This window comes from Brienomyrus brachyistius, chromosome 19 (assembly GCF_023856365.1).
Source record: "Brienomyrus brachyistius isolate T26 chromosome 19, BBRACH_0.4, whole genome shotgun sequence".
Lineage (NCBI taxonomy): Eukaryota > Metazoa > Chordata > Actinopteri > Osteoglossiformes > Mormyridae > Brienomyrus > Brienomyrus brachyistius.
In genome coordinates, this window is record NC_064551.1 from 9,173,066 (window position 1) to 9,312,972 (window position 139,907).

The following is a 139,907-nucleotide window of genomic DNA, read 5'->3' on the forward strand; positions in this document are numbered from 1 at the left end:
CTGATGGAGGAAAGAACAGCAGTGAATGAGGTGAGGTGTAGCTGATGGAATAAGGAATGTCAGTGAATGAGGTAAGGTGCAACTGATGGAGTAAGGAACAGCAGTGAATGAGGTAAGGTGTTGTGGATGGAGTAAGGAACAGCAGTGAATGAGGTAAGATGAAGTTGATGGAGGAAAGAACAGCAGTGAATAAGGTAAGGTGTAGCTGATGGAGTAAGGAACAGCAGTGAATGAGGTAAGGTGTTGCGGATGGAGTAAGGAACAGCAGTGAATAAGGTAAGGTGTAGCTGATGGAGTAAGGAACAGCAGTGAATGAGGTAACGTGTAGCTGACAGAGTAAGGAACAGCAGTGAATAAGGTAAGGTGTAGCTGATGGGTTTAGGAATGGCAGTGAATGAGGACAATTTGAATGTAAGGTCTAGCTGATTCCTTATGGAATTGCAGTGCATGAGGACAATAGGAGGGTAATATCTAGCTGATGGCTTAAATAACAGCAGTTAATGAGGACAATGGGAAGTTAAGATGTAGCTGATGGATTAAGGAACAGCACCGAATTTAGGACAACAAGAAGGAAAGGTGATGCTGATGTCTTAAGGCCCCTTAGCGCATCACAGAGGAGGGTGGACCCTGCAAGTTCTGAGGGGGAGATAAAAGCCCCATCATCTGAAAGGCCCATTTAAAGACTTCTCCTTTCATCTCTGAGAGGAAATGCTCGCACGTACGGCCCGTCGTCACCCTTTGAGATCACACCTCTGAAGCTCTCCTGATGCGTCTGACACTAATCCGGAGACAAAGCCGCTCTGGGAAGGATGGATGGAGAATCAAGGTGAGAAAGGACAGCATGGCGATTCCAAGGGTCTCAGACCCTCTCCACTCATGGCTGACACGTTTAATAAGGGGTGAGACACTTTCATCTGTTGTATTTTGCAGGTGGTGTAGGTCTGTATGCTACCTAATTTCCTCATGGGGCAGAAGGCAATACTGAAAGTGAACCAATCAGAAACTGGCAGATTTATGGCATGTTTATAGTTGGGGGTATTTCCTGTAAATCGACAGGTAGAGCATTGTGCTACCAAAACAGAGGTCATGGGTTCAAATCCCAGGGATGACATATAAATAGTAAGCCTTCCCTCTACTGTATGATACTTTGGATTAAAGTCTCAGATAAATGTATGATATATATATATCCATCCATCCATTTTCCAAACCGCTTATCCTAGTGGGTCGCGGGGGGTCCGGAGCCTATCCCGGAATCAATGGGCACGAGGCAGGGAACAACCCAGGATGGGGGGCCAGCCCATCGCAGGGCACACTCACACACCATTCACTCACACATGCACACCTACGGGCAATTCAGCAACTCCAATTAGCCTCAGCATGTTTTTGGACTGTGGGGGGAAACCGGAGTACCCGGAGGAAACCCCACGATGACATGGGGAGAACATGCAAACTCCGCACACATGTGACCCAGGCGGAGACTCGAACCCGGGTCCCAGAGGTGTGAGGCGACAGTGCTAACCACTGCACCACCATGCCGCCCCATGATATATATATATATATATATATATAAAAGATTTAAAATCAAGTTACAAAAAGAGCTAACTAGTGTATATTCTTTAATGCCACATAACCAGGTTATCCATCCATTTTCTGAAACCACTTATTGTATTCTGGGCTGTGAGGGGTCCAGAGCCTGTAGGTGCAAGGCAGTGAACAACCCAGGATAGGGCACCAACCCATTACAGGGCACACTCACACACCATTCACACCTATCTGCAATTGGGTAACTCCAATCAGCCTCAGCATGTTTCTGGACTGTGGCGGGGGGGGGGGAGAAACTCCACAGTGACACGGGAAGAATGTACAGATCCAGAACACATGTAGCCACAGCAGAGACTTGAACCCTGGTCCCAGAGGTGTGAGGCAACACCCATGCTCACAGCACCGCCATGCCGCACCATAACCAGGCTATCAGTATTTGAATGTTTGATCCATATATCAGTACTGATTTTTTAAATTAAAGATACAACCTATTGATTTCCGCTGTTTTATACTGAACTGGGTTTATATTCGGTCCAAGAACTATTACAGAAAATTTACGTTTGCTGCAATGCACGGCTTCTGCGGACCACTGAGAAACTTATAGATAAACAATAAAACGTGATCCATGGCGATAATCACATCTCGCCGGGCGATGGCTCTCTGAGCGCGGCACAGGTCCCGGGGTTATCCGAGCTGGATCTGCAGCCGAACACGGGAGCGTTAGCAGATGCTGGTGTCATCGGCTGTGTTCTGCAGCCTGAATCACTCTCTCACTCAGGCGACCTTCACGGTCTGTTTGCGAGGGCGAGAGAGGGAACACGCGCGCATGTGTGGGTGTGTGTGTGTGTGTGCGTGTGTGTCCCTTCGGTTTGGAGGAACCATGGGTGTGCTGAGCTTTGGAAGGAAGCAGTTCTGCCTGTGTCTTTTTTTGTGTGTGTGCGTGTGTGTGTGTGTGTGTTAATACGTATACAGACTCACATGGGCATGGCGTCCACACACTGAGCATTTTTTTCCTCTTTCTATGGACAGACACAACGCTCTCATTCCTCCTGCTCCTTTCCCCCGACGTGTGAAAACAGCCTGATGTCAGCGTGCCAATGAAAATGGCTGCCACCGGCTCCCTTCTCCGTGCCACAAAGCAGCAGCCCAGGCCACTCTTCTCCCTGCAGCCACCCGGCAGTCCTCCTCGTCCCAGGGGTGGCTGGTGAGCCCCGCGTGCAGCAGCGCGTTTAACCCCCTTTATGGAGCTGCAGGGGCCGCCCCTCCACCGGTGTCACGCCGCTGATTACGCAGCACAAACCTGAGTCAGACCAACCTGCTGACCTTTCCGGCTCCCCGCGCCGGCGATGCAGACCCGCCGGCCGCCCGCATCGACGCCTCAGATACGCCAGAGCACGCTGGTGCCGAGCTGCAGCCCGTCTGCTCCGTCTTTCTTCAGGGCACGCATGCATAATTACCCAGGTACACCTGCGTCTCTAATTTTGTAGGGGGGGGGGGGGGGGGCACCGTAGTCCTCCAATTTCCACCCCCGCCCCCCCCCCCCCCTTTTTCCTTGCCAAGAGACAGTCTCAGCCAGCACTCCCTGTTGTCTCCCCTCACCAGAGAAGACAGCAGCACATCCATCATGACACACACACACACACACACACACACACACACACACACACGCAGGAAAAAAGGGAATCTGAAGTCTCCCCCCTCCCATTTCAAAACTCTCCGTTTGTCTGCCTCCACCTTTCCCTCTTAAATCCCCACCCTGCCTCTCGACACAGGTAACTCCCCCCACTCCCCCCGCTGGATTGAGTTTTCCCTGCCTCGTTTCACGCCTGCCACCCAGCGAGCGTGTCACCAGCCCACCGCTATGAGCGGCGACGGCTGCGGCGGCTGCGGCTGGATCCTGACCTTCAGTCACACGCCTGCCGGTATATTTCAGTGCCGCGGCCCAATGCGCTTTATGGTGACACCACCACCGGGGGTTAAAGAGCCCTCTGAGAGCTGCTGGATGACAGATCTGCCCGGGTCTAGCCAGAACCAGTGTCGCGTGATCACTTAAGCAGAATCTAATGTCTAGCCATGACTAAGAGTAAGGACCAGTACTGCTGGATGCAGCATGAAGGCTTCACTTAAACTAATCCAGTAAACCAAGCACCTCTTAAATGCATAAAATTGTTCCTTATAACAATATCAATAAAATAAAAATTATGAAAATAGCAATAACAGCAAAATTAATAATGCAGCTATATAAGACTCCCTATCTGCCTATCTGTTATGTTGTGATTCTAGCCGATTTATCCATAAACCCCTCTGACCACCCATATGTCAGAGGGCACGGTTAAGCCCAGCTTTTTACCTTGCACGCCATATGTACTCGTCCTTTTAGTTTTTTTGTTTTTCATCCTTGCCGTAATTACCGAGGTGGGAAACTTGTCACATCACCTAAAAGCAACTCAATCTTTTCGCCCAGTACCTTTCCAGTAATAAATACAGGCCCGACGATGTATAGATTCTCGACCTCTTATATGGCAGAGCAAATTGTTGACCAGCCACATTTCATAGACCATTTTCCTCCAAAAAATACAATCCTCATTCAAAGCCTTTGATGGCCATTCCTAGTTGGAATAGACAATAGTATCTCTACTACAGCACTATGAAACTTTTTGCTGCACATATCCACTTATGCTATTCAGTCCTGCATGTACATGGACGCACCTCAGAGTAGACGCTGCACAATTATGACATGGGATCTTGAAACTGAGCGATCAGTGTTAACTAGCGGCATTTGAAGGTGCTCAGCTCTCTCTGGCCTTTTAACGTGAGGCATCTCTCCCAGGTAGAACATGATCTTTTTCCACCAAAGGCCACTGCCGGCTGTTGGGCATAGAAGTAAATGAAAAAATGATCCACTACAAGGTAAGGATGTTTTTTCTTTTCTTTTCAGAAATGCAGACAAATTCTATAAACACTTTGCTATGTTTTGCAGAGGGAGTAAAGGACTCCTGTGAAATTCATCCCACAGAACCATGTGGCACAGGGAGGGTAGAGGGAATGATTTTAATTTGGGGTATGAGGGTTTCAGACATGGGGCCAGCTGGATTGGGAGAAACACTGCAAATGTGGCAGGCGAGTGAGAGAGAGAGACCAAATGGGAAAGACTGACAAACAGAAGCAGGGCATCTGAAACGTGAGTGGCTGTCTGTGACCAGGATCAGATAATTGGAGGCCAGAAAACATACAGAAACTTTAATGTACTTTAATATACTATTTATAGGCAATCACGACACCGAATGCCCTCGTTGAGTAGGCCACGCCCCCGGCCCCCACCTCACAGGGCTGTGTCGTGCATTTGGGAGTCGCCACCTGCCCAGAACGGATCACGCCGCTGGAGAGTCGCAGCCCCTGCGGTGGAGTTCCGATCCCCGCCTTCCCTGTCGGATAGGCGTCCTCATCGCCGTGACAGCAGCCTCCCCTCCCAGGCTGCTTTCTCCTGGGCGAGTATCACAGGCCACACCTGATAGGCCGGCATGCACACAGGCAGGGGGGTGACACTCTAATCCAGACCTCACTCTCTCTCTTCGCCTCCCTCTCCATAATCTCTCTGTCTCTCTCTTCATCTCTCCATAAATCTCTCCTTCTCTTCCTCTCTATAATCTCGCACTTCTTCCGTAATAACTCTCTTCCTCACTTCATAATCTCTTTTCCTCCGCATAATCTTTTTCTTCTCCTCCATAATTCCTCTCTTCCTCTCCATTATCTCTTTCTCTAAATAATCTCTTTCTTCTCATCACTCCCTTAACAGTTTATTGGCTTGGATTACTTATTGCCAAATCTTACAAGTAGTATTTGGAAACATAGAAATGTAGTAATAGACATGAGAAAATACTAAGGCTACTGATGAGACAACTGACAGAAAAATTCACCATAACTTTATGTTCTCTTCAGTCACTTCTATTTTTTTTTTATCACTATGAAACAATAGCAGAAGCAGAAATCATAGCGTGGGTGTACCGGCAGAAAATCAGGTGGGCCAATCAGGTGGGCCAAGCTACATTTTTTTAAATCAGTTTTTAAGTGGCCAATGGCATTATGAAGAAAAATCTATTTGCCTCTGAACAACACATAATTCCTCCGATTGATCTAACCACGCAGACACATACCTGTCAAACACAATTGTTTTATCGTACTGTATTGCTAACTGTGACGCTGAGTGGGTGGTCCTGAGTTCCATCTGGGTGGGTCCAGGACCACCCAAGCCCACTCGTGCCACAGCAGTAGCTGTGAAAGTCTGGCATCATGCCGTGGCTGATTACTGAAGCAGGTGGCTCTCAGGGTTTTCTCCTCATGTTCCAGTCTTAAAAACTGTTAGATGATTTACTGAAGGACCCTGTTGTAATTGTGTTTTTCAGCGTAAGAAGGAGAGCATCATTGTCTGTCCCTCCCTTGCCTGTGGCTACTGTCACGTGATTGGGCAGACTCTTGTTTTTGTTTCCTTGGGGCATGGTCAATGTGACTGCACTTGGCCAGGAATGGTCGTCGCTTTTAATTTGATTGAACTTCTATCGTTTTGGGTCTGCTGACTGAAATTTGGGTCGATTTTAGATGCTTTAGAACAAAAGGCAGTGGTATTTTTGAATTAGTGAAATGTTCCTGCGAAATTCAGCATACTGGATTTCAGCTGGATGTTTTTCCCGGTTGCTGTGTTCCCACTCACTCGTACACCCCAATATCACATTTCCCTTTGCAACTGAATTCTATTAAATCACACTTCAGAAAAAGGCAAAAACTTTAACCAATATTCTAATGAGAAATTTTTTCCATCCATTCTTTAATTAACTCAATGCATTTGTCTTTGAACCTGTTTTTACTTGTAACCCATATTGTCATTCTGGAATTATTTCAGCAGATCTGCATGGTTCAGGAACTCCTAATCTGTACAGTGGGTAGTACTGGGTCAAAATACATAAAACAAAGATCCAACTGCTTTTTCCAGCAGAATATGTCTGTCGATCGTTTCTCTGCATGGAAACTTATTTATGTGATGGTCCCTTTAAATCATTTTCAGAGGTGCCACAGGTCAATCTAAAAGGCCTTTATTGCTTTCGATTCGTAAATTGAGGTTGTCCTCATTTAAAGTTAATATTTTTATTATTCCATTTTGCATTGATTACATGCCTTGTTTTTGTGCCATTCCTTTGAAAAGACTTTCATAAATATTTCAATTTTCTATAACCCGGTTCCTGTGGTTTTATTGAGTGTAAATTATTCCGCTCTTCCTTGAAGTGACTTTGATTGATTAATTCCGCAGTCTCGTGTGAAGTTTGCCCGTAATCTGGTGTCTCGATCTCTGAGTGGGGGGGGGGGGGGGGGGGGGGGTGTGGAAATACTCCCCAATAAACCAGCCTGCTTCTGCTGGTGGGCCACAGCCTGCACATGCTGGCTGGCTCGGCTATTTTTAGCCATAAGTGCGATTGGCCTAATTGGCCGGCTGATGTGTGCTGGGGAAGATCCCCCCTTTGCACCACAACACTGCCCTCCCCGAATGTGTTTCAGGCACGCCGACTCTATTTTTTAACCTGGGGGGGGCGGGGGGGCAGAACACCATTTCCCAGCAAGACTCTAAAATCAAATTTTCACCATTCTGCCCACCTCACAGAAATCTACAGTCATTAAGCCAGAAGCAGACCATCCATTTACTTTCGACCCACTAATACAAAATAAATTCATTTTCATTCCCCGGTATCATTGGTTTGTAAAGTTAAATGCCTCTCGACTCCTTTCTTAAGCGCCAGCTCTTCCCCCCGTCTGATTCTTGAGGCCATGCCCTGTTTATGCGAGCAGCTCACCGCGGAGAATGCCAAGTAGCTGTTTGAAACTCCCACGTCTGCCATCTCTCTGCTTCGGAGGCACGGCCGGGAGGCTTGCGCCAGCCATGCTGGTCACAAGGCTCCCAAAATGACGTGACGGCCGGTGGCAGCAGGTGACGGCGCCCTGCGAGGCTGCGGTCATGCGTGCAGTGTCAGGGCAGGCAGGGAGGGAAGCATCCCACAGCTACACCAGCTAAAAGGCAGCGAATATGCTGATATGTCCTTGTTTATACGCATTATAAAGGTGCCATTATGTGACTGTGGCTTGGCATGCTAAGTGTCGCATGTGCCGGGTGCTGGATCCCACTGTACCATCTCCCGGATGGTAGAATGAGGTCTGTAATTACAGCCAGAGAGGGAAGATGACCTCATGAATCAGGGGACTCCTGTTCAGTCTGCTCCAGCCCTTTGATGGTCACCTTCGGTGTCTGTTTCTGGCTGAGAGATCGGCCCCGAGGAACATTCTTAAGGAAAGGCGGCAGGTCTTGGACGAGGCTTCTCAGTGGGTTAGGGAAGCAGCTGGGCTCTTGGGGCGCGTTGCCTTGACGATGCCCAGCCGTCTCAGTGCCTCATTTGGCGCAGAGTTCCGTCTCCTCGTCTGGGTGATGTCATCGACGAGCCGCTGCACGGGGACCGCCTGAGGTAGTCGGGCTCGCATGTGCTTCCTGCGTTCAGCGGATTGCGTTTCCTGCGGCAGCAGACGTGCCGCTGGGTGGTGGCGCGGCAGGTGTGGAGTTTTTCTCATCCTCCGCTCGAGCTTCCAGTTGAACAGATTCAAATTATCAGAGGGGTGGAAACTGGCTCGGATCAGGACGGCGCCATCCTGTATTGTCATAATTTGGTGTGCACTAATTAAAGGGTATGCCTTACACAGCACGTCGTTCCAAACCTGGGAATGTGCAGGAAGAGATTATTGATTACCTTCCTGTTTTTAGAGAGTGATTAATTCACTGTGTTCATCTAAAGTTTTTCATTTTTCATCTTACAGTTGGACACTTCTCAGCTCTACAGGGTAAATAATCTCCATGGAAACCAGTTCAAATGTTCAAATATATCTTTAATAGCAACACAGCTAATGTGAAATGTGGTGAAATTTACTCCTGATCAGATGTCCTTGGATCCTTCTTAATTAGCACTCTTAACTGGCTATTTTCTTTCCTACCTTGTCTTGTTGTTCGTTCTCTCACATTCTTTTCATCTATGAAAGAATTTCACATCCTTTCTTCCTTCTGCTGCAGCCCTTCCTGTTGCAGGCTGATTTTGGTACACCTCTCCACATTTGGGTTAAACTGCAATTAACTTTCTTAGATTAATAAGAGTTTAGTGGAGGACCTTGTTAAATCTCACTTACTTCTTCTCTCTCTCCCACACTCTTCCACCTCATAATCTCACTCCCATTCAGGCAAGAATCAACGTTCAGGGATTTAGACACCTGTGTGTGACACCAAGCAATGCCAGATGAACAGCCCGTGCCAGTCCTGGCAAGAAACAGAAAATTTACCCCATTTTACACTGTTTACATGTCTGGCTTTCAGCTCTCGTTAACCCAGACCACCAGTTATGACACACACATGTATGCCTGTGGTCATGTCGCATGGGAAGATCGTGTACCATCTCTTTGAGGTTGTGTTAACCCTACTGCCTATCAGTTGCCGACGAGGAGAATTTCCACGCTGACGCCCCCCTGAGATTCGTGCTGGAAACGCTGGCGTCGTTTTTATTTTAAATTTTCCTTGGAGTCAGTGGAGATATTTACGTGAACGACTAAAGTAGGTCACGCCACCCCAGCCTTCAAACTCATTTCATCAGGGAACAGGGCAGAGCATCAACACACACACACACACACACACACACACACACACACATGCATAGATAAGCGCACACACATTCGCACATGCACGCTGTTCCTCCGACGCACTGTTCCTCTGCGCGTTGTCAAATTCTCAGGTTGCTCATCATTGATGTATGAAATTTAATTACAGACTAGGGGTGTGTGTGCGGAGGGCGGGGGGGACTGTTAATTTGGGGGCGGGCTTTTCCGGGCTATTCCGTGCCTCTCCATTGAGCCCCACGCACGGCAGGAGGGACTCTGCCTGGCACTCCCTCTCCTCTCAGATGCCACGCTGAGCCGATATTAGCTCAGACAGGGCCGGACGAGCCGCCATCGGCTGTATCATCCATTAATGTCTCCCTGTACTATTGTTCTGTCTCTTTTCCCTCTGATTGTGATCAATAGTTACTCCATTTGCACTCCGCTCTTTGACCAATTTGTTGTTATGGCCGCTTCTTGCCAGTTTAATACTCCGCTTTGTGTTCCTGAAGATTGCAAACGCTACACGGTTTAGATACCAGTTCATGATAATCGTTTTATTTTATTTAAACATAATAAAGCTAGCATGGAGGGTCCATGACTGTGATGGGATGGTGTCCCTCCCTGTGTTATTCTCTGCCTCGCCCCCATAGCTTCTGGGATGGACTCCCCCAGCAGCCCTGAATAGGACAAACGGTTACAGAAAATGCATGGAGGTTTAGAGGGATGGATGGAAGGTCCATGATGAGAGGTACTTCTGTGACATGGGCAGGAGAAGGGGGTTTGAGAGGAATGCTGCCGCACTGGTGCCCTTGCACTGGAAACAAATCTCTGACTGCAGATTATATTTGTCCAGGACAAGTCTGACACGCATTACAGCAGGACAGAGAAACAGCACAGTGAACCCCCTCCCCTTACGGTACACATGCAGGTAAAGACGCAGCAGGGCGATGAATACGCTTGGCAGCGCCGCCGTCTCTGCGGCGCGGCTCTGATTGACAGGGCCGACAGCCCCGCCGCGCGCCACACTCTACGCCGATAGCGCTCGGCTCCCGGTTGCCATGGCCACCGTAAGAGGGATGTTCCCTTCCCCGGCTTCCTCCTCCATCGCGGTTATCTGCTAAACCATCTGTTGGCCAAAATGAATTCCCACTCATTTGCATCGCCGATAAGTGATGGGGTTTTAATCTGGTGAAACTGAGGGTCATGTTTTTTGGGTATTGGAGAGTCGTGATGGGGGGGGGGGGGGCACAGACACGTGGGGAGAGCGTGCGCTGTGCGGATCCTAACACCTACTGGCCATTCTCTCTAGAGCTGGAGACATACCTTCACAGAACCCACCCCCCCATCCCCGTTGACGCCCCTCTCCCCGCATCTGCCCCCAGCTGCGATGCTATTCGCCACCTCGTCCCCCCCCACTGGGTACCCGAGTCTCTTATTATTTACGATACCCCGCCGTCACACGTGCTGTTTATGCCCGCTAAACGCGACTTTGTCACAAAGCTACGGAAAACAAAGGAGCCACCCCGAAAAAATTCCCCACTGGGGAGCAGAGCTTTCATGTGAATGGGGCTGCGGGGGGTGGGGAGGGTTCAGGAACAAAGAAGGCGCCGACTCGCCGGGTCTCGCCGGGTCTGGCTGCCAGCTGCGCGCGTATGGGGGGAACGGCAGCGCGCTTCACACTGACCTACTTTCCTGGACTTTACTAGCTTTCGCCAGTGAGGGTTCTGAGCAGTCCGGGCCCGAGGAGAGTGCACACATCCTGTCCTTTTTCCTCCCCCAACAGGAGTTATTTAGCCAATTTTCCCAAACATTAATTACCCTCGCTCTGATTTCCCCCACCACTCTGGCATTTGACTGCTGCTAATTCGCCAATTAATCTCATTAACGTGATTATGCGGGGATTTGCAGCCAACTGCTTATGTACACTTCAGGTCTACGGGCGTGAGGCTGCAGACCAATCCGGCCTGCAGCTTTTATCGCATCATAGCAGGGAAATAAAACAACAAAAATAACTCTGCAGCTTCTCCCTCACCGTTTGCTTTTTTTTTTTTTTTGTTTTGCTTCTCACATTTTAAACCCCCCTCTGCTCTTTATCCGCATCTTTGCATCCTTTTTTTTTCAGAGAAAAAGAAGAAACATAACAATTGTTCTGTAAAATGGAGGAGCTGACAAAGAAGGTCGCGGAAGCAACAATGGTGTAATTTTATACCTTTGTGAGTCTTTTCCTGTCTCATCAAAAAGAGGCCGATAGTGAATCACAATGTTTCCCGCCACTGAATACCATCAGGCTGTCCTCTCACAACCTGTAAGCTATAGTCCCTCAGCCTGTCCTCTCCCAGCTGGTCCCCCTCAGTCCTCAGCCTGTCCTCTCCCAGCCGGTCCCCTTCAATCCCTCCAGCCTGTCCTCTCCCAGCTGGTCTCCCTCAGTCCTCAGCCTGTCCTCTCCCAGCTGGTCCTCTTCAATCCCTCCAGCCTGTCCTCTCCCAGCTGGTCTCCCTCAGTCCTCAGCCTGTCTTCTTCCAGCTGATCCCCTTCGGTCTCTCCAGTCTGTCCTCTCCCAGCTGGTCCCTTTCAGTCCCTCAGCCTGTCCTCTCCCAGCTGGTCCCCTTCGGTCTCTCCAGTCTGTCCTCTCCTAGCCGGGCTCCTTCAGTCCCTCAGCCTGTCCTCTTCCAGCCAGGCTCCTTCAGTCCCTCAGCCTGTCCTCTCCCAGCCGGTCCCCTTCAGTCCCTCAGCCTGTCCTCTCCTAGCCGGTCCGCTTCAGTCCCTCAGCCTGTCCTCTCCCAGCCGGTCCCCTTCAGTCCCTCCAGCCGGTCCTCTCCCAGCTGGTCCCCCTCAGTCCTCAGCCTGTCCTCTCCCAACTGGTCCCCTTCAGTCCCTCAGCCTGTCCTCTCCCAGCTGGTCCCCTTCGGTCTCTCCAGTCTGTCCTCTCCCAGCTGGTCCCCTTCAGTCCCTCAGCCTGTCCTCTCCCAGCCGGTCCCCTTCAGTCCCTCAGCCTGTCCTCTCCCAGCTGGTCCGCTTCAGTCCCTCAGCCTGTCCTCTCCCAGCTGGTTCCCTTCAGTCCCTCCAGTCTGTCCTCTCCCAGTCGGTCCCCTTCAGTCCCTCAGCCTGTCCTCTCCCAGCTGGTCCCCTTCAGTCCCTCAGCCTGTCCTCTCCCAGCTGGTCCCCTTCGGTCTCTCCAGTCTGTCCTCTCCCAGCTGGTCCCCTTCAGTCCCTCAGTCTGTCCTCTCCCAGCCGGGCTCCTTCAGTCCCTCAGCCTGTCCTCTCCCAGCTGGTCCGCTTCAGTCCCTCAGCCTGTCCTCTCCCAGTCGGGCTCCTTCAGTCCCTCAGCCTGTCCTCTCCCAGCTGGTCCCCCTCAGTCCTCAGCCTGTCCTCTCCCAGCCGGTCCCCTTCAGTCCCTCCAGCCGGTCCTCTCCCAGCTGGTCCCCCTCAGTCCTCAGCCTGTCCTCTCCCAACTGGTCCCCTTCAGTCCCTCAGCCTGTCCTCTCCCAGCTGGTCCCCTTCGGTCTCTCCAGTCTGTCCTCTCCCAGCTGGTCCCCTTCAGTCCCTCAGCCTGTCCTCTCCCAGCCGGTCCCCTTCAGTCCCTCAGCCTGTCCTCTCCCAGCTGGTCCGCTTCAGTCCCTCAGCCTGTCCTCTCCCAGCTGGTTCCCTTCAGTCCCTCCAGTCTGTCCTCTCCCAGTCGGTCCCCTTCAGTCCCTCAGCCTGTCCTCTCCCAGCTGGTCCCCTTCAGTCCCTCAGCCTGTCCTCTCCCAGCTGGTCCCCTTCGGTCTCTCCAGTCTGTCCTCTCCCAGCTGGTCCCCTTCAGTCCCTCAGTCTGTCCTCTCCCAGCCGGGCTCCTTCAGTCCCTCAGCCTGTCCTCTCCCAGCTGGTCCCCCTCAGTCCTCAGCCTGTCCTCTCCCAGTCGGGCTCCTTCAGTCCCTCAGCCTGTCCTCTCCCAGCTGGTCCCCCTCAGTCCTCAGCCTGTCCTCTCCCAGCTGGTCCCCTTCAGTCCCTAAGCCTGTCCTCTCCCAGCTGGTCCCCTTCAGTCCCTAAGCCTGTCCTCTCCCAGCTGGTCCCCTTCAGTCCCTCCAGTCTGTCCTCTCCCAGTCGGTCCCCTTCAGTCCCTCAGCCTGTCCTCTCCCAGCTGGTCCCCTTCAGTCCCTCAGCCTGTCCTCTTCCAGCTGGTCCCCCTCAGTCCTCAGTCTGTCCTCTCCCAGCTGGTCCCCTTCAGTCCCTCCAGTCTGTCCTCTCCCAGTCGGTCCCCTTCAGTCCCTCAGCCTGTCCTCTCCCAGCTGGTCCCCTTCAGTCCCTCAGTCTGTCCTTTTCCAGCTTGTCCCCTTCAGTCTATCCAGTCTGTCCTCTCCCAGCCGGGCTCCTTCAGTCTATCCAGTCTGTCCTCTCCCAGCCGGGCTCCTTCAGTCCCTTAGCCTGTCCTCTCCCAGCTGGTCCCCTTCAGTCTATCCAGTCTGTCCTCTCCCAGCTGGGCTCCTTCAGTCCCTCAGCCTGTCCTCTCCCAGCTGGTCCCCTTCAGTCTCTCCAGTCTGTCCTCTCCCAGCTGGTCCCCTTCAGTCTCTCCAGTCTGTCCTCTCCCAGCCGGTCCCCTTCAGTCCCTCAGCCTGTCCTCTCCCAGCTAGTCTCCCTCAGTCGCTCCTCTATCATCTGTCTGCTTCAGTTAATAACCATTTTCTTTCAAGTTCTCCATCTTCACATTTCAGCACCAGGCGCTGTCCACGAATACTGGCAATTACTCTGACTGGCCTGCATGACTGCTGTAAGGGTAAGTCTATTAAAATAGCATAGGGAAAACCGCATCTCATAATTAAACACATGCTCATGTATTGTGTGATGGTAATTATTTAATTATCTCTCATATTTTCCTCTCCAGGTTGACTAAAAAACTGGAAATCCTCATTCTAATTTCCAAAGAGCATCACACAATCAATTCTATACTGGTTTCAGTAAAGGTAAAGTACATCTCTTAACAGACCTGTTGTCTTTCATTGTAATATTTTATTCTTGAATAACAGAGGTAAATACATTACTTGTTGTAAGTGCACCTGTCAAAAAAACATCAAATATTAACACTTTTCTGGTTCTCCCTCCAAATTTGAACTTAAAATGGCTATTCCTCTTAATGGATTTCTTTCAATGTCATATAGTCTGAACTTGACATTTCTGAGGATGTTTTTAATCGCACAGAAGCACATATCCGTTTCAGATAAATAAGGCTGTATAACACAGGTCTCGTGTCCTCTGCACATCTGAACCGGTATCCCACTACGTCTTGGAGTGAGGGGTTGAGGGGCTCTTTGCCCAAGATGGGCACGGTTACTGGGGCACGTTCACCAAGGCTGGAGGTGTTGGTAACCCCCCCCCCCCTACCCACACACACACACACACACACACACACACACAGCACTCTTCAGATCCCTGGCAGCCTCCCACCCAGGGTGCAGTGAGGTAAAGGTGTCTGGGGCTGCAAATCTGCAGCAAAGTGAGACAGAGAAAGAGAGGAGCAAACATGGGGCTTCTATCGGGTCTCATCGCCTTCTGAGCAGAGCCAAAGTGAAGCTTTGGCAGCATGGCCCAGACCCCATGGACAGTTGGGCAGACGGCCCAGCAGTAAGTCAGATACTCCGCTTCTGCCCTGCTACAGTTTCCCTCCTCCTCTGCTCTTTCTATCTCTCCCTCACTGTCTCTCCCTCCCTCCCTCCTTCCCTCTCTCTCTCACACATTCTGCACATGCAGACCCTGGCTGTTGTGCCCCCGCCTGCCTGCAGCCCTCGTCCCTCCCCAGCAGCAGCCGCATCCCCACCTTCTCTCTCTCTCTCTCTCGCTCTCTCTCTCTCTCTCTTGCTTTCTCTCCCGTCTGTACCAGAGAAAGAGAGCGAGGGCGCGAGTGAGAGAGAGAGAGAGAGAGAGAGAGGGAGAGAGAGAAAAGCTGGTGGCAGACTTTCAGACACTAGCGGAGAAGATGCAGAGAGGAGGTTGAAGTCCCAGCATTTCAGTAGGTTTCCATGGCTGGTCGTTTCGCTCGCGGTGAGGATGTTAAGGTAAAGGAGAGCTTTCCTTTGTTCTGCTCTGGCTTGTAGGTGTGAGTGCGCTCGGCTGCGATGAGGAGCGGCAGCCGGGATTACGCTCCGTCTCGCCTGTTTTTGCATTCCATCACATTGCCGTGTGTTAGAGTGCAACCTACTTTACACATTTGAGAGCTGCAGCTTATTTCAGGCTGTGGCGGTGCCTCCATCGCTCTATCAGAGGAAATATATTCAACACTTGTGTCTGGCTTTAGGGTGGCAGTTTCTCGTCAGATAGTCGAGAGCCCTGAGTTCTGATCGAGTGTGGCCGGACTAGACCTGATGCCGATCCTTCCCTCAGTTCGCCCTCGTCCCCTTCGGCAAGCCGCTGTCCGGATACGCCCCCTGCCACCTTTGTCCAGGGGGGGCAGCGTTGTGTCTTAAAGCCGACAGGAGTGGGAGGCTGGACTGCCTCATCGTTTTGGGGAGACACGGGTCGGTTCGTGACGATGCAACGGAAAGGGGTGCGACGTGAGCCGCGTCGTCACGTCGAAGCCGAGAAAAGCCTCCCACTTCACCTGAGCGGGCAGCTGTCTCTCTGAGACAGGCGGCTCGCAACCTGCCTGAGATCAAGGGGCATCTTAACAAAGTCTGCAACTTCTTCTTGCAGTTTGCCTCTTTGATTTAAGGCTCAACTTGAAACTTGACGTGGATGAACACAGGAGTGCTAAATCGCGTCCGTGTTGGGGATGTTGCTGGCCCTGTTGTTTTGTTACACTCCTCTGAGGTTAGCTGACACCTTTAGCAGCCTTTCTTCTCTCACCTCGCTGCACATGCTTCACTTCCTTTCTTGCTCAGGTCTTCCTTTCCTCCTCTGTGGACGTCATTGCCGTTCACAGTTATACCGTTCGGCTTATCTTAGGCATCTGGCCTACCGGCCAACCATAGACCAAAGTGTGAAGTTCACAATGGGCACATAGGAAACAAGCACAAGGGATTGTGTGATTTTGATGTTCAGTGACTGTTTGCCATGCCCTGTACTTCATCTTGACAAAGATGTGTGTCTTTTTCGTCTGAAACTACCCATGTTTCTTCAATGTAACACAATCCTGCAAGAACTTTAAACTTTATAATTTTGAAAAAATATATATATATTACTATGCATTTAAGTGTGCTTATTCCTCATCTTCTATGACGTAGAATATGAATGAAAGTGTTGCTTGAAATTTACAGGAAGTCAGATCTTGTACAGATGGGGAGCCGTTTGGCTCCGGGGTTAAATGCGTAACTCCCCAGGGCTGCAGGTACTGATAAGCTGTGTGCCTGCATCTGTTTACTGCGTGTTTGGGGTTCGTTTATCTTTTCACTGTTTCTGTGTCTGTTTACATGATTTGATTGTGATTTGTGTGAAAACACAACATGCAGAAGACCGAATGAACGCTGTGCTTGTTTCCGCACAGCACTAAGAATGTTGTGTTCAAAGACATCGACTGACAAAAGCTCAAACTTCCTGACATGACCACCCAACCCTAGTTCTTGGTTAATTATAATATGGATGATTGTGTTTGTCTTGTTTGCTTTTCATCATGCCTCACAACAACCATCAGCTGTGACGTTATTTGTGAACAAAGCATGTTTCATGCATTATTGCCAAAACAATAAGCGGAAAATCTATGCTTTACTTGTGGGGGGTGAGGGTGAGGGGATGGCAGATAACTCATCTGGTGCAGGACTGCGATTACGTTCTGGGACCTGGGTTGCAGACAGCAGAATTCCTGTCGGAGGCTTGGAGTGTGGCGACAACAGGCAGCACAGACACTGAGAGCAGTGGAAGTTTCTAGGGTAACATGTCGCCAGTCACATCCCAGTGGTAGCTGCGTCTGGCACAAAGAGAACTTACTGGTCCGCCAAGCAATGGCCATTTTCATTCTGGTTTTACTCACATCGGGACCAGAAATGTTGACTATTATCATATATTTTACAAATTATGTATTGGATCTGAAATTCTCTGAAAATGCTCAGGGTAGTCCGGCAGTTTAAAAATATAGCGTAAACAGGACATGTGAACAGGCATGAATGCTTAACCAGAACTGATTTTAAAACGCTTTTAAAAGCAGCTAGTGGATATATAACACATTTATTGCCATACAAGCTTTAAAAAACTCGGGAAGTAATTGAGGGGGAAAAACATCCTACAAGACTGTTATGAATATATGAAGTAAATCGTTTCTATATAGATATATAATCAGATTAAAAATTCTGCACAATAGTCTTCACAAAATTGCTCTGCTTTCTCTGGAGAAGCCATGCTTTATGAAAATCAGTGTTATTAAAACAGTTCCCTGATCCCATTGCTTTTTATTGAACTAAACAATTTTCATTTAAATGGTTTGGATGCTAGACAAATGAAGCGATTTTAGCAGTTTACCTTTTTCTACTAATTTTCATTGCATTAGATTCCTTAAAGCTTGAGTTTTTAATATTATGGATGAATTATTTGTAGAACACTCTGAGGGAGTTAATTAAAAATTGGTGGGGATGGTAATAATGATAGGCAGCAATTCTAGAGATCTTTTCAGGGCGGGGCTATTTTGGAAATGGTAGAGGTGTGACCAGCTGCTCGACATGGAATTCTACAGGTCAGAAGCTTGTGACGCCAACGAAACAAAGAGCCTATCGTTGCGGGGGGCTCTTCCGACATCGCTGTCGGGTCAGTCTGTCCACCACAGGCATGAAAAGCAAGATATTTACGGCTCCTATGACCTGGCATGTCAATCGTGAGCGACGAATAAACCTGGGTTCACTCACGGAGCTGACGCCAACCAGGGCTGCCAATCGAAGCGGCCATCTCCCTAGTGTAGGGGTGTGCCCATCGTATCTCAGGGATGTCAGAAGTCCTGAAGCTGTGGTGCATCTTAACAGAGAGCAGACACATGCCCTAGGATTTACCAAATGAATGAAAATATGGTGGATCCATGTATGAGCTTTTAGGATATGGAGTTTACATAGCGCACCGATTCTGGTCAACACAGGACAGCAGCGAGCACCTTATGTGGTGGTTTTAGCTGAAAAAATACGCTTGACTCCACACCTAATAAACATGTAAATGTTGTTCAGACTAGGGTGTGAATTTATTGGAGGGTTTGTGGTTACCCCTCTGTTAGGGTGCATGCAATTTGCATGGGAAGCATGTCACAGGCAAGGAAAGCGTGTGCACATAAAACTGAGCCAAAATACTCGCTTCCAGCAGCTCAATTAAAAATCAGTCATGTTTTGCATTAATTTAATTTTTATATTGTGCAAAACTGTCAAGACAAAGGCGTTCTCTCGCCCTCTGGTGTTACCAGGCTGGGGAACATTCATCAGCAAGTCTTACACTGTGACAAACAGACCACAGAGGATAGTGTGTGAAAGTCACATGTCCATAACAGACGGCCATCATCAAAATTATGAGAGCAGGTTGATCTTTAGTGGTCACTGACTTGTTCCCAAGATGTCTGCTAATCATGCTTTATGTCTGCTCAAACTACACAGACCTGGTAGACTTGGGAGAGGAATCCGGACAAAGACACAAGGAAAGATTAACGATATTATTAATTAACAAAATATTACCAAATAACACACAGAATTGCAATTATGAAAAACTATCATATGTGTGAAACACAAAACTATATGGTGCATTGCACTGAAGTTCATTCTTTCTGGACATTTATGTCAAAGTATATCAATTTATGAAGCTTCTTCAGGCAATTAATTGATGAAGTTTTCCGTCAACATTATTTATTTATTTATAATATGGTTGTAATTCTTTATAAAGATTCCCTGGCTAGAATCTAGAGATTTTTGGTCTCCGAATGAAAATGATTTTGGTCTCCGAATCTTGATATTGGTCTTTGATTACGGTCTCCAAATCTTGATTTTGGTCTCTTTTTCCATTCCTAAAAAATAAAGACCCTTGACTCAGAGAACAACCCTGAAGTCTTAAAGAACAGCGCCATGGGGTCATATCTTTCAGGGAACATGCATAAATATGCTTTTGCCTAGAACAATTCTAGAGGGAGAATGACTATTATTTAAATTTCTTCAATAAACGTCAGCTGTATATATGGATAAATTGAATTTGTAAACAGCTTTAGATTTAAAAAAATATCAATGATAATGTAAGTAATGAACTGTGCAGAAGGAGCCAAAGGCCAACAGCGGCAAGTCGCTGATCTTTATTGATTCTGCAAATTCAATTTTGGCGTAAATGTATCGCCAGACCCACCACTGGCAGAGTGACACATTAACAGTGGCAGGAATAGGACAGAAACTCAGGAATCCTACTGAGGTGCCTTAAGTAGCTACAGAACGGTTGAAGAGAACGTTATGGCATTTTTGTCACACACTGCATCAACTCAATGAAAACTGGGCTGTGAAAAGCTATATACAGCCAGCGGCAGTTTTGCTGCCTCTGAACCCCCCACTCAAAAAGTCACATTGGGGACCAAACCCCCACCCTCTCTCAGATTTATTCTCAGATGAATAAATAGATAGCTAATAGAGTCGAAGGATTATAGCCAGCTAGCTGGTTAACTGAACACGCGGCTTCAGTATCTAATAAATGAGGAACATGTTTATTTAATATTTAGTGTTAGTGACTGTGGCCTACAGGGGGCGCCCAAAGGTTGGGGGCCCGCCCCAAAAAAGCGTAGTTTGAGTGGTGTAAACGCTGCCGCTCTATGTGGCTCTGGAGTGAGTATCATGACTTTCCCAGGGTCAGATTTCATAAAGCATGATTAGCAGAAGGTGTGGGAAACAGGTACTTGGTTTGGTCTCCTAAACTGATCAGCACAGATGGCAGCACTGCGAAGACAACAGTTGTGCATATCTTGAACGGTAATATTATTTACAGGGTTAAGAGGAGTTATGGAAATCAATTGCATTGCAGTGGTACGCAATGAATAATGCATTTCCAGTCTCGAACCTTGTCAGAGACATAATTACTCTGGATGTAATATGTCGTCGTGTCAGTACATGTTGTATGCATGTATCTACGGTCATGTTTTATGACATTTCACAAACGTGAAAATACAGAGGTCCAACATCCAATTTATACAGCATCTGTAACCCAATATTTAAAAGCAGATGGATGGTGAACGTTCAGACGGCAACAAGTGTTTAACAATTCAGTAACGATGCAGAACTTCAGGAAGATGCTGACTGAACAGAGACAGTTTAGTACTTATTACCGGTCGTGTTAAAAATATAATTACTCCATTCATGTCCCAGAATGCAGCGCTCACGGCTGAAATCATTGCCCAATGGCTGCCAACGCCCTGAGTTTTCAGCTCGTTCTTCATCCCAGCCTCCCATTGTGTCCTCGTTTGAGAATATTTATCTCTCTGATATATAGTTCATGCATTGCATTTAAAAAGTAAGTTACATAAATGACAAGCTACTGGACATCAGGAATTTTCGAGTAGTTAGAATATAACGATCGAGGAGTGATCTCATCAGTTTGCCAAAGAGAACTTCTTATATTTTGACAGATAAAGTCAAATATTGTGGATATTATTATGGAGATCCTAAGTTTTGGGTATGTGATTATGAAAGGCCATGAACGATAAGTTTACCAGGGGACCGCAAGGTGATGCCCTGTTGCCTCACACCTGCGGGGTTAGGGGTTGTTATCCAGGACCCATGTGTGTGTGTGTGTGTGTGTGTGTGTGTGTGTGGGCCAGATATGCCTTACCTTGTGAGGACCAAATGTCCCCACAATGTGATGAATACCAAATTTTTTTACCATATGAGGGAACGGTTTCCTAAATTTTCTAAAAATCAATAACTGCAATCAAAAAACTAAAAATGCAAATCACAAAGATATGAATACGAACAATGTGTTTGTGTGTGTGTGGTTCTCTCAAGTTAACTCCCACAGTCTGAACACCAGTCAAGCTAACTGATATCTCTAAATTGTCTATAGAGTGTGTGTACTACGAAGTTACATTTCATCCAGCAATCTCCTCTGTCACGTTCTCTATGCTGCCTGGAAAAGGCTCCCTCCCAGCGGAGATCCTGTACTGCAGGATAAGTCTAATAGAGAATTGTAATCTAATGATCATGCTATATAAGAATGGAAAATTTGGAAATCTATATTATTTAATGTTGGTAAACCATTTAGCAAATTGCTTATTGAATTATTCTTTAATGATGGTAATAAAATGTTTAAAGTAATACATACACCTTCACTTTTATTGTCATGTTGCACCATCTTAAACAGAATATGGGAAAATAATGTGAATACAAACCTTTTATGCAGAACTCCCGGACAAAACTGCTTGTCTGTTCAGAATGTGCCCCGAATGCCTCAGTGAAAATCGCTCCACGTGTTTCACAGGCTACGACTAAGGTTATGACTAATGCTACCCATTTATAGGCTAGTATGTGTGGGCGTTTACATGCAACTTGTATGTTAGCGCAATAAATAAATGACTGTCCATCTCACCTGTAGAGTAGCTCAGTACATTAGAAAAAATTCGATGTTACCCAAAATTCCTTTGCTGTGTTAACGAGACGTTGATTCTGAAAAATGCATCACATTTATTGCATCACATTCAAACCACATTCAGCCTGCAAGTGCTTTCAATAAATAGTCATGTGTCTTCCATGAACATCTCGCAAGGTCTTCATCAAGTACGTATTCACAGTAATAAGGTGTTTTTCACATAGATTATTACCAAACTGTGCATGTTTTTTCTTAGTTTTAATTGTCTAGTTATGAATTAGGGATCATTCTGTTTTCTGACAAATTATAGGCTGGTATTTTATCAGTGATAATGTTTTGTTTAGTCTATTGTTTTATGCTTAATATTTTATTTTTGAATGCCATGTTTTACATTTTTTCGAAGAATTGGATAAATACGATGGAACTCACCTTCTTAAAAGACCATACTTAATATGCTGTTGTCAATGTTCGAACTATAGCGTTTTTTTTTTTGGTGAATGAAGTATCTACAACAGCTATGTGCTGAGATGGACTTTAATGTCATTGGTAAGCCAAAAATGGACAGACACCCCTTTGTGTGTTGCTGTGGATCTGATGGACAGGGATGGTCTAGCAGGTGCAGAAATGGCCTAAGAACTGGGGCATCCACATGTGTTACACACCCCAGCAGTACTGCCACAGGCACCTGTCTGTTACCCTGAGTATCCTTTATCTAAGTACCCCCGCATTTATTATTGAGACTCTGGGTTTATGTGGAGGTGAAAAAAACAAAAAAAAAAAAAGTTTGTGTCCCCACTGTGGTACTGACCTCATTTTACTTTGCCGCCCAGCATTTTCTGTTGTGCTGTGGTTCAGATGAGCACAGGACAGAACACCGAGCTGGGCTGATTTATACCACGAGTGTGGATGTAATGGCTGCTCTTCCTCTTCGTGTGCATTAAGACGATGAGTTGAGCCACAGGCCGGTACGTCAGAGGGAGGCAACGCTAGGATATTTTAAGGTGGGGGCCACAGGGGGTGGCCATAATTCATATAGTGCGGCCAACCTTATCATAACCAATGATGTTTTGAATTGGTGAGTGACAAGGGAGTGAGCCAGCCAACTTTCAGCTGGGGCCAGTGCCCTGTGACCCCACCCCTTTATACACCTCTCAAGTTACCTGCCAATCACGCCTAATACCCCATTAGGTCATGTTATGTCAATCTGTGCAGTTTCGCTGAATATGTTTACAAGTGGCACACATTTTCCTGTCGGAAATGAACCAGGTGGACGGCAAACAATGAACTCATTGATCTTTGTGCCACTTTGAATTCCAAGTACAATATTTTTTGCCTGCTAAATGCCATTATAGAGCATCTTGGCATCAAGATAAGCTGAAACACATTAAAAAATATTAATGAAATGTGCTTTCTTCCTTTGAGTACTTCAGCTCTTTAAGTGCTCTGAAGTGGCCATAACAGACAGAATGAAAACAACTGTTAGTCTCACTGGTGCGTAGTCTGAGGCCGTTTAGCTACGTAGCACATGACTCATTTGTCGGAATACGTGTTGATATGCTGCTTATACTATTGCCCCATTATAGTACAAGCCCAGTATTCAAAAAGTGCCTCCCTGAGCACTGGTCTGCTTTCTGCAGACTGTATTAAACCTCCTAAACTGATCAGGGGAGACAGATGGAGGTTTAGGAAGGCAAGTACAGTAAAGCTACCGTGTTCCCTCTCTGTCAATTCAGCGTCATCAGCTGGAAATCCTTATATTATTTATATTGTATTGCTGCAGTGTTATGTGGTACGGCCTCTGTGTTATATTTATATATGCCTATTAATGGAATATATCCAGGTGATCAAGTCATTTGAAGCGAAAGTTATATTAATTTGTGTTTATATGTAAGTGGCATATTAATTTAAGACAAATATATTTCATGTAACTGCAGATAGATGTAATTAAAAGATTGTACCTATGAGCAATTAGCTTAGCAAATAGTTTTAATGCAATTGTTCTATTCCAAGGTATGAGAATACAATAAAAACCAACCTGTGTTCTCATGTGTAGCAGTGGTATAACGTCCTGTCGCGTTTTCAGCGTTGCTATGGCAATATTAAGAAGGAAAGAAAGACTATAATGGTAAAAGAAGCTAATTTACCACCTCACAGGTCATGAAAAAGTTCTACTAATAAAGAAAGGCTTACTGTAAGTATTACTCTTAACATCTGCCTAAAATCAGCATTATATGTGTTGATGTTACCTTCTACCTGCTAATCTGCAGTATACTGTTTCCTTTTTTTACTCATGAGCTGTTTTAATGTCAGGAGTAACTGTGGGAAGCTTCATGAATATTAGCCCAGGTGGATCTGGTAGGTAGAAGACTGTGTCCATAGCTTTGCAAGTGGTCAGGGATGACATGCTGCTTATCTTGAGGACAGGTGTTGACATGCATGCTGAGCCTGATCCGCAGTCCATTCACATGCCCCTGTGTCATCGTCACTGCTGTCAGATGCGTGACGTGCTCCCCTCGTGAAGAGAACTTTTCTTGTTCTTTGTTTTTTTTAATGTGTTCTTTTTGGTTTCACAACGCCTTCATATCACACAGTTTTTCTTTTTCCCTAATGGCTCAGGGTGAGATTTTGGAGCAATGAGGCACCAAAATTTGACACCCCTCGGTGCTGAGTGTTGCTTCACTTTAGCCTGATTGGTCTGTTCCTCCTCTTGGCTCCGGCTGTGCAGCCAATGAGGAGGTGGAAAGGGGGTGGGTGTGATATATATCAGAGCCTCAAAAGCGTCGCCCACCGGGACCGGAGCTTCTATCGATGCTGTGTCACTGACTGGCTTCACACGTGAACGAGATGGCCTGAGGACAGGTGACTCTTAGTCTTCATTAAAATCACCAAGCGAGTGTCCATGAAGCTCAGTGGCGTCCATGAGAAGATGTGGCATTTTATTCGCAACCTAACCGCAGTCTCAGTCAAACCACTCAACCGAGGACTCCCAGCTTTTCCTGTTTCAGCCCAGTGAGTCAACCAGGAGGCAGTGTGACGTTTACAGGCACAAACACACACAGTGACGCTGAAACAGCAGACATGTGACTGTCCTCCAAACTCCAAGCTCGTTTCTGCGAGGGTCAGAAGGATTCGTGCTTCACAACGTGTGTACAGAGAGAACTTTAAACTATAAAATAGCCATTAAATCTTGCTATGTTGCATCTAAATTAAAGTTATTGTGTTTGGACGCCATATCTGTGGAGAGGCAGTGAAATGGGACCCCTTCCTGGTGTTTGGAGACAGACAGGTGAAACCGAAAAGGGCATTAAAGTGAGAGCCAAAGTTCCTTTGCGACTTTAACTCATCCAGAACTTTTTTTCCCAATCTTCAAAGAGTCACTGATTAATAATTAATTGCCACTGACATTGCCATGAGCCGCTGCCTTCATTAGGGCCCAACGTGTTTTAATCACTCGATACAGTTTCCCTGCCCTGTAAAGCTGCCCTTGTTTTTACTGGGCCCTCTGGTACTAACTACCTGCCTAACATCAGGAGATTTGCTTCTAGTTGTGCTGTTATTCCCGTGCCGTTAGCGGAACTAAGCTGCTCCTGCCTTTGTTGCATGCCCCTTCATTTCGCTTTATTATAAAAGAAATACATATATTTGATTATTTGGTCACTAATCGGAGCCCGATTGAAACGGCTGCATTTTTAAAATGATGTATTTGCAGAGTCACACAGGAGCTGATGAGTAATGAGGCTCCACCCCACCCCAGGCTCCCACGTCGGGCCTTAAATCGCACACATGCTGGAACGCGGGGCAGCGTGGGTTCCACGGAGAGAGCGCCACAAACACGCCATGCTTTTAACCTTGGATTTACGCATGCAGATGAGCTCCCGGAAAATGGATGCAATTATAATCAGCCGCCATGCTGCTCGCTGCTGATGAGGCTCTGAAGCTGTGATTTTAGAGCCATGAATCCCCAACGAAGTGTAATGACTGATTAAAATAGCTGTGGGAGGGAGCTGGAATCGCTTCCGCCATTAAATTTCTTATACATACAACTGAGATAAGAATCTCCTCTCACCGCTTGCAAGAGTTCTTGTTTTCCATAAATATTTGACAGTGTGGCTTTATTGGATGGAGAAACACTTAAACAGCTTAAGTAACTGAAAGCAGTGGACAGAGGTACATAGGGACAGTGTAGTCATAATTGGGATCTGTTCCGTTTTATTTTTAACCTATGACTGGGGGCACTGTGAGAGCACCTGGTATTTTTCTCATCAGTGTGCTCACTATGCATTAGTGTGTAGGAAGAAAGATTGAACTTTTTGCTAATGTAATAAAGCCTTTATCAAGTATTGCATAAGTCAGCTGATTAAGTGGCAAAGTGGCTTGGTGGCATTGCATCAGGGCCGTTTGATGTCACACTCCATTGTCGCTTCAATGAAATCTACACTTTGTGACAATGGCCCTTGTTGGAAGCGTTATATAAATTTAAATATAATGATTTCCACCAGCGAAGTGGCTCAGCTTACAGTATTTGCTGCATTTCTTTGCCGCCACAACTCTTGCTTTCGAAATGCATTTTGTTCTATGTTTAATTTGAGAAGTATTTATATCACAATGCAATTACCAGTCATCACTGCCCATCTTCGGGATTGTTACCTAGGAGACAACAATTCTTTAAAAATCATGGATATAATTGCAAAAAAACAAAGCAGCCTCTAGAACTGCGACAGGAGACTTTCTTTTTGCAAGAAGTACTTGTCCCACCATGCAGTCCAAACGGCACACAGATGTATCGCTAGATGCCACACAGGGACTTACAAGGTTTCTCATACTGTATATGACGCATTTACCGAAAAGGCCATTGTGGGACAATTAAACATTCCATAGCTTCACATTTTTTTCTTTTTGTTTGCTATATATTTAGATATAGACAGGTGGTGATCTGTCTGTCTGTCTGTCTTTTCTAGCGATTATTTGACAATGCTAGTTCTGAAGTGGTGAGTTAGCACATTACATGAGATGCGAGTGGGTGGAGGGACAATAATGAACGACAATTTCCCGAACGTCCTCTCAGGTGTCCCTGAATGCCACAGAAGGAAAACTCCGAATCGTGCGTCAGCACAATGTGGACCTCGCCTACACAAGCTAATCCCTCCTACCAGCGGGCAAGCCTGCGAGAGGCTCAGCGCACACTCTCCACCTCGGGGGGATCGCGGGACATTCTGTGCGACTGCACAGCACCCTTGTCACATTTGGATTCTCCATCCCATCTCGCCCGCAAATGGAGCAGTCAGGGAAAGACGCGCTTAACAGAGGAGAGATGGACTGGCCACATTGTTCGGAGGGGGGCGTGGACGGGTCAGATGAAGGGGAACATTTAATCGATGGTGTGAAAACAGGGGAGATTTCATGGATGGATCAGGGATCAGGGGTGAGGGGGATATCGACTGGCGTCTGGAGGGGTGCAGCCAGCCGCAATGCCGACGTGAAGCGGGCATTCGCGGCGTCCATGTGGGGGCGGCAGGCCTGGCATAAGCATGGTGGAGGCTGTACAATTATAATGGAACTCAGGCTGCTGATGTAGGAGATGACTAATGTGGTGTGGGGGGGGGGGTAGGGGTGGGCAGGCCTTGAGACTGGAGACCCGATTTCTGTACCATAGCCTTCAGCACCCTACAAATAAGTAGCACTGCCAAAGCCTCGATCACGGTGTGGGGGGGGGGGGGGGGGGCATCCAAAAGTTCATCCCTACAGCCACCCCCATTTCATGTCCCCACCTCATGCTGGAAGGCGTGTGGGAGCAGTGAAATACAGGCCCCGCTTCTGATACTTTCCCGAGGATTTTATCTATCTGCCTAAAAATAAATCTCGGCTGCGCAGGAAAGGAACTGGGATGAGAGTGCTGGTATTTTTCTGCGGGCTCGAGGGGAAGGAGGGGCTCTGTCTGTCTGGGATTAGAACCACGCAGAGAGGTGACAGGTACAGGCTGCGTGGACGTGGAGGGCCTGCCTGACGATTCGCAAAGCCCCGTTCCCGGCTGCTCACTATGTTTCGTTTGATTCAGTATTTCTTTGTGTAGGAAAAAGGATGCAGGTTAACATGAAAAGCCCATTAAAGGCAGTGCTGTGCTTCGGTGCGGTTTCCTGGGAAAGCGTGGGCTGGAGTTTGGCCATATCATTTCGGGGTGGAATTCCCCTTTAAGGCGCTGCTGCCGCCGACGCACAGACCGGGAGCAGGCGTGGTCCTTCCTATCATTCACTCACGGGACTGGTGTCCCCCAGGTGAGCGAGCTGCAGTCTTGGGGGGGTCCAGGCGTCTCTCTACAGGCCGCTCTCAGGGGCCGATCCTTGTGGGAGGTGGGAAAACCCTGTCACAAGTAGGCTTTGGGGAAGTGGCACTGAAATGGGGGCAGGTCGTTTCCTACTCCTGCTGATGTGCAACGGATGTCAAGCTGGGTTATTTTGAAATTCTGCGAGGGTGTATCTCAGAGAGAGAGGTGTCCATTAACATAGATAGATAGATAGATAGATAGATAGATAGATAGATAGATAGATAGATAGATAGATAGATAGATAGATAGATAGATGCAACATCATGCATTAACCAGTACAATTAAAAATGCTACTATATAGAGAATAGAGAAATATGCATGACATATATAAAGCATGAATGTGAAGTTCTTCATTTTACTTAAAAATCCTACCAAATGTCTGTCCTTTATGTCTTACAGGGCAGTAATTTGGCATTTTGGCATTCCATAACAATCAGGAAAAGTACAAAGGACGTGCATTCACTTATATGCACTACAGTTGTAATGTATGGGGTACGGTGGTCTGCATTAGTTTGCCCGGCTGACCAGGAGCCGGCAGATACTGTCACATTGCACTGCACCAGCATTATTATAGCCGAGTATCTGAGGACAAGGGGAGGAAAGGACGAAAGGAACAGCGGCACGGCGTCCTTCCTACCGCCGTGTCGGGTACGCCGGCTTTCAGGGCCTTCGTCTGGGATTCCAGAGGTAACAAGGAGAAGAGGGCTTCAAGGGAGCGGAAAGTGTGGATCATCCTGTGTGCCATGGTATCGCTTATAGTGTCTGTGGTGGGCAGCTTTATAGGTGCTGGTTCTGTTTAGGGGTTTCTTCCTTGATGAAAGAAGAAGACCATGCAAAATGCCGGAAATGCTACAAAGGCATCTCCCTCAGCACGGCCGAGAGTCCTGTGCGGGTTTGAGGGCAGCACAGAACAAATCGCCGCAGTTTAGGAAATGAGGACCCCCCCCACCCCCACCCCCGCGCGCTCGCGAACATCCTCAGAATAGCAGTGCCGGTGGTGAGCTCATCACGCTGCCTCTCCTGGGTGCGCCGGCATCAGGCGTGTTCTGTAGGATCTCCGAGGCCGCATCACAGTCGGTGTGTGGCTGGGTCTTAGGAGCAGTCCTGGCCTGAGAGAGGTGGGCGGGGGGGCTGGGGAGGCTGAACGTCAGACGAGAGAGAGTGTAGCTGGTACTGTGCAGGAGCTGAGGGTGTTTCTCTTCAAATTTATTGTATCAGTGTTTAATGTGAGTCTCTCCATTCTCTGCCATAATAACAATATTATTATTAATAATAATAATGATAATAATAATAATAATAATAAAAGGATCTAATATCTTTATATAACGATAACTAAAATCTTTCCTCTGGAAAATCACTGGGAAAATTATTTGTGGAGTCTTTCACTGTAGAACGAAGAAGTGATGTGTTGAGCAAGTTCTCTGATTTGAGTATAGCCCATATTACATGTTTTACATAAAATGAACACATTTATTGCAGCATAATCCTGAGAAAATGTATTTAAAAAATAAACAACGATGAAATACAAGACCTGCAGTAGATACACACACGTATGATGGTTGCATTCGATTTGGAGCAGTGAGACGGCACAGGACTGACTATTAGGGGTTTTACTGCAGCAGGAAAGGAAAGTCGGTGGCTAGATATTTGGAAATTTACGGTAACAATAGCCTTCCTGCGGCTGTGGTACGGCCCTGATTATAACTTAAGCAATCTGGCGGAGCCCCGAGGGGCCCCCATTCTCCGACACACTTGACTGCCGGCCCATTAACACTGCGTCTGTCATCTACGAACACCGCTTTTAATTAGGATCAGCGGGTGAGAGGCTCGGCAGCCGACAGAGAGCAAAGACAAAATGCAATGCTGCAATTAAAAAAAATATATATGTATATATATATATATATATATATATATATATATGTGTGTGTGTGTGTGTGTATATATATGTGTATATATATATAGTCTGGAAATGAAATTAAATGAACTATTTGTTTGGTTTATAAGACTGACTGGGAGAGGTATGTTTGAGGCATGTGATGGAATAAAAAAAATCCCAATATGACTGAAATTGGTTTTAATGCTTTCCGTAAACATAAAACTGCACATGAAAGAAACGGTCAACGATAATAACGATAACCATAATGGTAACCAACGGTTACATGATGGGGAAATGCTTTTATATTCCTTTTGGGTAACGATTTATGTGTTTTTTTTTTTCTTTAGTAACTAAAGGTTGGTGAGAAGTTCTGAGGAGTTTGCTCTGGAGTACGGCTTCCACTGCAGACCGAGGAAAAGGAGTAGAGACAAAGGGTTTGGGAGAAACACGAGTCACAGCCGCCACCACGTAACCTCAGGTACATCTCACACAATTCATTTCTCAGCTCCGACAGCAATCCTGTTGACTTTGGAGTATTTTCTCCCATTCCCTCCCCCAGCAAGCCTAGTGAGGGCTGTTCTGCGGTTGCTACCTCACCATCTACAGCCCCATGTGGAATGCTCAGCTGGCCCTTATTAGCTTTGGCTAAAATGAGCCAGCTAGGCTAAGAGCAATGAGCAGACAGAAAGCGATACGAAGCCAAACTTCCTTTGTGTCTTTCCTCCCCCAAACAGGAAGCCTTATTGGGCTCCCAACTTTGACAGGATATGAATCCCTGTTTCATTTAGCAGCCTGTGTGTTTCCTGTGCCCTGCCGTGTTCTGCCACACTCGTCCTGCCCTTTCGTGATGACCTCTCCCCACGAAAAAACAAAAGTTATAGCTTAACACCTCCCTGCGACTCGGATGTGCTGTCCCCCTCTCCAGCGTGCGGCTCCATACCGACGGAGCTACCAGTTTGTGTTCATTATCAGGGGAGCCATATGCTCTGTGATATTCTCTCCTGAAGTTTCAAGGTGACACCAAGGGAAGAGATAACGATGCCTTCATGGCTGACACCGCTGTCTCCTCGGTCTCTTCCTCTGTGGAAAAAAAACGGGAAAAAACTAACGAAACCCACCAGGACTAGATTCCGAGGTCCCCGGAGTTTACGTGTATGGCGACGTGATTCGGTTTCGGGCTGACGTGTTTAACTACTGACACGTTTGCGTTCTCATCTCCATGCTAATGAGAGCCGCACAGACCTGCACATGTGCAAACAAAGCCGAAATGGAATTACAGACTGTTTGAGCGCAATATCCTCAAAATAACGTAATTAAGCTACTTCGTTAGGATCGCCTATTTTAGGGGTCAAAATCTCGATCAAGCCTAGTTTCCCCATGATTATGGCACAGAATTTAAACCACCACCAACCCCCTGACCCCCTCCTAAAAAATTTTAAATCATGTCAGATCCCTTCCTGGCTAAGAAGATTTATGAGAGAAACCTTGCGATGCTATAATTAAATTTATTCCAAAACAACCATTTTGGTTAAAGTAAGAATGAATAGAGGGTGGGGGTGGGGTGACAATGGCTTCATGGTCCATCTGAGCGGTGACAAGTGCACTCAGACATATGGCAGGTGAGTGGGCGTGAGGCAGCTCCGCTCCCTTCCGTGGTTCTCCGCGAAGAAGGCCCTTCGTGACTGACTGCTCGCCAACGCTTCTCGCGGCATCCACTTGTTGCCGTGGCAACAGCAGTGTTTCTGACTAATGTATTGGGCGAAAAATGATTTCGAATAATTATTAAATAATTATTATCGTTATTTCTGTTGTTGACGGAACGTGGGCTGGGGGTTATTTATTTATTTATTTATCCGTCTACTAATTTATGATATACTTGTTGCCATGCAGAACCTTCATCCCGAACTAGTTTTGTAGATTACGCACAAAAATTAAAGGAACAAATTTTGCTGCCTTCTACGTTGTGGCTTACAATATTTCAGTTTTTGAGCCGTTTCCCAGTAAATCGATCAAAGCCAATCGAATGATTTCCTGAATGAGCTTAATGAGATATAGAAGCCTTAGCTTAAAGGGCAGGACATAATGGTGTCTCACCACAACCTGACCTCCTGTAACACTATGAGGGCAGTCAGTCTCTCCAGTGGACTCTCAGCCAAAGATAATATGTGAAGCAGCCTTGTAAGCATCAAGCTACGCTTCTCAGCTTGATTTAAAGAACCTCTTCCTACCAATGCTGCTAATTTCAGCTTGCACATCATAGAGCTGCTCGCTTTTCCAAGATCACCTTGTAAAAACCATGTCAGCGGGGCAGGGGCTGAACAGGGAGAGGCGGGCTTCTCCAGGGTGAGTTTCGGTCTACTTAATATCATCTTCCTCAGCTTGAAAGCCACCAAAGGCAAGATTGCACAGTACGTCACCGTCCACGAAGAAACAGCTGAGAGTGAGACTGCAGGAGTCACAAGTGTGGAGCCATGCTTTTCCAGTCTAGTCACTATGATATATGTCTTAAAGATATAATAGATTTGTACAACGGTGCGTAGATCTACTGTGCAAATTGCTGCTCAATCCAAAGTCTTGAGGATTCAAGTTTTTCAACTCATAGGTGCCACTGGCAGGAGCGCGGAGCCCTGATTCCCGACACTATTTCCCCAGCTTTTAATACCATGATCTCTTAATTGCGTGACTCGTAAGCACCTGTACATAACACCCTTTAAATGGGTAACTCCGATTTTCTGCTTTTCTCTGATTTTCTCTGATTACTCCCCGGTTTATTTGTCCTGCCATCTCGTTGAGAGGGTCAACGTCAAAGAGGTCGACGGCCCTTTCAGTACGATCACCAGCACGGTGACTCACATGTGGCACCAAGTAACCTGCTTGTTCTGCAGAAACAATATGATAGTGTGTGCTGTTTGCTTGGAGGTACTGAACAGATACTAGAGATACTGAATAGGTATAGCTTGGAGAACTGAAATTACAATATACAAATAAATACTGTATACTTATTTATACACACACACACACACACACATATATATATTTATAATGTATATGTATATATAGCCAATTAGTCTAAGTTCCCTGTAAATATGATTTTTTTCTAAACTTTCCCTTAACTTGATTTATTTAATCCTGTCACATATGGATCCAATTGTGTTTTTTTTTTAGGTTCTGTTTTTTCTTTTTTTAACATCCTGTACCAACTTGACACGCATCCTGCAGTGCATAATGGGTAAACCATTGCGGGGATTCTGCATGTCTGTAACGATACTAAGTGCAGAAACAGTCTGGGGTCTGGGGGCTTATACAATTTCACGCTCCTGGGGAAAATGCGTCAGGACACAAAAGATTGGATACGCCGTTGGGGGGGGGGGGGGCGGCTTTGAATTCAGTCTGAAACAATGGGCTCTCTCTAGTGGGTGCCTCTTCTACCGGGGGAATACTAACCTAATGATGATACTTTTGAAATTCAGGACTGCCGTCGTTGTTGTTCACAACAGCTTTGGATAATGGCAGAGACCGAGCAAAGCCTAGGTCTCTGATAACCAGCAGACGGTCACCTTACACTCGAATGAACAGGTGCCCTGCATTTACATACATGAACCCCCGCATCGGTGTTCGCTTAAGCCCCTGCCGTTTTGTGACTTTGGGCACACTCATTTAATTCATTAAAAAAATAATAAATCTGACAATCAATTTAGACTTTTGAATTTTTTTTTCTCCGTCGACCTTCTTGGGTGGATAAACATGTCTGGAGAACTTCATTAGCATGTCTAACTTTTGTACTTCAGTCTACTAATAATATAAATTGAATATTTATATATTAGGAACTTGTATTAGACACTGCTTGTTGACAGAACAGCCAGTGAATGTACATGCTCATATTTTAGTCATATTCATACGTTTAGAGTATGGTATCTTCATTAGCAGAGCCTTCCCACTAAGGTTTATTTAATTTAGCATTTAAAAAATAGGGTTTATTTAATTTACCTGCTACTGTGGCTAAGGTAACTGCATCTCTCAGTTACTCATAGTGTGTATGTGTGCCCTCAGATGGACTGACATCTCATCCAAGGTGCACCACAGTCAGGATAAATGCTCAGAAGACAGATGGATGGATTTTTCAGTGAGAGTTTAACCTCAGAAAACAATAATAAGTTGATTCATCAAATGGTCATTGCATTAGTCAAACACTACATGGTAACATTTACCCTAAGAATGTCTTTTCACATTTGTCAAGGTATACATCCCCCTCATGAATATAGTGTCAAGTTTTTCCTCTCTTGAGTCGGGTCATCAGATTGAGTGTAATGTTAGACCTTAATATAGCTGGCAAGGTGAAAAGAACTCATGTCAAATGGGCTGGTTTTCCTGGGTGTGGGTTTGGGAGAGAGAGGGTGTGTGTGTGTGTGTGTGTGTGTGTGGGAAGGACACTGATTGCATGCTGCTCACTTCCCCAGATGGAGGTGGATGCAGAAGAGCGGGGTCACCGCACACGCTCCAAAGGTGTCCGAGGTACGCATGCCTCTCTGTCCCAGCACTGGCCTCCCATTGTCACCTGTCCCCATCCCTCTGTGTTCCAGCCGGCCTCTCCCAGGTACTGCCTGTACTGTGCCGTATATCACAGGACTCACCGTACATATTCTGCTGCAAACCACCCCGGCAACCGAAGACCAGCAGTGTCAAAAGACGCTGGGGGAATTTTTATCATGCTTATTTTTTGAAGGGGGTGGTCTGTAGGGACATAGGTTTTTGAATATTCCTGTGCTTTTCTAGTTAAATCTGCAGACTCAAAACGTGGTCCTGATGATTTTTCTTTCCCCTTCCTCAGTGCGAGCAGAACCAGCAGCGCAGGAATTTTTCAGGTAGGGCTTATCTGTGTTGGGGGGAGGGGGGTGGATTGAGGGGGCAGTTTCATGTACCCCTCCCTTGTCTCCCTGCAGAGTGGAGCTGGTATCACCTTGCCAATCGACTTCAACCCCCCCCCCCCCAACCCTGTCCCCGTCTCCCATCACTCCTGCCTCTCCTCTGTTCCCTCATTCTGCTGTTCCAGTGCTGTCCAGCCCAGCCTGACATCCTGTTATGCTGTGATTATATAGTTTTACTCAAGTTGGCCATAACTACATCGTGTCAGGTTTGAGACACTCGAATTCCACCACAAAATGAGTGTCCTAAGCCTAAATCCTTTAGCCAGTGACAGGACTCCCTGGGATATCTCTTATTCCCGTACAATTCTGAGATAATTGTCCTTACACCTCTCAGGCATGTGACAGCGCAATCCACTGCAGGAAGGAATGTGTTTTATAATGCAAGATCAATGATAAAGGATCAGAAGTCAGTTTGTAAGTCAGTTTCCTTTTGCTACATGTTTACAGCACCTGAATGAACAGGATAGATGTAAATTGACGACAGAATGTAATAAAACCTAATGGTGAGATAAATGGAAATGGAAAATGACGGAAGAGATTATTGATGCTCTTTTGTAATATTAAGAATTTTTACTGAGGGTGCACATGTCATTTAATACCTGACGTCAAAATATGGAAGCAATTTTGCACATAAAATGCAGTACAAATTTCTGTTAGTATGCCTTACACAGTGATTTATAGAATACTCAATATGATACCTTATAGAACTTTGGGTACACTGCATTTAGTTCATATTTATGTTCTATTATATTTGGTTATTCAGAATAAGCATCATTTGGATGTGCTGTCTTGCATTTTGGTCCCCAAAATGTCAAAATAATAAGTTTTTATAACATTTGTGGGATGTAATATAAACCTATAACGATGTAATATAAACCTAATACACACACACACGTACACAAACAAATATACAATGGCTTATTCTTTAATAGATGATAATTAATTTAATTGATTATTTTTGATAATTCACCAAAAGGTGGGAAGCCTTTAAATGAGTAGTCATTTGAAATGGTCAATGATTACGTTAGATTAGCTAGTACTCACAGTTTAGTGGGCTTTGTTACAATACTTTTATGTAAACAAGAATCCAGACATAACCCTACAATGTAAACATTATGGATGGATGGTACCTCAACAGGAGGAAAATCTGTTTACATGAAAGACCTATCATCAGACCAGTGTAGCGTAACAGGCAGATGTGGACAGGGAGCTGTATCATGAGATTCATGTGTCCCTATCCTGACTGCTGTCACGTCTGTGTCATGAGCCTCGTGTGTCTCTATCTTAACTGCTGTCCCCTCTGTATTATGAGCATTGTGTGTTCCTATCCTGATTGCTGTCTCCTCTGTGTCACTAGCCTCCTGTGTCCCTATCTTGACTGATGTCCCTTCTGTATCATGAGCCTCATTTGTCCCTATCCTGACTGCAGTCCTCTCTCTGTCATGAGACTCATGTGTCTCTATCCTGACTGTTGTCCCTTCTTCTGTCATGAGACTCATTTGTCTCTATCCTGACTGCTGTCCCCTCTGTTTCATGAGTCTCGTGTGTCCCTATCCTGACTGCAGTCCTCTCTCTGTCATGAGACTCATGTGTCTCTATTATGAATTCTGTCCCTACTGTGTCAGGAGACTCATTTGTTCCTATCCTGACTGCTGCCCCCTCTGTTTCATGAGCCTCCCGTGTCCCTATCTTGACTGCTGTCCCCTCTGTATCATGAGCCTCGGGTCCCTATCCTGACTGCTGTCCCTTCTGTGTCATGAGACGTATGTATTCCTATGCTGACTGCTGTCTCCTCTTTGTCATGAGCCTGAAGTGTCCCTATCCTGACTGTTGTCCTCTCTATATTATAAGCCTTATGTCCCTATCCTGACTACTGTCCCTTCTCTGCTTGCAGCTGCCCCACACCGGGCTGTGATGGCAGCGGACATGTCAGTGGCAAATACGCAAGGCACCGAAGGTAGAGACGCCTCCCCCTGTCTTTCTGTATGAGAACTGCACACCCGTGACGAGACTCGGGTTTTGGGCTTGTCACCTCTGTCAGTGGTGACGTGAGCTGTGGTCTCACCTGCCTGGGTTCAAAGCAAGGTCATGCTGGCGTTATGTCTTGCTTTAGGGAGTGTTTTACACCCCCCATGGATCGCTGGGTTTAGTGTGTGTGTCCTGCTCCAGTTTAATGGCACGTGACTTCACCCTCCTTATTTAAGAAAGGGTGGGCCTGAAAGACAATAAAAAACTTAAACTAATCAAACTAATTTAGGTTAGCAAAATACCCACAATCCTGTCCAAGATAAATGGCTGGTAGATGGATGAATGGATAGACAGAAAGTTTCACATATTATAGAGCATAACTATATATTTTTTAATAATTCAAGGTGTTTTCCTCTGTTTTCCTAAAGCCACACGGTTACAAATATTCAAAATCTTCTCCAAATGCATCTGGCGTGTGTCCCATTTAATTAAAGGTGATGTAAATGTTGTGGAAGATTCCAACAGATTCCTGCTTTTTCTTCACTGTGTTCTTCATGCTAACTGGAGACACAAAAGTGCAGGACTTATTTTGCACGGAAAAACAGGATCTCCCATTGCTTATCCGGAACATAACGCACTCTGCTTTCAATAAACGAAACAAGTCAAAGGTTGAGAGGAAATGCAAGCACACTGAAAGCAATGAGATGGGGTTTCTTAATTATTTAATTCAATAAAAAATCTTTTTTCTTCTTCATAACAGTTTGCAGCATGACGGGGTGGATCATTTAGCCTTTGGTTTAACCTGTGCTGTGCTTGTCTGGTCCAGTCCCACACGTCACCCGGATCTGACCCCATCTTCTTATTCAGTGTTCTCTCCTAAATATGTTTGGAATTTGCTAGAATTGCCCAAAAATTCACTATTTTCTCTTTTTTTTCTGGGCTAATTTCTGTTCACACTCAGGACCATTTTTGATGGTTTTCTCCACTGTTAAGTAGAATATGTTGAACTGGTTGCTGTAAATGTGCTTTAATTGCCCGCTTGGCAAGACGGATTATGAGATGGAGGAGAATCAACCTGTTAGATGGGGCAGTGTTGGGAGGGGGGGCCAGGTTAGTGCCCTGCCCTGCTGGGGCCGATGGCAGCCCCCCCCCCCCCCACTCACCCAGGCTGTCTCAGCACAGTCCAGGAGGTCCGCAGGCTTTCCGCCTGTCACTGGCACTTACCTGACGGTGACGGGCATCAACCGGCGCCTGAAAAGGATCCACAGGGAGCGGCCAGAGCCGTGGGGGGATCCGCTGCGGGTGCCGCATCCCGGCCGCCTGACAGCCGCGCTCTCTGTCCCCAGCCCTCCCACACCCTGACATATCGACCGGCATCCCGGGGGGAGAACATAGAGCTGAACCCCGGGAATCCTGACGTGTCCCACTGACGGACGTGCGTGTCCCGGTGACACAGCAGCATGGCCACGCCGGCGTGGTGTGATAATTAAAAATAAACAGACGCAGCATTCCTCCGGTCAGAGCGAGGAGCCCCCCCCCCCCCCCCCCCGCGGGGTCTAATCTCTCCCTACCACTGCTGCCGCTGCTGCTGCTTCTGCATTTGCATACTTATGAAAGGGGTCTCGAGCCTCTGAAGCTGGCAGTAAGAAGGTGCCGTCGTTAATATGTTAATTAGGCTCTGGCGGATTCTGCACGTGCTCGCCACTGACATCTCCTTCAGATATAAATGCAGAAAGACTGAACGTGAAGTGCGGCTCGTGATAGGATTCCCTAAGCCAGCCTCCTGCGGGAATCGTACATGTCGCTGAGCACTTGAACTCTTTCTTACTCGTCCACTGCGTATCATGTGATAAATACTGATGTATCGGCATGGCAGTTGGCACGTGTCACTGGTGTTTCCTTCAGCAGTCCAAAGATTCGCCATTATGCTGATTTGTCTCTAAATTTACAGACACTTCAAGTTGACATTTTTTTTTCCAAAGCAGGGTCAGACAATGCCAGGAGCAGTAGGGGGTTAAGAGCTTTGCTCAGGGACCCAATGGCAAAATCACTCATCTGACCCTGGGACTTTAACTGGAGATCTTCCAGTCAGAGGCATAGTGACCTACACAGTTGCTGCATGTCAGTGTATGTGCCCTGTGACAGACTGGCAAGCTCTCCCAGAGTTTACCCCAGTCTTGTTCCCTATGCTGCGTAGGATAAGCTCCAGATCATCCCAAAACCCGGATTGGGATAAGTGGCTGGAAGATGAATATTGTCTCTGAGACCTTTCAAAGATTTGAACTAATAACCATCTGGTTAAAGGTCCTGCTTTTTGACTTCTGTGCTTCTGATTCCTTGGGTAGATATTGAACAGTGAAAATGACAAAGCTCCTCACATGTATGGGTGTGGAAGGAATCTCCAGTTTCTTGTGACTGCTGTTGTAGTACCTGAAGGGTTTGGTGAATGTCTTTGCTATCCGTTTCTGCCGAGTTTCAATGGAAATATGAACTGGACAGCCCGGGATTCCTGTTATATGTGTTGTTAGAATTCTTCCCCAGTGCTTGTTCCAGAAATAATTGTGTCCTTTAGATGATTTATTCAGCACAGAGTATTTATGAAAATCTGCCCAATTTTTACGCCTGCCCTGGCAAGTCACCAGAGCGTTAAATCCAGCCTACCCTGGGCGTGTTTAATAATGACTCTTCACTCTGTGGTATTTACCGCTTCGAAAAATGATTGAAAGACAGGTCTCCCAAGTCATGTGATTGGGCGACGCCCCCTTGCAGACTGTTTTGTCACAGACTGTACCTGTGGAAGGCCTTCCCTTCAACTGGAGGAATGCAGTGATGATGAATTGCAGATATGGGCTGAGAGGCGGAATTGGGGGGCGAGATAATCCTGAGGGTGGGAAGCTGTTAGGAGGCTCTGCTGTGAGCACACCGGGACTGGAGGGGGGGGGGGGGAGTGCAGAGATATGGAGGAGATTAGATATGGCTCATCACCTGCACAGCCTCGATCTGCTGTCAGTTACATGACACCCTGATACACAGTGCCGTAAAACTCAGGCCCCGACCCTCATTTCCACGGCTTTCCTGGAATGCCAGGATATCTGGCATGCCAAACACGGAGAGAAGCTGTGCTCTCAGGCCTGGCTGTTTCCGTTTCGGGGAATCGAGATGCAGACAGGGGGTTATCATACAGTGGTGTATCACAGAGCCATGCCATCAATGGCATGGCTGTTTATTACACAAGAACCTCTGTGAATTAAAAATGAAAAACTGTGTGAATGATGAATTATTAAACTGGACAGAGTTAAACAACCAAAAGACAAACCAACAGGAGCATTACTAGCTTTAGTGTTAATATAAATAATACCGTGTATCCTACAGTATGCTTAGTATCAAGGAATAACACTAAATCAAAATACTAATTACTAATTAAATTACTAAATAATACTAAAGAAGAGAAATTCAGTTAAGTTATTTCAATTAAATAACTTAAAATTCAAACACTACAAAATTACAAAATCCTTCCTGATTTAAAATTGCTTCTTGCCAAAATGGTCTTTGAGTGTATTGACATGTTTGACGTGTGGTTACCTGTGTGTAGATCTGCCTTTCTGTGATCCGTCAGATATCGCAGACCGTCATCACTAACGAACGGCACACCACCGTCACATCAGACACATTAAAGGTGTGTTTAGAGGTTTAAAAGCTCAAAGCCAGGCTCACAGTCCAAACACATCACACACATTCAAAATCGTGCCTTCAAAAATATAGATCCTTCATTCCCCTGTGCAAGTCCTTCGTCCGATAAATACAGAAGATTTAGCCTTAGGTCTGGCAGCAGTCGGCTTTTCATAGCCACTATAGGAGCTGCAGGATAAGTACCTGGACAGCTGGGATAATTAGGTTTTAGTCCAGGTAGAGCTGGCCGATACGAACTATGAATATATGAGTCTGAAACTCGCAGGCTCAGTGAGGGGTCATTTTTGGGACAGGATACAGGTCCATCGCACGGATGTGGACATCCCTAAGCTCCTTAAGGCTCAGCACTGCAGTCGACATCTTTCAGTCAGGTGACGGCGCCCCCGGCAGGCCATAGCCAACGCCTAGTCAAGCGCTGTGTTATATAAACTGCACTAAAAGCGGACGCGTACATATATATTTTTTTCCTGTGGCTGCTCGGTTTGAATCCGGTTGCCATGGCTACAGATGGAGGGGCTGCGGGGTTGGGTGGCGGTGGGGGTGTGAATAATTGCCTGTCTGCTCGGGATGCCGTCCTGGAGTTAGAGTCGAGAGCTTCCTCCCCTGATGAACGCCTCATTCGCATTCCGGCAGCAGTCCCAGGGCGTGATACCCGCGGCATGACGGATCGCTCTGAGAGGGCGCCAGCCGGGAACCCATCCAGGTACCATCACAGGGCATCATGCAGCACAGTGGCAAACTTTCTCGACACCTATGGAGGGGCTTAAATAATTAAAAAAATTTAAAACCAAACTTCATGCAGCTCTTACTTAATAAGAGAAACTGGATTTCTGCACTTTAATCCAAACACGACCAGTTCTCCCATTAGCCCATCCCTTCCCAGCTCCGATTCCCAGTATCTCCCAGGCTTGTTCTGTCTCCAGCCTCTTTTTCAGTGCCCGTGTATATTTAGACAAAGAGGGTCATGCATTGCAGTGTTTTGCACATCCAGTCCCTGCCCCGCTTCCCAGCAGCTCCACCTGAGCTAATCAGAGCCTTGATGATTCACTGATTATTTGAATCAGTTTTGTTAGTGCTAAGATTCGGGGGGGCGGTGGGGGGGTGGGGGGGGCAGCCCTTTGGATGGGCAGACCTGGGAAGAACATGCAGCGGATGAAGGATTAGCAAATAGCAAAGATATCACTGGAGCGTTTTGGTTGTTTCCCCATGGTCTCACACAAACAGCAGACAAACTGGAGCCTCCCCATGACCCTGTCCCACACAAGCTGGCCGCCGATGATGTGATGCTGAATCGCTCCTCCTGTCAGCATCGCCAGCTCGTCTCAGCAGCCACCCCCCACATGCAGACGGTCCTAGGGCAAACAGTGACATGGGACACCCTGTCACATTATTTATACAGGACATATTTACTCAGGGAGATACGGCTAAAGATGGAGGGTCTTCATGTTGTACCCTTGAGGATGTGAGTGTTTAACACTAGAACTGCCAAATCTACGCAAATTTGCGTAAATTCCCTGGGCCTAACACCTACTAGCATCCCTGCTGAGAGTTTCTTGGGCCATTGTCCTCCTGCTTTTGTTGTGCAAACACACCCATTACCTGTGAGGCCTGGCACATTTGCATTTTTTTACTCAGAGCAGCTAAAATCCAAGGCAGGCTAAACCTCTGTGTGTGACATGGAAACCTTCACAAAAGTCTGCCATATCTATACCAAATATCCCACATGCTGACTGACCTGCAAATATGAAAGACACACATTCACAAAATATATGGAAGCACAAGTCTGTTTTATTTATAAAAAAAATTGAGTGTTTCAAACTTTGCAGTGTTTGCAGACCCAGTGACCATCATCCCTGCATTTGGCGCAAGTGAATTTGTAACACTTTGCACTGGTAAACCTGCTGCGGTTTCTGTTGCAGTTCTCCTGTACCTGACACTGAGTTGTCCATACAAGTCCTGGCACAGCAGCAGCCTTCCTCTGTCCCCATAGCCTTTTGTGGCATAAATTGGCAATGGAGTTCCTTGGCTAGATGACTCAAAAAGAATCTTCTTTTGCCTTCCCACCCTGTACATGCCTTGTACAGAACGTAGGAATTTGCCACCACCAGGTCCAGCATGTTGTAAAATACAGCTACTGGCCACCTGCATGTTGCTGCTCTTACGGAATACATGCGCGCCATTTGGTCCAACACATTTACACCACACTATAACAGCAGAGAGAGAGAGAGTCATGAGTGTATTTGCTTTTTTTCTACCTTCTTTCTATATAGGCCTGTATAGTACATATCAGAAAACATTGTAGCACTGATGTAAAATTATACACACATTCACATACCTTCATGTGGTTATAGTCTGTTATCGTGTTGGGTTTCCTCTTTCTGCCTTCACAGATCGCCACATCTTGGTCCAAGGAACTCAGAACACACACAATCTTGTTTTTTTAGGTGCATAAATTGTCAAGGAGACACTGCCACTTCTAAGCACTGACGCGGAGAATTCCTCTTGCTGTGCAGTGTCCTTTGAAATTGGAGGAAGTTCATACCAAACTTTATTCCCTGTGCTCAGTAGTGTTCAGTTTTGCGCTGAAGCAGTCTGTGTGACAGTGCCAGTGAGGTGAAGAAATTGTCCGTTGTGACATTTCTCCCGTCATCCAGAAATGGCTCCATCAGACTCATGACCATGTTCTCTGCCAGCCTCTCCCTTTTCTGGTGACTGGGGTCCTTTCCCAAGTTAGGGGACACGTTGCAGACGTATTTGGTCTCCAAATCTGTGGCCATCCAGAACTTGATCCCAAATTTGTCCGGCTTGGATGCGATATACCAAGTGACATGGAATGGATCCACATCTACTCCACGTTGTCTTTCCACCGGTGTCCCTCAGGGCTCGGTTCTTGGCCCTCTCCTATTCTCCCTCTACACTAAATCTCTTGGCGAAGTTATATCCTCACATGGCTTCTCCTACCACTGCTATGCCGATGACACTCAACTCATCCTCTCCTTCCCTCCCTCAGACACTCATGTCTCCACTAAGATCTCTACATGCTTGGCAGACATCTCATCTTGGATGACCACTCACCAGCTAAAACTCAAAACTAGTAAAACTGAGTTGCTTTACATCCCGGCTGACTCATCCCCCCTCCAGGACCTTGCGATCTCCTTTGACAACTCCCTGATCCGTCCTTCGGTTTCTGCTAGAAACCTTGGAGTTACCATAGATGATCGGTTGTCATTTTCCTCACATATCGCCAGTCTTTCTCGCTCTTGTCGGTTTCTCCTCTTTAACATCAGGAGGATACGTCCATTTCTTTCCACCCAGGCTACCCAGATACTCGTCCAGTCCCTCGTCATCTCACGCCTTGACTACTGCAACTCGCTTCTAGCGGGTTTACCACTGAGCGCCATCCGTCCCCTCCAACTGATTCAGAATGCAGCTGCTCGTCTTGTTTTCATCCTTCCCAAGTTCTCCCACACCACTCCTTTGCTGCGCTCCCTCCACTGGCTTCCTGTAGCTGCACGCATCAGATTCAAAACACTGATGCTCGCATACAAAGCCAAAAATTCTCTGGCACCATCCTACCTAAAGGACCTCATCACACCCCGCTCTGCACCACGATCTCTCCGATCCTCCAGCACTGCTCGACTGGTCCCACCTCCCCTCAAGGCACAAGGAAGACATGCATCTCGGCTCTTCTCTGTCCTGGCATCTAATTGATGGAATGAACTCCCCCTAGATGTCCGAACAGCTGAATCCTTGAATGTCTTCAAGCGACGACTCAAAACTTTTCTTTTTCAGAAATACCTGACGTAGAACTTCTATATTCTTACTCGACTCTTTTTCTGGTGTGTGTTTTAAAAAAATTAAATAAAATAAAAATTCTGCACTACTCAATGGCGTTCTCAGAGATAGTATTCGTAGCTGGGGTCCTTATTGAGCTAGCATCGGAAATTCATTGCAGAGTCTCAAAGCACTTATGTAAGTCGCTCTGGCTAAGGGCGTCTGCCAAATCCTGTAAATGTAAATGTAAATATACTGCATGGACAATGAACCTTGGTCGAGAACAGCTGTACATCTATGTTCATGTGTTCTCCTGGAGTGAAACTTTCAGCACAGTTCTTGGTGAAGGCTGGCAGAGAACGTGGTCATGAGTCTGATGGAGTCATTTCTGGATGACGGGAGAAATGTCACAATGGACAATTTCTTCACCTCACTGTCACTGTCACACAGACTGCTTCACTTTACTGGGCATGGTGAATAACGTTTGCCGTGAACTTCCTCCATTGGCAAAGGACACTGCACAGGGAGAGGAATTCTCCACGTCAGTGTTTAGAATGGCGCGCATGTATTCAGTACGAGCAGCAACAAGCAAGTGGCCAGTAGCTGTGTTTTACAACATGCTGGACTTGGTGGCCGTGAATGCCTACGTTCTGTACAAAGCATCTACAGGGTGGAAAGGAAAAAGAAGATTGTTTCCGATTCTTCTAGCCAAGGAACTCCATTGCCAAATACAGGGATGATGGTCACTGGGTTTTCAAACGCTGCAAACACAGACTTTGAAAGATAGACAGACTGTGTGGGACAGTAACCACTGAGACAAAAGGCAGAAAGATGACGAAGAGATGAACCTGGAACTGAGGCACGGATACATCAATTTTTACATGAACAGCCAAACATGCAAAGCTGGAGAGATCACACAAAAACAAAATTCACTTTTGGTGTTATAATTCAGTGATGGCCAATGAAAATGAAATGACATTTTATTCTGTATGTGTATGAGCATGTCAAAAACCATGGACCATGACTTCACTCAGCTTATGACATTTATATACAAACATGCATTGGAGACTGAAGTGTTAGCATGTTTTCATTTTATTCATTTCATTCTATTAGCAACTTTTCATTCTATTTTCACTCAATTTGTTTTATAAATAACACAGACTTGTGTTTCCATATATTTTGTGAATGTGCGTCTTTCATATTTGCAGGTCAGTCAGCGTGTGGGATATTTGGTATAGATATGGCAGACTTTTGTGAAGGTTTCCATGTCACACACAGAGGTTTAGCCTGCCTTGGATTTGAGCTACTCTGAGTAAAAAATGCAAATGCGCCAGGCCTCACAGGTAATGGGTGTGTTTGCACAACAAAAGCAGGAGGAGGATGGGGCTGAAGACCTGCGAAAATCACAGCAGGGGTGACAAACACCTTGGGACTTTCAGCAGAGAATAAAAACTCGGTAAATCTAGTGTTAACAGGAAGAAACTGTGTAGTACAGCAACCGTACTCTTCCTAGACTCTGTATTTGGAGGTACAGCAGCCGTACTCTTCCTAGACTATATTTGAAGGTACAGCAGCCGTACTCTTCCTATACTATATTTGAAGGTATGATATTCTGGTGAGTGCTGCCCACTGGTGGCCCATTATGTTGTTTTATCCCTTTCCTCTCTTTCTGAGGCCATTGGCACTGACCCAGCATCACAGTGCAGGACTTGCGATTCAAAACCTCCCAGACGATGAGCGGCCTACTTACATGTCCATGCATAAATACATACTAGCACTTCATTAGCCGCCTTTTTGTTGCCTAATTTTGTGGGAAGGTCTTCCTTATTAGGGTTATCCCCCTTAGGTAATCAGAGACACCTGGCAGAGCGGCCACCATCACGGCATTGTTAATTTTTTTGGGGCGGGGTTCGCTGCCTGGATGTAGCATCACCGCGCCTGGCTCAGGCAATGGCACGGACGGCTAATCCCGCTAGGATGCCATGAGGATATCACCATGGAGACCACATTCCACCGCGTGAGCTGGCGGATTCCGTTAGCTTCTATGGCAGCCCCCGTGCGAGTGGGGGGGGGCACGAGCTAAGCAATGTGTGCCTGTGAGTGTGAAATAGCCGGTTCTGGGTTCTGGATGCGGCCCAGTATGCTGCAAGCCTCCATAACAGCCCCCGCACCAGCACAGCAACAACAAGAGTGGTGCCCCAATGACAACTCCTTTATGTAAATGAAGGGGGGGGGGTTAAATAAGGAGATAAACTGACAGGGCATGGACGAAACACGTCCACTACTGATATCCTCCCTGGGAGCGTGAGAAGAGGCATGGACGGGGCCCAGGGAGTGCCGGGCCCCTGTGACAGCTCCCATGGGGCTGTGAGAAACGGTCCTGCTGCCGTCCTGTGGGTCCGGGCCAAGCCAGCAAAGGGACACGTGCCCTGAACCCTGCCATCCCCACCCCCAACACCACCACCACCACCACTACCCCTGCAGAGATGACAGGCACTATCTGCTGTTCTCCCTCCTCAAAGTGCCTTTCATATTATAAACCAATTTGGTGAGGGAGGACCACACAGGCTCATTATGGTCTGGGGTTAGAGGCAACTGGGAACTCTTTCAAGGAAGACAAAATTCCTTAATGAGGTTTAGGGCACTTGTCAACTTTACAGATTTGTATCCTTTTAATTGACCACCCACATTATCTCCATGTCATGAGTTGTTTTTTTTTTTACTATTATTATTACTGGTCCAGAATTACTTTAAAAATGAGAAAAGGTTTTAAGTGGAACAGTTATAAAAAAAATCCAAAAACATCCAGCAAGATGGACCGGCTTCCCATTGGTTAATTATTCCAAATCAATTGGAACTGCGCAATTCCTATTGGACAGTTTTCACAAAAGTGAAATCGACTCTCATAGAGACTGCGGCAAGACCCGCAGACAGCTCTCCGAGAATATCCCGCACAAACAGGGTGTCAGGCGAGCCTCCTCGTTTAAATGGAGCCTAATTACCTGTGGATTTTTAATTGGTGTGCCCTACCAGCAGAGAGCAAGGGAGTGCCGCTTCTCAGCAGACAAAGAGAGATCCTGCTCGTTAGTCGGTGGCGAAACGCCGATAAAAATGCCGGAGACATTTACTGCAGGCTCGCCTGCGTCAAACTCTACTGCAGGAACGATGTCAATGATATAACGTGTGAGAATAATTACGGTTTTATATGCGTATGAACAGAGCGGTAAAATCACGGCTTTCCTCTCTGTGCGAATAGCAGAGATGACGGGACGCCGGGTGCAGACGCGGAATAGATAAGTGGCACCAGGAAATGAAACGGGCAAACAGGCTGACTTTGAAATCGAAAGCGTTTGCCTTCCTATCAGGCTCTCTTTGCTGGGTATGCAGCTTATTAACGCGATTCCCGCGTAAAGCCCGCGGTCGCGCGCTAACAAAGAGATCTTTAGGAGGCGTCCGTACAAAGGAGCTTTGATAACGCATAAACAGCGATATAAAAACATAAGAACACTGATATAGCCAATGAAGCAATATTATCCAGCTAAACGATTTATTATAGATTAGATATGTATATTGGTGAATCTCATACTTGATAGAAATTAAACGTGATTTAAAACAAAATAACGGTAAATCCACAGCCAGCAGTTTCAGTTTACGCGGCTATGTTGTGGGGATCGATAATGCTCTGCTGTACACCTTGTACATTATAGACAAGCTGCCCAAACTGTAACAAAATGTGCGTCTGCATTGAACTGCGATTGGCACTTTTTTCACTGATCCGGTGATGGAAAGGAATGTGAGGTTTTCCATGAGACTTTGCAGCCCCAGATCACCCTGCAACTCCCCCCAAACACAGAGCCGTGATTAGGCTCCCCAAGCTCAGTAACACTGCTCAATAATTCAGGGACGTACGGAACTGTGTGGCCCTGTGAGTCCCCGGGGCCGCAGATAGATTGCAGCAGTGCTCTTTAACCTGACACCATGCGTGTGTCGCATTAGTGATAGCAAGGAGGCCTTGGCGCAGTCTGAGTTTTCAGGAAGGCGCCGAACCTGTGTTAGGAGCCTAACCGGGGTGCTAGAATAACACCCCTATCTTCCTGCAGACAGACCGTCCAGGTCTAGGGTGTCTCCTGCCTGAAGTCCTGTGCTTTCTGGCATAGGCTCCAGGCTTACTGTGCCCCTGTGCTGTACTTACAGATAGGGATGGACTAACTTCTCTGGGGGCCCTAGGCTGACATTAGTATGGGGGCCCTAAGTGGGACATTCCAGCTTTTTTTGAAGCCCAATGAGGAGGGATAGGAAATTCAGAACAATTATCTGGTAATGAAAACGAGGATGCCGCTGGTAAAACTGTTCAGGGTGGGGAGGGGAGTTCTTTTGGTAAAATTCGCCCATTGATGACAGGGAGGTATCGCACCAGCAGATCGATTGGCCAAATTTAAAAATTTTAACCATTACCTATTTTGCCGTGACCCTAGGCTGTAGCCTAGATAGCCTATGTGTTACTCTGCCCCTGAGGCTAAGGTTTGTCTTGAATTTTCACATATGTTCATTTAATTGTTTTCTTTCTATGTCTGTCTGCAATTTGTCTACCACTCTAGCGGGACAGTATCAAAGACTTGGGAGGTGTAATGTTAGTTTTGTATGTTCGCGCTGTTTTCTTCAGTTAGGCTACTTTGTATCTGTCTGCTTGGCAGTGAAACAACCGGTAGCCTACAACTAGACTCCAGTGTTAAAAGAAAGCTGGGTAGCGTGAAGTCTCAAAATAGGAATAATCCATTACAGCTGGGATAGGGAGAACTTGAAAATTCACTAAAATTCAAATATCAGACGTGTTGTTAAATGTATTACCTTCTGTCCATAAATGTAACTTCTGGAAATTCTGTCTGCATGGTACCCCTAGTGATAGGGGGCCCCAGATGGCTGCCTACACTGTCAGAAAACAGGGTACAGCCCTGGTACAGTATTATACCCCAAGCTATAAAGAACATGAATGTACCCACAATGGTACAGACATGTTCCTCAGAGTCCATTTCTGTAATTTTAAAGTTTACATTTACCTACAGCCAGCGTACACTTTGAAGGTAAAGCCCCAATGACAAGTAATTGGTACTATTTTTCTGACAATGTACCCTTGTCTTTTGGTAAGCTTTTATTGTAGTTTTTTTCTAAACATCAATTAATAGTAATACATTTTTAGGTTGTGATACTAGCTTTGCTGAAATCCAAAATAATTCTGATACACAGAATACATGGGTTGGTTTGATGTTAATTCATTCAAGGTAGGGGGCATAAGAAGGGTCAAAATTTTTATAAAGATGCCAATATTATAAGCCAGTGATATGTTTTGAGTCAGTGAGTGACAGGGGAGGGGACACTCCAGACGCCAATAAGCTTTCAATTGGGCCCATTGCCCCTGTGGCCTCTGCCTTGTATATACCCCTGTATTGATAAGTAGGGATTTCCGTTGATTGCTAGTACTAGGTAGATGTTATGGTTTTAGGAAGAGTGTACCGAACACTAAACTTAAAGTCGTGTGTCTCTTTGTGTCTGCCTGTCTGTTTGACTGGTTGTCTGTCTATCTGCCTGGCTGTCTACCTGTCTCACACCTACAGTGTCTATGGCTGCCCTCTGGCTAAGAAGAGGAAAACTCAGGACAGGCAGCCGCAGGAGCCCTCCCCTAAGAGGAGGCCTACGCTGATGCACGCCGACAATTCCTCCTTGGACGAGTGCTACGAAACAGACGGCATGGAGGAGGTGGAGGAGAAGGAGCTGGATGAGGATGAGGAGGATGAAGAGGAGGAGGAGGAAGAAGAGATGGAGGAAGAGGACTTTTCAGAGGACAATGATGAGCAAGGGGAAGAAGAGATCTGTGAGGCAGAGAGGGAGGAAGAGTTAGAGGCGGAGACACTGGAGGATGGAGCAGAGGAAGATGAGGAAGGAGATGAAGAGGGAGAAGAAGAAGAGGTTGAGGAGGAGGAAGATTATGAAGAACATACAAGTGACAAGGGTAGGAATAACTTTGCAGAGATGTTGGAAATGCTTTTAACTTGGTAATGAAACTTAAGATTCGATTTATTTACTTGTCATGGGATGCGCCAGTGGTCTTAAAAAACATGCAACTTAAAATATGCAAATATTTATGGATATTTTGAGAATTCATGTGAATATTGCAGTGGGCAGCACAGAAGACTGTCCCATTCATTTTGGCATGATACTGTAGATATTTTTATTCAAACATCTCCACACTAGAATTTAAACCTCTCAGATAAGTTGTGATGAATGTTGTCCTGCACAAATAGCATGTATAAAGATTTTAGCTATAATCTCAACACATAATCAGAGAACTACACACCACTTCCAAAACTCCATTCCTCTATTAGCCCATAACCAAGAAGACTGTGATCAGTGTTTATTCTTGGTAGAGGTTTAAGGGTAGACCTCCATAAATGTTTAGCTTCATCTTCATCTGTCCATTCCCTCACTATATCTGACTATTTTTTTTCCTTTGACTTTGCCCCCAACATCCCTAAAGATCATGAGATAGATGCTTAATAACTGTATCTTGTTTGTGGAGTCACCACAATTTTTATGGGAAGTGAGCTGCATGGAAAAAATAAGTAAAATAATGCTCTCTTTCCCCATTTGTATAGATTCATAGGAATTCTTTAGCTTTTGCATATCTCAGCTTGTTCTCTTTTAAGATATACCTCAGCCCCTCACCACATGGTGCCTTCAGTCGGAGGCTGTGCACTTAATGCTCGCTCTCTTTTCAACAGTGAGCGGTCAGATGAACAGTGGACAGAGCAAAGCAGCTCAGGTGGCCGAGAAAGATGGTGGCAGCAACAGCATCAATGCTGGCGCCGCAGATGAGTACGAGAACTATGATGAGCTGGTGGCCAAATCCCTGCTCAACCTGGGCAAGATTGCCGAGGATGCAGCCTACCAGGCCATGACCGAGTCGGAGATGAACAGCAACTCATCGAACAGCGCTGGCGAGGACGATGATGAGGAAGAGGAGGAGAGGGAGCGGCTGGGGCGCGGTGGCCAGCTAAGCCTGGACGTCGAGAGCGATGTGGTGCGCGAGACGGTGGACTCCCTGAAACTGCTGGCCCAAGGGCATGGCGCCGTGCTGCCTGAGCAGCTGGAGGCGGCGGCAATGGAGGTGGGTGTCCGAGTCGGTCGGCTGGAGCAAAGTGAGGAGGAGGCCGTGTGCCTCAGCAGTCTGGAATGTCTGCGTACCCAGTGCTTTGACCTCGCGCGCAAGCTGAGCGAGACGCAGCTGGCACAGACGCAGCTGCATGTCCCCACCCTGGAGCAACTGCCCTGCCTTGCCCAGGAGCGCCGCTACTCTGACATGGCCAACCTGATGAAGCTGGAGGAGCAGCTGAGCCCGGTGTCCAGGGGCCCTCGGGAGCGTTGTGCAGGCCGGGGCACCGAGGAGGACACGGCCTCTGTGGTCTCGGACCGCTCCGAGGAGGCCTTCGACGTCACTAAGGGCAACCTGTCACTGCTGGAGAAGGCCATCGCTCTCGAATCGGAGCGGGCCAAGGTGATGAGAGACCGCGGCGCTCCAGAGGGTGCCCACCTGCACCAGGAGCACAGCCCACGCCGGAGTTGTGTGGCCGAGGAACGCAAGGCCCGCCTGCAGCAGGACGCAGCCAGGCGGCCATATTACCCAAAAGGTAGGTGGGTCGCGATCCCACTTAATTGGAGGATCTGAGTTTACTACTCTAGTATCCATTCATAATAATTCTTGATGCTATGGACATGTAACCTTAAGGGTGTTGGTTTAGATCCCAGCTTGTGCTCTGCTTTTGCACTAATCCTGATTCCTACAGCTCACAACTGTGGACAAACATGACGAAATGATGATAATAAATGAAACAGTACCAGTATATAACATTTAGTACTGCTGAATGTCAGGCGTAGTGTTATTGGCAGAGTGTGCGTACTGTTATGAATATTGTGTTATTCACTCAGTGTTTAATGATGTAGACTCAGTGTGCATAGTATTATACACTCAGTGCATTTACTGTTATAGACTCAGTGTGTATAGTCTGTTATTGACTCATACATTATAGACACTGGACACTAGATATGCTATAGACACCATAGTGTCTATAACATTATGCACACCATGTCAACAACAGTATATGTGATGTGTCTAAAACAGCATTTTCACACTGTGTTCATAGCTCTATATGCAATGAGCCATTAACACACAGCATACAGTATTTGACACACACAGCATAGTATATTTCACACACACAGCATTTTTGTGTGTTTTTTAAACACACCCCACACAGTGTTTCACACACGCACACAGCGTACAGTGTTTCACACACATACAGTGTACAGTGTTTAACACACACAGAGTGCAGGGTTTAACGCACATTTGGTCTGGGCGATATCATATAGATATTATATCACAAATGCGCAGTAATCACTAGGGTGTCAGATGATGGACAAAACATTCGGCCAGATGCCAACATTTTGGTACTATACAGACATTTATTTACACCTACAATTTGTTTAATAAATGTGTCAGACTTTAAACTGCAGAAAGTACCGCCGCACCACCGATATCACTTTATCTTGTTTATCCACAAGATCTCCTCTTAAAAGATGTTGTGGCTCCTGAGCGATTCCTTTCTTCACCACCTCTTCAGTACACTGAAGTATACCAAGATAAAAATAAGCCATTTTTACAGATTTCTAACTTTTGGGTGTCACAGAACACATCTCATTAATATTTTAGCCGTATTACTAATCTGCTTATTTATGGCCAAATTGTGGGAGTCAATAAATGTCGATATAGTGCCGAAAGCCCTGAAGCCCTGGTGATTATTGCATATGCGCGATATAATATCGAAATAATATTGCCCAGTCCTCACATACGGCGTACAGTATTTCACATATACAGCACACAGTGTTTCATACACACAGCACACAATGGTTAACATGCACACAGCACAGTATGCTTCACACACACAACACACAGTGCTTCACACACAGCATGCAGTGTTTAATACCCACACAGCGTGCAGTGCTTCACACACATACAGCACACTGTGTTTCTCACACACACACAGCGTACAGTGTTTAACACATCCACAGCACACAGTATTTAACACACACACACTGCTTACATACAGTGTGTTAGACACAGGGCACAGGGTCCCTGTCATGGTATGACTGTAAAACGAGCCAGACGCTACCCCCACCGCCCACTTCCGATCGGGCATCCTCGCAGAGCGGTGACCCGGCTGTGGCGTCAGTACGCGTCACTGGGGCCTCACCTCGGCAGGATGGAGTCGCTGCTCTCGGCGCGGGCGGCGCCTCCCGTGGCAACGGAAGCGGGCCGACTCGGCTGCAGGATGGCGGCAGGCTATATTTAACGCCGGCGGAGGGCTTTGGAACCGCGAGCCGCTGTCACTGGCATCGATCCGCATGGATGCTGGCCGTGCTGGAAGCCTTTGGGCTCCTGATTAATACGGCTCACTGTATGCCTGGGGAAGGACGCGGAGCTCCAATCGATGTCTAATAAACAAACTGAAAAAAAGGAGCACGCCACAAATATGTGACATTACACTGTGAAGGGCGCTCCTTCCTGCCCTATGAATCATGGGGCCTTGAATGATGTCACTTCTTTTGCAGGCCAAAATTATTATGCTGCTTCTTAGCTGCTAGGTGAACTTGGATGTCACCTGTGCTGTGTGTAAGGCGGGGGAGTGACCCAGAAGCGTGGCGACCAATCAGTAGAGGCTTTCCTGACTGAGCATTGTGATGTAAAGGACACATGCGCGGGCACATGTACACACCCCTGTGCCCCTGCATCACTTTTCACACCTGATCCGCACTGATGAGTCACAGCACCGTGACGGACCCACTACTCTACTGCTACCCCCCCCCCCCCCCCCCCCCCCAGCCCGGCTTACGGCCGGATCAGACATGTGGCCGGGATGGAAACTGCGGGGGAGGGGCGTGTTTATCTCCAGGAGAGCTGCTTAGGGAATCTAACCGTGTCAGATCTCGGAGGGCCCAGCACCTGCGTTCCGGAAGGTACCGGGCGGAAAGACGGATGGACTAATGGTTGAGACGCGGTGCGACAGAAGCCTCCCAGCATTAGAAAGAGTGATAACAGATAGCAGGCCGGCGGGATGCTTATCCCAGCTAACGGGGACAATCCGCCATACCTGTCCTCGCCACAATCAATACCTATCCCTCCCTAATGGGCATTAGCAATGTTACTGCTCTGCCCACTCCTGCAATGAGCCAGCTCCCTGTGTGTGTGTATCTTTGTGTGCATGTCTGTGTGTGTGCGTGGTGGGGGGGGTGTGTATCTGTTAGTGACTTTGTGTGTGTGTATGTGTCTGTGTGTGTATGCCTCTGTGTGCGTGCGTGCGTGTGTGTTATTGCACCTGTATGTGTATGTGTGCATGTACTGTATGTGTGTGTGTGTGTTATTGCACCTGTGTGTGTATGTGTCCCTGTGTGTGTGTCAGTGTGTGTGTGTGTGCATGTACTGTATGTGTGTGTGTTATTGCACCTGTGTGTGTGTATCTGTGCATGTGTTCCTGTGTGTGTGTCAGTGTGTGTGTGTGTGCATGTACTGTATGTGTGTGTTATTGCACCTGTGTGTGTATCTGTGCATGTGTGCCTGTGTGTGTGTCAGTGTGTGTGTGTGTATGTGTGCATGTACTGTATGTGTGTGTTATTGCACCTGTGTGTGTATGTGTGCCTGTGTGTGTGTCAGTGTGTGTGTGTGTGCATGTACTGTATGTGTGTGTGTTATTGCACCTGTGTGTGTATCTGTGCATGTGTGCCTGTGTGTGCGTCCGTGTGTGTGTGTGTGTTAGTGCACCTGTGCGTGTGGCCTGTGTGTGCTTGCGTGTGCATGTGTGCGTTTGTTAGTGCACCTGTATGTGTATGTACATGTGTGTATGTGTGTGTACGCGTGTGTGTGTGTATGTGTTAGTGCACCTGTGCGTGTGGCCTGTGTGTGCTTGTGTGTGCGTTTGTTAGTGTACCTGTATGTGTGTGTGTGTGTGTGTGTGTGTGTGTGTTAGTGCACCTGTGTGTGTGTGCCTGTGTGTGCTTGCTTGTGCGTGTGTGTGTGTGTAAGTGCACCTGTGTGTGCGTTTGTTAGTGCACCTGTACATGTGTATGTGAGTGTGCCTGTGTGTACTTGCGTGTGCATGTGTGCGTTGTATGTGTGTGTACGTGTGTGTGTGTGTGTATGGGTGTGTGTGTGTGCGCCCATTTATTGTGGGGATCAGATTTTCCTGTAACCTGTAACTTTAATATTTGGGGTCCCCACAAGGATAACTTCAGTTTTATGAAATTTTATGAATGCACTCAAAAACCTAAAATTCCCCAAAGTATTTAATTTTGTTTGATTACATATGGTAACGTTTAGGGTACAGTAGCGGTTGAGGTTGTCACTGTTGGGATTAGGGTTATGCCCATTCATATGAATACGTGGACTGTGCATGTGTAGTTGTATGTATCTTAGTGGTTATTAATATATTATATTGTGAGGACCAAATGCCCCCACTGTTTGCTAAAAACCTGTTATTTTCACTTTTGAGAGTCCTCACAAAGTTATAAATACCTAATCTGTGTGTGTGTGTGTGTGTGTGTGTGTGTGTGTATCTGTGGGTGCTTATTAGTGTTCCTGTGTGTGTGCGCACACATCTGTGAGCGAGCGAGTATGTGTGTGTTTGTGTCTATGTATTAGTGTTCCTGTGTGTGTGTGTGTGTGTGTGTGTGTGTGTGTGTGTTAGTGCGCCTGTGTGCACCCGGGAGATATCGAATTTTAATTGCCTGATGAGCCAATTATTTAAGCAGGCAGGATGAGGCCATGTGAATGGATGTGCTGTGTCTCGTCTTTATTGCCAACATCTGTTGCCCATTTCTGCTCCTTATCTGCATATTTCAAGCCTGCACATATAATTTGCAAGAGCGGGGAGAGGGGAGCAGCTGAGAACAGGAGCGGACCCCATCCCCAACGAGAGCAGCACGCTCCCAAGGAAGTCGTGAGGAATGATGCCTGGTGGCGATGCAATGGGGTCCTGCAGAGAGCAGCCACGTCAGCGCTTAGCTCTCGCCTCGGCCCCCGGGCCTGCGTGTGTGTGGGTCCGTCTCTCCCGCCCCCCTCGGTCCGGGGACCACTCTCCTCCGCAGCGCTGGCTAGCTCCACATTTCACGTTTAATTAGAGGCTCCCCTGTCAGGCTGACTCGCCGAGAGCCTGTCTCTGTGGCCCCCCCGGGGGACAGTGGCTGGCCGAGGCCTTGGCAACCGGCAGGGGGGGACGCGTTGCGGGGGAGGGCGGGTGCCCGTCACGGCTGGGTTCTCATCAGCTGCCAAAATCAGTGAAGGAGGAAGTGGACAGGTGGAGTCTGGGTTGGGGGTGTGCTTTCAGATCCACAGGGACAGGACTCAAAGTCAGACCAGGGCTGCAGGGTTTATGCGTGCGTGCGTGGGTTTGTGTGTGCGTACGTGCGTGCGTGCGTGGGTTTGTGTGTGCGTGCGTGCGTGGGTTTGTGTGTGCGTGCGTGCGTGCGTGGGTTTGTGTGTGCGTGCGTGCGTGGGTTTGTGTGTGCGTGCGTGCGTGGGTTTGTGTGTGCGTGCGTGCGTGCGTGGGTTTGTGTGTGTGTGCGTGCGTGGGTTTGTGTGTGTGTGCGTGCGTGGGTTTGTGTGTGTGTGCGTGCGTGGGTTTGTGTGTGTGTGCGTGTGTGGGTTTGTGTGTGCGTGCGTGCATGGCTCTCACCCTCACATTATAATCTAAGGTAAATTCCGCTCACATGCATATCTGTATCTTCATTTTTATTTAGCCAACTAAGTTGCAATACTGATTAAAAACAGCCACATGCTAAAATATTACTCTGTGTTTTACCATAGGATCTCAAATCCTATAAAAAACATTGACCAGTTAGCAAGAAAGAACAGGACAGAACAGCCGTTGAATCAGCAGGATCTCTTGGGATGCTTAATGCCATCAGAATTTTATAAATGAGGCAGACACACTTCAGACACATTCACAAGCCATCCTCGTTTCACACCATTATCTGTCATTTAAAAATGTCATCACAAATCTGGGGTATCAGAAAAAATCTAATATTGTAACTGGGAAAGCGCTTTCCGTTAGAGTTTGATTCCTTGGTTGGTATTGGGGTCAGTTTAAGTATCAGGGCTGTATGGAGACAGGACAGATGTTTCAGTTGATGCTGTGATTTATTTAGTGACATCAGTTAGCGATGCTGGGGGGAGCGTGAGCAGGCTGGAAGTGAGCAGCTTTATTCCTGTATTTTCAGAGTCTTCTCGGGGGGAGAAAAAGGAGAGCAAGTGTCCCACACCTGGCTGTGATGGGACGGGCCACGTCACCGGACTCTATCCACACCACCGCAGCCTGTCAGGCTGCCCCCACAAGGATAGGGTGCCACCCGAGAGTAAGCGGACCGACCCGTGACAGGCCTTCATTCTCTGCTCATTTCTAAGTGCCCTCCGGTCCCGATGCCTGCCGGTGCCGGTTTCTGGCTGACCGTCGGTGCCTGTTGGTCCTGATGCCCTCTTGACTGCCTGTCCTGATGCCTGCATGCCCTTCGGTCTCGATCCCCGCCCGTCCCGATGCCCGCATGCCTGTTGCTCCTAATGCCCGCATGCCTGCCAGTCCCGATGCCCGACCGCTTGCGGGTCCTGATGCCTGCATGCCCACCAGTCCTGATGCCCAAATGCCACCTCCGTTTCCTCGTCCCCAGTGAAGCATATGCTTCTAGTTCATCTGCTCCTGCCTGCTGGCCGCTGTGTTTCTCACTCTCCCGCTGGCTCCCCACACTGACCTCTAAAAATTCCAACACATGCACACACATGCACACACACTCACACACACAGTTTTCTTTTTTTTTTAATTATAGTTCCTTGAGACTTGCCCCGTTTTCCTGCTTTGGTATATTTTGTGAAGTTCCGTTCAGTGTAGTCAGGTGGGTCCCCCGTCGTGCCCTGGATGGAAGGTCAGGCCCCCCCAGAGAGCCGAAGGCCTCTTCCTCTCTGCCTGCCCTTGTTCTAATGTTCATATACTATCAGGTAGACGTGACAGTTGGTGTCATTTAGCACTTTAGGTAGCGACACGGTGCCTGAACTTACATTTAGCAACACCCACTGATGTAATGAAAGAATGGGTGGCGTCTCCACGCTTGGATTAATGTGAATTCTCATGGTTTTGTGTAGCAGAAACTCCAAGGTTGTGATAAACATTAACCCTGCTGATTCCTGGCTGCAAACTCTTCCTCTTGCTCTGTCAGATCCAATCAGGAGCAGGATACCGTGCCTTTTTTCCAGAGACTCATCCCGGCTAGTCCTTTGCTCGATAGGCTGTTTATTAAACTTTCCCTTTTTGATAATTCATGGTTTAAGTAGTAAAAAAAAATGGGGACAAAACCTATTTGCTGATAGGCGATCACACGCATGCAGCCAATAAAGAAGACTGCTACTCTAAGAAAGGACCCTCCCAAACTCAATATAAGCCAAAGATGTGTATTGAATTGGTGAGTGACAGGTGAATGGGAAATCTGGAGGCCAATCAGCACCCCTGTGCCCCCACCCCAGTATTCACCCCTGCATTTATTTAGATCAAAATGTATGCAGCTACCTGAGACATATATGCATGGCAGAGAGCAGTGGGCCCTGTTCTTCCAGGACTCCAGTAGCCCTGACGTGCAGTAATGTGTGGCTCCAGTGGGTCAGGGGGTGTATCTGGCCCTCACTCGCATACTGATCCGTCACGTGCGTCACGGCTGCCTCATCATTCTGCTGTGTTTCTCTCCCTATGTGTCCATCTTCAATCTTTAATTTTTTCAATCCATTTCTGTTTTGAGGTTTAATTACTATTATTATTTATTATTTAGCCAGACCAAAATTTTAGGCTCTTATCGTACTTACCACTTTCATCCTGACTGCTGACAGCAATTGTCATTCCAATAAGAAAAAATTTCCATTCGTGATGTAAGCCTCCTAAATGTCAGAAAATCAGGGCTCAAATGCAATGACTCATTAACTTCCCCAAGCCTTGGATCAGCATGGAATCTCCAAATGTCCCTCACTTCACAGGAAAGCTGGACACTTGGACTCACAGGTTACCAAGGGATACCATTGCTTCTCATATTTATCTTCCTTTGGTTTGGCTCAGCTTTCTTAATGATCTCGGATCTCATGGGTGCTGCGCATGCACTGTGGATCCGGATTGATCGCCGCCAAGGGAAAACTCAGCATTTGAATCTGCCGTCATTCCTTAGGTTTTAATCAAGCACCTTAATCCAAAGCGATTGCTGGACGGTAGTTTGCCCTGGTTTCTGTTACACAACCGATGCCTTGAAAGCTTAAAACATGAATGTGTCTTGCAGTGATCACTAAAGCTTGCAGTAAGACCAAAGATCAGCTATGCAGTTCCATATGCGAGTTAGTTTGTGTTTGATGATTGGAGGAATTGAGTGTGGAATTTTGAAATATGTGTATATGCATATATAACATAATATAGAATATATAAGCCGTGGACAACATACAGCAGACTGCTGTGCTATGTATGCATATGCGTGTGTTACTTTATGAAACATCACGTAAAACTTATTCAAATGTATCAATAAAAATTTTTAAAAGATACGTTTCCAAACCATGCTTTCAATGAAATGCCAGGTAGTTTAATTGTATGGTTTTTAATAGAGATGATGCAGTCGAACAAATTGGGAATCCAAACAAGGGGTGAAGAGCAGAAGCAGTGGAGTTCTCTGATTGCCCATGTTGATGATTGGCGTGATGCTGGGCGTTTGAGTCACATACAGGGATTTCCCGTTCATTGTACTACTGCTGGTGTTATTTTGGTTACAGATGCAGGATATGATTCAAGAGGTGCACTTCATTCCCTTTCCCCCGGCTTATTGTCTGAGAGATGAAATTTGGACTTTCAGACTGGTATCTTAACAAGGAGTCTGCTTTGCTTAGCAGCCAGATATGGTGCTGATGTATGGTGCTGATGACATCATTAATGCCCGTCTAATCTTCACTTGACAACATACATCACATGTGCATCACGTGTGATATGATCGTTCCATGATCCTCATCTTTGCACTGCTTTTCTCCAAATATCCTTCTTTCCTCAAATGATCTAGAGACACTCCCAACATGCAATCAAAAGGAAATCCAGTTAGCCCCAGTGGCCATTTATAAGGTGAATATAGTTTTGTCTAATTAAATCCAAATGAATGAATGAATGGTAAATTTATATAGCACTTTTCAAGACATCCCAAGTGCTCTATAGAAGCACCGCGGAGACTCTTCAACCACCACTACTGTGGCACCCACCTGAATGATGCGACAGCAGACATTCTGGGACAGTACGCTCACCACACAGTTTAGGTGGTGAAAGGGCAGAAGAGAATTCACCAGTTAGATATCGGGGATGATTAGAAGGCCAGATTTCATAGTGCTACAGTGGGCAGTTTTAGCAGTGACATCTAGGTACACCCCCTACACTTTCCAAGGAAGCTCAGAGATCTTTAAAGACCTCAGTGAGTCAGGACCTCGGTTTTATGTCTTATCCGAAGGACGGCACCATTTTACAGTATAGTGTCCCCGTCACTGCACTGGGATCCACACCGACCACAGGATGGGCTAACCAGTTGGCCACACCAACATCTGAAAAAGCAGGAGCAAGATGTCACTATGTCTCGCTAGTGGCTGGTTTACTGCAGCCCCTCCCCCTCCCCAGGCCCCAATCAGCAGCAACAACAATACAAATCATGCAAGCACTTAAGCTTGGAAAAGCCAGCATATTCACCGGTACACAGCAGCTGGTTTGATGTTATTTGTTACAGTGACAGTGTCAGCCAGAGCGGCCATAGAAAGCATCACGCCACTGTATACGGACACACTGATGTGCACACCAGCCCCCACGCCACCGCTGCACGGCCCCTGCATGCGTGTGATTTCCTGCCGCTAACGCTAATAGAGCGTAAAGTGTCCCCAGGGAACCCTAACCTTGCCTGTCTCTTGCTTCTTCTGTCCTGTCAAGTCGTTGCGATGTATGAGAATGTTCTTAAGTGCCCCACACCCGGCTGCACGGGACGTGGCCACGTCAACAGCAACAGGAACTCGCACCGCAGGTGAGTGCGTCTGGGCCACCCACCCCTCACCTTCTGCATGCCACTTTTGTTTTTGTCTCTGTGTCTGTCTCTCTGTTTGTGGAACAAACATTGATGGATCAAGTCTCTCAGTAATGTGTCTACCTAGGCTGTTTTCAAGCATACATGTAGGGGGGCATTCTGTGGCTCAGTGGTTTAGGGTGCTGTGCCTGTGATCGGAAGGTTGCTGGGTCAAATCCCAGACACAGAACACTGATTTTGCTGTTGTGCCCTTGAGCAAGGTCTTTAACCTCCAGCTGCTCAAGAGACCATCTGACGTTGCCTTCTCAAAAATGTACATCACTTTGCATAAAAGTATCTGCTAAATAAATAAAACGTAAACGTATGTTTCAAGTGTGGTATCAACTACAATGCCCATGTGGATTTCCAGGAAACCTGCTTCCATATAGATGGGGAGTCGTATCTCTGCCATTCTCTGTGCACTGTGAACAAGTTGCTTCTCGTTTTATGCTTGCCATTGTCACATACGGATTAGCTGTCCAAAGGCATTCGTGTTTATCGAAAACACTGTTTCTCAACAAAGTCCTCTGGGACTCCCAGACAGTCCATATTTTTGCTTCCTTCCAGTTTCTAGCACCTGAAACAATCAAGAACAGTGAATACCTGGTGTAGGTGGCGTTGGGAGCTGGGAGGGAGCAAAAATGGGGACTGTCTGAGGAGGGCCTTTGGTAGGTGAGTTTGTTGTGCAGACTGTGGTCTTATGGTTCCCTGGTTCTGGGTGGTCCATGGAGGAAGAAATCAAAGTCTCTCCATGAGTTGTGTGTGTCTGGATAGAAAACGTCAACTAAATCCATAAAATTTTTAAAGGCATTAAGGGATTGTAACAAAGCAAGCTAAGGACCGAGTAAAAAACCCTTTAATGATATGGAGGCATCAAAATACCAATGTCCAAAGGAAGCATAGGCTTATCTTTTTAATGATGTATATTTTTGAGTTCAGTCAGACTGCGCTACAGATCAGGGAGGAGAAAACGCCGTGAAGAGCGGCACACTGCAGCCTCGGTCGTCATTCAGCACGGCTCGTTTTATCTACCTTTCAGTCAGCGTGGGCGTCTGAACCGTCACGGTCCAAACCAAGCTGCCGCCAAGAGCTGAGGGCCCCGCTGCACCATTCAGTCAGCAGGAGAACCACAGCAGTTGCCCACAGCGTTGGGGCCCTGTATGAATTAACAAGTGGAGGCCAAAGGTGCAGTTACACGGTTAATTAGCTGTTATATTTAATTTAAAACTGAACTTTTGTGAAGAAATGTTTGTGTTTTTGAGACCAAAGAAGAGGAAGGAGGCTTTGGGGGCGGCAGGGAGGTTTTTTGACAGCTGCCATGTTTCTCCGCTTTTGTGACAGTGTGTTTCTAATGATACGTGTAGATCAACTCGGTTTTTCACTGCTAACCAGGAAAGAGAATTCAGAACAGATATATATTAAGGAGGTGTGTGGCTCTGCAGGTTAGGACTCATGATTGGAAGGCTGCCGATTCAAATCACGTGGCTGGCTGAATGATATCATTGTTGGGGCCTTAAGCAAAGCCCTCAGTCCCCAATTGCTCCAGGGAAGCTGAACACTACCTGACCCTGTGCTGTGACCCCCAAGCTTGCACTCACCTGTATATCTATCTGTTTGTCTCATGGAGAGTAAGACAGGATGGACAAAAACACCATTTCCCCAGGGAGATGAATAGTACAATCATTAGTTATAAAAGGATAACAGGACCTGGTCCTTGCAAGACACCATATTTTATTTTACAGCACAACTTTAAATCTTAAATCAAGAAGAACTAGAAGCGGAGGGGTTGGTAGGCTTTATATTTTAGCCTCTTATTTTGGCATGAAGGGTGAGAAAGCGAAATAAGTCAGCACCTTCTCAAGGCTTCGACACAATACCAAATGCTAAACTGAACACTAAACTTAATGCTAACTGAATGCTAAACTCAATTCTAAACTGAATGCTAACTAAATGCTAAACTGAACATTGAATTGAATGCTAAGATGAATGCCGAGTTAACGCTAAACTGAATACTGACTTAATGTTAAATTGAATGCTAACCGAATGCTAAACTGAATGCTATCTGAATGCTAACCGAATGCTTTAAAATTTGTCAGTGCAATGCAAAAAATACTTAGCAAGCAACGCGGCACCCTCGTCGAGGGCACGAACCCGCAGCCCTTACCTGTCAGACTGCACACAGCAAATGCTGTGTGACACCAGGTGCTAACAGGTCGTGTTGCTCAGGGGAAAATCATAAATAGCGGGACAGGCGAAAAATATGGCCGCCTGATTTTGGAATCTGGAAAGCAGTCTTTGGATGTACTCGAACAACCGCACACACAGGCACACGCACACTGCTGTCAGTAGCTTCAGGCACTGGCATACACACACACACACACACACACACAGGTAGGCCTTCTTTTGAGAGCTCCTCAGAGAAGGCAAATGAAAACCTCAAGGAAATATGAGTGTGTTTTTTTGGTCTTCCCCTTGTTGCCATGGAGACTTGCTGACAGAAATCCCTCTGTCAGCTTATCACATGTCACAGACCCGCTTGGGTCCTTGCAAGCGACGTACAATCTGTGCGAGTCACGTTTGTTTTCCCTGTGTCTCTTGTGAGAAAAGAGAGCAGAGGCAACTTAGCTGGGCGTGTTTGTGTCTGCGAAAGGCAGAGGCTGGGGAATAAGGTGGAAGGAGGAGAGATGAGTGAGGAAAAGGTGGGAGCCGGGAAGTGAAAGAGAATGAGTGGGATGCGGCGGGTGTGCAGCGTGGCCCGGAGCCCTGGTTCCCCCATGGCACTGCTCGGGCTCTCCGTCTCTGAGGCAGCGTGGAGTTCTCTCGGGGGGGTTGGGAGCACAATTACCCAGCAGATGTACCCAAACTTGGTGTTGTAATTAAAACTTGGACTAAATAAAAGCATAATTCAAAACAAATAACCTCCCCAAAGAGAAGCGATTCGATGAAGGCTTCCGTGGCAACAGCATCCCCATGTACACAGTCTGCTTTGGCAGACAGCTCCAAACGGGCCAGTTGCTCAAACACACACGGACACACACACACACAGATTAGGTATTGATATCTTTTTGGGGACATTTGTTTCTATGGACAAAACCCTAATCCCAACAATGATAACCTTACCCACTACTCAGCCCTAACCTTAACAATAAGTAACCGAACGAAATACAAAACTTTTGCACTACTTTAAATTTTTTGATTGCAGTCACATATTTTCAGAAATTTGAGGTTCCCCTTGCGGGGACCAAAAAAATGTCCCCATGTGACACGTGGTCCTCACAATGTTACATATGCATAACACATACACGCACACACGCTTAAAAGTATTATAAAGTAAAACATTTCTGAGAGCACCATGGAGGCTGAGGTGAGCCTTCAGATGTTTGCTTACATACCTCCGTGTTTGTCTTTGACATGTGCATATCCCAGCGTGAGACTTCCAGCGTTTCTCCACCGCCACTCCTAATGTCAATGTGTATGTCACTGAGCGTTCGGGGTGGGGGGGCATCAGTGCCAGTGGAATTTAAAGGCAGCGTCCGGCACGTCCGCCGACCCCCTCTAATGCTGTTGCAGCCTGTCGGGATGTCCCATCGCTGCCGCTGAGAAGATGGCCAAGGTCCATGAGAAGCACCACACTTGTGATGGTCCCAAGTCCTGCCAAGCTTCAGACCGGGTGCTGAGGTACCGTCCGCACTCTCCCCATCCTCCTGGAATCAGCAATCACTTCAGCATTGTTATTTACCTTCTGCAATGGGGCTGCTATGATGATACTATTATCATGGTATGAACATACATTTATTTGAAACTTATTTATTTATAAATCATACAAATCCCCCCTGCTGTGCTAAAAGGTAATGCCTGTGATTCAGCTATTACCTTATTATTACTTAGTAAGAGGTCGGACCCCCCTTTTGCATTTAGATTCGCTGAAAGATTCGCTGACATGTGCATCTACAGAAGCCTTTCCACACACCAGGATTACAATGAGGTGTTTTAACTTTCTTAAGAGTTTTGATGACCAGAGCACATTCAAGGACACACATTCAAAAGAAGGAAAATACTTGCGTGGAATATAACCACGATAAGCATTTGTTCTCAGTTGTCTGAACTGAAAGGCATTTGTTTGTGTGTGCGCATTTGAACGATGCTGGCAGCCAAAACACTCATGTATGCATTATCAGCGAATCACCAGAATTTTAGGTTAAAGATACACAATAAAATGGGCCTCGGTAAAAACATACAACATATATTTACAGACTATTTGCCCCTGAGGATTGCAGGTATGACTGCAATCACATTTATACACAACCTACGCCCCCTTGTGGCTGGTTATTTTCCAGGCCTATGTGCTTTGTGAAACAGCTGGACATCCCACAGTATGGCTACAAGAACAATGTCCCCACCAGCACCCCGCGCTCCAACTTGGCCAAGGAGCTGGAGAAATACTCGAAGACCACCTTTGACTACAACAACAGCTATGAGAACCACCATCACGTCTACGGGAAGCGTGCCATTGCACCAAAGCTCCAGGGGCGGGACCCTTCTCCGAAGGGATACGATGGTAAGGATGCGTATCCCAGCTGCAGCCCTGAGATTGTCCATAGACCTTACCATGTACGTCTTGAGACTTTGATCATTAAGCGTTAGCTCTCAGATACCACACTCTTGTCTGACATTTTTTCTATTATACAAAATTCTACCTTCTTCCTGCCTTTGTTTTAGCCCCATTCGCCGTATCTGCTGGCTTGAACGTCGACTGTTATAACCCAGCAGTATAAGTTTTTTGAGGGTCTTGCCATTGAACAAACAATTAGCTTGATATTATGATGAGTTAAAGCTAGCTTATTAACGCAGGCTACAGTAACATGCCAGCAAATGTTTACCACAGGATTTGGGAAGGGTACCGCAGTGTGTGAGCACCTGAGAAACATCATTCCTATCCGCTGCTAAGCAGCCCGACAGGGACTCAAGGGGGGAGCAAGAGCAGGGCCTGGGGCTTCCTCCGCAGCCCTAGGGATCGCTGCACCGCTCTGCCGATAACGAAAACCACTCACACCGCCTCGGCTCTCACTGGAGACGCCTCTTAAAGTAGGCTCTAAATCCCCAGCTCCCGGCACGTGGCCCAGGCAAGCCGCCGAGATCCATCATCGCAGGCTTCTCTCCCTCTCTCCCTCACTGCTCCGGCAATGGTGCGGCTTGCTCTGCCGCAGCCACAGGACCTCGTGGCTGCCTGCACGCGTCCGTCTCGCTCCGTGTCTGTCGCGGTATCGATCTGGCCCGTTTGCCGCCTTAGTCGTCCCCGTTCCTGCGGCCGTCTGTTGAACCGCCTGCCGGTCTGTGTGTCTGATGGTATGGCCATCTCTGAATCATCGGCCTAGTCCCAGAAAGAGCAGAGGGAGGCGAGCTTCACCCCTCTCCGTGTGTATGTGTGTCTGTGTGTGTGTGTGTGTGTGTGTGTGCTGTCCGCAGCCAAGCGCTACTGTAAGAACTCGAGCCCGGCCAGCAGCACCACCAGCAGCTACGTGCCCAGCAGCAGCAGCAGCAGCGGCCTCAGTTGCGGGGGTGGAGGGGGCAGCAGCGCCAGCAGCACCTGCAGCCGGAGCAGCTTCGACTACACGCACGACATGGAGGCCGCGCACATGGCCGCCACCCGCCATCCTCAACTTGTCCACGCGCTGCCGCGAGATGCCCCAGAGCCTGGCCGGCCCACCGCCGGAGCCCTGTGCGCGGGTACGCCCCCCCCCTTCATCGACTTCCTCTCCTCTGCATCACGGGACTGGTGCCTCCAAAAGGAAAAGGCGTTGCCTGTTTGGTACAGTAGAGTAAAGATTATAGGATCGGATTAACCGTGGGAGCTGCTGGCTATATTTTATGACATTTTGCAACTTGTGGGGAAGCTGGTGGTCGTGGATGTGGCCTCCTCTGAGTGGTTGGGGAGCTGGTGGTCATGGATATAACCACCTTTGATTGGCTGGGGAGCTGGTGGTCATGGACAGAACCTGTCATTTGCTGGGGAGCTGGTAAACATGGATGCAACCTGTGATTGGCTGGGGAGCTGGTAAACATGGATGCAACCTGTGATTGGCTGGGGAGCTGGTAAACATGGATGCAATAGGTCAGAGATCTAACCTCCTTTGTTTGGCTGGGGAGCTGGTGGTCAGAGATGCAACCTCCTCTGTTTGGCTGGGGAATTTGTGGTCATGGACAGGATGACCTCCTTTGATTGGATAGGAAGCTGTTGGTTGTTAACATGACCTGCAATTAGCTGGGGAGCAAGTGATCATGGTCATGACCTGTGATTGGCAAGGGAAATGATGGCCATGGGTGTAACCTCCTCTGATTGACTGGGGAGCTGGTGATCATGTATGGACCTCTTCTGATTAGCTAGGGAGCTGGTGGTCATGGATGTAACCTCCTCTGTTTGGCTGGGGAGAAGGCGGGCACGGACATGACCTTCTTTGATTGGCTTAGGAGCTGGTGGTTAAGGATTCAACCAGTGATTGGCTGAGGAGCAACTGTTCATGGGCGTAACCTCCTCTGATTGACAAGGGAGCCTGAGGTCATGGATGTGACCACTTTTTATTGGCTAGGGAGCTGGTGATAATGGATGTGATCTAACCTCTTCTGATTGGCTGTTGATCTGATGGCCTCTGATTTCCAGGAGTCCATGTGGCTTTGGTGAGGGAGAGGGGGGCTGGAAGGATGCTGAGGCAATGAGCATTTGCTGGATGACTTCCAGGTGCCTTGCTAGGATATTTCTTCCTCTTATGTGGATTGACGGTCTTATTCTAGTTGTGTTGTTTGTTTGTGTCCTTGAACTTTCTGGCGAGGGATTACTGTAGCCTTATCACAACTCTCAGGTATCAGTATCCTGATGGTACATGAGGTTCAGACAGACAAGGGGAAAAACCTTGTGAGTATTGACAAGGTGTAGCATAATAATGAGCACATGATTAGCCATGTATTAGTGATTCAATTTCAGTTAGCTGGCAGTGGATTGAAGACTGCTTTAAAAGGTTAGTTCATTTAGATTGTGTTGTATTTTTGTACGCCGCATAGAGCTTTACTTTTTCACCTGCTAATTAATGCAATTGTAGCATTAGCATGATACATTAATACAGGCGTTGTCACATTCCGCTAAATAGAAGTGGTGACCGGCCAGGTTATATGCAAAGCTTAATCATAGCAGATTATTAAGTTCTTTGTGCAAGATGAAAATAAATTGTTATTTTTATGGTTAAGAAATGCTATAAATCGGATGCAAACCCCAGAAAGAACAATTACGGTGAGAAAGTCTTGGGTTTTGAGGTTTGGAAGCCTGGCACGGGCATAAAGCTTTTGAAATGGGTTGCATTTCCTCAGTCATGCCTGGCAAAGACCATCAGCTTGCATCCGCAAGGCCCTCTGTATCACAGAGGCGCCGCGTGTTTTCAGAAGCTCCAGGGTTGGCGTGATGGATCTGCTTCAGCCTCGCCACTGGTTTCTGCAGCAGTGAGCAACTGCATGCTTTATGTGTTGCAAGGTGCATTTCTGTATCATTTTCTATCCTTCTGGGACTGTGAGCTTAGAGGCTGTCCCAGGAATCACAGAGAGCTCATCTCACCTCTGTAGTCTCCATTTTGATAATGGCGTTCATTTCCATTGCTAGGATACAATTGGCAAGACTTTTCTGATTAATTTCCTGTTAGCTTTGTGAGAAAAGGCCTGTCCTGCACCCACCGTTTCTGTACATCTGCCATCTTGTCCCCGAGCTCTCTTTGGCAAGGCCCAGTTCATGAATTCGGCCATGTTGTGTCTGTTAGAGTGTCAGTGCTGCTCGCGGCTCCATCACTGGCTCTTCACGGAAAATCCATGCTTCCCAGTCACGTCTTTCCTCTTCTGATGGAACTGGCTGAGGGAAGCTGGATGAAAGTCAAATAATTTGCTTATTTTGCATGAATGTTTAATATGAAAATGTGGAAATTATTAAAAGATGAGCTGTTTTTAATCTAATTATAGTGACTTGTTCAATGAAAAGGTTATACCAGTTTTAATGACAGATTTTGTGAAGAAACATTAAGCCTTGTCTTCTGCTCGGACCTAAGATTTCTATGTATAACAAGACAGCTCCATCCATCCATCCATCCCTCTTGCAATTTTTTATCCTGGACTGGGTCTGTGGTAGCAGTCCTGTTTCAGGAAGAATCAGGCACAAACAGTGGAGGCACAATGGCAGGGATCCAACTAATCAAATCATAAGTGTCAGTTGATGAGCAGAGCAGATGTGTTTGCTGGTTAGCAGTGATATCTGTTAGGACCTGTAACCGGCTTTGTCTGGTATGTTAGCACTGCATTTACCTCCCTGTTTATATAATGGATTTGCTGAATTCTGATCCTAAGGGACAATTCTTGAGGGACGATTCTAGGATTTTATAAGGTGGGAGGGGTGGGGCAATAATTCATACAGAGGGGGGAAGCCTTATCCTAAGACAATAATTTGTTTTGAATCGGTGAGTGACAGGGGCAAGGGCCAATCAGCTTTCCTGTATATGCATCCCGCCGCTCTGAATCTGGCCCACATGAGGTATATATGACACAAACACAGGCGTCATGGTGCAGCAAAGCTACAGCATCAACTCACGGATGCTGGAGTTCTCAAGGTCAACGACCCCTGAATCCCCCACCTTCCCATCACCTACGGTTACCCCACTGTCTGCTGTCACCTCAGGGCACCCATGGAGCTCTGCCACTGCCTCCAGCTGCTGAGGAAGGAGTTGGCGCTCCTCCTGCTTTCTCCTGTTTCCTGAAAAAGAACGAGAAAAAAATGCAGCCCTGCAGCAGCTCCAGTGGGGATGCGGGCGCTCATGTTGGGTTGCGGCTTGCGAGCCGGACCCAGCTCCCCCTGCCGACTTTTAATTGCGACGAGGCCGCTTGTGCAGCACTGCATCACTGGCAAAGTGTTGCCTTCCCTCCTCTCTAGTGTGTATTTTTTATTCGCTCTTTTTTAACGCCTCACCTTCAGGTGCTCCAAAGTGAAAAAGTAAACAGGATAAACTAGACAAAGTTCACACAGTCTGCCCCTCAAGTGCCCCCGCTCCCCCAGGGAAGCACTCCCGGCCGGTGATTGGCCAAGGCTGCCTCGCGCTCACGGGGCCTGCTTATAAATGTGTTCTGAAGCAGACCAGCCATCCATCTTTCCCCCCCACCGCCTGCACTAGACTCTGTGGGGAGCGGCTGGTCAATGCTTCTCCTCCTCTCTCCTCAGCATGATGCCTGGGCGGGGGCAGAGCATGATAAAGATGGAGAGGGTGCACTGGATCAACGGGAGTGGAGTTCGATAAAGATGGAGAGGGTGCTCCGGGTAGGTGGAGGCAGAGCATGATAAACATGGGGAGGGTGCTTTGGTACAGTGGGGGCAGAGCACAGTAAAGATGGAGAAGGTGCTTCGGGTCGGAGGGGGCAGAGCACACTACAGATGGAGAGGATGTTCCAGGTCAGTGGGGCGTGAAGCACGATAAAGAGGGAGAGGGTGCTTTGAGTCAGAGGGGGGGCGGAGAATGATAAAGATGGAGAAGATGCTGTAGGTCAGAGGGGGCAAAGCACGATAAAGATGGAGAATGTGCTTCTGGTTGGAGGGAGCAGAACACACTAAAGATGGAGAGGATGTTCCAGTTCAGCGGAGCGTGGAGTACGATAAAGAGGGAGAGGGTGCTCCAGGTCGGAGGGGGCAGAGCACGATAAAGATGGAGAAGGTGCTGCGGGTTGGAGGGGGCAAAGCATGGTAGAGATGGAGAAGGTGCTTCGGGCTGGAGGGAGCAGAGCACAATAAAGATGGAGAAGGTGCTGCGGGTTGGAGGGAGCAGAGCACACTAAGGATGGAGAGGATGTTCCAGTTCAGCGGAGCGTGGAGCACGATAAAGAGGGAGAGGGTGCTCCAGGTCAGGTGGGGCAGAACACGATAAAGATGGAGCAGGTGCTTTGAGTCGGGGGGGGGGGGCATGATAAAGACCTCGTAGTGTTGTGGATGCCTGAAGCCTGGACCCAGAACAGCACCATCTATGCAATTTCTGCAGTAAAATTCTTTAATTTTCATTATCACTTAATGAAAATTACTCATCGTACATTTTTTTAATGAAATATACCCCATGATTGGAGTGCTCTCCGCACCTTAGCTGAAAAGTACTGCATTTCCCTCCTGTTCATAGGAAGGCACACTAGTATTAAAGCAGATATCCTAGCTAGCGAGTACGATTGGCTCGCTCTTTGCAGGTACCAGACCTCCTATGACATACAGCATCTATCTCCCGCTGTGGTCGGGTGCCTCAGTCAGCCAGGACTGTTCTCTCAGAGATGGGGGGGTGATGAGCGTGACTGTGATTTTAACGGGGCATGTAGCGCTAGTTTAGCCTTTTGTAGGAGTTGGTGGACTTTCTGCAGTGCTTGATGTCTGAAGCCAGGCACACACACATAGACCTTCGCAGGCAGCCACGCCCAGGGCCACGGGCGGCGGGTGGTGCTGGGAGATATATGCGTCACATGGCTGGTGCATCAGCATTTGGAGCTTTAAGGGGTGTATGAGCCTCAGAGTAATGGCCGTCCTCTCTCTCTCTCTCTCTCCCTCTCTCTATCCCTCTCTATCTCTCGTTCTCTCTCTCTCCATCTATCCATGCCTCCCCCAGAGCCCTGATGCAGACGTGGAGGACCAGGGAGCGCTGGACATGAACATGACACAGCTGCACGGCGCCCCTGAGAGTAACTGCACAGTATTGACCCCGCTGGAACCCATGTCACCCCGGCGCCAGGCTCTGCTGAGCAGCCGCTGCTACCAACTGGGTGACGCCGACTGCTGGGACCTGCCCCTGGAGCACAGCGACGGCCCCAAAGAGGTACGGCACCAACATAGCCATTGCTCTGGAGGGACGAGGAGTCAGATAAACACCAGAACCTATGCAACTAATGCCATTCAGGTTATACTGACACCATAACCATTATTATTATTATTATTATTATTATTATTATTATTATTATTATTATTATTATTGCTAGATGGACCAGAAGCCCATCCAAGCTGTTTCTGCCATTTGTCCTCTGCCAGAGAAGTGGTTATGGGTGGATGGATGGATGGATGGATGGATGGATGGATGGATGGATGGATGGATGGATGGATGGATGGATGGTCATTATTTGGCTACATTCAGCCAAAGCAATTTGAAATTGAATTAATGTATAATAAATGGGTAGTATAATAGACAAGTTTAGATTGACATCAGAAGCTGACTTGGGACCGTTCACCATCCATGTCCAGAGAAGGGATGCAGTGAGTGCAGTTCTGTCTGCCTGGCGCGCAGCCACAGCTGCACTAGAGTGCCATCTATGGACCAGCCGCTGGTACTGCAGTGAGCTCGCTCCAGTTTTGCAGGCTGGAGGTGACCACAGGCTCAAAGCATAACAAAATCATAGAGGCTGTAAAATGAGGTTTCGATCATCTCCTGTTATTTCATGTTTTGGGATGACAGGCGTGGTAAATTTAAAAAGTTTATTTGCAAGCAATGTGGTGTGGAGCATGAAAACTCCAATCTGTTTTTAGAGCTCTCTGTACGATGCTCGTAGAAGATGAAAGCAGCCTTTGGGTGTCATTTGCTGACAGCCTGGACATGTGACTCCTATCCAAGTGCACAAAGTGATTGTGTATCATTTGCTAAAGGCAGGTCATATACAGGGGCGGGGCCACAGGGCCACTTGCCCCAGCTGAAAGCTGATTGCCCCCCACAATGCCTCCTCCCTGTCACTCACCAGTTCAAGTCATATCATTGGCTAGGCATAAGGTTGGTCCCTCGGGGTGAATTATGGTCCCTCTTATGCCCCCTACCTTAAAAAATCCTAGGATGGTGACTGGCTAAGGTAAGCGATGATGTCTGTCACATTTCAGCGTAAATAACTGGCTTCCATGATACACAACTGTCTCCGGGTTATTCAATCTCCATGATCCTGGTCACCAGCTCCATTAAAAACAGCATTTTCCGACATTTTATCCTAATCCTGTCTAAAGGGACAGAAGCTCCATATATGCAAACATTCTGAGTGTGAATGTAAAAAAAATCCTCAAGTTTTACATGAACTTTACAAGCAGTCAGGTGAAAGAAAAGACGAGATGTGACACGGTGTCAGGAAAATGCCGGAAAGCGCAGCGTCGCTGTTTGCGAGGTGCTGGGCCCGTTGTAGCACGGGTGTTACCGCGGTGTACTGACTGTGATCCCTGCCCTAAATCTGTCACTGTGATCGACACTGCGCCACAGCTTAAAATGGGATGCACATCTCTACCTCCTCCCGAATCCCCCCCCCCCCCCAACACATGCACACACACAGCCCGGCGACTTGGACCCATTCCAGGACCTTCTGGAGGACCGCCAGTACCCAGGAGAGGTGACGATTGCCAGCCCCAAGCCCAAGTACCCTCCATGCAAGGAGAGCAAGAAGGAACTGATAGGGTAAATCCTGGGGTGGGGGTGGGGTTTGTGGGCTGCTCATTCTGCTAGGGGGAAGCTTATTGTCAACCGTGAATTTCTCATCTAATCAACTGCTGTTGTGTTTTGTTCATGCTTGCAAGTTTAGGTTGTTTTTTTAAGCTTTTGGGATGGGAGGGGGCTCACCCATTAGTCACCCATGAGACAATGTGAAACTGACTGTGAGGGTGGGGGTTAAAAGGCATCACCCCGAGTATTCTAATGTGGCTAATGCTAATTTAGCCAGTAGATTACGGTAGATGGTTTTGTACGTAGATCCCATTTCATCTAGACTGCATATTAAATTTCAGTTTGAATAATATGAAACCAGAAAGAGAAGGTGCTCGGGTTTTATCTGCTGATCTGAGAATTATTTGATCTCCCCTGTGATTCCATGGCTGGTTACACCTCGAGGGTTGGTGCGACCTGCCGTACCGGTTGCGCGTTCACGCTGCGTCCGGGTGACGTCGGCGCTGCTTTCAGCGACGCACTGACCCTCCTGGGGGGCGTTTTTATTCATGCATGCTAATTTTAAAATGAGTCTGTCCTGCTAGCACCGGCCTCGTTTTCCACCAGAGCTGAAAATGATCCCGTCACGTCTTTAGATGTTGGAGGTGTTTGGGATTAATCCAAATGTTAATCATCAGAGAGGGAGGCACTCTCAAGTTAGCTGTGGATTCCAGGACCTGCCTGTATTGTTCCCCGGTGTTAAATCCCCTTCCTGTCTGCCATGTTTTACAGCCTGTCTGCTTGTCCTATGGCTGACAAAGGCATCCGTATGATGGCGACCAACGCGCAAGACATCAAGTGAGATGCCTGCCTCTTGGTTGCTGTTTAAAATGCTTTCATTATCTGCATGTTTCCCAGTAAAATCACAAGGAAATGAGAAACCCAGGATAAAATACTGCTCCCATATTCAAGCCTGAAATATTTTCATTATTAGATATGTGCCTCTACTCATCGGAGTAATTGAATGTTTTGAAATCTTTTAAAAACTTTTTAAATCACCGTAGCCATTTATGTGAATTCTAATCTGGTTCTCACACTTTGGGATCCATCAATTACAGCCACAGAGCTGTTTTCATGTGTGCCCTCAAGCCTGCTGAAGTGGCTTTAAAGTCAAATTATCCATCTATGTGAAGTGTGGTGGTTTGTCTCGTCAGGTGTCCCACACCGGGCTGTGATGGGTCAGGACACATTACTGGGAACTACGCCTCCCACAGGAGGTAAGGAGAATGTCATCTTTTCACTTTTTCTCTTCATCTTTGCCTCTCTTCTTCTTGGTAGTTTGTTAGTTGTGTTGTGGGTAGCCTCGTTACTTTGTGGCTGCAGGTTTGAATCCCACCCCCGCTCTCTATGTGTTGAGGGTGTGTTAATGCAGATAGAAAATGTGCAATTAGTCTAATTGGCATCCTAATAATGTCTATATTGTGTACTTGCGTCTGTCTTGGACTGGACCGATATCCCTTGCAGAATGTATTCCAATCTTCAAGTCAAGTCACTTTATTGTCATTTCACCCACATGAAACAAAACTGTGTTCATGCAGAGCATCACAGGTAGCATGAAGATCAGCTGACAAAGAAAAACTGAACAGTGAATGCTGGAAAAAAGACATAGTACACAATGCAATTTTACAAGTAAACAGCAGGTGCAATACAGTACATATAGACAGTCGACAGAACAAAATAGCATGATAGTACCCTTTGCTGCCCATGATGAGCTCCAAACCCCATCCATGACCTTGTTCTAGAGAAGGATTTGCAAGATGGAGGGTTGTATTCAGTTTAATTAGTTCTTTTATTTGTAGTAGCGAGAAGAAGCTCTGAAGTTTTGTGCTTTAATGCTCGGAACCAGACACCCCCTTCAACAAGACTCCTCAAATGTCATGTTCTGTGTTTAGTTAGTGACACGTAATCACCACGCAGTCAGCAGGAGTCATGCAGGAAAACGTCCACCAGGGGTGTTTATAGATTCATACTCCCAGAAAGGGTGCTGCTCCGCTGGGCCCGGCTGCCAGCAGGCTGAAGTGAAGTCTTCTGGTTGGTTATTTAACATTTATAATATATCTGCATTTCTTTCTGACAAATTCTGATGCTATCCTCCGACATTCCAGCTACAGGTAGCAAATGCTGTTACTGCTGTTCTCATTTTGAGTGTTTAGTATGAACTGCGAGCTGTAGTGGTGCCACTGTCACCTCACAACCCCAGGCTCAGGGGTGCAGAGGCCAGCCCAGCTTTGGCACATTCTTATGTCGTGTGGGTGTCCTCCTGCTTTCCAGAAACGTGTGCCTGGGCGAATCGTTGTCTCTGACCTGCTGGTAATGTGTGATTGTCTTATGTTGCCCCTAATGATGATCACCTTACCGTTCCCTCCTTTGATGACTGTTTTTTTGTTTCGTCCGTTCATTTTTCCCACTCCCCATGTAGCTTGTCCGGCTGTCCAAGGGCCAAGCGGAGCGGCATTAAGATCACACACAGCAAAGAGGACAAAGAAGACCAAGAGCCGATAAGGTGAGTCGTCTGCATGCTCCCTCCTGCAGTGCATTCTGGGAAATCGAATTTCAGTTTTACAGAGTCACGGATGCTGCTTTGCTGCGGCTTTTACATGCAACATCTGCATCACAGGAAAACTTGTGCTTTTTTTGTAATTAAATATTCCTAAGCCATGACAGGCTATTCCTCCTCCTGTGCAGACCTGCAGGTGACCGTCATCATTACCACAGTAATGATACGTAGCACAGTGTGCAAACATCCTCACTGCAGGTTTGGAGGAAAGGAAACACGCTGTTCATCTTAATTAGGCTCAGCCTGTCTTCCAAGGACACCAGCGGGCATCCGCTAAAGCAGATCAGCCCTCCGAATGGAATATCATGTGGCACCACTTCAGTCCTGCAGCCTCTGTAAAGGCTCACTCCCCAATTCATTTCTAATTTCCAAATAGTTCCTCTCAATTTTTATGTTTTTTTCGGAAATTGAATCCTGTGTGAAACAACTCGAGTGGGTGAGACTTGCTGTACCTGGTCAACAGAAAATTCCGGCACTGAATTTAATCTAGCGCTATCGTTAGCTGCAGAGATATAGCAGCAGATGTGCCCCGCGGTTCATGATGGCCGCTTACGGCTTAACAGAATCCCACTCAACACCAGCAGAATTTCGTTGACAGTTCGCCCGGCCGTGAAGCCCTGTCACTCCTCAGCCCTCCATGTCCCCAGGTGTCCTGTCCCCGGCTGCGATGGCCAGGGCCATGTGACAGGGAAGTATGCATCTCACCGCAGTGCTTCTGGCTGCCCCCTGGCGGCTAAGCGGCAGAAGGACGGCTACGTCAACGGCTCCCAGTTCGCCTGGAAGTCAGGGAAGACAGAGGGCATGTCATGTCCCACCCCGGGCTGCGATGGGTCGGGCCACGTCAGCGGCAGCTTCCTGACCCACCGCAGGTGAAGTTTCCTGTTCCTTCGGGCGGCTGGGGGGGGTGGTGTGCTTTTCTATGGCTAACACCCCATATTTTACCCCCCCCCAGCCTCTCCGGGTGTCCCCGGGCCACGTCAGCCATGAAGAAAGCCAGAATGTCTGGGGTGGAAATGCTAACAATAAAACAACGGGCCAGCAAAGGTATCCATCACAGTGCTTCCCCCTCCCCCGCGTGGCACAGAGCCAATCCCCGATCTGCATGCGAAGGCAGGTCTGGCTCTGGGGTACCGTTGCCCTATCAGAATCCCACATAATGACCAACCTGCTGCAGAAGGCTATGCCACAGCTAATCGGAGATCAGCATGTGCCACAGCCCGTCATGCAGCAAGTGGGGCTGCCAATTGACAGACATTGGCATACAGGCCCTGCTGTGCAGGCCATGGTACAGGCAATCAGCATTTTGCATGTGGTATGTCCTTCTATGGGAGCCAATCAGGAATTTACTTGTTTCATGATAAGCTTTGCAGCGATTTGGCAGTAAGAGAGACATAATGATGGTCTACAATTAGTGACTGACAGACATAAATGTGGAAAATTACTGGAAATTATACTGCCTCCTGAACATAAGAATAATTATTACAGACATTTCTACACTTAATCAGTCGTACTAAATGGTTGTACATCACGGCATATTTTTACTGTCAATGCATGTATCGTTTGCATGCTTATTAGATACCCAGTTATCGTGTTGCTCATAAAAACCTTGGTCTTAACCACGTCCAAGCTGTCCAACACAAAACTGAATGGTCACGCTTTCTTGGATTAAATGCATTTTATTGATTAAACAAGATGTCGAAATGCATCATTAATAACATCTAAGAACCTAAGAATTAACCCTAATGGGCATCCATAAGGCTTCACCAATTGTGTTTAGTTCCGGGATCTGTGGCTTTCATACGTGACGTGCTAATATTTACCCTGCAGGTAGCCATTACGCCTTTGTACGCATTTGTACGCATTTGTAAATGCTGTGTCACAGGTGCACGCACTTGCATGTACTGGGCTGTTTTACACGTCAGTGTAACTTGTGACCTGCACCTTTTACTTTCAGGGATAGAGAATGATGAGGAAATTAAGCAGCTGGATGAAGAAATAAAAGATTTGACTGAGTCGAATACACAAGTGGAGTCTGATATGATCAAACTGAGAACACAGGTAGGACACTAGGACTCAATGTGAATTCTTATCAAATAGAGAGTCAAAGTATGAAGCCTAGTGCTTAATTTGCTGATATTATTGTGTGAAAATAACCATTGTAAAGCAATGTAATTCAGTTGATTTTTTTTAAGACGAGGTGCTTAAGAGGGGCCATAATTCATACTGCGGGGCTAGCCTTATCATCAGCCAATGATTTGTTTTGAATCAGTGTCTGACAAGATGAGGGTACTCCTGGAGCCAATCATCTTTCACTTGGGGTCAATGCCTCTATGGTCCCACTCTTGTGTACACCCCTACAAGCAAGTTAATTGCAAACCAGTGGAATCGGTGAAATTTGATTAGTTGCCTCCATATATCTATACCGTATATCTGTGATAGCAGATCACCTTTTCCAGGAGGATGTTGTGCTAAGACTACTTCCACTGGAGTCATAAAACAATGCGCTTTCTTTTTTAAAATGTTCAGTGTGTATGCCTAGGGCAGTGCCCTATATAAACATCAGTTTCATGTAGGCCTGTGTCTGTGTCTTTTCCCCGAGATCACCACAATGGAGACTAACCTGAAGTCTATAGAGGAGGAGAACAAGGTGATTGAGCAGCAGAATGACTCCCTACTGCATGAGCTGGCCAGCCTCAGCCAGTCATTGATAAACAGTTTAGCTAATATCCAGCTTCCACATATGGTAAGAGACACAGACGGGCGGCAAACGGGGCCTGGCGGGAAGTGTGCTGTGACGCGATGGGGCCTCCATGCATGTTCATCGCGGGGGGCGGGGTCTGGGCCTCATGGAATACCTGGAGGGAGGTGTAACAGCCTTTACGTGTGCCCCAGTCTGGAGATAACAAAAGGGGACTCACCAAAAGGCCTTAAAGCCGTCCTGTATCAATCAGCCTTAACCATCCTGGCGCTCCTTAAAGTCATAAGACCTAAACATGTTTGTTTCTCACTACATGGATTGAGAAAACAGTAAAATTGAATATTTACTCATTTTAATCTGGCCTCTTGAGTCCTTCACGTATTCCAGTCAAATGTGTGTGTTAAATATAACCATGTCCTGTGGTTTTTCCAAAGTTGTTCCCTATATTTTTATACCAAATACATAAACCATTTCATCCTTCTGTTTTGATGTACCTTTTGTTAACACAAGTTCTTATAGAATATGGAAAGCATAACAGAAACAGCATTTCCCCCATAAACATTCATTTATTTCTTTAATTCTATCCTTACTATTTCAAATAGCAAGTATGGTCAGAAGCTACCACTGAATTAAGAAAAACTAATACGGTGCGGGAAGCATTTTTACCCTCAAACTATGACGAATTTATGCTCAGAATGTTTTATTTCTGTTCAGTCCAAACGGAATCTCTGTCCACAGCTAAAACATGAAGTACTATGAAAAGGTTATTGAGAATAATACTTAAGTCAGGATAAATCCCAAACTAGGAAAATACACAACAAGGAAAAAATAATATCATAATAAAAAACTGCAACACCTTCTCTGACTATTGTTTTATTTAGTATCATGTTACTACAAAACAAAGTTGTTGATTAATCCTACAGAATAAAGATGTTCATTTGTAAGCCAATCAGTTGACAGTCTTTATATTTCCACACTTGCCTTTTTGCTCGTTTGTTTGCATACCGAAGGCACCACCACAATGCTAAATGTGTACTGAGACTGCATTTCAGTGTCCAGATCAAACGACACACTGCTGGCTATTATTTGCGTCCAGACGTCTCTGTTCCCGTTCTTTATCAGTTTGCGTACAGCTCTGCATCATTCTTTCGCTTTTCGTTTCATTTTTTTCCCCAATATGGCAACCCTACGACAGCAGAGCTTGGTTTCAGCTGGGCAGGAGGAAGTCTCATTGACAGCTGAGCCTTAAATCGCCCAATGAGAATCATCCATCCAAGACTGGCCAGCTGATTGGTGCAGCCGCAGAGAAGATCCTATGACTGCCCAGCTCAAACCAAGTTCAGCAGTGACTCTCTGTCAGTTCAAATGCCCCAACTCCACCTTACCCTGAGATGTGAATACAGCAGCATGTGTACAGCAGGCTAATAGCATTTTTTTTATACCTTTCCCCATAGAAGCCGCTGCCACACAAAGAGGCTTCCGTTAGAAATAGCAGCTGTTTACAGACCCATCAGAGCGTAAGAGATCCATTTTCCACAATCTGATTGTTCTCTCGTTACACATTCATTTCCTCCCCTTAAAATCCTCTTCTTTGTCGACACAGTGTAGCGTGTGCACTGCAGTTTTCCAGAAACACACATGTGGGATGCTCGCTTGGCCTGCTTTGCTGACCAAGAAGGGAAGGCCTCCTGAGCAGAACGGGGAACACCGTGTCACTTGCTGGTTTTATATTTTGAATTTTGGTTGCAAAACATTTTCTGAAGGAGACTTCATACATTTCAGTGTAAAAAACTCTGGATATCATTCAACAGCATTATAATTAAAATCTTATTTACTAACATTTGGTAAAATTCAGTGAGCGATTAGCAATGAGTCAAACATGGCTGGTTGTATAAAACCAATGACTTTTTTTAATTCTAAGAATCTTTAAAGTACAAATAGACAGAAAAATCACAACCATAGATTAACTGTAGATATTATGGGTGCTGAATAATTTTAATTGCAAAAGAAAAAAAGTTTTCAGCAGAAACAAATTGCCAGTGACTTGCTACTAGGCAGAAAAAGACAGATGGGTTTAATGCTAATCCAGTATACAGGACAGGAAAAGGTATCTTATTCATGGATGTTACACACAGACACACACACACACTCATCACCTCCACCGCCCACAAACAGAAAAGCACACCTTTGCTTTTATTTATCTTATAAAGTTTTCTTTGTCTTAGTCACATCTTACCCTGACCCCCAAATTTTCCTCCACACCATCCTCATTGTCATTTATCCAAATGAAAAAAAGCTTGTTTATCCGCTTGTGTATTTGTTACTGCCATCATTCAGCTAGCTGGCCATGGCCTGACATCGGATCACCCAGATGCAAACAGATGTTTAGCATGGTTCAGATGAAACAGCTGATGAAGAACACACACAATCGATTTCACATCTACGACAGAAGCACTTTTAATACCATACTAATAGGGGAGTAACAGTTTTGCTAGCATGGAAACTTTTTATTTCTATGACAGTGTTTGGAGTAACTTTCTCCTCACAAACTGGTCACTTCACCTTCCAGTGCAGTCAGTGCTAATTACAGCATGGCAGAGGACTATACCGATGGCATTTTCCACAGGTAATGGGGGAGTGTCGCAGCTTGCGGCCGATGTCACCGCCGTACCTGATGCCTCATCAACCCTAATTCTAACATTGTGTCCTGCAGGAGCCCATGAATGAACACAACTTTGACGCCTACGTGACGACACTGACAGACATGTACACGCATCAGGATCAGTACCAGAGTCCAGAGAACAAGGCGCTGCTGGAGAGCATAAAGCAGGCGGTGCAAGGAATCCAAGTGTAGCGGGCGCTCCGGAGACGAAGCCTGGAGACAGCAGTAACGGCATCCTGACTCTGTGCTGTAATTAATCACACAGTACAACAAGTAGATTTTTCCATGTTTTAAAACTACTATGCTTGATCAACATCCACTTAATTTATTCGTTTATTTTATTTGGTCATGCTTTGAAAATGGCTAACGAAAATAGTTTTCGACGACATCCACGTTTTGTACGCTTTCATAATGTTTGGCCATGTTTATAGCTGCTGAAGTATGCACATTGCCCGTGTACCAGCCACACAGGGCACACGCTCCTCTCAACAACTGGCGAAATAAGTTTAGTATTCAAGAGTTGAGCAGGACACGGGAAAACGAGAAATGGAAATGCGCAAAGACTTTTTCCTTTGTCAGATTAATTATTCCGTCAAATTCTTTCTTTGCAAGACCTTGATGTAATTTATTGAATTCTGAGTTTTTCGAAGTCCTATATATCATTTATTTATTTGTTTGTTTGTGCATATTTATTTATTTGTGCGAGATTACAGCAAACATAACACGAACACCCAAATCATGTTTTAAAAGCACTTTTATTATGTTACCAATTCTTATACGATAAGAAGGGAATGTTCGATAACACTAAAACATGCGGCCAGCAGTCTTCTTGTTTTGCCGTTTGTTTCTTTGCTTGTTTATGTGACATTGTCGTAAACATAATTACACGAAAAACCACATCATCTTTCAAAATTACTTTAATTAGCATGTGTCATCAATTCTTATTTGATAAGAAGGGAATGTTGTTCGGCGACCTCTGGCCGCATCTTTCAGTGTTTTCTTGTTTTACCGTATATTGCCAATGTGCTGACACCGAATCGGAGCAAAATTTTGTAAAACTGGGCTTTAATATATAATAGGTTTACGCACAGAAAAGGTAGTGTGATATAGCTCTATTTTGCTTAAAACTGTGCCATTTTATGAAGCACTCTAACCTCAGTAGTATTTCTTTGTCAAATATGCCTGGTCTCTGAAATTCCAAGGTCTGGGTGTCGTGATAAATTAATCCTCATTGAACTGAAATGCAACTGAAATAGTCTTTGTATATGCAAAAGTAAATGAACAGGCAGAACAGTAATCTTACTGTATGCTAAATAAATATTTTACATGAATATTTTGAATACATAATTTAAAAAATAAACACGGATGCGATTTTTTTCCTATTTTTTTTTTTTTATCTAAGTACTTTAGTTTTGCACACGCACTCCATCGTTTCATCATTGTTGATGTTTCTACACGGAAAATATCATTTGATTTCCGCGAGCGAAAATTTACACATGATAATCAGGGCTGGAAAAACAGGGTTGTCCCCACGAATGTAGCTGCCGGTCGACTATTCCCGCTTGTCTTGTAAATGTATCTTTATAAGGAGAGTTGTGTAATGTCCCGGTGTTCAGAAACATTTCAGACACAAATAGCATTAAATGCATATATTGTTATACTACAATGATTATACGTTGCAACATAATTTAGAAAATAATTAATCAAAGAATTTCAGAAGCACTTTTGCATATAAAGGCGGTGTAAACATGAAAAAGTAAATCTGAATTGGTTGTAGAGCGACCGCAACGAGCTTATTGGTCAAGAAAATGAAATTCAGGTACACGAGCACTACAGTGCTTGTGCATCCCCATATTTAAATGTGCTGTTAGTTGTGTCGGCTATGTTCTTCTTTGCCTTTAAAGAGGGCTAACGCAAAGGTGCTTCTCCCTGGCGTAAACCGTGCACATTGTACAATCCTTAATCCGTCCCTTTTAGGGCATTTTTTTCCGCCTTTCTATAAAGCATCGTGTCCGCAGCCTAGTCAATATAGTGACGCTTCCAGTAGAGTTAGAGCTATTGATACGTTTTTACTTTTTTTAATGATCATTTATTTATTTGCTTGTTTGTTTGTTTGTTTATTTATTTATTTATTTATTTTAAGTCAACTGTCGTTATCGGTACAATGGCAAAGGGATATTAAGCACAACTGCTCGTCAACTGTTGGTATATATTGTAATATCAATTTTACCTGTTACTATTTCCATAGGGAACACAAAAGATGATGTCACATGTTAGAATGCTCAATAGCTGATATATAAATAATTGTGAATTCATCAGAGTTTATTCTTATGTATCCATTTCTACGTTCATTTAAGTACAAATGAATAACAATCGGATTTTGTATAAACAATTGTGTTTTCTTTTCCTTTCTTTCACACTCTTTACCTCTCTTTCTCTCTCTTTCTCTCTCGGTGGAATTGAAGTTTAATTTATTTTTGTACTACACAGCATGGATTTATTAACATTTTAATTTTGCTATAAATGTGTAAGATCACAAGTTGCTGTGATATTTCATTTTTAAATCGTGAACTTTGTACAATTTTTGTCATGCTGGATGTTGACACATCTTACTCTGAATAAATAAAACTTGTGCTGCCAAAGTGCTGGTCCATTCAATGATGTATTTCAAATTATCGATATGTTGCAATATCAGGGCACAAGATGGTGCAATTTAATATTTCTACAATTATTCATTTGTTTCAAAATTGTTTATCCAATGCACCGCGATTTCAATCCCGGGAATGATTACTTAAATTAAGTATTTAAAATTTATTATGTTATTTTAAAATGGTGACTTAGCTTAATTGAAACACTAAAGAATCGTGAACGTTGTCCTATTTGCCATGTTTTTGATTGCATTGTTTTTCGGAGGGTAGTTGCCTTAAGAACCGGCAGAGGGCAGCATGTGTCATCGATTATAATATGAAATGCGACGTTACTGGGGAATACCGTCGATCATTACAATTGGTAGATTATTTAGGAAAATAAATATTACAAATACTAATTGGGCATTCAGCCCATCCTCCTGGATTTTTAGTGATGTAGCTTACTTTAAATATAACTTTTTAAACATATAACGTGATTATCTTAATTTTAGGTGCCTTACTTTAGGTAAATATATTCCAAATATATTCTCTCCTGTGAGAAGAAGGACGTGTCCCTATTCTGTAATCAGCAGTCCTTAACGTGTAGTCAGCAGCATAAAAATTATTGCCAAAGAACCAGGAAGGATCCTTCTAATGAACTAACTAAATTGTTTCTGGGCGGAAAAAAAATCGCAGGCAGTTGATAACGTAATCTAACAAATTTTACACAAATAACAAAACATACAAATGGAGCCACACGTTCCCATTTGAAACAGGTAACCACAAATGAGGAGATAATATCTAGTGTTGTGCACACAGCTGTAGTGTTAGGGAAGTCTAACATGGTAACTGAACTGAAGCCTGATGCAAGAAGCGAAACCCCACAGTGCATCAGATAAGACTTTAATCTTGATAGCTGATCGAAAACGGTTATTGTGGGTAAGCATTACATTCCAGCACATATCTGTATTTCAATTGGCATAACATCTCATTTTCAGCCTTCTGAATGAAACTCGGCAAGTCACTAAGGTCAAGATGTCTGCCTACATAAACAGTTATGATATTAAATATAACTGCAAGCAGTAATGATGGGGCAAAGCAAACTATCAGGGCATAGTTGCCAAGGAAACTTCATGTGATTTCGCCAAGGGTATGGCTGCATGCACTCACTGCAAATTCCATGTCAGTTGACCAAAGACCGGCCAAGATATGATTTCAGTTCCTGTTTGGCTGCTTCACTGTCATATTTGGTATAACAGACAAACGATTCTGAAAAATATAAAATCAGTTTGATAACATTCGTGAGGCTTTGTCTGATGGTCATCTTTACAAAGTTTGGTGAAGGTTTGACTTTTTGAATTCTGACTTTAGAATTTTAGAATTTTGAATTTCTGATTTTAAGGTTTTGGATTAAATCCAAAATTGCAGCCACATAAATCCAGTCGACTTGACAGGTTGTCCCATCCGTGGGATTTCTTAAGATTTCACCAGAGACAACAACACGGTTATATGGTGAGTACATCCAAAGGTAATAGCAAATTCAAAAATGCACCTCGAAATGCATGGATCCCAAAATTTGAGGCCTTTGGACAGTCCCCTATCAAAGTGCCAAATTTCATCAAAATCCAGCAAGGTGTTCTATGGGCTACAACAGAATCCCTTTGCAGAAAGTATGCTAATATTGAAAAATTCTAACAATTATAATAGGTGCCTCACAGCTTCAGTGCTTGGCCCCTAAATATTTATGCTTTTAGATTATTATTCTTACAAGTAGAACTTTCAATGAATGATGTTTATTAGCTAGCTGGACACTGTATGATATAGATCTATGCATTAATAACAGGAAACCATTGAAGTTGAAATGGGTGGTAATCTTGATTTATATGATACATCCTTCAGTAACTTTTATTACATACTTCAGACTAAATTAAGGGCAGCCGTGGTCCTCTTTAATGGCTGTGACCACCTCCAGATGGCTGCACTCAGTAATCATACTGTTAGCCCAACAATCCAATGATTTAAGCTCACAGCTCACTTTTTGGGTTTGGTCAAATTCGCCTCCCCAGTGTTGGCCTTCTGATCTGATGAGTTGCCTTTCTGGGAAAGTCAGTGGCCCCTGTCTTGTCAACACTGAGTACTTGTTCAGAGTAACATATTAATGAGGAAAGCCTTAACAGGCAGAAGACCTGGTACCTTAAAAAAGACCTGGAAGACCTGGTACCTCTTGTGTGTACAGCTTGGGTGTGGCCGTTCCAGGCATGGTGAGGTTCCAGGGGCTGCCCGGCGGCCTTTGCCCCGCCCCCCCTTGTTAACGCACCCTGAGGCTCCAGGGGCTGCCCGGCGGGCTTTGCCCCCCCCCCCCTTGTTAGCGCACCCTGAGCTTCCAGGGGCTACCCGGCTGCCTTTGCCCCGCAAAGGGTTTCACCTGCCGCCATCTTGAGAGCTTCATGTCTGCAGATCATGTCATCAATCTCATCAACGACCTGAGATCCCCACTTATGAGACCAGTATAGCCAGATCTGTGCAATAGGACATGATTTAATAATTATTAACAGCGACCTGGCAGAGACCACCAACAGTGGCACAGCCAAGGAAGTTAACGCCACACACGCATTCTGAGGTAAACGATTACAACACTTATTAATTGCAGTGCTAATATATGGACACACTCATTACGTCACAATTTCAAATTGTAGATATCCGTGGCACCGCACACATAAAGGTATGCCGGTAGCCGGAATAATTAACTGTTACTAGTAAGTACCAGTATGTTTTACTTATGCGATGGTTTAAGCCCCCACGTCCACAAATACCAGTATTCAGGTAAGCTGGACTAGGTGTGCTTATTTTTGTAATCTTTCCCTACTTGCCTACATTTCTGTCTGATACATCCTTCTGTTTTAATCCCATATATCATGATAGAAGGAAGACACCTTACTTTCCATTAAGGACTTGCTGATTAATAGGTGTAACTTCCTTGAATGCTAGTTTAATAATTCAGGGACTTGGGTTTCACTTGAATAAAGGATACCCTCTCCCCTGTGTAGTATTGTTGGAGAATGCTGGAGTCCTTTATTGTTTTCTCTCTACATGCTAAACATAATGAGAAAACATAACGTTAACTATAACAGCTATGCCGAGGACACCCAAGTAAACATTTCAGTTACGCCTAACGACACCACATCTATTGTCACCTTAGCTAATTGCTTTAATGAAGTCAAAACCTGGATGGCGGAAAACTTCTTATCACTAAATGCTCAGAAAATCGAGGTTCTGTTGTTTGGAGCCGGGTCTGCATATAGGAATTTTATAATCTCCGTACTTCACTCCAAAGGGCTGAACTTTTCCCTCAGCAGCTGAGCCCGTAACCTAGGCGTCATCCTAGATATAAACCTCTCATTCAAATCACATGTAAATGCAGTATGGAAGGCGGCTTCCTACAGCTACGTCACATCGCCAAACTGCGACGATTTATTACTATTCAAGACACAGAGAAATTGATACGTGCCTTTGTGTACAGTAGGCTAGATCACTGTAATACTCTGGAATCTGCGAGCACACACCGTACACTAAATACCTTGCAGCATTTTCAACATGCAGCAGCTTGAATTGTCACCAGGAGCAGGAAGTTTGAACACATAACCCCTGTTCTTAGTTCCCTCCATTGGCTTCCTGTTAAGTTTAGAGCTGATTTCAAAGTTCTCCTACTTACATATAAGGCACTTAAAGGTCTAGCTCCTGCTTACGTGACAGAATTGCTTCAAGTTTACAAGCCGCGTCGTCCACTCAGGTCACAGAATGCCGGTTTCCTTGTCATTCCACATACTGTATAAATAAAGTGAGAGTGGGCGGTAAAGCATTCTGCTGCAAGGCCCCTATATTGTGGAATGGTTTACCAGCCTATGTTCGGGATGCCAATTCGGTCTTGGTCTTTAAATCTCGACTAAAGACCCATTACTTCAGTTTAGCTTACCTGCAACCTAACACAACATAACTATTGCTGTTGGTGCTGCTGTACATGTCTTTTTATCTACTATGCTTGTCCATTTATGTGTCAACGCATGTTTTGACCATCCATGCTCTCTGCCATCCCACATGTCCGGATGGTGCCTGGGGTGGGCACCATCTGAGCTGGAGTCCAACCCCATGGAGGGGTGACATCACGAATGGGACCTACGTACTGTATCATCGTGGGTGCAGCCTTCCAACCCAGCCCACCCTATACAGACCAGCATGGAGAATTATTGTCTTTTTCTATAATCACAGCTTCTACCTACCTTTTAGAGAGTCCACTCTTTTCTGTTTTCAGTAATGTTAATATTGCCATGGGGGGGGTGGGCAGCCAGCTGACCTTGGAACCCCGGAGGTTTCTTTTCTCCTTACTTAGGAGTTTTTGGTTCCTCTCCTCCGTTATCTTCTGCCTTTCTTTATTTAATTCCTTTCCTCCCTTTTACCCGTTCTCTATTTCTCTCTAATGATGTTTTATGTTTCATAACACATCCATGTAAAGTGCTTTGGGATGACTCTGTTGTGAAAGACGCTATATAAAAATAAATAAAAAAACTGAACTGAATTGAATTACTGTAATACAGTTTCACCATATAGTATATGCACAATGAAAGGGACAGAGTATGTTTGTGTATATCACAATTATTGCTGTACATATTTCTTTTGCTTCATTCTTGCAAGAGTCACAAAAACTGCTAACCCTCATTTACAGAGATTATTCAATTTATTTTAGCCTTTTATTTTCATAACTTTCATAACTAAACCCTCTACCGAAAAGCTTTTAAAAAAGACCTTCTTTAAGGGAGAATGTCATTTCACATGCATAGCAAACCCCTGTATTGTTTCAAAGTCAATAATAAGGTAAGTCTGGTAGACCTAATATTTTGGGTATTCAGTCTTAAGCAGTTACATAAAATTATATAATTTAAATGATCTTCATGTTGGTGTAGAACTATGATATTATGTCTTGTCAATGTGTCAGCTGCGCCATTTGAAAACCTCTACTAAAATCACCCCAGTATTTGCAGATACCATCCAATACACCCAAGAGGTGCCCCTAAGGAGAGGTTTGGGAACTTAAGCACAGTTTATTTAGCCATCCAATAACTGTCAGTAACTTTTTGGAGAACAGGTGAAATTCTTGTTTATTTTTTGTGTTACTGTTAATTAGCATATGTTCATGTGAAATTTTTTGACTGCCTAAGACATTTGCACGGTACTGTATGTAACAGCTTTATTACCTTGTAAATAGTCTGTATAGTTTGAAAACTACCCAGACGCTTTTGATGTAGCTAATTTTAGATTTATAATGGAATAATATTGATTTGCCGTAAGATTTCTTGCGTGAAACGTGAGACTGAAAGCGTGAGAGCTAGCAGCTCTGTTATGAATATATAACCCCTTAATACATGTTTGTCCTAAGTAACCAGGTATAACCGAATTAAGTGAAAAGATGGAAGAAAACTGATATTTTATTGCACAGCCTTGACTGCCTGACAAAAAAACATTCCCTTATATTTTTTCTATATCGGTATCTGTATATTCCCATCGAATTGTTCGTCAAAAACTAAAATAAAAAATACATACACACATACGCACGCATACATTTTTAGGAATCGATGGGATGTCCTGATGCTGAGTCTATTGCATACATTTAAACTTTAAACGAAGACGTAAAACCTACTGTTGAATCTGCGGAAGTTAATGATCAGATATCAGGGTTTGTTTAGGTTGTCTTGGTAAAGATGTCTGCCGCGGAGGAGGATACAGAGCTGCGGGATCTTCTTATTCAAAACTTAGAAAATAACGGCGTTCTCAATAAAATCAAGGTAACGAAACATGCGAAGTTGGATGTCGTTTATACACATTTCTATTGTACTATTGCTATTTCTAATTCTGCTGATGGTGTTAATAGGAAGTGTCTGTGCGCCAACGCTAAATCTGTTTGTTTGGCTAGCTTGCTAACTAGGCCGCAGCAAAACACTGCAGTAGGTTTACATTGGCATTTTTATTTTTAAATGTTTATCGATCACTGTACTCACTAGTAGATCGTTATACTAACACATGTATAGTTAGGTAACGTTTTTTTTGTTATTCGGTGTGAAGCATTCGCTTTTGATGCATAATTGGTATATACTGACATGACCTACAAATGCAGCTACTTACAGGTAGTTAATGAACCTGAATGAAATGACACCATGTTATGTGCTTATCAATATTGCATGAGCTGACTGTTGATATTTCCCGTATAAATGAATTTGATGAATCCATTTTTTTAAATAACTGCTATATTGCTCGTTTGTCTTGTTCCTTGTTAGTCGTTTTTAATGATCAGGGGCACTGATGAAACATGAGGTGAAGTTTTAAATATATTATTACTTCTTTGCTGTCTGTCCAGGCAGAACTTCGTGCTGCTGTGTTTCTTGCCTTGGAGCAGCAGGACAAAGAAGAGGTACTGGCTTATGGACCTGCTGTGGTAGTTTTATGCTATAAGTGCACAGTACAGGGCTGGTGTGTGGCTTTGTGGGTTCAGCCTCTGTGTCCATGATTGGACAGTTGCAGCATAGACGCTTTAGCATTGGGCCCTTGAGCAAGGCCTTTAATACCAAAAAAATACTCCGGGTTTGCCTGACAGTTGGCTTGACCCTGCCTCCTAACCTCAAGCTTCTTTCTCACCTGTTCATGTGAGCCTGAAAGGAAAGCATGAAGGGTCGGGTGATAACTAAAGAACTCCTAGGTACTCCTACTTGTACAAATGGTAAATTAACCATTATCATTGACAGATTCATCTAATCATGATAAAATGTATTCATATATTAGCCGTTATTTGTAAAGTTTATCTTTCAGTAGTTTTTTTATATATTTGTTGTCATTGTTACTGGTCCTGTCTGTTCAGTTATATTATTGTACTTTTTTTATTGTATGTCTGTTTTCTTTTAAAATGCATTCAAATTTTTACAATATAACAGGTTTATCATTCAAAGAAATCTGAGTATGAGTTACATTTATACTACAGACCCAGCCCCTCGTATACTTTACAAACACTGCGGCAAAGGGATCACTTAGGTCTATGGCAGAGATGCCGTTTGCTGGACATCTGTGCTGATGAGTGTGTCCAGGAACAACTGGATGCAACATACAAAAGCACCGTATCTGGTGAAATACAGAACTATGTTATACATGCAGCATGATTAAATGAAAATTGCTACATTGCATACTCGATAAATCTATGAGGACCGTGTATCTTCTTGCCAATTGACTCCAAAAATAGCCACAAAATAAGGACATTAATCATGAACTCCATCGTACTTTGCAATAGCGCTATTCTCCCTGTGATTTCATCAACATAAAAAGCCACACGGTGATGATGAAAGGATGTTAAGTGCAGTGTGAGTGTAGACCAGCTGGGGAGTGGGATGGGAGAACGGTCATACTTGGGCAATGTACATGATAACCAGGCCGAGGGTGAGTACACCTACTTATCCAGTTATGTCCAGCATTAGCATATTACTCATTTAAGTGAAGATAAGGAGACAAAAACAGGTAACATATTTTCATTTATTTAGGTACCCACAGGACAGAAATGCCAGCAACAGCAAAAGTCATCTCAGTTGTGGCGTGAAATTAAACTATTAAACTGTTGACATGAGACAGCTCACATAGACTTGCATGCTTAAAATTGCTTAATTACCATCCAATCCGGCCAGTGGTTTAGGCTATGTCTAACTATGCTTGGGCAGTAATTCATTTTTCATTCTGTCATACTGTCCATGCGTTACATTGTAGTGTGAGATATTTTGACAGTATTTTCCAAAGCAATGCTAATTATTCACCGAGTGGAGGGAGGGCAGGGTTGTCCTCGTGATGAAACCTGCCAGCAAAATAGTCTCCAGACTGCGCTTTTCTGGTTTTTGGGAGTTACTGTGTTGTCACATTATTCTTCTGATTCACCCTTTGTTTCAGTGGTGTCTTTGCTGGCTGGTTTCACCCAGCTCAATTAATTTATGCCTGTCTGCCCCTAGTGGCAGATCCTGTATTCTACATCAGGCGACAAGGGCCAGTAGGTAAAGCAAAAATGAGGAAATGCATGCTAGATGACTTAATGCTTGGCGATATAAATATTCAAAAATTCAAACGTGAATTTCTGTCATCAAATAATATTTTTTAAATTAAATTTTATTTGAATAACAAAGCTTGACCTCCCAGGCCTATTGTGTGTGAAATGTCTGATTGCACCAGAACAAATTTCTCAAACATTTAAATACCTTTGGTGGAATAAAGTGACTCTGATTTTTTTTTCTCATGTAGAATAAACCTCCACTGGTCAATGAAAGTCTTAAGAAGTTTCTCAATACCAAAGATGGTGAGATTTATTGTTACATCCTAATGTGTGTGTTAGGACTCTTTGCCTGTGATTTAAAGGTTGCCAGTTTATATTAGGTTATGTTGTGTTATTTTGCTTAGCTTTAGATGAGTGTCTGCTGAATAAGTCTATCAGAGATGCACCAATTGTACCGGCCAGCTATCAGTATCGGCCAATACAGCAACAATCGACCATCAGCTAATATTTACCGCCGATAATTCCCTTTAAAATGGTGACCCATATTACTTTTCACACCCGCGGACTAAACAGTTAGAAAAATGCCTGGGGTGTGGAATAATTGTAAAGTTAGCGAAACATCGCTCTAAACTTCACAAGGAGGATCTACTAATACGCATTTCAACACAATAAATTTGCTCACCTTAAGGTGAGACAGTGAATAGTATGACGTGTTTCTGAAAAACAAATTCCAGTAACGAAGACTGCGGTACTGTTGAATAATTCTAATCCGTCAGTAACACAAGCGTTTGACAGCAACGTGCAAAATCATAAGATATCACTGGAAAATTACAGAGTTTATCACACTTGATTAGCCTTTCTCTGTTGTAAATGTGGTATATAAGATGTATACACTCTTCAAATATGGTGCTTTGGGACTGTTGTATGCCAGATTTGGTGTTTTCTTACTAAAAAACAAATTTGTTTTTTCATATTTTTGGATTGTAATTAATTTTAATTTATTTGGGTGGAGTATCCCTTTAAACCTATTTAAACAGAACCTCCCAGTCTATCAGTGTCATAAAATTATCGGTATCGGGCAGAAATTTCCTGATCAGTGCAGCACTAAAATACATGTAATGAAACTTTACCTTTTGGTCAGTGTTTGGTCATATGTTCTCACTGCGGTTTATCGGCTCCTCTGTCTCCAGGGCGTTTAGCTACCAGCCTCGTCATTGACTTCCTGCAGGTGTTTAATTTGGATTTCACACTTGCTGTCTTCCAGCCTGAAATAAATACAGTGAGTATTTACAGTTTTACAGCTAAGAAAAAAAAGAAATGTATGACCGTAAATATCCCTGTCTGCCTTTTGAAAACCGAGGTGTGGAGTGGTGTCCAGTTCTGTCTGGGTCTGGCCTTTCAGAGAACTGATTGTACCGCTTGTTTGTGATTGATTGCGACTGTGTGGCGTCAGCTCAATGGGCTGGAGAACCGTGAGGCAGCCACTCAGGAACTGGCCATTGGGGACCTGGATGACCAGAAGGAGGCACCACTCTTGCTGGAGCTTATCAAGAGGAACAGACAAAAGGACAAGCCTTGTGTGTCAACCGAGGTAAACCCACCAGCATCTCCTATGTATACTCAGTACATTAAATTGTGCAGTAGCTGAGCAGATGCAGCAGTATTGCTGAGAATATGTCATTGCCTTCTGCCTCCTTACTAAATTGCCCACTGGTGCTCATTTTAATTAGGCTTGTTAACCTTATGCTCTTCACCTGCCCATGCAAATTTTTCTCTTTTTAACAAGTGAATATGAGACCTCGGCTCTTCCCCTTCAGTCTTGACATTTCAAGACATTTTAAATTGAGCTTCCATTATGAATACATCTAAAACTTAGATTCTTCTTCAGAATATTATTATTTCATTTTTTTATAATAATATTATTATAATGACCTTGAGTGGCTAAATTGAGTATGTTAGTCCATCAAAATGCACAGTAGGTAAATTCTGCTTGGTTTAATTCAATCGATTACATTACTTTTGGTCTGTTGGTAAATAGTGCCCTTCCAAACAGTAGAAGCAAAGGTGTTAAAGGCCTTGCACTTCATGTCCAGTTGACGCTATGGCCCATGGGCAGATTTTCTCTCCGTACTGATAGCAAGACATGCATGCAAACATCATTTACCAGCAGATAAGGCTAAAAATAGGGCGGGGAAAGGCAGTAAGGTGTTTCATCTAGATTTCCATAAGGGGACACCCCTTAGACTGCCAGCGCCTGTGATCTTGCTTTCCAGACTGCACGCCTTAGGCAGTTCAGAGAGGGAATGAGGGTTTGGCATTCTGATGCCTCATAGGTGAGGACTTCAGTGTGTTGTCCTCAGCTTAACAGGAAGTCATGAGATACGTAAGCAGGGTAAATGTAGTCGCCTTTTCTGTCTCGGGGTGCAGTTCTTGAAGATGTTGAATTCACTCTGACTCAGATGGCATGCAGTCCATTGCCCTACTAGTCATCAAATCTGGTATAAATGAAACTGTTTATATGCTTTTTCTTGCATAATACAAAAAAAGAAATGCTCCATTAGGTTTATAAGCTCTATATAAGCCGTTTATAAGCAGAAATTAGGTGTGGTTCTGGTCTTTGGCAGTGATTTTGTAATGTATATTTTATGCAGTGTAGTTATTTTTTTTACTTGCACTATATTCTAATAACCTATTTAAAAAAGAACACATTGTTACTGAAGCATAGGCAGAAACAGACTGTGATCTGCTGCGTTAATGTGATAGCACAGCTTTACATTCAGGTGACATGAACACAGCTGCAGCGTGACCCTCTTTCTTAATGGTGTTTGATAGGAAGCCTCTGCACAGAGCCGTGTGCTTCCAGGTGGCTTCTAGCCTCCAGTGACAGTGGGCTTCCTTTCTGCACAGAGCCGTGTGCTTCCAGGTGGCTTCTAGCCTCCAGTGACAGTGGGCTTCCATTCTGCACAGAGCTGTGTGCTTCCAGGTGGCTTCTAGCCTCCAGTGACAGTGGGCTTCCTTTCTGCACAGAGCTGTGTGCTTCCAGGTGGCTTCTAGCCTCCAGTGACAGTGGGCTTCCTTTCTGCACAGAGCCGTGTGCTTCCAGGTGGCTTCTAGCCTCCAGTGACAGTGGGCTTCCTTTCTGCACAGAGCCATGTGCTTCCAGGTGGCTTCTAGCCTCCAGTGACAGTGAGCTTCCTTTATGCACAGAACCATATGCTTCCCGGTGGCTTCTAGCCTCCAGTGACAGTGGACTTCCTTTCTGCACAGAGCCGTGTGCTTCCAGGTGGCTTCTAGCCTCCAATTACAGTGGGCTTCCTTTCTGCACAGAGCCGTGTGCTTCCAGGTGGCTTCTAGCCTCCAGTGACAGTGGGCTTCCTTTCTGCACAGAGCCATGTGCTTCCAGGTGGCTTCTAGCCTCCAGTGACAGTGAGCTTCCTTTATGCACAGAACCATATGCTTCCCGGTTGCTTCTAGCCTCCAGTGACATTGAGCTTCCTTTCTGCACAGAGCCGTGTGTTTCCAGGTGGCTTCTAGCCTCCAGTGACAGTGAGCTTCCTTTATGCACAGAACCATATGCTTCCCGGTGGCTTCTAGCCTCCAGTGACATTGAGCTTCCTTTCTGCACAGAGCCGTGTGCTTCCAGGTGGCTTCTAACCTCCAGTGACAGTGGGCTTCCTTTCTGCACAGAGCCGTGTGCTTCCAGGTGGCTTCTAGCCTCCAGTGACAGTGGGCTTCCTTTCTGCACAGAGCCGTGTACTTCCAGGTGGCTTCTAGCCTCTAGTGACAGTGGGCTTCCTTTCTGCACAGAGCCGTGTGCTTCCCAGTGGCTTATAACCTCCAATGACAGTGGGCTTCCTTTCTGCTCTCTGTCTGTTGATCCTCTGGAAATAGGCCTGCAGTTACACTGGCTCTGTAAATTTTCCTTGTTTCCCTCTTCTCTGCCTCCTCCTCCTGTTTCTGGATGGTTTTCTCTCACCTCCCCCTCTACGGGTGATTTCGCCCCCCAGGGACACCGGTCCCCATATATGACCAAGGTAGCAGTGAGTCCTAATTGCTCCCAGACGACATGCTTATGGTGTTCGGTCTGTGCATCTTTGTGACCCATGATGAACCGATACCTCAGCTTAGTCGCTGCCTTGTTATAAATAACTCATTGTTAAGTCTCGTGCCTGTTACATGGTGATTCCAAGTGGCCCAACCTACACAGTTACACCCCTGTGTCTGTGTTTTAATGTCATTTACATATTGCACATCCATTCCGCTGACGAAGGATATCACTCTCCTTTAATGCATGTTATGTGCTACCATTCTGAATATCTGGGTCATACGTAGGTATAATTGCCACATTGTTTAATCCTCCATTTGTTCAGAAAATATGGTTTTCCTGTTGATCACGGGGTTTCTGAAAACAAATGTGCCCTACTTTTTCATGTATGCCTTTTACTCTATGTACCCCCCCCCCCCCCCCCCGCTTGCAGTACTTCAATAAGAAAAACACAGAAGAATGTACCAGAATACAAATGAACATTGATATTTAATTTCTGTCATGCGTAGTGCTGTCACATAAAGATGGAACATTGTCTATTTTCCTTGAAGTACGTATCTTACTGTAATGTAAATAAATGATATTGACCATAATTGAACACTTCTGATCATTTTAGAATGTTAACTTTTTCACAAATCTAGTTCTGTCAAATCCCTAATTAGTGATGTTTTTACCTTCATGCAGGAACTGTCACCCAGGCAGGTTACAGACGCAAGAAGAAAATTTGACACTTACGACAAGGTATCGGTCCTCTTTACTCAGGGAGGATTTGCCACGTGCTGTTGGCAGATCTTGGCCTATAGTTCTGTCGGTGTTTGGGGGGCAGTTGATGCCTTTTATGTGAATTTATCCATTGCTGGAAAATAAAATTCAGCATAGCCCAGTTCATTCACGGCTTTAAAGTGAATCCTCAAGAACAACCACGAAAACATCAAATGTATTAAAATTATGAATTAATTTTCTGTCTTTTTTTTTTTTTTAACAGGAAAGACGTGGCGAAATCACAACGGAAAACTTGAGAATTCTGTTTTCGGACGTCTGTCCTGGCTTCCACAAGTAGGTTTCAGTTGTATTTAGTGTACTTTTATTTTTCAAAGCCTTTGTCATGTTTTGCGGAACTGATCTTCACTACGGTGGTCCTATCCAACATGCAGCAATCACAAAATGTCGATGGTTAATGACAAATGTAACACTGTACGGTGTTCCTCAAACGTGACACAGTCACAGAATGTGTGTTTGAATTAAAGGAGTGTCTTGGACCAGCATGTGAATGAGGAACTCGCTCTCGACAGGAGCCTCGGCAGCAGTGAGTCCCCTTACCACATACTGGCCTGTTACTCGCCTCATGGTTGTTTTTCCTCCGTAAATGTGAACTTACTTCCGCACAATATTGTAAGCATCCAGGCAGGTAGGGCTGCTTCCATGGCAACACAGTATCATTAATTATCCCCGTATCCTGTTTTATTCACCGCAGCTGTGAGCTTTCAGGACTTCCTGGGATTGTATAAGCGCTTCTTTCATCAGTGTAGGAGTGTGGTAAGTAACACACCAGGTTTTATCAATTAAAATATAATCAGCATCTTTCTGCTTTCTGTGATTGGCAGTCAGGATTCCTGGAAATGGCAATGCTTGTGCGTGTATTTGCTTTTATTTATTTAGTTTTTCTTAATTTCGTCCCCCAAAAAGTTTAGCGGTGATGGATCTGATACAACGTTGGCTCCAGCTAAACTGCATGAGGAGAAACTCGGTACATCCTTGTCGAGTAAGGTGAGTGACACATTTCTTAAATCCTTTTAATTCCGTGACGTTCCCCTCACCTCTCCTTTCCTCAGTTGTAGCAGCTGTAGCTAGCTGTAAAGTGATACTTAGAAATATATCCATAGTACATGTTAAATCGTTATAACTTCCAACACACAGCGTCACAGTTTGAAAACATTCTGTGGAGACACTCTTACTCAGAATGTCTGAGACGGCAAAATTATGCTGTATCAACATCATGCGCTGCATGGTTTTATATCTCGGTTCCAGCAGATAGAAAACCTCTGTCTCCATAGTCATGAGTGCAACAAGAAAAATGGCGCAAGTGTTTCCCATCACGACCGACCTGAGAAGGCACAGTGGTGTCTAGTTTACTGCAGATATCTGTGTTGTTTTAGAGAAATGCATTGAAATGGTTTTTTTGTTTTAATTTCTTGTCTTGCTTTCTGTGAAAAGGACAAAGAGGTTAGTAAAAATTAATATCACGCAGCCTTTTGTTTTCCCATTAATATCAGTATAGAGTTCCTGACAATTTTTTGTATAGCTGGACGCTTTTAGACAGTAAATTACCTTTATAATTACCTCTTTTTTACCTCGCACAAGAACTGTGCCTGAGTCAGATCTAGTTTCTGCTCTCTGGTGCTCTCTTGCTTTTTGCTGAGAACCCATAGCCTAGTGCTGCACATTGACATACATGTTCTTGTGCACAGATACCCAGGTATAAAGGACTAATTAAACACAATGAGGAAATGGAAACAGCTGCTCCTAAGGTAACAGCCTGTCCAGAGTCAAGCCAGGTGGCTCATACTATATGAAATCAGCCTAACTGCTTCTAACAGCATTTCCTGGGACGTTACCATCACCTTTCCTTATGACAAAGCCAGCTGTGTGGGTGTGAGAGTCCTTCAAAACAAGCTGGTGCCGATGACGACGCTGAGACTGGGGCAGTGACTGAAGCCGCCGACAATGACAATACGGAGACTGTGACAGTGACTGAAGCCGGCGACGGTGACAATGCTGACTCTGGGACAGTGACTGAATCTGGCGGTAGTTACAGTGCTGAGACTGGGGCAGTGACTGAAGCCGGCGACGGTGACAATGCTGAGACTGGGGCAGTGACTGAAGCCGGCGACGGTGACAATGCTGAGACTGGGGCAGTGACTGAAGCCGGCGACGGTGACAATGCTGAGACTGGGGCAGTGACTGAAGCCGGCGACAGTGACAATGCTGAGACTGGGGCAGTGACTGAATCTGGCAGTGGTTACAGTGCTGTGACTGGGGCAGTGAATGAAGCTGGCGACGGTGACAGTGCTGTGACTAGGGCAGTGAATGAAGCTGGCGACGGTGACAATGCTGTGACTGGGGCAGTGACTGAATCTGGCGACGGTGACAGTGCTGTGACTGGGGCAGTGACTGAATCTGGCGACGGTGACAGTGCTGTGACTGGGGCAGTGACTAAAGCCGGCAACGGTGATGATGCTATGACTGGGGCAGTGACTGAAGCCGGAGACGGTGACAATGTTGAGACTGGGGCAGTGACTGAAGCCGGAGACGGTGACAATGTTGAGACTGGGGCAGTGACTGAAGCCGGAGACGGTGACAATGTTGAGACTGGGGCAGTGACTGAAGCCGGAGACGGTGACAATGTTGAGACTGGGGCAGTGACTGAAGCCGGAGACGGTGACAATGTTGAGACTGGGGCAGTGACTGAAGCCGGAGACGGTGACAATGTTGAGACTGGGGCAGTGACTGAAGCCGGAGACGGTGACAATGTTGAGCTTGGGGCAGTGACTGAAGCAGGAGACGGTGACAATGTTGAGACTGGGGCAGTGACTGAAGCCGGCGACGGTGACGATGCTGTGACTGGGGCAGTGACTGAAGCCGGAGACGGTGACAATGTTGAGACTGGGGCAGTGACTGAAGCCGGAGACGGTGACAATGTTGAGACTGGGGCAGTGACTGAAGCCGGCGACGGTGACGATGCTGTGACTGGGGCAGTGACTGAAGCCGGCGACGGTGACGATGTTGAGACTGGGGCAGTGACTGAAGCCGGCGACGGTGACGATGTTGAGACTGGGGCAGTGACTGAAGCCGGCGACGGTGACGATGCTGTGACTGGGGCAGTGACTGAAGCCGGAGACGGTGACGATGTTGAGACTGGGGCAGTGACTGAAGCCGGAGACGGTGACAATGTTGAGACTGGGGCAGTGACTGAAGCCGGCGACGGTGACGATGCTGTGACTGGGGCAGTGACTGAAGCCGGAGACGGTGACGATGTTGAGACTGGGGCAGTGACTGAAGCCGGAGACGGTGACGATGTTGAGACTGGGGCAGTGACTGAAGCCGGAGACGGTGACGATGTTGAGACTGGGGCAGTGACTGAAGCCGGAGACGGTGACAATGTTGAGACTGGGGCAGTGACTGAAGCCGGAGACGGTGACAATGTTGAGACTGGGGCAGTGACTGAAGCCGGAGACGGTGACAATGTTGAGACTGGGGCAGTGACTGAAGCCGGAGACGGTGACAATGTTGAGACTGGGGCAGTGACTGAAGCCGGAGACGGTGACAATGTTGAGACTGGGGCAGTGACTGAAGCCGGAGACGGTGACAATGTTGAGACTGGGGCAGTGACTGAAGCCGGAGACGGTGACAATGTTGAGACTGGGGCAGTGAATGAAGCCGGAGACGGTGACAATGTTGAGACTGGGGCAGTGACTGAAGCCGGAGACGGTGACAATGTTGAGACTGGGGCAGTGAATGAAGCCGGAGACGGTGACAATGTTGAGACTGGGGCAGTGACTGAAGCCGGCGACGGTGACGATGCTGTGACTGGGGCAGTGACTGAAGCCGGCGACGGTGACGATGCTGTGACTGGGGCAGTGACTGAAGCCGGAGACGGTGACAATGTTGAGACTGGGGCAGTGACTGAAGCCGGCAATGGTGACGATGCTGTGACTGGGGCAGTGACTGAAGCCGGAGACGGTGACAATGTTGAGACTGGGGCAGTGACTGAAGCCGGAGACGGTGACGATGCTGTGACTGGGGCAGTGACTGAAGCCGGAGACGGTGACGATGCTGTTACTGGGGCAGTGACTGAAGCCGGAGACGGTGACGACACTGAGACAGGCCACGGCTGAAGCCGACGATGATGGCAATACTAAAACTGAGGACACAGCACATTGATTGCTCGTCGACTGTCTACAGGCTCTTGTGGGATTAAGACCAGCATTACTGTCAGGGGCCTGACACTGACATTTGCCCGTGACTCTCACACAGGCTTCAGAGGCCAATCACAGCAGTACCACTTTGACCACTGACTCTCTGAAGAATAGAAGTCATGTGCAGTTGTCATCCCGGGAGCCAGGTCGCGAGGACAACCCCCCAACAGAAACCCGGAATCTGGACCCAGGGCTGGATGACGATGAAGATGAGGGCGATTCATTTTTTGATGATCCCTTGCCCAAGCCGCAGAAAACATATGGCTGGTAAGATGCAAATCCAAGGTTGTGTCATAGAGGTTTTTATAAAGATCTCCAAAATCACAGATTATTATATTATTTTTATGTTGATATATGATTCCAGTAGCATTATGTCTAAGTGATGAATGAACAGGACTGTGGGGTCTGTTATGACATCACAATGTGTGGCTTGAACCGTGTGAGTAGGTGCTCAGTTGCAGTGCTAAATACCTCCACTGGGGCATTCTGGTTGGGTTATAGAACCAAGCTGACCCTCCCCCCCCCTTCCCAGCAGCACCAGGGTCTCCTTTGCCGACAAAAGCAATGCAGGGTCAAGTTTCTCCACAAAGAAGAATGGCCACAAAGAGTAAGTACTGAATGCAACCTGTTAATTCCTGCCAAGGGAATTCTGGGTAATGAGACATACAGTATACAGCAGCTGGGCTGAATGTGTTGATATGTTTGAGGGATCGTGTGGGGCGCCGGCGGTCTGGGCTGGTTTGTGCTTGAGGGACGTCTGCGCAGCTGTGCACATGGCAGGTCCCTGGACGCGCAGCTGAGCAGACCCTCCTGCAGCCATCCTGTTTCTCGGTGTATAATGGAGGCCAGGAGCCCCCTCTGGGGGGGCCTCTGTGCAAGCAGCTCCCTTGTGTCCTCCTCTGCTGTGTTCTGTCTTTCCTGCTTCTTTCTCTTCCTGTCTTTTATCTGTGTTTCTCCTCGCCACAAAGTGTAAACCCCTCAGAGAAGGACAAAAGTGTGTGTGGGGACTCCTTTTCCCAGATGAGGAGGATGAGTAGCCTCACCGAGTAAGTGAGCAGCGGGGGGGCCCACATGTCGTCCGTCCCACCCCCACTGTCTGCCCCTAGCAACACTAATGTGACCGTCCCACCCCCCACTGTCTGCCCCTAGCAACACTAATGTAACCGTCCTGCCGCCACAGTCTTACTAACAGTCTTCTCTCCATGTCCACCCCCCCCCCCCCCCCCACCCCCGGCATCTGTCTAAAAGTCACGTGGATGCCTTTGCGTAAAGACAGAACGCAGAAAGGCCTTTCCGCAGACCGCATTCTGCTGACTGTGTCCGTGTGTGTGTGTGTGTGTGTGTGTGTGTGTGTGTGTGTGTGTGTTTGTGTGTGTGTGTGTCTCGGGGCGGGGGGGGAGACATTGGAGTTTTCAGCATGTGTGTGTGGTGGGTTTGGTCTGTCCCCGTGCCCAGACGGGGCCCCTTCAGAGCCGAATTCTGCTACATTCACGCCGCACATGTGTTTCTTGACGGCGTCTCCTTCGCGTGCGCGACTGTTGCCTGTCTGTCTGTCCGTCTCTGCCTGCCTGCCTGTCTGTCTGTCCTCCCATCTGTCCGGCCGCCCGTCGCCTGACCTCTGCGGACCATTGCTGCTCTTTTGCCTGCAGTCTTCTCCTCTCCCCTCCTTTTCTCTCACGCTCTGCCCTCTCCTGACTTAGCCTGTCTGCCATAAACAGCGACTCCGAGGACGACCCTGTGGGGGACACCTTTTCAGACCGCGCTAGCGGGGCCCTGCGTAGCGCCGAGACAGACGCCAGGTGAGAGAAGGGGCCATCCACGGGGGCCGCAGCTTTTTGCCGCGATATTGCGAGCACTTTGACGTGTGGTACTTCATACTGTATGTGAATCCCAGCGTAGCCACAAGTCATGTGCCCCTTTGGGACAGTAGCAGATGATGTTATGTGAAAGGGAAGTGGGCAGCAGTGAGGCCTGGCTGTGCGTGATCAGCGGCTCACAGCGACTCCTTTAATGGTCCTTTCACTGCCCTTCCATCACAACTGTAAAATTTGATGCCATTCTTATCAGAGTGCCACTTCATCTCATGTTTTGAGCTTTGCCTCGATGGTGCCCTGGCTGTGACAAACAAGGCTTTCACCACCTGAAAAATGTATTTAACATTAATTTTTTTCCAAATTAAAACCTTCATAAAGTAAGCATCATAGTGTCTGCAGTATATCAGACAGTTAAGTGCCGATTGTTTCTTGCACTTAGGATGAGTAGTAATTTTAACTGTAGTTGCACAATCTCACTATTGAGACTGTTTTCAAATTAAATGGCCTTCTGCTTGGACACCTGTGCAAAGTGTTGTCTTTGATATCAAGTTTATACATACAAATCTTAATACCGAATTTATCATAGGGGTGGCACAGTGGTGCACTGGTTAGCCCCGGGTTTGAGTCTGTGTGTGGAGTTTGCTCGTTCTCCCCATGTCATTCTGGGGTTTCCTCCTGTTACTCCAGTTTCCCCCCACAGTCCAAATACATGCTGCGGTTAATCAGTTACCAAGTTGTCCGTAAGTGTGCGTGTGTGAGTGAATGGTGTGTGAGTGAATGGTGTGTGAGTGAATGGTGTGTGAGTGAATCGTGTGTGTGTGTGTGTGTGTGTGTGTGTGGGCCCTGACGGGGGGTTGCCCCCCCACCCCCACCCTGGGTTGATCCCTACATTGTGCCTGTAGCCTCCAGGACATGCTCCAGCCCCCCCCCCCCCCCCCCCCCCCGACCTTAAATAGGATAAGCAGTTACAGAAAATGGATGGAGTTTGTCATATTACAGTATGTTCATGGTTTTCCATTGGTTGTACCACCTGACATGGAAACTATACAAGCTTAACCATGAGTTGAAAATGGTCATTTTTGTCAATATTTAATCTATGAACCTTTTCAATAATGGTCACTTATGTTCTTTTTCTTTATTCTATCACTGATTTTTGTTAAAACCTTCTTTTGCTGGCTTTGCTCCCTGACATATGAGGTAATGTAGATTTGCAGACAAACATTTTTATGTAGTCTTTTAAAACCTTTTTATGACTTTAAAGCTGTCAAATACAGAATTATGCCTAACTTATTGAATTCTATAAAGTATGTAACTACAAATTTTAAGTTTTCTTATTCTGATCATTTGTTTGGATGGTTACTGTACCTAACATTTTCAAATTTGAAATGCAAAGACATCAATTATGTTTTTAATGTATTAAATATGTTCACACTAAAGAGTTACACATCTTGTATTTATTAAAGGATTTTTTTTTATCTTTGAAATGAACTCTGGCACAAAACATGAATTATCACGTCACACAATTTCTGCGGCGCAGGATAAACGTCAGTAAACCTGCGGGTGCCCAGCTTGGCGCTGTGAACGACGGCCCCCCGCCCCGGAGCAGTGTGTCAGTGCAGCTGGTGCAGAACGACCTACAGGAGCACCGCAGCGGTGAGATACCTGACGCGGTGATGCTGATTTTAAGTGGGGCCAGTTATATTAGCGGGGGTGACCACACTCATGGTTCAGCTTAGAAAATTAAATAATGCTGTAATCCAGCTTCATTGGGCGCTATTTACTAGGCATGTCAAGGGTGCATATTACCAGGGGACGGGGTGTGTGGAAGCAGACTGATGGGGGATTTCTTTCTTTAATAACATCTTTATTTTTTATTTATTTGTGTATATTTATAAATGGGTTTGCTCCCCCACAGATGAAGAAGATTATGATGATGATTTTAACAGGTAAATCTTTAATAACTCTTTGTGAGTTACTATTTTGTTCACTATAGCATGCTGTTGTGCTCTGTGAATGTTTATTAGTGGCGTACTGGTGTTAGTGTGCCCTGCTGAACTTCCTCTGCTGCCTGCCTGTTTTTTTTTTTTTTTTTTTTTTATAAAAACTCGCCTGTTATGAAGTCTGTAGCTCTCTGCCTGCCCTAATCTCTCCCCCCCCCCCTATTCAGCACCAGCCATCGGTCAGATAACTCGAAAAGCGAGGTGAGCATCGGTGAGGACATCGACGAGGCCTCCGTGGAGGGTCCCGAGGGCAGCGATAAGGTGTCGGAGGTGAGGCCTCTATCGTAGTCTGCCCGGTGCCCTGTGGTCTGCAGCTGTCTCGCTACCGTGAGAAAGTCATGCGAGTTCGGGAGGAAGCAAACAGAGGTAGGGCTGCGATGTTCACCTGTAGAGGAAGGGGCGGGACGGAGGGTGGGGGAGGGGGGGTCACCTCTTTCCAGGTGACCCCGGGATGTTTTTACTTTAGCACATTACATCAGAAGCGGGTGATCAGGGGAGCAGCCAATCCGTTCCAGTTTCTGCCAAAGCTTGGCATTATCTATACATGCACCTTGAGCTCAGATATCGCGTCACTGATTTAGTAACCCTGAGAGGTAGATGAGTTTGTGGAAGCGCTGTTAGCAGCCTTACAGTAACTGCTGGCCGCAGGTTCCCGTAATGTCACGGGCGCAGCACAGTTCAGAAGGAGGCCACCCGGTCCATTAGACCAGGAAAACGGTGCATCTCTACCTTTTAATGAGAGATGTGAGGTGGTCCTGGGAGCAGGGGGGAGCGTAGGTGGGAGGGTAGGCGTCCTGCATCCTGCTTCCGGCCTGTGCATCTGCTTCTCTTGCTCTGACTCATCTTCCCAATCCTCCCCTTCAGCTAGAAGAGCTGACCCAGGACCACAGCGTGTCGCAGCTCAGCCAGGCCGCCGACTACATGGAGGAGGTAGCCTGACGGCCTAATTCCCCTCTCCCAGTCGTCGCAGAAGTTACACGCGGTACTTCCGCACACACGCGTGTGCGAGTGAGTCACAGCCGAGCTGGAACCTCGAACACTCTTTGCCACCTGTTTTGGGAGACTAATCAAAATGCTGGATGGATATTTATGACCTCGAAGGACTGCTTTTGAGGAGGGTACAATAATCCACACGTGGCTTGAACTATGTTCCAAAAAATATATATGATGATGTGATCCTCTCTGAAGGTCATGCTTGTGAACCCAGACGGCAATTTGTGCTCTGTGGGTTGGTATCATCAGTTATGGAAAGAGAAGTGGACCACAAAGGATATCTGACCTGCCTTGCATTAAAACCCGACATCCTGTCCTGGCTGCTGGGCTGTTCTCAGGGTTGCTGTGAATCCCCACATTTTTTCCAAACCTGCTTCCAAACATAGTGCAAATTCAATTTGAAGTCTATCATTGGTACATTTACTGTTTTCTGACAGATATAATTTAGCTTCATGCATTATAGCTACATCAGTAGTTGCTTATGTATTATTAGCACTGCTGAAGTAGTTTAAACGTGGCAACCCTGAGAGACAGCTCTGTCCTGCGTCTTCGGACAAGATTTAGTTTTGAATGTCGCAGTAAATTGATCCAGAAAGGCTGCTTTGCTCTAAGCCTCTGTTTTCCATGTCTAGCTTATGCTTACAGGCCTGTTTTAGCTTTCGTGAAACTTTTTCAATGAACACACTATCTGTTAGTGAATGTGGACCTTTCCCGCTCCGTCACACAGCTACGAAACACTTGCTGTGTTGCATTTTTCCGTATCATAACTATCCAGCATGCGTTTCTGTCGTCTGTCCAATCACAAACAAAACTTTGGGTTTTACTCGAGAAAATTCTGAGGTGTAATTAATTGTAGTGTATATTATGGGGAATGTACATCATTGGAGAAATTTAATAAACACAATATAGAAGTTGTTTTATTGCTTAAGACCTGCAAGACACAGCAGACAAGACGTTACTATTTTTGGCATCAATTTGTCAAATGTCAGGTTCTAAATATATCAGTGCAAAAAATTTCATTTGCCGAGCATGTAATTAGTTGCAGATTTTGCAAGAAAAAATGGATTTTGTGAGGTGCTGCACACATCTGGCACAGCAGAGAAAAAGATCTATTTCTGGTTTGGGTTTCATGGAAGTAGCTCTGAGGCTTTTTAAGGAGCATCAAGCCTGATCAAGTATGAAAATTCAGTGATGAATCAAAATCCACAGCATGCAAACTGACTGTGAGAAGATGCAGTTGATGGAATTCATTTCAGTCAATTCAGTTATGTCGATTAAGGACGCCAGTCTTTATAAATGACGCAAACACAAAAACACTTTCAGAGCGTGTATAGGTGGTGGGAGGGGGGTAAATCAGGCTCTGTCTGACTCCTCAGGTTGTTTCAGATGTGTGTGAAAGCCACCATCGCCGCAAGCAGTAGCCGTGTGGGAGGTGTGATGTCTATCAGGGGCCAGCAGCCACCCCAGGGAGATGAATATCCCACATCCTCATAACGGTCATTCCTCTAGGCCAGTGTTTCTCAGTCTGGTTCTCAAGGATCCCCCAGTCAGTCCATGTATTTGCTCCCTCCCAGCTCCTGGGAAAATGTGGGCTGACTCTGGGTCCCCGAGGACCAGATTGAGAAGCACTGCTCCAGCGGAAGGGCAGGTAGACACAGCCAGACCTTCTCATGCAGTATGAGGACAGTCTGCAGTGAATGCGGTTGAAGCCCAACATGGGATGTCCATGATAAATGACTGGCAACCTTAGACCTGAGGCCTTTGACAGGCAGGGAAATCTGCCTGGATTTTGGGGTGAAATCTATATTTTGTTATTTTTTTCTTAGGTAAATCAGACTTAAATCACTATATGAAAGTGATGTGTAACTGTTTAGTATGTTTGCCAGTGAGAGACTTTGATTCATTGTTTTCATTCAGAGTTTTACACCATCGAGGGCTGGAAAAGGCTGTTAAGGGGGAAAACCAAGTAATTTCTCTTTGCGGTGGAGCACATTTCAGTAAATGCCCCCAAAGCCCCCAACAAGAGCCGGGTGTGTTTCTGCTTCTCCGGACCACCCATGTACGCAGTGTTCATGTTAGATTTCTGTGCATGTCGCTCTTCTGCCAAATTGTCAGAAATGGTGTTATTTGCCTTCTGTGGCTTTTGCCTTTTTTTTTCTTCAACAACCGAAAATATTTTCTGTGCGCTCAAAACTTTGTTTGCGCCTTAAGTTCCCCATTTAGAATGTCTGATACCACTGGCAAATGTCATCATTTTCACCCGCAAGCCAGTAAAGTCTCCTTCCATTTAAGCAGCCTGAGAGAAACTAGTGGCCTCACACAGCAGAATCACCTTTTCAGACTTTCGGACCGTGGCTTGTTTCTGCTGTTATTCATGGTGATGAGATCCGGGATGGTTATCTTGCCGTGCAGCATGGTTAAGCCGTAAGAGGCTTCTTTCACAAAGGTCTGTGTGGTCCTGACGTCGACACGCACATGAGGCGCTTCTACCTTGTGTCTCACTTCACCCTTTCATGAGAGCTCATTAGAGAAAGAGCATCGAGGTGAACCTGGCTCCTGGGGACGGCAAAAAAAATTAAATAAAGCAATTCTGCACCATACAGGCTGTTATAAGAGTCCAGCCCGTTTGGAAGTAGGTAAGTTCTCATTTTTATTATTTATTGTATAAAATTTAAATATGTTAGAAGTATGGAACTGCCTTCATATACTGTCATGCTCTGGTTTCATGCATAAAACATTGCATAATAATGGTATTTAGTGTAATTTTATGTAATTTGATAGCATTACATATCTTATACATCTAATAATTATTATGCTACTGCTAATGAGTTATGGCTATAACTCATATGGCTATTTCATATATTGACACTTTTTTTTGTTTTTTAATATTTCACACACTTCATATGTTTACTTAAAAATTGTCCATTTTGGGCTATTAGGTTATTTTTAAAGGTTAGTGAGTTGAAGTTGTGAGGTAAAAGTTTTACAAAATATGGGTTTCTATGATTTACGTAGGACTCCTTAGTACATAAAATGTTATTAAGCTATTGGTGTCTTATAAGCCTGTGTGGTCTGAGCGCAGTATGCACAAGACACAATAAAACAATTTTTTATAGGCGTATGGTATAACTGTATAATCTGTCATTTGCTTAAAATCACTTAAAATTCACCGTTAATCTATTTAAGATTGCATTTACATTTCAGCAATCCTGAAACAGTACACAGACATTGCAGTATTTTTGGTAAATCTTGAATTTTGTTTTCAGCAACTTTACGTCAAGCTTCTGTCAAAGAGATGCCCTTTAATTGATTCTTGATGTAGTCTTTGCACAAGCGAGTGACAGTGATGAATTGTAACGAGGTATTCTTTTTTTTTCTTCATTAATTTCAGTGTGACCTTTATTTGGTGCACTGAGTCATATTTACAGAGTCAGAAAATATCTTGGAATTCTGACGGTTTTAAAACAATGAAGGTGGCACCAAAATGAAACACTATAAGTTAAAGAAAATATATCTGTGCTGAGATATCTGAACCTGCAGCTGCACTCCACTGCTACAGTGCTGGATCTGCACTGTGAGCGAGTTTCTCCAACACCACCGCCGCTGCTTCCCTTCATTCAAAAGTGCAAGAAAGATCCAGAAAGATAGTGACAGTTCCGCAGGGTGTCCTGCGTGTGTCTCTGACAGTCATCCCTTCAGTTCATAAGACTGCCGTGCACTTATCGACCCTGCCACTCCTGACCACCTAGGTGTGACAGTCCAGAAAGCCCTGTGGAGCTTCTGTGTGGTTATTTTAAACCACAGAGCCATTTTATCATCTAGATTATCATCAGCATGATACCAAAAAAGAGAGGAGCTCACCCAGTGACAGATATACAGCCCTCATCAAAGACAATGAATCAGTTCCCTTCTGTATCTGAACCCTACCCAGTGAGTTGACATTTAAGTGACTCTTCGGTTTTGGGGAGTGATCTGAGAACGTTCACCCCCATCCCCGATGAGAAACTCACCCGGTTCTGTATCCAGACCCAACTGAGGACTCTACATCAGCACCCGGATGTGATCAAGACACCTTTGGTCCTTGTACACTGTGATGGATCGCGTCACTTTGTCAGTATGTGCAAACATACCAGAATTGTATGAAACGTGAAGTTCAGGGCAGTATTCCTGCAGAAACATTTCTGTAGCATACACACACATCTGAAGAGCACGATATAAATTACGAAGTTCCCGTCTGGTGCTTCCTCACCAGCGTTTTTTTAAGATCGTATTTTCACAAAAAAATAAATCAAGGATACACAAAACTTCAGTCTTGTACTTTCTTGTATTGCAACACAGATTTTTTTTTTTTTTAACAGCTTGCGTAGGTAGTGAAAATATCGTTTAACTTCTCTAGTATACGCAAGCCATGCTGAGCCACAAACAGTACATAACATTTCCAGCTTAACAGGGAAGTCATTGTAATCATGCGATTATCTATGTCCACACTATTGTGCTGCACTATTGTCTAAGCTTTTGAAAAACTTTTTTGTTTTAGAACAGACTAAGTGTCTAAGAACAGAAATTGTAACTGTGCCAAAGATTGCATGTTTTCATACATTTTCAGATGTCCTCATTCATACTAGTAGCTCATTTACAAACAGCTAGTGAACATGTCTTAAACTAGTAACCTTACACCTATATTCGGGTATTCTTATGTCCTGGTGGCAAGAAGATAAATGCTTACCAATGCCCCACACAACAATACCACATAGACATGACTCACTATTAAGTGTGGTATTACAGCCAGTAAGAATTTGAGGTTTGTCCGAAATACTGCGTCCTTTCAGGCCACAATTACACTGTTATTGCGTGTCAATATGAACTGATGTTCATAAAAATGTTCACATTTGAAGTATTCAAGAATATATAATCATAGTCTTTTAGCCTAACTAGGATAGATGGATGGATGATCATACAAATTTCCATTTGGCCTTTTTTTTTCTTAAAAATTTTGTTTGTCAATTGGTTATATCGTGGTTTTAGGTATAGGAGGGGAATATGAAACATTATATTTAGTGAGAAAAATGTCTCATCTAAAAGTAAGCAGGGTCCTTTTGATGAAATAATTTGAAAAATATGTTTAGGAGAATTATTTTTAATGCAAACAATGCTATAAAAAGATTTTCAATATGTTTATTCTGATAAAATTGCAAAATATTAATTTTAAATGATTTATTTATATTGGAATAGACTTTAATGTTTGGCGTCAATAAGAATTTTCTTCAGAAGTGACAACAGGTTTGAGTTTTGCTGATGTTATTGGGGTCTTGCTCTGAAGTGAGGTTTTTCCTCATTAAATTCTATGCTGAGATGTTAAAGGCTTTGCAAGACGCAGCCTTTATGATCTCAGGATCAGAAGGACCTGAATGGATCTTACCGGTTTCCATGCAGCATGGAGAACAGACACTCTTGTCTACGCTGCTGTCGTGCATCCGCATGGGCGTTGAATCACCACGGCAACGTGCCGGCCGGACGCTGTGGCTTTGCTAATGAGATTAAGATCTGCCACCTGGTACCGTCACTCGAGCAGATGAAAGTGGGTCAACATCATCACCTGTCAACATGAGCCACTGGCGGCTCTGCAGCTTTGCAGCTCTGCTCAGGACCTATATACTTTTCTGTAAAAGCAGCTGCATGCTGCTTCCCGATAGGGACTTTTGCTTTTGATATAGTTGTCATGCTTCTGTACTTCAGAAACCTCGGCCTGGACACCTGAGCCAATACGGTTCATGCGAGGACAACGTAAGAAAGAAATGCAACTTAGACAGGGCCAGCTCAGCCTTTTCAGGGGCCATAGGCAAAATTTTACTTAGGAGGCCTCCCTACCAAGAAAACTTTATGATCCTCAAAATTCCACTTTGTCCAAAGCACCGGTAATTTGGAGCCCCCAGGTAACTGCTTATTGTACCTATAACTAGATCCGGCCCAGTATTTCAGTTTTACTGAGGGATGTCCTCAGCATCGAGGCATGAGCAGTATCAGTGGTGGTGCAGACTAAGATCTGTATTTTTATATATGTGTATATATATATAAAATGTAGTAGCTACATATAACTAGCAAATACAGAGATTACTCAAGGTTTCAATGTCAAATGTAGGGCAGCATTAAAGTTTGTGCCGTGAATGAAAGTAGGACAGGAGTTTGGGTTTTGTTACTGAAAGTAGGACAAGTTGAAAGGAGCTCAATTGCAATATCAATGCAAGACACATTCATTTCCCAGATCAAATGTCAATAAAAAACCTATTTTTTTTTAAATGTTCTACAGTCATATGCAAACTGCTTGCAAAATTTATCAAATACATTTTGATGTAATTGAGTTCATGCATGGATCCTAATAATTATTCTCTGACTCTTTCCTGAATATGACAATTACTTAATACATCCTTCTTGTGTTACTCTGTGAAGTCTGTCGTCTTATGATAATTATCACAAATTTCACTAGATTTTTCATATTTTCACAAAAAATAGTCCAAGAATACATAGTCCATGTTTAGTTGCTGAACTTCAGTTCCATTTAAAATCATATTGTCAGAGGTGTAACTGATATTGTAAATATTCTCCTATTTAATCATGCAGCAAAAATTGTAATTTGGACCTGATGTACATTGTGACTGTGGGACTCCAGCAGTCAGGCTGGCAAAGGCTGCATAATTTTCATCTCCAGAATGATTTTTTTTCTCCTAACCAACGTGTGTGCTCAGGATTACATGTAAAGGTCATTATACTGGATTAGAGTTATATAGGCAGAGCTGTGTCTATATGCGATTTTCTACATATTTTACTCTGGGGACCAGACTTCCCCACAACGTGATATAAACGTGTAACTTTTTACCTTGTGGGGACATTTTTCAGTCCCCAATAAGGATAACCTCAAATTTATTAAAAATAAACAGTGAATGGAATCAAAAAAGCAAAATAAAAATGCGCAAAGGTTTTGTATTATGTTTGGTTACTAATGGATAAAGGTAAGGCTGCGTAGGGTTTATGGTTGTCATTGTTTGGATTGGGGGATTACGGTTTTGGCCATAGAAATAAATGGAGCGTTCCCATAAACATGGATACGGAGACTGTGTGTGTGTGTGTGTGTGTGTGTGTGTGTGGGGGGTGGTATTTGGGAAACAGGGCAATAACATTCTACAGGTATACTTGTGTGGTATATGATACTTTCTGGGAAATGCTTGGATTTGTTTTTATTGAGCAGGAATATCTCCTAAAAAGATAACATACGAGTATCTATATGACTTTTATCTATATGTATCTGTTTGAATTTTTACATTAGAATTAATGCATGAGGTTGCACATTTTTTGCAAATATTTTGTGGAAAATGGTTCTGAGCTTTCTTTTTGATATGTGTTTTTAAAAATTTTTTCTTCATTCTAGAAAATCCTGAGTGGGAAAAAATGAATAACACTTCTTTCGTTGAGCCATGTGACTTGGAAAACAAGCAGGACGGTTTTCATGTGGCGAGAATCTACATTCACGCTGCCGTCTGTGTGCTGGGCCTCCTGGGGAACATCCTGGTCATAGTCACCTACACACTATACAAAAGGGCCAAGTCCATGACAGACGTGTATCTCCTGAACGTTGCCATAGCCGACCTGATGTTTGTGGTCACTCTGCCGCTGATCATATACAATGAGCAGTATGACTGGGTCATGGGAGACGCATCCTGCAAGCTGCTTCGTGGTATTTACAGCGTCAACCTCTACAGCGGTATGCTGCTGCTGGCCTGCATCAGCGGTGATCGTTATCTCGCTATTGTGCAGGCCAGGAGATCCTTTGGGATCCGCTCCAAGGCCATGACCTACAGCCGCATCATCTGCGTAGCTGTCTGGGTGCTGGCTCTCAGCCTTTCCGTGCCCACATTCATGTACAGTGAGAAACACAGCGAAGGCGCTTTTCATACTGACATTGAATACTTTCACAACGATGAGGAATGGTCTGAAGATCAACTGGAAAGTGAAATCTTTGGAGAGGAACCAGGGATGCTGTGTTATCTAAGGTTCCGCAACAATGGTACTGCAAAGGTTCTGAAAGTCGCCATCCCCACCACGCAGATGGTCATGGGCTTCTTAGTTCCATTCTTCATCATGGGTTTTTGCTACATCAGCATCATCATAACTCTGCTGCAGGCAAAGAACTTCCAACGACACAAGGCCGTGAGGGTTGTCATGGCCGTGGTGGTTGTCTTCATCATCTGCCACCTCCCCTTCAATGCCACGCTCCTATACTACACCCTGGTCATGTTTATTGAAAAGGATTGCTCAGAGGAGATTCACATCCTGAAAGGCCTGGCCGTTACAGAAAGCCTGGCCTACCTGCACTGCTGCCTCAACCCGGTGCTGTACGCCTTCATAGGAGTGAAGTTCAGAAACCATTTCCGAAAGATCATGGAGGACTTGTGGTGCCTCGGGAAGCGCTACATTTATTCCAGGCGCTCATCTGGGTTCACCTCGGAGATGTACCTGTCCAGGAAGTCCATGGATGGCTGCAACAATGACAACGGGTCTTCTTTCACCATGTGAGGAATGCACGTAGAATGCTCTGATGTTTTTCCAAACGGTCCCGCGATATAATCAACTTGAACCAACGTGAGATCATTTAATTCAGCATTTACAAAGAATAAACTCTGACACAGAATAAGAAACAGTCTGGAAACTGGGCAGGAACACGTAAAAAAGATGTGTATAAATGTACCATTCTCTTTTATCTTCGTTGCCTGAATGGCTATGGTGTGCATCGCATACCTTCATCAACATCACCTTGAAAGCATGATTGAGAAGGATGAATGAAAGCCGCCACTGGTTTTTGAGATTTAGTCATTTATCTCAAAGAACACCTTCAGTTTTTTCTGTTGTTCAGTTTAACCTGTACTTACTGTCAGAAATTAAGTGTTTTTTAAAAAATAATAATAATTTGCCTTGTGTGATTGTCCTTCAAAGCATGCAGACTCTTTGAACTGGAAGAGAAAGCCTGGCAATGTTTATTTCAGCTTACAATGTTCATAGCCTTTTCATATATACTGTATATTTTTTGTTTATCCAATAAAGTTGAGTTCTCGCAAATTTTTGTCGACTTTTATTTTAAGAGGTTTTTAAAATATTTTTTTTAACTATTGTGTAAACTGAAGTGCATTCAGCATCACTTCGTGATGTAGCCATGCTGCCATTATGTTAAATTATATTTTATATTTTTCTAAAATATATTTTGTTAGAAATGGGATGTAAGCACAGTTTTGAGGGAATGACTGTAGCTAATGAAGAACACTCAGTGACTGCATGCCTGCTTTGTACAGGAGTTCCATAAAACGGGGGAAAGTTAGGACGATTGCAAGGGCCCCTGACTGACTGCGGCCCTAAAACATTTGGAACATAATCCAATAAATCTGGCTTGGGGGCCCAATGTCTTTAGCGGCACCCCTAACTATACGATATTAAGTCTTATTTTAAATTGACTTTAAGACGTCAAGTCCTGGTTACTGGTTAAAGATGTTAAACTCATTCTTATTTTAACTGTAATCTTGATTAAATGTTTTTAAAGACATTAGTTCAATTTACTGCAACCCAAATTACCTAAGGTGTCAGGTATTTTTTTCCTGAGTAATGTCTGTTACTATTGGTGTAAACTGTCTGCATACATCATGTGTAGTATCAGCATTGCTAATCAGAATTCCCGTAAGATGTAGGAGGAACAAATATTCTTCCCGTAACCTGATAAATATTTTTCTTCTAAATTTAGCAATTGCGTTTAAAGATATTAGAGTAGCAGCTTTATGATTCATAATTTGATTCATTTGGGGGTTAAAAGACCTGTGATTTTGTCAGAATGGTAGTGGTACTGTAGTCCCACTCTCCTAAAACTCATTGACAGGGTGCAACTTTATAACGAAAAGTGGCACTGTGAAATTAAAAGCTGGATTGGACAACCATCATTCAGAAATACATCAGTGTCAAATATAATTGAACTATATTGGTGATGACATTTGCACTCTGTGGAACATTTTTTAGTAATGACTGTCTAAAGAAAATCACAACATTATTATGAAACACAATTGAAATATCTTAAGTTGAAGCTACATCATTATTATGAAATGCAATAGGTCTAAATTTTATTGCATTATTTTAAAATAAAATGGCACATTTAATTATTGAAATATTTGTCTGTGTGTGTGTGTGAGAGAGAGAGAGAGAGAGAGAGAGAGAGAGAGAGAGAGAGAAATACATTCATTTAGCTGTTTCTCCTTTTAGTTTGGTTCCCCTTAGAAACAGAGCAATGTTTCTCAACCACAGGTCCGTGAAACATTACCAGGTCTGCAGCATCCTCTACATGGGTCTGGCTGCAGAACACTGGAGTATGACATGAGCTCCACATCTGGTTCAGGCATGGTGCTATTAGAGAGACCTAATAAAGAGGTGGATAGATACTACTTTGTTTCATTTAAAACTATGAAGATGGATATTTATCATATCTTAAGCTACATAGAGAATTTCACACTGACAACAAATTTAAATTAGACTAAGCTGCTTCCTGTAACTTTAAATGAGATTATTAACGTCCATTCGAAACATGGCACTAATATCACCAAAATAGCAAAAATATACTGCAAAAGAGACAATTGAAGTCAGTTCGCAGTGTTTCATTAACATCATATCTAGCGTTATTGTAGAGGTTTTGTGGTTTTGAGTCTCCTAGGCTGTGCCTGAGTTCAGGCACTGCACCCTTCTAAGGTTTGCAAACCGAATGTGTCACAGCAGTGTGATAAAGCTGTCCCAGTTCAAAGCCTCATTCAAATGCAGTCTAGAAATGGGTCCTCCTGATGGATCCTTTGCAGCCCAATATATCCCAAGATCCATTGCACAGAGGTAAATTTGGTGTATCCTGGGTAAGCGATAGGAGCGACTCTTCGTCACTCAAAGGTAAGGGTGGGAACAGCCGGCGATGCAAATAGGAAATTATCCATAAGCCGGATGGTCCCATTTGACAGTGTTTTCTGTTCAACCTTGAAAGAATGCAGCCTACGAAGGCTACGCCTTTATTGACTGTGTCCTTTGACCGAAGCAGCCCCTGAATTTGGCCTTAGCCGTAGCGGACGTGCTGCCTCTGTACCTGAAGTTTCCATAACATCATGTCTGAGGTCATGTGAGTTCCAGCCCTGCACTGGAGGTCACCCAGTGTTCTGCAGCCAGATCCTTATGACAAATCACAGTCATACACACACACACACACACACACATGTGTATGAGAGAGACAGACTATTCGGCAATTAGAAAAATCATTGGCATGAGTTTCAGTGACTATTTGAACTACGAGCTGCAGTGCTCAGTGCCACTGGACCATTTTGATGCTTCTTTTTTCTGCAGGCAACCCAGTTAAATGAAGCTTTTAGCCAAAACTTATTTTGGTGAAACCCGTGCACTGTGTGCGACTTCCCCAAGCAAGAATTTGGTCGCACAGTAACACAAGGCATCGCACACCAGCCAGCTAATTATTTTGAAATTTTATTTATAATTATTTGTGCATGATTTATGTGCGTCGCAGCTGTGGAAAGGATGGATTTTCATTTGGGGGCCCATGTTACCAGATCAGAGTGGCCACACTGCCTGTGTAACACGTGCAGCTCCCTTCTCACCACAGTGGCGCCTCATCTAGAGCACATTTTTTTTTTGTTTTTGATTCTCAGCCGAAAAACAGATGAAAGATCTCTGGATAGTTATACTGATAGTCATCTTTCGATAGTCATAAAACAGCAAAATTACATAACTGACATTTCAAAATGGTTTCAGTATCTAGGTATGTCATGACCCTGCTCGTCGGCTCCTCGTGTGTGCCACGCCCCCTGATTACCCACGTGTGCTTCCCTGATTGTCTCCAGCGTTGTCCGATTTCCATGCTTCCTCTTGTCTTACTTAAGTCCTAGTCTGACCTGTTTCCCCTGTCCGTCATTGTGGTTATGGTGTGGTTTCGTATTGTTCTATGGTCCCTGTTCCCAGTTCCCTAATTAAACCCGTAGTTTGCCCGATTTTGCCTGTCTCGCCTAGTCTTTGCATGCCTGCCCGCACGATCGCCGCAAGGTTCTGCACCAATCGTGACAGAATGACGGACCCAAGAAACAAGTCCATCTCCGAGGAGGACTACATCCGCCTCAGAGACCAGGTGATGTTCTGGCTATCCCGACCCGGCATCAAGGAGGATCTCCACATGTGTAACCTCATCCGCCGGAGTAGAGACCCTCGACGAGCTATCCCTCGACCTGGACGCGCACTTGGCTGAGGAGCTGCGCGAGAGTCTCCGTCAGATAGCGCTCGGTCCGGCGCTGGGCTATGTCGCTCCCCGCGAGCCAGAACCAGTTCTTCCGCCGTCTGTGTTTGCGGACGTAGCTCCACCTCGCGCCACTGCCAAGAGCCGGAGGAAGAGAAAGAAGGGACCGAAGATCGCCCCAACGATCGCCCTGGGGGCGTGTGCCCTCATCCCGGAGTCCCTCCCGGAAGAGGACTGGGAGACCTCCCCGATCACCCTGAATGGCCCCCAGCTCGGTTAAGTTGCCTCTCCTGGCAGCTTCACCAGTCCGGAGAACACACCGGGCCACAGTGCGGTTTGAGCAGCTGTCTCCGCTGCTTGCTGCGACCTCAGAGCCTGAGGAGCTCCCCCCGCTTCTACCGCCTGCGGACCCCGCGCCGGAGCCGCCACCTCTGCCTGCAGCCGCCGCCGCCTCTGCCTGCAGCCGCCGCTGCCACTCGTGCAGCCTCCGCTGCCGCTTGTGCAGCCGCCGCTGCCACCTGCGCAGCCCGAGCAGCTGCCGTCGCCTGCGCAGCCGCTGCCTGTGCAGTCCGCGCAGAAGCCTCCGCTGCTGCCTGTGCAGCCCACGCAGCCGCCTATGCAGCCGCTCCCGCCTGCCACCTGCAGCTCCAGTCCCTTCTCCCCCTGTGACTCCTGTGTCCTCACCCCGGCGAACTCGACCCCGACCAAGGGTCATAATGTCTGTGTCCCGTAAGGGGCGGGGACACAGACGCAGGGCTGGGGTCCCGCCCGCCCTGCCCCCTGGCTCGCCCTCCCTCGCCTGCGCTAAGGCTTGGTTGGCGCCTGCGGGTCCTGGCCCTCCAGGTCGGCTATCGCCTGCAGGTCCCCCTCCACAGCCTCGTCACCCTGCCTTACTCCCTCCTCCGGTGCCCGGTCGGTCGCCTGCGGGCTCCCCGACAGCGGCTCCTCAGTTGCCTGCGGGTCCCCCATCTTCAGCGCGTCGGAAGACGTCGCCGCCTGCTGCAGCTCCCCCCCTCTCCTTGCCCTCGCCGAGGTCCCCTCCAGCTCCTTTGTCCCCATCCCTGGGTTTCCGTCCGCCTCCCTCCTCGGCCCCTCCGAGGTCCCCTCCTGCTCCGGCCGCCTGCAGCCCCTCCGGCTGCCTCCCGAAGCCCGCTGGGGCTCCCTCGGTCTCCCCTTGGTTCCCCCTCCTTGTCTTCCTACGCTCCAGTCTTTGTCCCGCTGTCCTTTGCTCCTCGTCCTTCTGTTCTGTCCTTCTCTGCTCCTTGTCCCCCGATGTTCACTCCTGCTCCTTTTGTCCTGCATGTTCCCTCTGTTTCTCCCTTTCTTGTCTGTCTCTCTCCGTTCCCAGTCTTTTGCCAAGTCCTGTCTTATGTCCTGTCGCTAGCTCTGTTTTGTCCTTCAGTCCTGTTTCCCGTCCTTCGTTAACTTTGTTATTCTTTTCCAGGTCCCGGTTCCCGTGTCCCGTCCGTCGCCTCCTCCTGGCACGCCCGGAGAAGTGTGCCTTTGGGGGTGGGGTTCTGTCATTCCCGGCTCGTCGGCTCCTCGTGTGTGCCACACCCCCTGATTACCCACGTGTGCTTCCCTGATTGTCTCCAGCGTTGTCCGATTTCCATGCTTCGTCTTGTCTTAAGTCCTGGTCTGACCTGTTTCCCCTGTCCGTCATTGTAGTTATGGTGTGGTTTCGTGTTCTATGGTCCCTGTTCCCTAATTAAACCCGTAGTTCACCCAATTTTACCTGTGCACCGATCGTGACAAGGTATATATATATCAAAGAATTGGAAAACTTATAAATAGTTGATATTTTAACCATCTTGGAAATAGCATGTTAACTAAAGCAGGAAGTGGAGGTTGCATGTGTATCGTATAGTTAGAGCAGTAAATCCAGTGTGGGCTGTAATTATGACAAGTTAACAGAATGTTAGGTGCAGCACAGTAGTTCTCAGTTGCTCTCTCTCAGGGAATGCCGTATTTAATTTAATTTAATTTAATATTATAATTAGTAGTAGTAGTATTACAATTTAGCAAATGTTTCTTAACCTTCGTCTAAACTAAATATAAATGATAAATGAAATTTATAATGAATTGAGATCAAGCGTTCTGCTATGAATGGCCGTTATCAAAGGAAAACTCGATATAGAGAGAGGGCTTGTAGTCGAGCGGCGCAGCCACCCCTCACACGCCACACAGCTGGTATGTCCCCGGCCGGAACCTTGCTTCGTCACTGACCCGACTGACAGCTCGACCCTCATATCACCACCGCTGAGTGTCGCATCCTGCCTGTCATGTCCGCCTGACCCTCCTGTCTCCCCCTCCCCAACGTGACCCTGACAAGCTACACCTGTTACTTGTCTTGCCTCTTGTTCCTAACCCTCCTGTTAACCAATCCTAAGATCTCCCCATGGGGGTTTTCCTGAATTGAGCACCTGCCTTCCCCACTTGGTGAAACACTGAGGTAATTGCTAATGTGGAATTTTTTAGTAAGCGCCCTACTAGAACATAAATATTAATGATCATTTCCATCCAGCAGATCATACAGAATTTACAGTTACAAACGCCAACAACTTTCAATCTGAAGAAATACATGTCAAATAGCATAACTTATTGATTAAAACCAAAGCGCAGCATTTTATATTTCATAATGGGATGAGTGACAAACAGCCAGAGGAAAAAAAACACAGCAATCAACCACATTGTCAGCAAAATTACATTTCATTTTGCAATTCATCTTTTCATAATATGAATCTGTTTAAGGAGAATTCTGAGCAACAATGGAGCGATAAATCACACACACACACACACACCCCTGGGCTGTCAGCATAGAATGACCCACTACCTACACTGGTAGACAAGGGATGGCTGTACAGCCATAAGTTAATGGATAATGTAATAAATACACAAAGACGAAACACAACATACTGCAGACTTCCTAGTCCATGGTCCATGGGGAACTTCTTATGAGGCAGATTTCCTCATCTGTAATAGGTTTTTGTTCAAACACCTCACCATCATAAACGATGGTGAGCACCCTTCCAATCCAAAGGAGAAGATGATAAATTATAACCCTTTTTATCTGCCACGGTGGCTTGTTCCGATGCCGAGCACTTAAAGTGATGGAGGAAGCACTTCGGCCACCTAACCAGGCCTTTTCCTGGTCACTTAAAAGGACCATCTTACCTACCTCCAGGCCAAGAAGTGGAACCCCAGTTTTCTTCTAGCCACTAACCAGTCATGAGTGCCACAATACGGACCTATGTATGCACTCCTGCAGTGTGTTGCCGCACCCATCACACAGCGAAACTGCTCAGGATCCCAGCTGGTGACCCCTCCCCAGGCAGACACACGGTCCAGTCCCTCTGTCTGGATATGGGCATCCATCTACTTCAGCCAGGTGTTACGTGGGCGTCCCCTCAGCCTGGTCCATCCGCTCGGGTCCTAAGCAATGAGGATCCTGCGAGCCGGATCACCCTCAGGGAAACGCGCCACATGGCCGTAGTGCCGTAACTGACACTCCCTAAAGTAATGATTTGTTTTTCTTTGGGCCTCTTGTGTAATGTACCGTAGAAAAAGCCAACAGCATCACATTACGAGGCTCCGCAGCTGCTGCAACTTTCACTCTAAGCCCACAATACAATTGAAAAATTGAAAATAATATTAAAACTAGTTTTAGTTCTGAACTATAATGACACTGATGCAACGACATGGCTCGGTATGTGGCATTGCAGTTATAACCATGAATTTTATTTTAGGTGCAAAACCACAAAGGGAGTCTTTATAGTCCCTTAGGAAGGAATCAGATGCCGGCATTTCTTCAAATTCACTCAAGATATTCATTTTTGTTCTGATCAGAGAGGGTAGAAAAGGTGTTTACGGTACATATAATCTTTGGTTCGATCTCTACACTATATTTCCAAAAGTACACCTGCCTTTACACACATGAACTTTAATGACCTCCCATTCTTAATATATAGGCTTTAATATGGAGTTTGCCCACCCTTTGCAGCTATAACAGCCTCAGCTCTTCTGGGAAGCTTGTCCACAAGGTTTAGGAGTGTGTTTATGGGAATTTTTCACCATTCCTCCAGGAGAGCATTTATGAGGTCAGGCACTGATGTTGGATGAGAAGGCCTGGCTCGCAGTCTCCACTCTTATTCACCCCAAAGGTGTTCTGTCGGGTTGAAGTCAGGGCTCTGTGCAGGCCAGGCAAGTTCCTCCACACCAGACTCACTCAGTCATGTCCCTATGGACCTTGCTTTGTGTACTGGTGTGCCAACATTTACCATAGGAATAGAAAGGTAGCATCTTCAAACTTTTCCCACAAAGTTGGGAGCATGACATTTGTGCAAAATGGCTTTGAATGTTGCAGAAGAATTTCTTTCACTGGAACTAAGGGGCCAAACCCAACCACTGAAAAACAAACCTATTATCCCCCTCGACCAAACTATACACTCGGCACAATGTTATCAGACAAGTGTTGTTCTCCTGGCAACTGCCAAACCCAGACTTATTCATTGGATTGCCCGACAAAGAACCGTGATTTGTCACTCCAGAGAACATGTCTCCACTGCTCTAGAGTCCAGTGGCGGCGTGCTTTACACCACTGCATTGATGCTTTGCATTGCACTTGGTGATGTAAGGCTTGGATGCAGCTGATAAGCCATGGAAGCCCATTCCATGAAGTTCTCCACACACTGTTCTTGATCTAATCTGAAGGCCAAATGAAGTTTGGAGGTCTGTAGCTTTTGACTCTGCAGCCAGTTGGCGACTTCTGCACACCGTGCGCCTCAGCATGTGTTGCTCTGTGATTTTACGTGACCTACCACTTCATGGCTGAGTTGCTGTTGTTCCCAATTGCTTCTGGTTTGTTATGGTACAGTACTACTGACAGTTGACCGTGGAATATTTAGTAGATTGGAAATTTCACGAGAGGACTTATTGCACAGGTGGCATCCTATCACGGTACCACGCTTGAATTCACTGAGCTCCTGAGAGCGACCCAGACTATTGCAAATGTTTGTAGAAGCAGTCTGCATGTCTAGGTGCTTGATTTTATACACCTGTAGCTATGGAAGTGATTGGAAGAGCCAAATTCAATGATTTGGAGGGGTGTCCCAATACTTTTGGCAATATAGTGTAGGTCAATGAAGATAAAGTCCATTTAAACTGAGGTACCTTAAATCCAACAAGTTGTCTAGCTAACCAAGAAATGTCACTTCGTTAAACAGGCCCTCAGTGATTAAAATATGATCCAGTGCCCATTAATTATTGCACTCATGAGGGCAATGGCTCAGAAGAGAGTTTAAGATTAAGTAGGACACAACTTAATAATTTTAAATGCAAAAGTGTTTTATTAGGAAAGGACGAATTAATCAAAATTAAATATTGGGGTTGGTGAGGGAGGGTACATGCCCCCCGTCCCCCTGGTCCCTGTGCCCATTCACTTTTGTGAGGTACTCAACCCCAGTCTGTCAGTGTGGAGTTTCCTTCTGGTTCTCTGGATCATTAACATGCAGTTAGGTGAAATGCCACCTGTAAGCTAATGATAAGATAAGTACATCCTGTGATGTTATGGAATCCCATCTAGGGCATTCGATTGCCATATGCCCTCTACTTCCCAGGATATGCACCAAACATCTTGCAACCCTATATTTGGGAGGGTGGATGGATGGATGGATGGATGGATGGATGGATGAATGGATGGATGAACGGATGGATGGATGCCTTACTGTTTCAAGCATTAAATCTTTATGTAATGATCAGTGGACTTTGTAGATCAGCCTCTGAAGGATTTCCTTGACTGAAAGTAGAACTTGGAAATCCCTTCTGATGAAATGCAGGACCTCCGACCCGGCTTGAAGCAGCACTCAGGAAATCAGAACGATGATACTGATTAGTGTTACTTGTGTCATACCTAAGTGAAAGTGAGACATACTCAGATTTGGCCAGTAGCAAGATTAGCTCACATTCTGTTGACTAGTTTAACAGAAATAGAGACTAATTAGAGATCAGAGCAAATATCGACACAATATTTATACAACATTTAATGGGAAATTTAAGTGTTCGTAATGGTCTTTTGGAGATACAATAATTGATAGATTCAAGGCACTGGAAGATGAAAGTCTACAAAAGCTCTCTCATACAAAAGTAAATAATAAGTTAATCAATCTTGTTGTAAATTTCTGAAGTTATTATGAATTCCAAAAAGTAAAATAATAATAAAATAACAATCTCACTCAGTTTCCAATAGGTGGCAGTATAGCACCAAAATAACTGTTCTTGAATAACTTCTTTGCCTCTCGCGTCTCTGCCCCATAGCAGGACACATATAATAACAGCAATGAGCAATTTAGAGACACCAGTCTACACCCACAACCACATGGCGAGCATGCAGACTCCACAGAAACTTAGAAGTGTGAGGTCTCAGCGCTAACCACTGAACCACCGCGCAGACGTCAGGCTGCTTTCCGAAGGTGCTGTGCTGCTTAAGAAATAAGAAAAAATCCTCTGATGTACAAAACTTGAATTCTTTCATGAAGTAGGATTTTTAATTACTTTGGCTGTTACATTACAAACAGGCTATTAATTGTTTGATGTCTGCATTGTTGCAATACTGTTTTGTGAAATCAGATTAATGGAGCCAGAGAATTAAATAAGAAAACCGTGGTTTGGAAAAACCATGATAAAGCAAAGACCATGGTAAAACAAATACCATCGTAAATCAAAAACCATGGTAAAGACCATGGTAAAACCAAAACCATGGTTTATGACCAAGATTATACTTGGGTTTAACTGTAGCATGATAAAGCCATAGTCATGGTTTCCATGGTTTCCAAAAAGCCATGAAAAACGGCAAACCATCGTCAACCATGGTTATTTAATCATAGTAAAACCATGGTTAATTTTCGTAAGGGATGTCCCCCTCAAATGTCATAATTATTCGTTTGGACCCCCCCCCCCCCACATTTAACATAAAATATTAGTTTTATGCCAGTGTGTCCCTCCCCCACATTCAAAATGTTTCTGACGCCCCTGGATAGGCTCCAGGATCCCCCGGGACCCTGACCTTATTAAGTGGCTGGAAGATGGACGGATGGTTAAGTTAAGCTATTCTGTCTTTGAAAATTGTTATGTTGTGATTGTGCCACCGTGTGGACATTATAGGAATTACGTCTGAACTGTACAGTTCAGCCACACGTGGCTTTTGTAAATGAGCAAGTGGCGCGGGTCAGACAAGCCCGCTACGGCCTAAGGCGTCATTTCACTGTTTTGTAGTAAAGCTTCTGTTGTGTGACAGAACGTCTCAGTGCTAGGTGATGTGAACTTTAATAATATAGACAGCCAGAGGCGTCTAGGAGGCTTTGCTCAGTAGAAGAACTTGCTAATGAAGAATTTGATAATGACAGGATGCAGCTTTATTTAATCTGGATACGTTATTTTGGGTAAATATTAGGGCAGTAGTGGTACACGTGTCTGTCATGTGCAGTTTGGCATATAGCTTTGGTACAGAGAAACAAAACATAATGTTTTTCTCTTCTCCTATTTTTCCTTTTCCTGTTTTGATTTTAAGACAAAAAAATAAAATAAAATAAAATAAAATAAAGACTCCTTTGGGGCTCCGTAAGGCTCTGTACTGTTATGATATTTTTGTTTTTCACTATATGATTGTTTGTATAATGTGCAGATAAGCAACTCTGGTTTTAATATTCAGACATGTCAACAGACTGCCTTTGGATTGCAACTCTTGTTACCGTTTCAATATTGTTTTTGTGTCGGCTGTTTTAATGGCAAATTATTTCAAAAGAAATTGTGTTTTTTCTGATGTACTGAAACTGCACCCAACTGTGAACCCAAAGCAAGGTTCAAACCAGACCGAGTTTTGGGTTAGGGTTACACCCCCACTAAATATGCACTGGAAATACACTTTATCTAAATTCTACCTTGGACCCGTGGTCATGGCTTAGACTATCGCAACCTGCGTGCTCCTCCTACCGAATGTCCAGACTGGTCACACTGTAGACCAAAAGTGGTCAGTTATTCTACAGTACATTATAATTGTATCTATATTACAGTGACCGTGCAGTAGCATGCACAGTGATTTCACCCCAAGCTCAGCCATCCTCAGAGATGGTCCTGTAGACAGTATCTTCCAAAAGGCCTTCTCTTCTGTCTATCATCGGGCGAAGTGTTGTGTGCAAGTCCAACTTAGTGGAGTCCAACAGGAGGGCAAATCGAGCTGGAGTCAAGACGGAGTACAGCAGGGGGGCGAGTCCCAGATGGGACAGAGTCCATCACCAGAGCTGGGCAGCTGAGTCACAGTCCAGAAAAAACATAATTAAATGTGTTGTCATTTTCTTAAAAGTACACATAATCTACGTAACATTCAGTGGCAGATCGACCATGTATCACACCATGTATGATATCAGTGATGACTGGGACTCATCACAGTTACACTGACATATTGCTTTTAAGAAACACATGTGCTGTGAGCATTTTATGGCTAAAATTTGCACAATGGAGGATAAGTCTCCCATGTCTGAAAAATGACTGGTTTGATTCCCACTCCCACTGACCAGTCACACCACCATTAGATCCCTGAGTAAGACCTTTACTCCAGAGGGGCTGGACACTGACTGCCCCTGTGATCTGATCCCAAACTTCACTTTCACTTGTGGTTCTGTGGAGACCAAGGTGGTCAATCTGAGAAAAAGACTTTCTGCTATAAGAAGCCTGAGAGATGTGGTGAGAATGTAACTCTGAGTGGGTGGACAATGTTGAAAAACACTGAAGCTGACATCAGAAATGGGAAGGCTGTATGCAGCCTGCAGAAATGCTGAGTGTGTAACATTACCAAATTCATTTATACATGGAATGGTGACCGGACCCGAATCCAATTCCGGCCTTGAGTACCACAACTCTGATTGATACTATAGCGGATAACATAGCCGGTACCCAAAGAGTGAACCTGGGTTTCATTCGTGGCCAATGCCATGTGTATTATAAATGCTAAATGTATTATGTATTGTATTTATGTTTGTATTCTAGTCTGTCCTCATTCTGCATGCAAGTTCCCAAATGATTTGATTGCTATGTCGCTCAGGATAGACCTCTATCCCAGTTGTGGGTTTGAATCTCATGTCTGCCACAGATCCCATAGCACTACCAGACCCTTAAGGCTGATTCAGACTTCTGTGTTAAGCTTATGCAGATCTCACACCGTGACCCCATTGCGAGAATTTATACTTGTGCGTGCCCTCATCACCGCAACATGTACTTACATTCCTAGGCAGGTACAGTACACATCAGGCTAGGCCGCGGGCCGTGGCGGAGGGTGTGCGGATGTGCTGTACTTACTGCATAGATTCTACACACAGGTATAAATCAGCCTTTATTCAAACTGCTCCAGGGCTGCTGGTGGCTTGCTGACCCGGCCCATTGACCACAACCTTTCCTCATTTGACAAATGTTTCTGCTAAATAAATACATGTAAATCTTCATAAGACACAAAAGTACTTGTCAAATGTTAAAATAATGTATCTATCCTCACATGGGGCAAAATATGCTGCAAAAAGGAATCTCTATGCTTTCAGTTCTGGTGAGAGGTGTTGTCATGACAGCAAAAATTAACAGTCATAAGATTTATACAGATTTTTTTTTACTTGAATTTGGCTGCAGCATCATTTGCAATGTGAGGATGAGTGAGTTAAATTGTCAAAACTATTTAGGACAATTCATAAAAAAAGATTCAATTCTGATGTCAGTAGAACAGAATATTGTCCATTATTACATGTTAGATAATCTGTGTTGTCTATGTAAATATCTCTTCATCCATCTCCATCTCTGAGCCACTTACCACAGCCAGTGATGCGGGGGCTCCTGGAATCCATCCCAAGGCAAAAGGGCACAGCCACAATCATACAAATGGGCAATTTAACTAAAAATGCATGTTTTAGACCAATGATTCCCAATCCAGTCCTCGGGGACCCACAGCCTTTACACATTTTTGCTCCCTCCAAGCTGCCGGTAGGGAGCAAAAAGAGAAAAAAGACATGGACTGTCTGTGGGTTCCCAAGGACCAGAAACACTGGTTTATACTGTGGGAGGAAACCCACACAGCACAGGGAGAACATGCAGGTTCCACACACACAGGGCGTGGTGCAAAGCCCCTCACTCCAGAGGTGTGAGGTAACAGTGCAACCCACAGTGCAATCACATCTCCCCTATGCACAACTTCCTCTTGGTAATTCTGTGTCATCAACTGTAAAACTAATTCTTCAGGAATTAAACTGAGATATTCTTGTATGTGTTTAGTTTCAATCATCATTGCCATATGAATAAAGCACTATCACGCTCGCATAGCCTCAACCAAAATTATACATTTTTATTTCAGTCATATGTGGTAAGTGCTACAGAACTTAATGACAGAAGCCAAGCAGTAAGTTATCACTCATCATAGTATTTTGCTAGTTATCTTAACCCATACTAAAACATACTTAACACATATTAACGAGAACGCAGCTTAGAGCAGGACGTGTGTGACTCCTGTTGACTGTGTTACACTCTGACAGCAAAGCTAACAGCTCAGCTACAGGTGAAAACCAAGTCCAGACTCCATTCGCAAAGCAGCTTCGCTAACAAACCGTGTAAATGGGCTCTTTCAGACTCCCCTCGATTCATTATGGAATGCAGGTTACAATGCAGCATTTAACTGCCAGCTTTGAGGACAAAGGTACTGGCAAATCACAGACTTGATTAACCATATAGAAAAGTATCTATAGAAAAGCCTCTAAAAAACAAGGAGAATGGCACTGCACAGATGTGTATATCACTGGGGTAAGTTTTCTGCCCGTATTCCAGATGACATCACCATGGAATGCCTTGGAATCAATAATGTTTAATGCTGTTAAAAATAAAAGTAAGTGAACACAGACAGAAAAATATGAGTGAAGACAGCAAGTGTCAATGAAGTCAAACAGCTCCGTAAAGGGATTGGAGAGGTTACAATGAAGGAACACTGTGCTGAAATGTGTTTTTCTGACTGTGTGACTAGATGAACTTTCGCAAAACGACACAGAGTGAAGACAGGCACGGGAATGTATTTTGCAAGTTGGCAAAAGATGAATACGCATTGGGAAATTAACTTGCTTCAACTACCGCTCGAAGGTGATGCAAAAAGGCAACAGATGAAACTGTAAAATGGCCATCCTTGGGGGTCAGTGGGGTGGAAGAATGTTCCAAAAAGAGCGGGGTGTACGGATGACGATGATGGTGACATACAGAGAAGTGCAGCAGTGTGGTGAAATGCATGCAAATCATGTCCCAACCCCCATGACATTTGTAAAGGTGGTCCCACAGTAACAGTCATCAATTGCATCATTGAATTTCAGCAACTGTCCTCAAGGTATCACTCGAGATATTGCATAATCTCTTGTTTTTAAGATATGGCTTAAAAACAAAGAAACGGTCCTTAGAATAGGTGTGCAGAAAATCTAGCATAACGGTTGGACTGGCAACCTTTCAAACGAAGGGCACTGCGTGAGTCAGCATCTTTGAAAACCTCAGCTGCCGTAGTGTCGAGCTCCAGAGTGAGATTTTCCTTTGGTCACAGTTTTCAAACAGTCTCCGAACAGCATTCTGAGGCAAAAGCGTCCTACTGAATATTATATCACACATCTCAGCTGTTTCTCTGTTTTTTGCTTTTTGTCTATATACATTCAACGTTATAACAACATTTTTGTCTACATTCTACTTTGCCGAGAGAAAACACAGTGACCGAGATGCACGAAATACTCTGCGGTCTTTCTTAAATTGTGCAAAATGCATCACTTCCTCTTCCGATCTTTAGTCACAAGGCATTACATGTTACATCCCTTAAGATTACATTACAGAAAGTACAAACAAGAAGACATTTAAAACATTTTTTTTGCTTTGCTGCTTTTCTTGATGTGTACTGCCTTGCACAGACACGTTTTCTACGCCACAGCACATTTAACGCTCTGGTATGAACACTGTAAACTTCTCTTTTCACAATATTTAAAGACATTGGCAAAATTTCATAAAGATCAACAAGAAAATGCTAATAAGCTGCTGTTGTTGGACTGCTCACAATTTGTACCTTACCACGGAGGGGAAAAAATACTTATTTAGGCTAGAGGCATATAGGTGTTTATATTTTTCTGTCCAGCATGCAAAGGAAGACATCGCCTGTTTCGTCAACTGTAATAAAGCACTTCAAACTTAATATACCGATAATGCACTTAACAAATGGGTTCATTTAATCAGCTTGTGTCTATGCGCTTGCGTCTTCTTGCTAACACATATAGCTGTGCGAATCCCTTTGCTTCACTTTTCGGGTAAGATTAGAACAAACGGCAGGAGGACGCCCTTGGTCCCTGGCGGGGCTTTCAGAGGATCTTGTACGAATCGGGTACCGTCCTCCTCCAGCAGACACTGCAGAGTTTGGCAGCGGTTCACACAGTAGACGCAGTTACCGATGAGGGCGCAGCGGAAAGGCGGCGGCTCGCTCTGCTGCAGGGCAGCGCCTTCGTGCCACATTTTGACCACGGTGTTGTACCTGAACACGCTAATGCCGCGATCGCGGTTAATGTCAAACCTGTAAATGTAATTTTTAAACGCCACCATGTCCGTGGATTTCTTCCTGCTGTTATTATAGGCGCATTCCTGCCACTCGTCCCTCCTGGGGTCGTATTTCAGCAACCGGTAAAAGAGAGATCCCCCTGACACGTATATCTCTCCGTTGCATGTGGTTGCTTCGTGAGCCACGGCAAACGCCCCTTTTGGCAAAGGAGCCACCGGAGCCCATCTGTCCGTACGAGGGTCGTATTTCTCCACGCTAAACAGGCACTCCCCGCCTATGGCGTACAGGTATCCGTCCATGGACACTAGTTTGAGCTGCGATCGCGGCTGGTTGAATGGTCTTATTTCGCTCCATCTATCCGTGGATGGATTATAGCAGAAAACCTTATCGGACTGCTTACCTTTGTCGTTTCTTATACCACCTGCCACGAATAAATAATTGTACAGGGTGCAAATGCCGCAGCCTTTCGTGCTGATCTGGTCCGGCATCTGAGTGAGTGATTTCCAGTCTTTGGCAGCCTCGTTGTAATAATATATCATACGATTTTCTTCGCAGGACACTATGGACAACGGACTTTGAGGACGACTGCTGTCCCGGCTCGGAGGTCTACTTCCAACCCGCTCGTAAGCGTCGTTTATTTCGGCCACCATTAAAGTCGGGTGCCCTTCCAATCTTTTTTTCAGGATCAGATCCCGTTCGTGTCCAGTCAGGCGTCCGTAAACATTTGGATCTCTTAGTATTTCCAAGAAATTGTCACTCATGAATTTATATGCCGCCTCCTGCAATTCATTTAGCCTTTGCTTTTTGGCTTTGGTCAAAATCACATAGCAGTTCCCTGCCGTGATCTGATCCGTCCTGGCATCCATTCCTGTTCGAACCGCACACGGAAACTGAAGGGTTTTTACTTTCGCCAGTGACCTCTACAACAGAACCCCTACTCCCGAACCCCAAACGTTAACGCCTCGTAGCTCATCCCTTTCACCCCTGCAGCGGCATCAGGGTCCCGGGCTTTGAAGGATTTATTCCCCTATAACAAAACTGCTTAAACCTCCTTAAAACCGCTCAAATCCGCTTTCCCTGTTCAGTTCCATGCATTTATAACACCGCTTCCCTTTCCCAGTAGTCCATGAGTCTTTGGAAGCCAGTACTAACAACTCATGCGTCCTCTCTATTCACATCTGTAATGCGCACTGAACAAATTCCCGACCCCATTTGTCACTTGCACTCCCGCTGACTTATTATTAGCCACCGACGCACTGGTCCCCTCCTCTTTCACCGCGCCGTTGGCATCGCCAGTCCCACACTGACTCGGCATTATTAGACGGTCATTCAACGAGGAGGTGGCACATCCCGGGAAGTAGGACTTAAATTGCAGGACACGTTTTCCTTAGAACCACGGCTCTCCACTGGCCACCATTGTATGAGGGCTTTTGATCTTTGGCCACCTCAGGCGTTCTGTCGCGGTACATGCGGGAGTTACGGCTTTGGTGGTAAATATTTGTTGGACCGAGGTCGTAAGATTCCCGTAAATCCCAGCTTTCTTTTTCTCTTTCTTTTTTCTTTCTAGTTTATTGGAAGTGATGACTTTCTCAAAACTTAAGTTGTGGCTTTGCATGTTCTGGTCAGGCTGCCCCACGCCAGCAGTGAGGACGTTAATAATAATAATAATAATTATTATTATTATTATTGTTGTTGTTGTTGTTGTTGTTGTTGTTATCATTATTACTATTGGTAGTAGTAGGCCGGTAATAGTTGTTATTATAATTAAAGGACGAAGAGGAAGACACATTTTAATAACATTAATAATAATAATTTCTTGAAGGGAAACAATATTCAAGAATGTCGGAAACCACTCATCGATAAAAGTTGTTTAACAACTTTTTACATTCCTTTTTTTTTTCTTTTCTTTTGGGGGGAGGGTTCCCCTATAGGAAGGGAAATAGTACGTTTTCGCGATGGGCGATTAATGATATCAGAGAGGTCTAGTCCAGATGTGCAAACCTGAACATTTTGTGGACGTAGTTTTCAAACCACTCAGTCTGGTTTTTCTTTTCGCCGTGTAGTCCAGAAGCTTTCCTGACATTAAGCGTTAGGTATGAAAGATAAATTTAGCAAAAATAAATCGCATTTTAGAAGTGCGAAAACAGCGACTGCAAGTGAAATAGAGTACTGATGGGGGCGCTCTTATTCAGTCCAAAATAATCACATCATGATTAACACAGTAATGTTCTTCTTAATAATATCTTCGATTTATTTTGAAAACACCATTTCCTCCACTTATCCATCACAGCTTTAGGGGATAATTTGTATAGTATTTATTTTCATAGTCTTTATATCTCATACCTTACTCCATGTATTAAGACTGTACTAATTTGGCTCCGAAAGGGCTAACAACTTATATCACTTTATATACCCGCTGAAATCCTACAACTGGCCTATAACTGAAATATAAATAGATAAAACCTAAATAAAGCAAAATAAATGCATGAACAAATGGATTAACAGCATACAGTAAGAGTAATAATAATGACCAATGACTGATAACAAATAATGATACTTATCTAGCAGGGGTGATATTAAGATCACTATGGTGATTTACCCAGAATGAGGCTCAGCCATTGCCAAATATGGAAATCTCAACTGCATAATTTGTGCTAGTGGGGATTGCATTTGCACTTTCCTCTGGGGGGGGGGGGCGCAGCTTGCTCCCACTTACAGACAGCAAGATGGGAGGCGTAAAGAGAATTTTCTCTGAGGGATCATTGAAGTATCAATTATTATTATTAACAGGGCAGTACAGTGGCCTCGTGTCTCCGGGGCGTGTCCCCAACACAGGTTCTGTGTTTAGATTTGCATGGCTTCCTGTAAGATCCCAGCCACAGTCACAAAGCATACTGTTAGACTTGGTTTTATGTCTAAACTGCCCATGTGGCCTGTGATTAGTGTAGGAAATTAACGAGGATAAAAGCAAAAGTGCCCGGAAAAATCTCTGAATTTCCTTAAAAGCCACGATGGAGGAGCAAACATTGCCCCCGAGATTTGGAAAAAGAAAAAATGTTTGCAATATTTCTTTTATTCTGTTGAAGAGGTGAGTTTCCATGTATAGGTGTACAACACTGCTTTTCGACAGTTTCTAAAGTACGTCTAAAAAAAGACCGTAAACTAGTTCATTTGAAAGACAGTGATGACGTTTTCACTTTATTTATAAACTAATGCATTATACATTTTTACAAAGTCTAGAGCTAAACAAAAGCCTAAATAGTTAGAACTGTCTTCTGCATTCTATACACATACAGATGTCATTCTATACACATACAGATGTCATTCTATACACATACAGACGTCATTCTATACACATATAGACGGCGTTCTATACACATACAGATGTCATTCTATACACATACAGACGTCATTCTATACACATATAGACGGCATTCTATACACGTAAAGACGTCATTCTATACACATACAGACGTCATTCTATACACGTAAAGACGTCATTCTATACACATACAGACGGCATTCTATACACGTAAAGACGTCATTCTATACACGTAAAGACGTCATTCTATACACGTAAAGACGTCATTCTATACACATACAGACGGCATTCTATACACGTAAAGACGTCATTCTATACACGTAAAGACGTCATTCTATACACATATAGACGGCATTCTATACACGTAAAGACGTCATTCTATACACATACAGACGGCGTTCTATACACGTAAAGACGTCATTCTATACACGTAAAGACGTCATTCTATACACATGCAGACAGCATTCTATACACATACAGACGGCGTTCTATACACATACAGATGTCATTCTATACACGTAAAGACGTCATTCTATACACATATAGACGGCATTCTATACACGTAAAGACGTCATTCTATACACATACAGACGGCGTTCTATACACGTAAAGACGTCATTCTATACACGTAAAGACGTCATTCTATACACATACAGACGGCGTTCTATACACGTAAAGACGTCATTCTATACACATACAGACGGCGTTCTATACACGTAAAGACGTCATTCTATACACGTAAAGACGTCATTCTATACACATACAGACGGCATTCTATACACATACAGACGGCGTTCTATACACATACAGATGTCATTCTATACACGTAAAGACGTCATTCTATACACATATAGACGGCATTCTATACACGTAAAGACGTCATTCTATACACATACAGACGGCGTTCTATACACGTAAAGACGTCATTCTATACACGTAAAGACGTCATTCTATACACATACAGACGGCGTTCTATACACGTAAAGACGTCATTCTATACACGTAAAGACGTCATTCTATACACATATAGACGGCATTCTATACACGTAAAGACGTCATTCTATACACATACAGACGGCGTTCTATACACGTAAAGACGTCATTCTATACACATACAGACGGCATTCTATACACATACAGACGTCATTCTATACACATACAGACGGCATTCTATACACATACAGACGGCGTTCTATACACATACAGACGTCATTCTATACACATACAGACGTCATTCTATACACATACAGACGGCGTTCTATACACATACAGACGGCGTTCTATACACATACAGATGTCATTCTATACACATACAGACGTCATTCTATACACATACAGACGGCGTTCTATACACATACAGACGTCATTCTATACACATACAGACGGCGTTCTATACACATACAGATGTCATTCTATACACATACAGACGTCATTCTATACACATACAGACGTCATTCTATACACATACAGACGGCGTTCTATACACATACAGACGTCATTCTATACACGTAAAGACGTCATTCTATACACATACAGACAGCGTTCTATACACATACAGACGTCATATTGTACACATACAGACGTCATTCTATACACATACAGACGTCATTCTATACACATACAGACGTCATTCTATACACATACAGACGGCGTTCTATACACATACAGATGTCATTCTATACACATACAGACGTCATTCTATACACATACAGACGGCATTCTATACACATACAGACGGCATTCTATACACATACAGACGGCGTTCTATACACGTAAAGACGTCATTCTATACACATACAGACGGCATTCTATACACATACAGATGTCGTTCTATACACATACAGACGGCATTCTATACACATACAGACGGCATTCTATACACGTAAAGACGTCATTCTATACACATACAGACGGCATTCTATACACATACAGACGGCATTCTATACACATACAGACGGCATTCTATACACGTGAAGACGTCATTCTATACACATACAGACGGCGTTCCATACACATACAGACGTCATATTGTACACATACAGACGTCATTCTATACACATACAGATGGCGTTCTATACACATACAGACGGCGTTCTATACACATACAGACGGCGTTCTATACACATAGATGTCATTCTATACACATAGATGTCATTCTATACACTGTCCCCATTTTTTACATTTCCTCTACTGCCTGAGATAGACTGTCATTCCATCCAGCTCTTCCCTTGCCTTGTGCCCTGTGTTTTCTGTGGCAGACCTGAGGCTAACTGCAGCTTTATGCTAAATAAATGTAGGAAAGGAGGATAAGAGCAACAACAACAATAATAACAACAATAATAATAGTTGTAAATGGTCCTATCTCCATTTTCTGTACACAAAAGTATGGCCTAATCATTAAACCATATATCATTTTTCAGATTTCTCTGTGATAAATCCTCCACATCATGAAGAATTTGCGATCAGTAAAGCTTCTCTTCTATTAAAAATTGGCCTACTTTGGTGCAGCATCCCGGGTTTTGAATTACTCAAATAAAGAAATCACTCTACAATCTATGCATACATGTACAGGAGTTAAATCAGACACTTTGGAATTGCCTTCTGATGTAAACAAAATTTGTGTGGATACCACAAAAACAGTCCGATACAATAATTTTATCCCTAGCTAATGACAAAGAGTAATTCTTAAATTCTAGAAATTCCCTCCAAACCACTCAGGACATACTGAAGGAACTCAAGCCTTGAGCCTTGGTTGGTTTCGTTTTCACTGCACTAATTTCAGGACGATTGTTTTTTATTTATTTTTTTACCCTATCGGAGATAATGTATATTGCTACAAACAGCCACTTGTCAAGCTTCTTTCATGCTGCACTGTAAAGCTCTTTGGATTAATTACTTTGTGAGCTTCTTCCTCGTGCCCCTATATCAGCAGCCATGTTTTTACTTTTCCGTTCTTCCTGCCACTTGCTGAAATGGCAGTTTTTCTTTTATGTTTCCCGAAATCTCTCCGCTGTGCATCCTTCCCCCCTTCATGCCCATGTCACACTGTCCCGTCCTCCAAATGCACCAGATTTCCTGCAGTACTGTGTTAAAATTAATGGAAGTGAGCTGGATCTGGATCGAGTCTGGAATCCGGAGTCTGGGCAAAGCGGCGAAGGGAATCTTCATGCAGCTCTGATAGCAGAAAGGGGACTGTCTACCACACAGGCTGTGTTTTACTATATTGTAGGTCCAGTGCTCTACATTCATCATTAGTGTCTCTGATATTATCATATTCTTTTTTAGTATAATATAATATTTACGTTTATATATAATGCAATTTATAAAAAGTTTTAATGTCATATATAAAAATGAGTATAAAAACATAAAAGATTCACAAATCAGTCATTGTTATGTGTCCAGACGTTACCTGTGACCCTACATTGTGCACTCTTCAGTGTGACTCATGAAATCTGTTTATTCCGGCACACGCAGAAGTTCATACCTTACTTATAAAGCCAAGTACCATACTTTCAGCTTTCCAAATGCCCAAATACAGTGCAAGTAACCTCTTTGGCCTCTGAGTCAGCCATTCTGTTGTGTGTGTGGGTATGGTTACCATGACAACAGCACTTTCCACAGTTCCTGGTTTCCTTGGAAACCAGAGTAAGAACAAAATACAGAGGGATAAGCACTGTAGGTCCTCATTCAAAAATCCATCTGACACTGCGGCAACTGACTTACTGTTTTCAGTATGTCTTAATACTTGAAGCATGAACGCCTTGTTTATGTTCTGTTTGCTTATAAAAATGCACAACTTCACTTGAACTGTCGTTAAGGGGATTTTCAAATCTGAAATCTATTGCAATCCATCGCAATATGTCCTCACAATGATGTTGTAAAACAGGGCATATTAGATAAAGCAACTGCCATTATCCACCAAGGATATCCTGAGGCACAACCTTGAATATTTCATTGAAGGAGATATGATTCCTGTTTAAAAAACGATGGTGTTCCCCTTGGATCTAAAAAACCAAATCACAATGGTATTCATTTGCACTACAAAATGTCTGACAGGTACAAATATTACCATTTCAAACAAAGTGCCCACAAATCTCAAATTTTACTGAGGATTTATAACTTAAATATTATATTAAGTAACAGTTTTGAGCAAAGTGAACTAAATATGCTAATTGCACTGATTCATTCCTAAATGTGGGCTTATCTCTCACAGGATCAGATCAGAAATAGCTGGGCATGTTGGGAGACATTAAGTATGCGTGTGACAGAAAAGAAGAATGAAGATACTCCTGTTTGACCTTCATATCCTGACGGGAGATGCTTTCCCCCTAATTAAAATGATAGTATTACGGCATTTTGGCCCGCTGCATGCTCTCACCTGCAGATAGATCCATTTCTATACTTATCCATCTATCATCCTCCTGTCTTAATTGCTTTTGCCATTTGAATGCTGGTATTGTTATAAATATGCCTGAATGAACATCAGATCAGACATTTCAGCGACAAACAACAGCCCTATAAGCAGAAGTAGGTTTTATTTCTGATATCTGCCGTCCTTGTGCTAGTTGAAGGGAGGCATTTACTCTATGGATTTAATGGCAGCTCGCTTTTGCTGTTTCTCTTTCTCTCACCCCTCTTGTTAAATCTCATTTTAAGCCGGAAGGTAAAACCAAGATGCACGGTGGTCTAAAATTGAGTGTTGTTAAGTTGTCTGTGTATCTGAAGGCTAGAATTTTGCTTCAGTTCAGTGTCGATCGGTATCTTTGAGCATTACTATCGACCAAAGTTACGATGGTTTTAAAAGTCAGTCTTTTCCATTTTCTTTCTGTCTTTCTCCTGTCATGTCTGTATATCTCTCTCTCTGTCTCACTCACTGCGATCAGATGACATATTTTCTTTTTCATTGTGTCTCAGGAAAAGGGCAGGGAATCAAACAAAAGTATTAGCACTCAAATCAAGATAAATCTCTCAAAGGAATGGCCTAATGCCATATGGATTAGATCACTGAAACGGCCCTGCAGCATTAGGCTGGAGCTGATGTCATTTGGACCGCTTCCTCATATTATTTTCTGGATGGAGTTACTGGATAGTGAACTCAGGTCTCTGTTGGTGGTTTCCCTGTAGGGGAAACCCCGATGGCAAACACAGAGACATCCAGGCAGGTCGGCCACCTGGACCTTACAGCCTAACAGTAAGAGGCTGTGCACAGGTCGCATTGACAGGAACCACCCTCACTGTGTGTCACACGCACACACACAGCGTTTTCTATCCTGTTCATCGGCTGTTCTGTGTTGCCTTTATCTTAACTCACATAAAA

The 139,907-nt window shown here is 45.3% G+C and overlaps 4 protein-coding genes and 1 pseudogene across 11 annotated transcripts; 4 read left to right on the forward strand and 1 right to left on the reverse strand.

Moving 5' to 3' along the window:
• Positions 1 to 15,104: 15,104 nt before the first annotated feature.
• On the forward strand, positions 15,105 to 83,216 carry myt1la (myelin transcription factor 1-like, a). The gene is given in 24 exon segments (XM_048986405.1): positions 15,105 to 15,245; positions 30,242 to 30,372; positions 34,352 to 34,406; positions 34,723 to 34,756; positions 36,714 to 36,776; positions 49,864 to 50,258; positions 51,028 to 51,933; positions 57,569 to 57,703; positions 61,318 to 61,408; positions 65,018 to 65,125; positions 65,785 to 66,005; positions 66,914 to 67,095; positions 67,097 to 67,174; positions 72,103 to 72,309; positions 73,790 to 73,911; positions 74,668 to 74,733; positions 75,090 to 75,152; positions 76,355 to 76,438; positions 77,140 to 77,361; positions 77,445 to 77,536; positions 78,447 to 78,550; positions 79,092 to 79,235; positions 80,645 to 80,707; positions 81,904 to 83,216. Coding segments are annotated over 22 exon segments (3,576 nt in total). The 5' UTR covers positions 15,105 to 15,245; positions 30,242 to 30,372; the 3' UTR covers positions 82,045 to 83,216.
• A 6,953-nt stretch (positions 83,217 to 90,169) lies between these two features.
• On the forward strand, positions 90,170 to 107,286 carry cep43 (centrosomal protein 43). 7 transcript variants are annotated; one of them, XM_048985396.1, is made up of 19 exons: positions 90,170 to 90,316; positions 90,886 to 90,939; positions 92,796 to 92,850; positions 93,738 to 93,826; positions 94,001 to 94,138; positions 97,277 to 97,333; positions 97,578 to 97,648; positions 97,840 to 97,898; positions 98,067 to 98,128; positions 98,279 to 98,359; positions 99,061 to 99,120; positions 101,627 to 101,835; positions 102,101 to 102,175; positions 102,537 to 102,614; positions 103,269 to 103,367; positions 104,920 to 105,035; positions 105,298 to 105,328; positions 105,550 to 105,652; positions 106,247 to 107,286. In XM_048985396.1, exons 1-19 carry the CDS (start codon positions 90,233 to 90,235, stop codon positions 106,319 to 106,321), a joined length of 1,596 nt encoding a protein of 531 aa, XP_048841353.1. In that variant the 5' UTR covers positions 90,170 to 90,232; the 3' UTR covers positions 106,322 to 107,286. The 7 variants fall into 7 exon arrangements, with proteins under 7 accessions (XP_048841353.1, XP_048841354.1, XP_048841356.1 ...); XM_048985397.1 differs by having other exon boundaries at positions 102,104 to 102,175; XM_048985399.1 differs by lacking the exon at positions 102,537 to 102,614.
• Positions 107,287 to 107,410: 124 nt separating this feature from the next.
• ccr6a (chemokine (C-C motif) receptor 6a) lies at positions 107,411 to 115,483 on the forward strand. 2 transcript variants are annotated; one of them, XM_048985403.1, is made up of 2 exons: positions 107,411 to 109,011; positions 113,799 to 115,483. In XM_048985403.1, exon 2 carries the CDS (start codon positions 113,819 to 113,821, stop codon positions 114,941 to 114,943), a length of 1,125 nt encoding a protein of 374 aa, XP_048841360.1. In that variant the 5' UTR covers positions 107,411 to 109,011; positions 113,799 to 113,818; the 3' UTR covers positions 114,944 to 115,483. The 2 variants fall into 2 exon arrangements, with proteins under 2 accessions (XP_048841360.1, XP_048841361.1); XM_048985404.1 differs by having other exon boundaries at positions 107,411 to 109,007.
• Positions 115,484 to 129,026: 13,543 nt separating this feature from the next.
• Positions 129,027 to 132,697, reverse strand: LOC125714932 (kelch repeat and BTB domain-containing protein 11-like). The gene has a single exon (XM_048986038.1). It carries the CDS (start codon positions 132,132 to 132,134, stop codon positions 131,013 to 131,015), a length of 1,122 nt encoding a protein of 373 aa, XP_048841995.1. The 5' UTR covers positions 132,135 to 132,697; the 3' UTR covers positions 129,027 to 131,012.
• Positions 132,698 to 133,821: 1,124 nt separating this feature from the next.
• Positions 133,822 to 133,951, forward strand: LOC125715278 (U1 spliceosomal RNA; annotated as a pseudogene).
• Positions 133,952 to 139,907: the final 5,956 nt, after the last annotated feature.

Excerpts from the sequence above, each read along its gene's own strand:
- ccr6a (XM_048985403.1), top strand. The coding sequence starts at position 113,819 with ATGAATAACACTTCTTTCGTTGAGCCATGTGACTTGGAAAACAAGCAG.
- cep43 (XM_048985396.1), top strand. The coding sequence starts at position 90,233 with ATGTCTGCCGCGGAGGAGGATACAGAGCTGCGGGATCTTCTTATTCAA. Across the intron at positions 97,899-98,066 it reads CGACAGGAGCCTCGGCAGCA|CTGTGAGCTTTCAGGACTTC; the intron begins GTGAGTCCCCTT and ends TATTCACCGCAG. Across the intron at positions 105,653-106,246 it reads GCAGCGATAAGGTGTCGGAG|CTAGAAGAGCTGACCCAGGA; the intron begins GTGAGGCCTCTA and ends CCTCCCCTTCAG.
- LOC125714932 (XM_048986038.1), bottom strand. The coding sequence starts at position 132,134 with ATGGATGCCAGGACGGATCAGATCACGGCAGGGAACTGCTATGTGATT.